This window comes from Quercus lobata, chromosome 2 (assembly GCF_001633185.2).
Source record: "Quercus lobata isolate SW786 chromosome 2, ValleyOak3.0 Primary Assembly, whole genome shotgun sequence".
NCBI classification, from domain to species: Eukaryota; Viridiplantae; Streptophyta; class Magnoliopsida; order Fagales; family Fagaceae; genus Quercus; species Quercus lobata.
Genome location: NC_044905.1, coordinates 1,488,750 through 1,607,208, shown reverse-complemented (window position 1 = coordinate 1,607,208; position 118,459 = coordinate 1,488,750). Strand labels below are relative to the sequence as shown.

Sequence of the window (118,459 nt, the reverse complement as noted above, 5' to 3'; positions counted from 1 at the left end):
TTTTATTATGGGGAGTATAGCTTGATTTGGTTAAAAGTTGTCATGACTTTATTACTTGCAAAGTCAATATCTTGTTTTTGCATAAGGTAGAGAGCATGCACTATGATTGATGTCATCTACCAACCTTGGCTTGGGTGCCCCTAATTAAGTTGACACATTGCTAAAACTAGAGATAATATCTGTGGGGCCAGAAAATATGCGATCTTGGCCCACTTTACATTAAGGCCCAAAGCCTAAGCCGAGGAGAACCATTGCCGAGAACGCGTAATGAGAGCCCAAAAAAAGGGGCCTGAGAATCTGGCCGAGGACGATCTTATACTTGGCATCCCACAGAACGCCTGAAAGAAAGGATGAGCTCAGTGCAGAGGCAGGGTAAGTGGAAAAGCTGCCAATACAGTAATAAAGGACTCTGCGCCTGACAGGTCCATGCTCTTCACCATGCTATTCAACTTTTACAACTGCTCCCAATCACTCTAGATATGGGCTGATAGGACAGGCCTCCGCCCCAGAAAGTAAAACTGACACGTGGATATTGAAAGGAAAGTAAATACCAGTATAAGAGGGAAGAAGAACAAGGGGAAGCGGGATCTTTTCCCCACACGAAAAAAGGAAGTCCTAAAGGAGGGACAACGAGGAGAGCATCAAGCTCCTCGGATGGGGTCCGAGGACTAAAACCCTACAGTCCGCACCGATGGAAGTTTTAGCTAGCCACGCCAGACCCACCCTCATGTAAACTTCCATAAAAGCCACGATCAGACCGCCGTCTAGTGACCAAAGCCTAACCTTTCAAACCCACGCTCTACAAATTGTATTGTTTGGGCCCTTCACGTATGAGCCCACTATCATGTGTGGGTCGTTACAAACTATGTCCTTACAATATCTATATAATATTTAAAAGCCAAAATATTGCGTTTATTATTACTACGCTCTTTTTGAGCCACATTAACGTAGTGTTTCGGTCCATTTTAGTCAACTTAGGCCCAAGTCAATCCACTTTAGTCCAATCGGTATATTTGGTTCATTTCGGTCGAATTTGGTCTACTTTGGTCCATTCAATCCAATCCAATCCAATCCAATTCACTTTGGTCCATTTCGTCCATTTTTTACGAATTGAGTCTTAAATTAATTCTTTTTGTAGATTTCCTTTCAATTTTAGGCTCAAAAATTCATTTTCTTCCTTAATTTTTGGGTTGAAAAGTATGAAATTTTATTATATTTGAGCCAAACTCTTTAGTTTTGGTCTAAAAAATACAAACAAAATAGGCATTCAAAATTAGAGATATGACTCTAAAAAAGCAATAAAAAAAATAAATATACAAAAGATTACCTTATTTTTAATACTATAGTCATTATACTTATATTTGGAAAAAAAAAAAATGTTACAATTCTAAACTTATATAATATTTTAAATTTAACGTAACATTTTACATGTGTTCCATAGAATAGGGGTGTACATTTAAAAAAAAATATATTTTTAGATATTTTCAAATTATTCAACCGATTATGGTATATTTTAAAAAAAAAATCATTTTAATAACATCTTCTCCTTTTATATAAAAAATATTATAATTATTTAATTTAAATATTTTTATTAAATTATGTTTTTCATATATTGTAAGGACCAAAAGATCCAACGGCCCAAGCCCACTTAGAACGGTGAGTTGTACAATTCAACCTTGGTCCAAATCAATAAATTTGTAAGAGAGGGAAATAAACAACAAGAGGGTGCTCTACTTAAGGATGAAAATAAAGGAGAAAGGGCTAATATTATTGAACAGATGAGGTAATTTCCCCGTACAAGTTAGCCCGAGGAGGCCAATGTTATACATAAAAAGGCACTATTCACTCTATTCTCTCAGTGTTCTTCTAGTCTCTTTTCTATTTCTTAATACTTGTGTCTGGATCCCTTTCTCTGTGCACCTTCCTTTCCTTATATACTCCTCCCTTTGTTATATCTCAACCATCCATTCTCATCTAACATCCCTCCACTCATGACACTTGTTGCTTTTCACATCTGAAGAAGGTGGTGGAAGGAGTCTGCTTAGCTGTAACTTATACTATTCAGGTCACTTCCTCATCAATGCAGCTGATAAAACTATTGCCCACCATTTAATGCGGAGGCAACAGGCTACACTAAACTAGAAACTTCCCTGATGACCATTGATTCTCTCTCTTTAGATTCTCATTCCCACTTGGAATGCCTCAGAGTACTTTGACTCATCCCTTCCTCCTCGGGCCCGTGTCTCGTGGCATTCCCACACCAATGTTGCAACTCTTCAACTTCATCCTCAGCCCTCGGACACCCCCCCCCCCACACACACACACATATATATATATATTTATTGTTATTGTTAAATGCAAAAATACATTATATAAAGCTTATAAATATATAAATACTATTAAATAATACATACATTATTTAACCTATAAATTTTATGTTATATTCTTATAAAATAATTATATTACATTTTCCACGCAACATTAGAGTTTGCAACTAGACCATTCCTCCTTTGGTTTGGTTTTGAATTTACCTGGGGCTTGGGCCAAGTTAATTGGAAATACATAGGTTTTGGGGCTCCTTATTCAGCAATGTAATTGCCCCATAGGTGGGCCTAAATCGTCTTGGATTGTATCGGGTTGACAAGCCTATTGCGTTTTCGTCCATTTTCTGGCCCAAGTTGGCCTTGTCAAGTCCATTTTGGGCCTCGACTTTCAAGCCCAATTGCGTTAGATGTCAAAAAAAGCGTCTTAAAAGTTCTTAGCAGTTTTTTTTTGGATAGTTAAAAAATTCAGAAGAAAATCTTAACCAAGACTTGGATTTGGGCCCAAAACAACCTCGAAGGTTGATACATGGACGGTCTGGCTTTAAGGTTAGAGCTCTGCTCGCTAAAGAGCAACAAAATATATTAAGAAGGAAAAAGAGAACAAAAAGGAACACTGTTTAGAGAATTAACCAAAATGACTATTGTGCTCATTGTATTTATATTGATACAAGGCCAAAACAGCATAACAAAACTGTCTTCTGTTTTATTGGTATAACAAGAAAGGTTTTATTTTTGTTAACGTGAAGTGATCCTAAGAACTATGATCAAAATACAGGAAGGTTACAAACTTGTGCATGGTATAGATTACTACATTTAAAGTTTTGGTCTTTTCAGGCTGTGCATTATGCTTTATTTATACACTGAATCCATTCTCCAAAGAGCTATAACGCTCAGAAGGAATGCTAACACAAACTTGAGCCGATGCTACATCCATTTGATCCTTCTTAATCCCAGCATTACAGATGTTTGCAAAAGAGCGCATGTGTTTCATCCCATGTTGGGATAGTGATCCACAATGTGTCTCAAAAGTCCTCACCTACACAGATGATTATTCAGGACACACCATTATAGATGATAGATCATCTAAAGGTTAATAACTAGTATTAATTGAAGTTAAAATACTCTCAGTCAATGGTTCCCAGTTATTTATTTTTATTTTATTTTTGAAGAAATTAAAAAATGAAAAATTGTAATTTACCATCTTGTATTTTGGTCCTATTACAATTTAGTTCACAGATTTTCAAATGTTACTTTGACCTCTTAAGATTTGGATTAAAACAAAATCGTTGATTCATCAACTACCTCTAGAATTTCATTTTTAATCCAAACTTTTGAGGTCAAATTGAAAATTTTTGTTGGATTAAGTTGTTATTGGGTCAAACCACACGGACTAGGAGTAAAAAAAAAAATGCAAAATATGTTAATTTGGATGGAACTCTTAACATTTTCATTTTAATTCAAATTTGAGAAGATCAAATGTAGCAATTAAAAGTTTGTGTACTAAATTGTGGGTTGTCACTAACAAAATGTGTAGCTTTTCTAATAGGGGATTAAAGCTTAAGTTCAATCCAAGGTATCATCCTTAAAAAGAGAGGCTGAGGTTTGGTAACATTACCATTCCCTTAAGGCAGTCCCAGTCATCAATAAGTGGTTGCCCAGTAGGTCGAACAGTGTTAAGTATCTCATCACTTTTCATAATTCCAAATAGAACATCCCCAATAAGTTTCACACTGCCATCTACATGCATTCTATGTGACAATGCTTCAACAATCTGCCTTCGAGCTTCTACTTTCCTTAGAGAGCCTTCGGGAGACTTTTCATACTGTAAAAAGATTTTGAAAAGAAAAGCTCAAATCACAAAGGCCAACATTAAACGATTGCAGCTTCCAAATATAAAATGTTACATGTAAGCTTGACCACTATATAATAGAGACCTAGAGGAAGAGAGCTCATATATTTACTAGGGCATGAATATTTCACTTCAAGAAAAAAAGACTACATCTAGTTGCCCATGTTCCTTCCAATCAAGAACTCCTTGTATTGTATTGGAAAATATTAAGCTACCATCAATTTTATTACCTAAGGTTTAGAAACTCTATGATTAAATTTGATTAATGTCATGTAAAAAATATAATTTTTTTTAGAAAAATGTCAAAGTTACTATTATTTTAATATAAAAATTGTACAAATTAACTTGACAATGAATATGATTGATAACAAATCAACAACATAATAATTAAATCTCTTACTCTTTTTTTTTTGTATTGGGTTTAAAAGTTGACACATCAATTTGTAAAAGTTATGTAATAAAATTTGTAATATTCTTAGCATCATTAATTCTTACCTTTTTTTTGTTGTGTTTAAAGGTTAACATATAAATTTTTTAGGTCTATGTAGTAAAAAATTTAGTATCCTTAGCATCACTTAAAATAAATTTAGCAAGAAATTAAAAGAGTTGGAGAACAAACCTTAACCCAAAAATGGATGAGATCGACATCTCGCTGGTCGATAGCTTTTGAAGTTGACCACAAGTAGTCTTCGGATGGATCCACAAAAGTGTAGGTACCATTTGCACCAATATACGGGGAGAAATGGGCCTGGCTAAGACCTATATCACCATATTGCATGACATGAGAGCCTTCTGCAGAATTGTTATTTAATGTCCTCACTTTAATCTGTGAACAAACATATAGAAATAAAAAATGTTATCAGCAATTAATAAGAGAACGAACAACATCTAGACACTTTTGATATGATAGCAAGATTTATCCTTATATTTGTATCCATTGTTGAAATGAAGGAAACTAGGAAGATTTGAAAAAATAATTGATCGTGATTTTGACTTGTTCTTTCTACAAGACAAGAGATCTAATGATTACAGTTAGAATCCATTTGATTTCTTCATACATATTTTGTCGTTTAGATTAGGTCATGAAAATTTGAAAGGTACTCATTTCTTTTCATTTTAAACTTAATAAAAAAAATTAAAGCTTTAATTTTTTTTTTTTCTATTAAGTGGTTAGGTTAGTTAAATTATCAAGGTCGAAAGAAGAATGAACCTAATTAAAAATTTCAATCTCAAATGAGACTAGTAAGTTACACTATCTAGCTTAGTAAATTAGACATGCACACGGGTGTCAAACTCTCATTTTACTCTTTATTCCATTATTAAGGAAAGTGGAGGTGTTACTTGAACTAGAATTCATTGACCTGAGAATTTCAATAACAATATTGCAGAATTGGTTCTTACCAATTTGTACTGCTATTCTAAAGTTTCTGTAGCCGGATTGTGTCTGTCACTGCTTACAAACTCACACCGTTAGAACTTAGAACTCGCACAAACAAGTATAAATTGAACACTATCAAGGTTTACACAGTACACTTCTTTCAAGCAAAAAAAAAAAATAGTGTAGACATATAATTTTTGTTTTGCCTAATAAAACACCTAAACAGAAGTGATCAAATAAAGATAATCAACCCAAGGTGAACCTGATATTTGTAAGCTGCCTTTTTTTTTTTTTTTTCTCATATAACTAACATGATTGATACAAATTAATACAAATAGTGTGCATACCTGTCTTCCATCCAAGCCACACTATACAAGTCACCCAAACATGTTTGATATTCTGGGATATTTTGTGGGGGGGGGGGGGGAGGATTTACATGATCTCCAGGGCAATAAGTTCCCCAACTGCTCTCATTTGCGTTTGATGCTATAGTTACATAGATATTCATACCTTCAAGAAGAAGGCCCTCAAAGATGCTTCCAGACTCACAAGCTTCAAGATAAAAGACCTACAATTTCATAAGTATTCTAGCTAAAAGTTAACATCTCGCTAAAGAGTAGTTGTGATGTATGCCTCAAGGAAATGAATGATATGTGTTAGGTTTTAAGACTTTAGAATCTAAATGTATTAGAACTTCAATGTATAATGTTGGCAAACCATGATCAAAACTTAGAATCTAGATTTAGGCTACTCAAAGTGTGTTTATGTATAAAGTTAGAATCAAGTGATTGCAGAATTTACTGGACTAAATCTGCAAGGCTCAATCGATCGAAAATTAGACTTGATCGATCGAACCTTGTGCAAATTGTTTTTTCTGCAGAATTTCCAACTCAACCCAAGCCCATATGACGTGTAGGGTTTTATGTTTTGCTTCAAGTATAAAAGGAAAAACCCTAGCCACGTTTTAGAGGTTATTGATATGCTGTGTGTGTGAATCTCTTGTGAGATCTAGAGGTATTTACCTTTATACACACTTAGGGTTATCAAGATCAAGATTGATGTTGATAATTTGGTGATCTCTTCAGTTGCTGTTTCAAGAGCTTAAAGAAACCTTTGAGTGGAGTCTCAAAGTTACAAGTAGGAGTACTTGTGGTTGCTGTGGATCAAGGAAAGAAGTAGTCTGTGGACTCGGAGCTATCACGTAATTGTGGTAGTAAGTTTTATACTTGAGGTAGCAATAAGATGTTAGTGGTCTAAGTTCTGTTGTATAAATTTCAATTTTTTCAAAGTGGATTTATTTTACCTTGAGGATAGTTAGGTTAAATCCTCCCCAGACTTTTTACCGGTTTGGTTTTCTTGGGTTATCATATCGTTGTATTCTTTATATTTTCGCATTATTTACATGATATGATTTACTTGTGTTAACCTAGATCTGAATAATTTATCTAAGTAATCACTTGGCTAAATAACTAGGTTAAACAACTTGTGTTTTAAGGGGTCTAAAATCGTACAATATGCAACACTACGAATGAAAGACAAGATTTTTATTCTTCAATTTATAACATACCAAGCTTTTACAGGTCCCAGTAGAGTTCTTCTTCTTCAAAACGTTGATCAGGTCTCTAGCAACAAGAAAAGGAGGGGTAGGCATCCCTTAAAAATTACAATATGGAAAAGAGAATTTCAAAATGATCATGTAATCGAATCGTTTATAATTGCCAGGAAAAAAAAAATTCTCAAAAACATAAATTCTCCCCATCATACAACACAGATTAATTTCTTGAGTTGCATGCCTTTGTAACAAGTTTAAGATCCGACCAACTGCTTAGGAAGACAAGAATAATGATTTGAAGTTTGAAACTACAAGTAACGTAAGGACTCAATTTTTTCTTCATAGTTGACACGTCGTGTTGTGATTGAAGCAATATCTCAACAATTGAGAAAAAAAAGTTGAGAAAAATTGTATTCCTAGAGTAATCGTTGAACTACATCAAGTTGGACTTCTCAAGAGATTCCGAGGCTTATAGAGACTTCTATCTATGTAATTTGTGAATTTTCTATGAACAAAATTAGTGTTGCTGAGTTCACATCATAGGAAGTTAAATTTGTTTTGGTGCCAAGATTATGGAGAAAAAAAGTTACAGTTTTGTTAGTATTAGTGGAATGACTTGAAGACTTGGGATCTACTTATAAACGTCCTTGTACCCTTTCATGAAGAGTTGCACCCTCTTGAAGGCAAACATAACAAATTATAAAAGTTACATCCATTCAGCTACCAAAGTGTGTGGGTGTACCATTATAGTTTGTTTTTATCACCCCTATACAATTCGAACAAATTTAAAATTATATATGATGGTAGTTATATTGTCTAGTTTAGTAATCAAGTGTGTGTGGGTGCACCATTCCTTCCTTCTCTCTTCCTAGTAGCATAATAATTTAAACTTTCTAAGACACGGACTTAATAGAGAAACTCATATTCCCCAGTGGAAGCAAGCAGCTACAAATTCTTAATAGGTATATTCATAGAGATCCCACTAACCAAGAATGCCAGGACCTCCATGATCAGTGTAGTAGATGAAAATATGATCATTGGGACCGCTATCCACAACCTTCCCACTGCCCCCTGTAAGGGCAGATCTATTATTTCCAAGGATTACGGCAAAAAAGTTGTGGGCAGTAACATGTTTTCCAGTATAATCCTGCATGCGCAACAAGAATATCCACCACATCAGCTAGAAAATCACAACTCATAGAACGATTAGCAATAGAAGAATAAGACCTTATGGAAATAAATATGATCACCTTTGGCACTCCATGATACACATCACTGCCATTAGGGCTGTTAATGATAACTCCAGGCCTAGGGTTCTCTCGATCGAAAGCAATGTCGTCATACATGAAAACAATAATGTTTTCATCTTTCAACCCACCTCTTTTCAAGATTTGATAGGCATGACAAACATCAGCCTGAGAAGAAGAAGAAAAAGTTATAAAAGGCAAGAGGAAAGAAAGAAGAACTAATAAATAAATAAATAAGAATATCACAATTAATTACAAACAAGAAATGACCTCGCTAGTTTTCTCCCTAAGCTCTAAAGCTAACACAACAACACTGGCAACATTCTTTTCACGAAAACCACATGAAGAAGAGGGATTTTGAATCATGATTATAATAATACAAAATATATTCATATCATTCTATATGATTGGCGTGGCATACCATAAAAATGATGCAAGTGGTAAGAGCAATGAGAAAATGAGGTTGCAATTACAATTTAACCCCTCTACAAATTATGAAAAGACGTCCTTATAAAGATTATGTCACGAGTTGTGTTGTTTGAATAAATGGTAAAGGTCGATACTATAATTTTTACTACATAAAGTCTACAAACTAGTGTACCAATGAACGTGAATATGTGATTAATGGATTTCAACAACAATAAATACATAGTAAAATTCAATTTTTTTTATTTTTTATTTTTTATAATTCAATGGCTGGGAGGGGGAATATTTGAATCCTATATGTCTATGTTGAAAATACTAAAAAGTATATTGATTTTATTTAGTTTCTAAAAACATATATCGATTTTATTTAAATAGAGAGTGAAAGATGATATTAGTTTTATATTAAAAATTGAAGAACTAAATTGACATAATTATTGATAAGCCACATTAAACCTCGCCCAACAATTCGATTACCAAATTAATAGTTTAACCTATCAAGAAAACAACCAAATTAGTAGTTACTTGAGAAATAACAATCTCACAAGTATAAAAACAATAGACAAAAATAAATTTATTGGAGGGGGAAAAATAATAATAATAATAACCTGGTGCCTGTAGTTACCGTAGTCACTGGAGCCAGCAATCAGAACCACCCATTTGGTCCCTGGAAATGTAACATTAGTCACAGTAACAGGAACAACCTCATCTCCTTCAAGGGATGTCCAAGCTTCTGGGGGAAACCGGGCAGAGGCCGAACCGGAAAGGACGACGAAGAGGAGGAGAAGGTGGACGCTAGAGGCCATGGAAGTCATATATAGCAATGAATTGTTGAGGCTTCAGTTTGGTAATGCCGATTGAATATAGAGACGTTTATATAGGTGTGAATTGTGATGGAGGGAAATACATTTTTATTACTCCTTGTTTTCGATGACATCAATGGTGCACACATTTTCATGACCGTACATGCATGGCGGTGGTTCCTATTTGCTTTGGAGGGGTGCAGCAATTGAGGAGCTTTTATAAAATGGTAACAATATGATACTTTTCAAAACTATTGACTGAGTCGGGATTAGACTTTAACATATGTCTTCATATATCTATAAACAGAAACATCTATAACTTAATGTTTTTCACACGCACAATTCATATATATATATATGGACAATAAACAATATTTTTATGTAGAATATATTCTTTTTGTAAATTTTTAATATAGGAATAAGACATATTAATTGTAATTTTTCTATAGTCAAAATTTTACTTTGTAATTCTCATCTAATTATATTGTTATTTTGTGCATGTAAAACTTTAGAGTTTACTTGAAAACAGTATTAAATATTAAATTATGGAGCTTGTTATGTAATAATTTTTAAATTTAATTACTTTACACTCATTTCTATGAAAATAATAAATTACTACATAATAATTTGAAAGGTAACAATCTTTCTTTTTACTTTTTTTCGGTTTTTTGTTTTTTTTTGTTTTTTTTGTTTTATTTTTTATCTTCAATCTAAAATTTTGCTTCTTTTTTTTTTTCCTTTTTTTTGTTTTTCTTTTACAAATTTTGAAATTTAGAAAATATTAATAAAATAGGAAATATTTTCTTTTTATATTTTTTTTTCAATGAAATTTATACTATAAAAGATATATATATATATATATATATCAAATTATCCCTTAGCTCTGACATTGCTTGTTGTGATTAAAGTAGCATCACTTTCACTTAGATTTACTATTGACATCATTTTTATTAAACATCAATTACAATATACTATATCAATAATTCTATTTAAAAAAATTTGTAAAAGATGTGTTCTTATACTTATTGAAATATTTAAGGGGAGCCCCATGGAGGTTTTGTACACTTTTGGTTGTTAAGTTTTGCTCGTTAATTGATTGCCCTCCTATGGCCATATGTTAAGTAAGAGAGTAATGCTAGGTTTATAGTAAATTTTAGTATGTTTTGTAAACCGATGTATTACCAATCCAAAGAAGAAGAAAAAAGAAAGAGGTAATTCATATTTTTTTTTAGTATTTTCCTACAATTAAAAAAAATAAAAAAATAAAAGTGAACTAGTATCCAACCTCTTTGCATAGCATTTTGAGAGTTTGACATAAGATTATATTAATAGGTTTGGCTTATCTCAAGTACATTTTTAACTGAACATCTCCTATTATTTCAAATAAATATACAATGGCAAATAGTAGTGAGTTTTTCTCCACATTTTATTTAGGTAGTGGGTAATGTGGCGATTTCTCATTAAAATAAAATGAGATTTTAGTTAAAAAAAATATCGGAGGTAAGCCAAACCCTATATTAATAAAGTATTTCTCCTCATTACCTACTTTAAAAAGGAAAAACATATCTTGCATATTAAATTTTTATTTTCATGATATATTGACTTTGCTATAATTGTCCCTAATTTGTGAAAACAATCCGCTTTTATAGTCACTATTCATATATGCGTGTTCATTTTGCCATCTTAATGGTATTCCTTATAAAAAAAAAAAAAAAAAAAAAAAAAAAAAAACAACAACAACAACAACAACAAAAGGATCAAAACAAGAAGAAGCGTTAGTAAAAGCTTTACAAAAAATAGGAAAACTAATACCAAAGGAGTCAAGGCCAGGATATGTGCCAAAAATCCTTTGAGGCCACATTAATTAGTACAAGCCTTGGTTTTTTGCTAGAACAGATCCACTGATTTTCCGAATGCAAAATGCCTGAAAGGACTTCAGAGTTCAGAGAAGAAGCGCTCCATACGTGTGCTAGCACACGTACCCAATTGGTCATCTGAGCATTTCATTTTTTTATTAGTAACTAGTAAGTTGATTCTCCGCACCCCAAAAAAAAAAAAAAAAAAAAAAAAAAAAAAAGAAAAAGAGCTACACGCATAGCTAATGGATTTTGAACTGTTAGAGATATATTAAACATATTAGCCCAATGTAATAGGCCCAAGCCCACTCCTATTTGTACTAGTAGTCTAGGGTTTAGTCGCCTATATATACTTATGTTAGGGTTCATTGTAACACAGGTTATTGTACTACACTCTTATACATAATAAAGATGTAGCTCTTAAGGGATTCCTCCGTGGATGTAGACCGTCAAGACTGAACCACGTAACCCTCGTCTTCTCGGTATTCCTATTTTATGCATCCCCTTCCGCATCCACTCTAGCATATACAATATGATATAACAAATTGTGTTGCTAATAATATATTTTAACATGGTATCAAAGCCAGGTTTCGTTGTTGGCATCAAACAAATATCTCTAACAAGCAAAAGAAGATTCTCACATGCACATCACCATCAAAAGTCACGCATGTTTGTCTGCTGGATCTAGACTCCATGGCATCTCCCAGCAACCATAGCTCTGTGTTGCGTCAAAATCCAACAACCAAGCAAGCCGTGACTTAACTTTTCAGATCTGTGCACATCAAGCCTTCGCCTGTCGAAACCGACCCCACAGACGTGCTCCTCGGCCTCCCGTGAGGAAAACCCAGAAATCCGGTCAACCGAAACCTAGCCACGCGTTGCAGTTAGTCCAAAATATCTCCAACGCGCCACATCGGAATCTTCACTCGTAGATCTTCTTTAGTGACACGCACCGCCCTGTCGGCCTCCTCGTCCACCGATCTACAGAACCGGAGATTTTGGCCTCCATCTGACCTCACACGTGCCTCCCTAGTTTCGGGCTTCTCCTCCACGCGCCAGTAAACATTGCACGCTCCTGCCACACGCCGAAAAACTACTGCTAATGTCATCCTGACGTCATCTGATGACATAATCACTCCACGTCAACAGCCACGCAAGCACGTCCACATCAGCGACACATCATAGGATGACATCAGTGGCTTTGCTACCCGGTTTGTGACCCGACCCAAAAACCCAAAACCAACCCGGACCATGTATCCATTGATTTTGACTCTAGGCTAATATGTCTAATATATCTCTAACATGAACCAACAACCTCACCTCCCACCTAGCCTTATAAGAGAAAGAGGTGCCAATTGAACTAAAGTTCATCTGTCACCCAAGCATACTTGCAAACCCTATCACTACTTGTTAGGATCAAAATAATTCCGACATGCACAAGCAACATCTCAATTATATAACGCACTGTGCTAATTACCTGACAAATGACCCTATTGGTGCAATGGTGAAAACTTGCAGTAAACTCCAGAAGCTTGCATTTGCAAAATTATTGATCCACCTGACTTTTGAGTTCATTAGGAATTAGCAATGACAAAAATCTATGAGAAAATACTAAGTCCGGGTTTACAATGTGTATTAGGAAGTTGTCCAAAACCAATTGAGGAAACTTGAGATAAGGAGGAGGGGTGGTCCGTTTGGGAATGTGGTGTTTCTCTCGAGTTCCAAGAAATATGAACCTATGAGGTCACGGCAAAGTGACAATGAATGGCTCTAGATTGTCGGCAAAAGATTCACATATTCCACTATGGAGGTAATGAAGTTCAGAGTGATGACAGTCGACAAATGTTATGTTTGTTGCTTTGATAGAGGATCCCATTACTACACTTCAATTCCTTGGCTTTTGTCAAGGGACATTGGTAAGGATATAAATTATGTTTGTCCCCACACCCCCCCCCCCCCCACACCACATAGGTAACCATAATTTTTTCAGCACCTGATTAATTTTACTAAATGTGTGTGATTCCTTAGTGTCCCCCACTCCCCCACCCCCCAGTCCCTCCTGCGACACATACCCACCCATCAAGTAATTAGAGGGAAGAATCTTTTGGTTATGGATGTGTTGTCTCAAAAAGTTATCTCCACGGTTTGATAACCCTTCAAATTGTGAGTGTTATGTTTTACTGTGTTTGTGATGTGTTCGTACCTCTGATGTATGTTATTAGAGGGTATTAAAGATATTGACGTGTATGTCCAAACATAGTTTTCAAAAAGAATGAATTTTTTCATTAATTTGACCAAAAAGTACCAACAAATAAGGTAAGGTATTCGTTACAAAAAGATAAGGAGAGAACATTACTAGATTTTAAACTAAATGAGGACATTGCAACTATCCTATATTTAAGGGGGAAGTCCAATTTGCCCTTACAACAATTGACATGATTCGAAAAATTTAACCAACCCATGAAAGAGCCACAGTCACCTGGCCTACCATAATTACTCAAAGCCTGTTTGGATGAGAGTGTTTTTGGATCATATCACTTAGTTTTCATAATTGAGTTCTCAAAACACATGAATCCCACAAAAAATTATTGTTTGGCTTGGTTTTCAACCCTTGTTTCCACCACTTAAAACTCAAAAATTTGAGTTGAAGTGATGGAAATAGGAAACAACAAATGGGCATTTTCAAAAACTGAGATAGGAAACTCAATGGCACCAACGTAAATATTCGGACTCTGTGGGGCCCATAGCCTGTGTGTTGTCATGTCAGTTTAGAGCCTGTTTGGTATTACCATTGCAAGCACCACCACAACAAACCCAACGCCACCAACAACCATCGTGAAATTGAAACTCAGCCACCGCCAAAACACCAAAATCAACCCACAAAACCAACCGCCGATCCACACCACCAAAACACAAAACCAGCACCAACTGATTTAACCCAGCCCCAACCAATTCAAGCCACGCCTCCACCACTGGAACTGAGACACAAGAACTGAGACCCAGCCACCACCAAAACCCACCATCACCAATCCGAACCTAGCAACCACTAAAACAACCCACCACTTTTAACCCAATAACCACCGATTTAAACCAACCAAAAACAACTAAGAAAGAAATAAAGAAGAGAGAAAAGAAAAAATCAAATACAGATTGAGGAGGGGAGATATAGAGAAAATTGAGGGTATGAAACTGAAACTGAAATTGAAATTGAAAAAAGAAAGAAGATCAAACAGAAGAAAAGAACATGTCGTGCACGTGCGTTGATGTGAGAGGCAAGGGAAGCATGGCGTGGTTTTCACTGCTTTGTGCTCACTGCTCTTGACCACGATCCTAGTTCAGCGGAGGGTTTTGACGTAAAATCATGGTTTAGAAAGAGGTGTGTTAAATTGGTATTGTGGGTAAGAAACTGAAATTGAAAAAATGAAGGAAGATCAAAAAGAAGAAGGGTACCTATTTTGATGTGCTTGTGCGTTGATGTGGGAGGCGAGGGAAGAAGAAGGTCGTTTTCTAATGGGATAAAATGAGGGAGAGGAAAAAAAGAAAAGAAGAAAAGTATGTTCATGTGGGTAGGAAACAATTTCACCACTGTGTAATGACAGTGGGTGGGGTCCACAGCTTTGACAAAAAGTTGAGTTAAAAAAATGAGATATGTGATTGAGTTTTTAAACCAAAAAGGAGTTTTGGGGTTTTTCAGTGAAAGTGGGATTTGAGTTATGAGTGATGAGTTTTGAGTTTTAGTTATGAGTTTTGAAAATTGAGTTAAGAAAACTGAGTGATGGGGAAACCAAACGGGCTCTTAATTTGGCAATTGCCATGTTTCTACTTTATTTTCCCAATAAGCCTAGAGACTCAATTTTCTCACAATATTTGTAACAATTATTAAGATAGTACATTTCTACTTTCTTTTCCCATTAAGTCTAGAGACACAATTTTCTCACAATATTTGTTACAATTATTAAGGCGGCACGTTAATGGTAAAATAATAAAGCGGTGTTAGTGCCATGTTAAAATTAATAACTTGCCATCTTAATAAGTTGATATAACTGTTAAGTATGTCACATACTCTTCTTTTCTTCTTTTCTTAGAACGAATCATAAGTGCATACACGTATGAATAAATCATTTGGAATTGCATCATCAAGGACCCACATGCAATAGTTTGGAACAAGGTTGTCAAAATCGGGATCCTATATAGGATCATTGAAGATAGGTGAGATCATAGATCGTAGGATCGGATCGTGAATCATAAGATCCTACATATTTTCAGATTGAAAACAAAAAATACATTGATAATGACTTTGTATGTTGAATAATTACGTAATTATAAATTCATCCATAAAAAAACTTAGGGCACGTTTGGTAGGCTGTAATAGGCACTGTAATGTAATAGTTATTCCTATGGTTTAGTTATTCAATAGTTTGGTTATGTTTTTTTTACAGAGAATAGTTATTCCTTATGAATAGCTATTCTTTAAAGAATAATTATTCCTCTCTAAAAGGGTTGTAATAGCTATTCCTTAGTAGATATAATAATTTCCAATACTAATATATTTCCAAATAAATCAATTTTCCATATCCACCTAACAATTATGGAAATAAAAAATCATTAAAAAAAACTCATCTCTCTAAAATTTAAAATATATTATTTTCTAGGAAATATAATTGTATGAATGAGATATTTCCTAAAATAGATCATAAGTTTTATTCTAATGTTACAACTCACAACCAAACTAATGAATAGGTTTAGTTATTCCATTACAACATATTTTATTCCTGGTAATAAAGATTACCATTCATGTTGTAATCCACATTCAGTGTACCAAACGTACCCTTAGATTTGCATCATATGATGTAATTTGCATGTCATACATCGCTAAATCTATACTAACGATTTAAGTTTTGACTTAATGTATCTAAAAAGTTTAATAAATATTTAATTAGCAACCAAATACCAAAATATTTATCAAAACATAAGGAAAATATTTTTAAGTTCTAAGTTCCAAATTTGAAATCCAAAATAAGTTAGCAAATGGAAACTAGCTAACTACAATATGAAATCCAAAAGTAAGGTGAATATTTAATTATTCCCATTCTAAAGTTCTTATAACCACCGTCCTAAATTCCTAATCATCATCATTCATTTCATCATCTATGTAGACATTATATATTTGTATACTAGAGTTGTAAAAGATGTCAAGATACAATTTCACACTCAACTATTCAAGTTATACCACTCAGCAACAATTAAAGAGTATACTCAAAAAAATCAATCAATCTATATACAAATACAAGTATAACTAATAAAATTATATATATAAAAAAAATATTTTAGTAATATTAGAACACAAATTAGTATATTGATCAAACAAATTTAACAATATTATACCTTAAAATGCAGCAAAACCAAGTCAAATTCTTCATTTAGAAATGATAAAACATTCTTTCATTTTGATTACAAGTGAACTAGAAACTAGAAAACATTTGCTTAGGTTGACATAATTTTATAAAATAAAAAGTCATACCATTACAACATGAAAAAATAAAAATCCTTAAAGCTTCATCAAAACAAAAAATTTATCCAAAAAACAAAAAAATTATGTTTTTAGTAAGATCGGTAGGATTGGTAGAATCTCATACGATCCTACAATCCTATACAATCCTACCATTTTTACGATCCTAATGCGATTCTAATCGTTTTGATGAGGTAGGATCGTAAAATCGTGCGATCCTACGATCCAGATCGCGATTTTGACAACAATGGTTTGGAAGCACATTTAAAGCTCTTGCCCCTTCTGTTCATGCAATAGCTTATAGCTGTTCAAGTTACATAAGACAATCGGATGCATGTTCATATAATCACAACAGTCACTGTCATATTAATTACAATTTATGACAAGTTCTTCAGTACAGAGCAGGATAATGAAGGAGCCGGATTTCTATTTACATGAGGAAATCATGTGAACCATCATCAAATTACAAAACGTTTACAAACCTATATATAGATTATTACAGTCCAAGTTTTGGACTTTCAAATTGCGCATTATGATTCAATCATGCGCTGAATCCCTTGTGCAGAGAGCTCCACGGCCCAGAAGGAATGCTAACACATGCTTGAGCTGATACCTCAGCCATCTGATCCTTCTTAATCCCAGCATTACAGATGTTAGCAAAGGAGCGCATGTGCTTCATCCCATATTGGGATATGGATCCACAATGTGTCTCAAATGTCCTCACCTACAAAAATGATTGATTAGGACACACCATTATAGATATAGCAGCAACAGAATAATTCACTTAAGAATCCTCAAGGAAAATGGTCCCACAGATCTTTCATTCAAAATGATTAAAAAAAGGTGGTCTTGCCGTTTTTGTTAAAACTAATCTTGGTGTAGGCTTTGCCTAGAAGCAATTAGGTGCATTAGTTTAGTCGTAGCCAGATGAGCCACAAGTAGATCTGGTTTATTTTTGTTAAAACAAGAGGGAATACAATAATAAAGGCTTTCACGGAGGTAAAGGGGAGGCTGAGGATTGGTAATATACCAGTGTCTTAAGGCAGTCCCAGTCTTCAACAAGTGGTTGCCCAACAGGTCGAACAGTGTTGAGTACCTCTGGACCTTTCTCAATTCCAAATAGGAGCTTCCCAATAAGTTTAACGCTGTTATCTATATGCATTCTATGTGACATTGCTTCAACAAACTGCTTCTGAGCTTCAATTTTCCTAGGAGAGCCTTCAGGAGCCTTGCGGAACTGAAAAAAGATTTAGAAAGAAAAGCTTGAATCACAGGCTAAAATTTAAGGCTGAGAGCTTCCAAAAAAAAAAATGTATTAGGTGTTGCCAATATATAATGGAGAGCCCCTTACATTTACAACTAGAATTTCATAGCAAGAAAGAAAAGTTACATTGATGGCCCATTTTCCTTATAATCAACAGGTCCTTGTATTATTTGGAATTAAGGACAATAACAGATAAATAACAACAGTTGGGAGAACAAACCTTATCCCAAAAGTGGACAAGATCAGCATCTCGCTGGTTGATAGCTTTTGTAGGCGGCCTCAAGGAGTTTTCATCCACAAAAGTGGAGTTTTCATTTTCAGGATTTGTACCCAAATACCAGACAAGACTGTCCGTGCTAAGACCTATATCACCGTATTGCATGACATGAGAACCATAGGCAGAATTTTCATTTGCAGTCCTCGTTTTGACCTGTGAATGCCAGCATAATGATATCATTAAAATGCTATCAGAAATTAATAATTGCACAGATAGCATCTGGACACTTCTAACACAACAGATACCAAAAACACACATAGTTTGTTCTTGACTCCTTGCATATGTCCCATTGTTGACATGAAGGAAATTTGGCCCACATTGCCCAATCAAACAAAAATATTCTAAGTACATGGTATCTCTCTCTTTGCCCTTTAGAATTAGGTGTTTGGCTTGGGTCTAGTGCATTGCAACCGACACGATTCAGACACGTGTCTGCATCATGTCCCATCCAACGCAATGGGGCACTGGATGAAAGCTATGCCCAAGAACCCAATGCCCCCCCCCCCCCAACCCCTCTCTTCTTGAAATTTCATAACAATGCAATTGGTTCTTACCAATCTATACTGATCGCGCAAAGTTTCTGTCCGCAGATTGTGTTTGTCACTGATCACAAAGTCATACCGTTAAAACTAGTACAGAAAAATAGAAATTGAACAGTATCGTGTATACTTCTAAATTTTTGTTCATCAGCTTAGTGAAATACCTAAGCAGGAGTGATAGATTCATATAAAGAGAAGCAACCCAAAATAAGTGTAGAGAAAAGAGATTCATGATGTGATAGATTTCAGCCAACATTCACTTACCTTTCAATTTTTCTATGTTTAAGACTTATTTTTCTTTTTTTTGGAGGACAGTGCAGGTGCAGAGTCTACTCAACCAAGTAAATTGGAAACATGTTGGAGATAGTTCTTCTATACGGTTGAGACTAATCTTAGTATAACTGAAGTGAACCTGATATTTGCAAACTATTGTTGTTTCCTTCTCATATAACATGCATAAAAATACAAAAATATATTGCATACCTGTCTTCCATCCAAGCAACACTATACAAGTCACCCAAACAAGTTTCATATTCTTCGGGAGGACTAGGATCCTCTCCAGGACAATAAGTTCCCCAACTGCTCTCTTCTGCATTTGATGCTGTTGTTGCATAAATATTCAAACCTTCTGGAAGAAGGCCCTCAAAGATGCTTCCAGACTCACAAGCTTCAAGATAAAATACCTACAAGTTCACATAGTCCAGCTAAAAATTAACATCACACCAAAATGTAAAATGCCTCAAGAAAATGATAGTTCAACTTGTAACACACCAATCTTTTATAGGTCCCAGAAGCATGCTTCTTCTTTAAAACTTCAATCAGATCATCAGCATAAAGGTAAGGACTGGTAGGCATGCCTGAAAAAAAATCATACTACAGATAAGAAAATATAAAATTCATCATCTAATAAAATATTTTAAATTACAAGAAATAATATTCTGAACAATGTTTACAAACTAATTGTATAAAATGTATTCAGACTTATTTTCCTGAGTAGACTTTGAACAAGTTTAAGCCCTGGCCAACTTCTTGGGAACTCAAGACTGGTTTGAACTACATCAGGTTGGACTACTCAGGAGATTCCAAGCCTTGTAGTAGAGATCTTGCCTTATAATATCGTGGCCAACTTTTAAAAGGATAGTCATCAATATAATCAGGGGAGAGGGATTGAAATTTTTTCTACTGAACAGATACTTCTATGGTTTTAGCCATGTAATTATAAGAAAAGAATTAGTGCTTGAACTCCTACTTCCATCATTTCTTCCAGTATCTTCTTGTCATTTATTTATCCACGCTCCCTTTCTTCTTCTTTCTTAATTAAAAAAAAGAAAAAGAGAGAGACAAGGTGCACTGAAATAGAAATAAATAATCGTTCCGATGGAACCTTCGTTTCTATTAGAGGATTTAAATTGATCCTTTCTGGAGAATCAGATGGTCTTCCTAAACAGGCTTAAGGGTGCATATCATAGAATAATTTGTTTGATTGCCAAGATGATGGAGAAGAAAAGCACATACAAATTTAAAATCTTATACCCATATTGGATAGTAGCCTTACACACGTGTGCTTGCACACACACAAACACAAAAATCTATTTGCCAGAACTCTTCAGCAGACCCTGACTCCTGTACAGCTAGATGGGAGTATAACTTCAAAATCCCATTCCAAAACCATCCAATTATTAATATGTGATGCATAAGTCATAGTTACACACCAATAAAGATATGTTTGACATGGGAACCCATGCTTCACAGCTTCAGTTTGAGGAAACTAAAAGGTACCTAAACCAGACACAAATAATAGGAAAGCCACACCAAAACCTTAAGAGACTTATAGCCCAAGCAAATGAGAACTAAGCAAACTGATGAACTCCTGGAACCAACAATAGCAAGTACTGAAAAAAGTATATCATATTTCTAGATCGCTACTAACCAAGAACGCCAGGACCCCCATGATCACTATAGTATATGAAAATATGATCGTTTGGACCGCTATCCACAACCTTCCCACTACCCCCTGTAAGAGCAGTTTTATTTCCGAGGATTACAGCAAAAAAGTTGTCAACGGTAACATCTTCCCCAGTATAATCCTGCCACAATAGGACCCACTGCATAAGTGAGAAAATCACAACTTACAGTATCAGCAGTAATTAAGACCTTAAGGAAAGAAATCTGACCTTTGGCACTCCTTCATACACATCATCACCATCCGGTTTGTTAATAATAACTCCAGGCCTAGGGTTCTCTTCATTGAGAGCAATGTCATCATACATGAAAACAATTATGTTTTCATCTTTCAACCCACCTTTCTTCAACAGTTGATAGGCATGACAGATATCAGCCTGTAAAAGAAGTTATAGAAGGGGGGGAGGGCGGGCATTAACAATCTCATCAAACAATAAAATCACACTTACAAACAAGAAACAATGGTTTATTGCTAAGCTCTAAATAGGACACGAGCATACCCGAGACATCCATAGCACAAAAAACAATAACAAATGATCTCATTACTTTATACATACAATAGGAACTCAACAAAAGTCAACATAACTGCACTATGCTACAAAACATACAGTTTTCTTTTCTTGTCTCAAGGCGAATAATCTTTACCTACCCTATAGCTTTTTGTTCATTAATAGTAATTTTATCCCCTAGAACAACTAAGAAAATGGCAAAGTTCAAGTTAGATTGCAACAAAGAGTCCTAATAGGGGAAAAAAGTTATGAATACTTGTGGAACCATGTGAAAGCATAACATGGCACTCAAGAAGAGGTTGAATAAATACTTATTAAGTGTACTCACACAGTGGTCCTCCCAACTCAAGATATCAAACTGGAAAGTCACTGTTATCAATCCATAAACTCACTTATAAAACAAATTGGTCCATAATTGACAATTCTATTTTCAATGTGATTATGGCAGGAATGATTAGATCAATACAAGGTCCTTCCAAATACAACACAATAGTAATGTTTATCCCAAACAAAAACAAAAGTAGGATAATATGCACATGCACTCTGCCCAACACTGCAAACGTAGAAAAAGAGGGACCTATGAATGGGGGATATTCCCGAAACTCACAAAAAAAAGACGCAAAAATCGATTGATGATCTCATCTGATAAATCAGCCCAAGTTAGCTTACTAATCAGATGCCCTAATGCTTTACAAAATTTCAAAACACACACACATATATATACAAAGGAAGACATCCAGTGTTCAAATCCACCCTCCCTCAATCGAATTATCAAAGAAATAGAAGTTCATAAAATTTAATTTGCTATATTTATATTTTTCAATATAACATGTTATGAAAGGTGCTAATTTCGAACCCTTTTCTACTCTACCTCCAAATTTACAAGCTTAAATTCCCAATTGTTGGGTCCCACTTATTAAGGGGAGTCTAAACTTGCATCATCTCCTAATATCTTATGCTTTCGCAACATATGATCAAATTCACCGTTTCCTAATAGCTTATACTTTTGAATCAAGTGAAAGTTCATCAATTGGGACTGATAATAAGTTCTGATCTTTATTGTTACACAAAAATCTCACTTATTCAATTCAAACTCGCGCACTTATTTATTGAAAACACTAATCCTAAGTGCTGACTGATTCTTAGACAAAAGCCATTAAATAAAGTACTTTGAAAATTATTAGAAGCTTTAACCCAATAATAATTCCATCAAATTTTTACTACTTTTAGCCAAATCCATTATGATCATTTAGCTTCTTAACACACCACTCAAACAAAAAATATATATAAAAATAAATAAAAACAAACAAACGAAAAAAAAACAAAACAAAACAAAAACAAAATCAACCCAGGGGTAAAAAACAGAAATCAAGAAAACACAGTTAAATTAGATATTTGTGAAATAACAAGTTCAGAAAAATTGAAAAAACAAAAATTTACAGGAAGGTAAAAAAATAAATAAATAAAAAGAATAACCTGGTGCCTGTAATTCCAGTAGCCATTGGAACCGGCAATCAGAACCGCCCATTTGGTTCCGGACGAGTCATCATCAATATCATCAGCCACATCAGCCCCATGACCTCTTCCGAAGAATCTGGAAGCTTCTGAAGGCAACCGGAGAATATCTCCGACTAGGTCCCTACCGGCGGAGACCGAACCGGAGAGGCCGATAAAGAGGAGGACGACGACGACGACGCTAAAAGCTGTGCGAGTCATGGCAGCTATGAGTTTTTTTGGTTTGGGAAGGAAGGAAGGTTTCTTAAGTTTGATTGGTTGGTGGAGCTGAGATTTTATAAAGAGAAAGAAACGTATTTTGGGGTTAGGTGGGGTCCAGTAACCCTTTTTTTTTTTCCGTTTCATTAAAAATGGGTGTGTGTGAGATATGGCCTATCTGGCCGTACACGTCACCGTTGAGCTCAGGGACTGTGAAACTTTTGGTGTGATTAAAGGGTAAAGATGTGATAAGGGTGGGACCCAGTGCCTCATTTTCTACTGGTAGGTACTATTATGTTTTCTACGAATTAGGCTTTAACACTTAAAAAGGACCGGTTATCAAGTAGTTTTTTACAACTTTTTGCTACGAGCGTATATCATGGCAAATGTGATGAGTAGATAAAAAATAATAATATATCCATGATTCCATATATAAGTGATTGTTAATCCTTTATAGTTTAGATCATATTAAAATTATGATATAAAAATTGTAAATTAATTTATAATCCTAAAATTACTAGAAGTGAGTGGTAAATACATTTAAAGTAATAAGATATGCTATATTTACAATATTTTTACAATATTTTCATAACAAATTCTAAGTGGCAGGTTGTTATTGGTTATTATTGTTAAAGTAAAAAAGTAAACTTAGTGGTAGGTTCAAATTTGAACCAATAACAACTAACTACCTATGATTTGTTATAAAATTTTATAAAAATGTTATGGACATAGCACTTAATATGTTATCCGACACAATTTGTTACATAAAATAATTTAAAAAAAAATTAATCTCTTTTTTTCTTAGCCAGAATAAAGCAGAAGTGGTTTGGTTTACAATATGGAAAAGATCTTCTTCTTTTTTTAAGAAGAAAATAGCCTACTAATAGAAAATGTATCTAATATTTATTATCAAATGATGTCTCCTATTAATTAGCTCCACCAATAAAATTAGTTCTTCCCTCTCATTTTTCTCTAAAATTGGGAGGTAATAGAGGAAAATAAATTTCCCCACCATCCCCTCCCCCCTTTTCCCTTTCTTTTGTCACTATTCATCCCAACCAAACACTTAATTTACTTTCCTTTCTCCCGTGTTCTTTCCTTTTTCTCCTTTTTTTTTTTTCTTTCAAATCAAACGTAAAAAAGTCTAGATTGCTTTCAATTTTGGTGTTATAATTTGTTATTTCATTTATGTTTGTGACTAATCTAACCGTTAAGAGAGAGGAGAAAGGCTTCATTTTTTTAGTACTTAAATCAATCGCAAATATGAATGAAAGGAATATTTTGAAAATGGAATTTGATAGACCAAAATAAAAACAACCATCAACTTATTGTCAAAAGTAAAATATAGTTTTTTCCTTTTTCTTTTAACACAAATATACTTTCTTTTCTTTTAATTTTGATCATATTCTATTTTAACCCTTGAAATTTGAAAATTTTCCCTTTTAATCCTCTAAAAATTACAAACATATCAAGCTTATCCTCACATATCCTTTTCCTTATATATATATATATATATATATATATATATATATATAAAACCGAAGCCTTTGAAACTCCCACAATTTTCCACATCATCATTTTAATTTAAAAAAATTTTAATTTTTAAAATTAAATAGTGAGAGAGTCCTAACAGGAGTCTCTTTTATATATATATATATATATATATATATATATAAGAGACAAAATTTTTGAAAACCCTAAAGCAATCTCCTCTGTCCGTCTCCACTAAGAGAGAAAACCCTAAGCTTCAATTTCTTTGGTACGCTTGCTATTGCTTTTTCTCTTTTTTGTGAATTAGTTTTTTTTGCTTTTGTTTTGTATGGAGTAGTACTTTACAATATATAATATAACTACAAGTATTGTAGTAAGTTTGCTAACTTTTTGTGTGGTTCAAAGATGCTATATTCTATATTATTTTAGATTATATAACCTTAAGCTTTACCTTATGGAGACGTATGTACAAATTTTCAATTCCTTTTGTGTGGATATTTTTTCACAGCTGTAGAGTAAGGTATATACACTATATGTTATCTTATGTTTTCTCTTATGGTGTCATGCTTCTTTGTTTATTAATTAAAGATTATGTTGGAAGCCTATATTATTTGCACCTTCAAAGTGTTCGACAATGTTTGAACCAAATTTTTCATCAATTAGGAAGAATTGGATAAAAAAAACAAAGCTTTCCATCCTTACTGAAATTGTCTCGCAATAATGACTTTTTTTTTTTTTTTTTTATAATTTGTAGGTTCTGAATGTTTTGATTTTTAATTTTATTGTCTTTTGAAAGTTTGACCATCTAAATTTTTGGCTTAAATTTTTTGCAATATTTGAAACAGTTTAGCAAATTTCAACTGTTATAACTATGGATTATTCTCTTGAAGGTAACCTATCTTGCTCTTATATTTCTCTATTTGGTAGTCATATATATTTTGTTTTGTTTCAATAATTTCTAGGCAGTGCCAGTAAATTTTCTGATTTTTTTTCCTCTTTCAAACATTTTAACATCAGAACTTTTTAGTTATTTTTGTTTCAATATCTAAATTTGGCTTATTCATCAAATTATAACTCAAAAAGATAGGAGCAATTCACGCAATAGTATAGTTTCATAATCAATTTAAAATTTTATAAAATTATTTTAGTCTATTATAAATAGGTAAGTTCCCGTGCGTTGCACGGGTTTCCGACTAGTAAATTAGAATTATCGAAATTCAACAAAATCACATGAACTCTGTCACAATAGTAAGGTTATGAAAATATTAACTTTGTACTTTTACACTATTTTAGATTACAGCCAATACTTTTCAAATTTCAAGAATTAAAATCAAATATGACCCAAATTTTATTAATAAATTGTATATATTCACCTCTTTTTACTTTCATAATATTCTTTGAATCAGTTCAAAATTAAGTAAGATATATTTTCATAAAATATAATTTCTTTTATTTTAAAGATAAGTGTAAGGACCAAAAAATCTTGCGACCCAAACCCACTTAGAAGAGTGAGTTACATAGTTCAACCTTGGCCCAAATCAATAGAATTTGTAAGAGAAGGAAATGAACAACAAGATAGGACTTTGCCTGAGGATCAAGATAAAGAAGAAAATGTTAATTTTATAGAATAGAAGGGCATATATCCCTCCACAAACTTGGCCGAGGAGGCTAAACTTGTACAGATAGTTACACTGTTCTCTCTCTCTCTCTCTCTCTCTCTCTCTCTCTCTCTCTCTCTCTCTCTCTCTCTCTCTCTCTCTTGTGCTTATGTCTCTTTTTGATACTTCTGTTTTAGATCCCCTTTTCTGTCTAAACCCCATTTTCTTATATACTTCTCATTTCCTTGTATCTCAACCATCCATCCCTACCTAACTATCTTCCTCTCCTGACACTTGTCTTTTTCTACATCTGAAGAAGATGGTGGAAGGAACTTGCTTAGCTGTGACTTGCACTGTTCAGGTCACTTCCTCATTAATGTAGCTGCTAAAGTTGTTGCCCACCATTTAATGTGGAGGAGATAGTCTACCCCAAGCTAGAATCTTCCTCTATAGCCACTGATTCTCTTTCTCTTGTAATCCCTTTAGAGTACTTTGACTCATCTCCTTCTTTCCTCGGCCGTCTTTCCTCCTTAGGCCCGTGGACTGTGTCATCCCCATAGTCATATTGCAACTCTTCAGATCCATCCTCAGTTCTCGAATACCCACAATAAGTATTTTATTTTATCCTCATTGATTCATTAGTCGAGTTTACATTTAGGGCACGTTTAATAAATTGTAATAGGCACTGTAATGTAATAGTTATTCCTATGGTTTAATTATTCAATAGTTTGGTTATGTTTTTATTACAAGAAATAGTCATTCCTTATGGATAGCTATTCTTTAAAATGAGGAATAACTATTCCTCTCTAAAAGGGTTGTAATAGCCATTCCTTAGTAGATGTAATAATTTCTAATATTAATATATTTCCAAATAAATAAACTTTCTTTATCCACCCAACAATTATGGAAATAAAAAATCATCAAAAAATAACTCATCTCTCTAAATTTTAAAATATATTATTTTCTAAGAAATATATTTGTATGAATGAGATATTTCCTAAAATAGATCATAAGTTTTATTATAATGTTACAACTCATAACCAAACTAATGAATAGGTTTAGTTATTCCATTACAACACATTTTATTCCTGGTAGTAAAGATTATCATTCCTGTTGTAATCCACATTCAGTGTACCAAACGTACCCTTAATATAAGTATTAATCAAGGTCAGCACTAAGTCTATGTCACTTAGCTCCCTATTAATTGTTTTTTTCTAAAAATGTCACAAAAAATGGGTCAATAATTGGTTTTGCACATGTGAAGCATGCAACCCCTGAGCAATTTTATTTTAAATCCAAAAATTTTAAGGATAAAATGTAGCAACTGAAAAATTTAAGACTAAATTTCCATAAATGAAATTACAATGAGGTAATTGTAATTTATAAAATAAGGATCTCGAAGAATAAATTTGTCTATAAAATATATAATTTGTTCATTTGCCATTGGTCTCTTAGACCCTTAGTTAATTTATATCCAAACTTTAGGGATTCAAATACCACAACATTACTAAACATGCGAGACATGTTAGCGAGTTCACGGTGTAGATGGAGGGTGTTCCTCCACACATTTCCGTTGTAATTCAAGCCGATTCAGCTATCCCTTAAATAAAATTACAGTTGTGAGTGTCCAAGAACTAAGGATGAAGTTGAAGAGTTGCAATATTGGTGTAGGGATGCCACAAGCCCCAGGAGGAAGGTCACTTGAGGAGAGGAAGGAGTGAGTCAAAGGACTCTGAAGCGCTCCAAGTGGGAAGAAGGATCTGAAGAAAGAGAATCAGTGATTACAGGGGAAGTTTTCAGTTTGGAATAACCTGTTGCATCCGCATTAAATGGTGGGCAACAATTTTATCAGCTGCATTGATGAGGAAGTAACCTGAACAGTGTAAATCACAGCTAAGCAAATTCCTTCTACCACCTTTTTCAGATGTAAAAAGAGACAAGTGTCATGAGGGGAGATTGGTTAGGTAAAGATGGAAGGCTGAGATGTGAGAGAGGGAGGAGTATATAAGAAAAAAGAGGGTTTACAAAGAAAATGATCCAGACACAAGTATCAAGATATAGAAAAGAAACAAGAAGAACACTGAGAGAAGAGAGTGAACAGTAACATTTCTTGTATAATTATGGCCTCCTTAGGGCAATTTGTATTAAGAAATGAGCTCATCCATTTAACTACTTTCTTCTTTTTCTTCCTTATTTTCATCCTCAGGCAAAGCCTCCCTCTTGTTGTTTGTTTCCCTCTCTTACAAATTTATTGTTTTGGGCCATGGTTGAACTAATCTAGCCACTATTCTAAGTGGGCTTGGATCACTAGTTTTTCTGGTCCTTACAACTGGTACCGTCTGTGGGAACAACAAGGTGCTGTGGATTTGTCTTGAGTAGTTATGGCTAATGTAGGCCAGGAAAAGGAAGAATCGATTGGCTCACAAAGGCAGAACCAATTTGTTAACTTGGAGCGAAAGAGAGATAAGTAACATACCCCAAGCATTATGGTGGAGTCTTACCACACTGAGCATACTGAGCAGAGTCACTCAAGGATTAGGAGTCATGTTTCACATGATTAGGAGACACAGAAGTTGCAACAGAAAGTAGAACGTCTGCACAGGAGGCTGAGGCGCAAGGAGCGTGATAGAAGAAGTCCATCTTCTCCACCAAGTGATAGGTCAAGGGAAAGCAAGAATCGCTCATATCGTTGTAGGTCTAAAAATCCATCTGGTGAGTCATGTTCAGTCTCTTCGCGCCAGGACAAGTTGGAGAAGAGCAGTAATAAGCGTGAAAGAAGGTCCTCCCACCATGGCATGGGGAACAATGCAATGAGTAAAACCTTACAGCAAATTTCTAAGTCACCTTTCGTTAGAAGGATTAACAAGGCCAAACTTCCTCATCGGTTTTCTCAGCCAACGTTTACCATTTACAATGGGAGGACTAATCCCGTGGAGCACGTCAGCCACTTTAATCAGAAGATGGCAGTTCAAGCCAACAATGAAGCCCTTATAGGCAAAGTGTTCCCCTCCAACCTCAGACCAATGGCTATGCATTGGTTCGACGCCTTGGAGGAGGGGTCAATGGGGTCTTTCGAGGAGCTAACGAGGGCTTTCAGGGCAAGATTCATAACGTGCAGTAAAGTCCCCAAGCCAGTAAATTCTTCACTGTCTATGGCAATGAGGGAAAGGGAGACCCTTAAGACATATTCAAATAGGTATTGGAAAACATATAATGAGATAGATGGGAACTTTAAGGATGTGGCTATGAGAACCTTTAAGGTTGGCCTCCCTGCTAAGCACAAGTTGAGAAAGTCATTGATGATGAAGTCTGCTTTGAACATGCGCCAACTTATGGATCGCATAGATAAGTATAAGCGGATAAAGGAGGACCAGATACAGGGAAAGGGTAAGGCTAAAATGTTCCCAGAGAAGAGAGATCCTCGGGGAGGTGGATACCAAGGTAATCGCCCTCGAAGGGAGTTTTCTAATCAAACGTCATCCACGGGAGCTCAATTGGTCAATTCGTTGTTTAAAAAGCCAGTGTATCAGATACTGGAGAAAATTAAGAGTGAGCCTTGTTTCAAGTGGCCCAATAAGATGGGTAAGGACTTATCCAGGAGAAATCAAAGCCTCTATTGCCACTACCATCAAGACAAAGGATATACTATAGAGGATTATAGAACCCTGTGAGATCACCTGAACCAATTGGTGAAGGCAGGGAAGCTTAATCGACTTTTACATTAGGCTACCGGGTAGCTCGGGCACTCAGAAGTTGAGTTGCATAGGGATGGCGCTCCTCGGCCATCGTTGGGTACTATCAATGTGATATTTGCCAAGCCAGGAAATAATGGAGGGTCGAGTACTAGGGTTATATCTGTGGGTGGAGGTTATGACTTGAAGGCCGGTGATCAGACTCCTAAAAGAGCTAGGGTGATGGTTACCCCTACCCAGGGTTTCTCTGAGGAGGATAAGAAGGGAACTCTCCAGCCACATGATGACGCTCTGGTGGTTGCCATCAAGATTGGTGGTTATGACGTAAACAGGTGCTAGTTGATCAGGGAAGCAGAGCAAAGATCATGTACCCTGATTTGTACAAGGGGATAAACTTGAAACCCGAGGACCTAGAAAGGTATGACTCACCGTTAGTGAGTTTTAATGGTAGGATGGTGGTCCCAAGGTTACCTATACAAACTGGGGATAAGGAGGTGCAGGTTAACTTCATTGTGGTAGAAGCTTTTTCCCCCTACACAGTTATCCTGGCCAGACTCTAGCTTCACGCTATGGGTGTTGTGTCCTCAACCCTACATTTGAAGGTTAAATATCCTACTCAGGGGAAAGTGAGAAAGTTGGTGGGTAGCCAGGCCACAGCTAGGCAATTCTCAATGTTGGCAATTACATGACAGCCTTCAGATCCTACTACGATGATTAAAGATCCAGTCTTATAGCAACTAAAGGGCCCTACATGGGGGTAGCAAACCAAGGTGTCTAGAGAGTTATCTGAGGAGTTGGAGAAGGTGGTAATAAGGCAGGATCAAGCGGGATATTTCCAAGTGGGATCCCAATTGCCACCCTTGGAAAAAGCAGAGTCGGTGAAGTTTCTGGAGGTCAACATTGATGTATTTGCATGGAGTACTTATGACGTTCTAGGGATTGACCCTGGGTTTATATGTCATCAACTGAATGTGAATCCCAAGGCTACGCCATGTAAGCAGCCTCCTCGGCAATAATCCAAAGATCACATCGAGGCAGTAAGGATAGAGGTAAACAAGTTGAAACAGGCTAAAGCTATTAAGGATATCTTCTATCCCGAATAGTTGGCCAACACTGTGGTGGTTAAGAAAAAAATGGGAAGTGGTGAGTCTGCGTAGACTTCACTGGTTTGAATAGAGTTTGCCCAAAAGACCCATTTCCCATCCCTAAAATTGACTAGTTGGTGGATGCCACGGTAAGATACCCTCGGATAAGTTTTCTGGATGCCTTCCAATGTTACCATCAGATACCCTTATCATTGCCAGATCAGGAGAAAACGACCATTCGTGCTCCTAATGGGAACTACCATTATAGGGTGATGCCTTTTGGCTTTAAGAATGCAGGATCCACGTATTAGAGAATGGTGACACAAATGTTTGAGTCCCAAATTGGAAGGAATATGGAGGCATACATTGATGATGTGGTAATAAAGAGCAGGCAGGTAGAAGATCATTTGGCCAATTTGGGGGAGATATTCTCGGTTTTGAGAGAGCATAAATTACGCCTGAACATTTCTAAGTGTTCTTTTGGGGTCAGCTCGGGTAAATTTATGGGCTACATGATTACTCATTATGGGATTGAGGTCAACACCGAGCAGATTAAGGCTATTAACAGTTTGCATCCTCCTCGAAATCCCAAAAAGGTGCAAAAATTGACTAGAATGACAGCGGCCTTAAATAGGCTCATTTCTCGGTCTGCAGGCAGGTGTCGTCCCTTTTTCCAGCTTCTTCACAAGTGGAAGTGTAAAGTTGTAATTTACAACTAGTTTATGTTGGCTTTAATTCCATACAAAATTTGATTGTAATTTTGTTCAATCTTATGTACCTTGTATTTCATATGTAATTTATTTGTAAGGGTTGTGTGTGAGAGAGAGAGAGTGTGTGAAGACTCAAGACAATTGAAGACTAAAGCTGTTTTCGCGGGTAGTTTGTGAGTAAGCTTCCCACGAAGTAAAGCATATGCCCTGCATATGACTGGAATGCGAAGAGTCAAGACAGGATGGAGACAGCTAGTTTTCGCGAGTGTCTCGTTAGTAAAGCCTTCCCGCGAGATACCCGCGAAACATTCTGTTTTGCTGAACTGTCATATCTGATACACACTTTCTGTACCCACACTATATATACCCCTATTACCCACATATGTTGAGGAGTGCATCAGAGAGAAAACCCTAGCCACAAACATTAAGAGTCAAAGATTGTTATACCCACAATTCTCTACACAATTACTTGTGGATTTTCCTCAACTCCTACCTCTCCATTTCCATACCATTAAGAGATTGATAGCTCAAACACTTACCACACCCATTCTGAGTATCAAGTGAGGTTTTGGTGCTACTAGGAAACATTAGAAGAATCCAAGCTTTGACGGATACAATCAGGCGTATTGCGAGATCCAGAGAGCTAGACAAGACACGGTTCCGAGAAGCCTTGTTGGAGTAGGAGCTTGAAGGGCTCAGGTGCATTGGGTAAATTAGGATCTTTTGCTATTCGTGTATCCCAACTGATTGTCTAGTAGATTGATTACCGCTTAGAAGGCGGTGGAGAGGTTTTTCACCGAGTTCTTCGGTTTCCTCTTCGATAACACATCGACGTATTATCTTGTGTTTGCATTCTTCTTCCCTACTCTTTTACCTTTCATTTTACTGCTGTGTTATAATGATTATAGGTTAGAGTAGTTTATTTGTTTATCCACTTGCATTTACTCTATTCCACACTTAGTTTAAGTTAGAGTAAGATCAATCTAGACGTAATTGTAATTTGGGGGTCTAAATAGCTCTTTTGTTTTCACACATTTTCGAGCTTTCAAGAAGAACTTTCAATGGACTGAGGAGTGTGTAACAGCTTTTGAGGATCTCAAGCAGTATTTGTCAAGCCCTCCAATACTTTCTAGGCCCGATAAGGAGGAAGTGTTGTATGTGTATCTAGCCGTTATAGATTATGTTGTCAGTATCGTCTTGGTCAGAAATGAGGATGGAGTCCAAAGGCCCATCTACTATATCAATAAGTCCTTACAAGAGGCTGAGATACGCTATTTACTCTTGGAGAAGGCAGTGCTGGCCATTGTGCATGCCACTCGGAAGCTTCCCTATTACTTTCAGGCTCGTACTATGGTGGTGCTTACCCAGTAACCTTTACAAGCTCTTCTAAGAAAATTAGACTATATAAACAAAATTGCTAAGTGGGGAACCATGCTAAGAGCCTATGATGTTAAGTACATGCCTCGGACTGCTATAAAAGGGCAAATCCTAGCAGACTTTGTGGTAGAATTTACCGATGGTACAATGATTGAGGAAGATAAAGCCTTAGGGGTTATGGTCACATCGGCCATTGTTATTCTCCCTTGGGAAGTTTATACTGATGGAGCAGGTAATCAAAAAGGAGCAAGTGTAGGGGTTGTGGTAATTACTCTTGAGAAGTTGGTAATTGAGAAGTTGTTGCGGTTGGGTTTTCTAGCTACCAACAACGAGGCCGAGTATGAGGCTCTGTTAGCTGGAATTGCCATGGTCAAACAACTGGGGAGAGATGTGGTGGAGTTGTATTCTGATTCTCGGTTGGTGGTCAACCTGGTCAATGGGGAGTTTGAAGCCCGAGATGAGAGGATGCAGGGATATCTTTCTAAGGTGCGATGTGCTCAGGCTTAGTTTAAGAGTTTTGTTATAAAACAAATCCCTAGGGGACAAAATTCCCATGTAGACTCATTGGCAATGTTGGCCACTTCTTTGGGTCAAATCTTACTCGGGTTATTATTGTTGAGGACATGGATAGCTCTAGTCTCATAAAGGGACCCTTGGTTGGGGTGTATAGCCTTCAAATAGGGCCGAGCTGGATGGATCCTATAGTAACTTTTTTTAAAGCAGAGATTATTGCCTGAGGACAAGGGTGAGGCAGAGAAGGTGCGTAAAAGTGCTCCTTGCTATTGGCTATCTAAAGAACATAAGTTGTACAAGCGCTCTTACTCAGGACCATATTTACTATGCGTGTATCTAAAGGTAGTGGAGCCCTTGTTGGAAGAGTTACATGAAGGCGTATGTGGGAGTCACATAGAGGGTAAGTCTTTGGCGCATACAGCGCTCACCCAGGGATATTGGTGGCTGAGCATACAGAGAACCTCCCAGGATTATGCGAAAAAGTGTGCCAATGTCAGAGATATGCCCCAAATATTCATCAGTCAAGGGGAGTCCTAAATCCACTATCCAACCCTTGGCCATTTGCTCAGTGGGGCTTGGATATAGTGGGACCATTTCCCAGAGCTATAAGGAACCGAAGGTGGCTCCTCGTAGGCACGGATTACTTTACCAAGTGGGTAGAAGCTAAGCCACTTGCTAACATCAGGGACGTGGATGCTAAGAGGTTCATCTGGAGGAATATTGTCACAAGGTTTGAAATTCCTCACACACTAATCTCGGATAATGGTCTTCAATTTGATAGTAAAGCCTTCTGAAAATACTATAGGGAGTTAGGGATTAGGAACATGTACTCTACACCTACTTATCCTCAGGGAAATGGACAGGCCAAGGCCACCAACAAGGTCTGGGTTGAAGAAAAGATTGGACGACGTTAAAGGGAAATGGGTGGATGAATTGCCCCATGTATTGTGGATAACGCCTTAAAATGTATACTTGTTATATATTTATGTGGGCGTTATCTCCTAATAAATATGCTTAATTTGTATAATTAAGCCATGATTTGCATTAGCCCCTATTATTTATTTTTACATAATTTCTTGAATAAGATGTTATTCATTATGTGTAATTTTCTACTTTTAGGAAATCATGTGAGAAAGATGAGTTTATAGAAATTTGTGAGAGAATGGAGGCCAAACTAGAATTAAAGTGGAGCTAAAGGACTATACTTAAATGTTTAAGGAGGTGCAGCTGGAGTTCTTGGATCGTCTACCATGATTGGAAGCTTTAAATAAGGAAAGAAATCAAAGAGGCAGAATCTGGAAAGGAAAAATCTGATTTGAGCACTGATCAGTATTTTGGACATATCTCTCTTCTCAAAAATCCAATTGACACAAGACTAGATGGGTTGGAACCGTGACTTAAATATCTACAACTTTACAATTTTGAGTTTTTCAAAATTCCCAATTTTTGAAGGCCGAAATTAACTCACAAGTTATTGCTATAAACTTGGACGGAAATTAAAATAGTAAAAGTTTTATTTTCTTTGGACACTTAGACATTAGGATTTTGAAGGGAGGCTGGTAGAATGAATTTTGGCAGAGAAAACCTTGTATTTTTCTTTCTCTAATGGCAGCCTAAACTCTTTGCTAGGGCTAGGGGTTATGTTTCTTCTATACGGTATGAGTATTTAATGTGATTCTTTCTAGGATTTTATCAACGGCATATTTGATTGTTCAATTAGATTTCTTTTGATGTATTAGTTCTTCCATGCTTTCAATAAGTTCAATCATGTTTTTCTTATTGTTTAGATGAATTTCTAATAGTTTCAAATAGAAATCATGTTTTAAAGTGAATGGGTTTTTCAGAAAACTTTTCTAACCACATTATCAATCGAGGTTATCATACGTTCTTGAATTGTCTCAGTTCAACCGAATCATAAGTGTTTAATTGTATAACAACAATCAATTATGAAATATATATTTTCTTAGATCACAAATAATTTCATATCGATATAGGGAAACACCCCGATACCGTAGTATTTACATTATTGATTTAAATAAGTTTTTATCATTATTCTTGTTAACACTCACCAAGTAAAAGTATTTTTCTTCTTCATCCAAATTGTTATTTAATTATATTGTCTTTGAATTCACCCTGCTCCTTGTGGTTTGACCTTGGTACTCCGAGAATTATATTGCTACGATCTCCTGCACTTGGGAGTAAGCAAGTAGACCTATTGTACTACACCCTAAAGATCAATAGGGGAAACTCATTTTTCAATAACTTATGGGGCGGGAGTTGTAATCCCCCTTGAGTCAGGGCTCCCAACTCTGAGAATTGATCAGTTTAATGTTAAGGAAAATAACCGTTTACTTCTTGATAGCCTAGATGTGGCCGAGGAAAGGAGAGAGGTGGCTACGATAAAAATGGCATATTATCAACAGAAACTTAAATAAGGGTATGATAAGAGGGTGAAGTTGAGACCATTAGCTCCAAGAGACTTGGTCTTAAGGAAAGTAGGGATAGTAAAGAACCTTGCCTAGGGAAAGTTAGGCCTTAACTGGGAAGGGCCATATAGGATAACCTCCATTGCTGGCATTAGGGCATATTACTTAGAAGATTTGGGTGAAAATGTAATTCCTCGCCCTTGGAATGTAAACAATCTATGACATTATTATTATTAATGCTATGAACACCTTTGCCATTCATATCTTGATTAGTTGTGTTTTACTATGGATGTATTTGCTGAAGTAATCAATGTGCATGAAATGTTCTAAGTGTTAAACAAAACCTAGGCTTTGTTCGGCTCCTCGGGTCACAAGCTTAGGGTAAATTAATATTGCATGAAAAACTCTAAGTGTTAAACAAAACCTAGGCCTTGTTCAGCTCCTGGAGTCACAAGCCTAGGGTAAATTAACATTGCATGAAAAATTCTAAGTGTTAAACAGGACCTAGGCCTTGTTCGGCTACTCGAGTCACAAGCTTAGAATAAATTAACATTGCATGAAAAATTCTAAGTGTTAAACAGAACCTAAGCCTTATTCGACTCATCGGGTCACAAGCCTAGGGTAAATTAACGTTACATAAAAAATTCTAAGTGTTAAACAGAACCTAAGTCTTATTCGACTCATCGAGTCACAAACTTAGGGTAAATTAACATTGCATGAAAAATTCTAAGTGTTAAACAAAACCTAGGCCCTGTTTGACTCCTCGGGTCACAAGCTTAGGGTAAATTAACATTGCAAGAGAAATTCTAAGTATTGGCTAGAATTTAGGCCTGATGTGGCTCCTCGAGTCACAGATGAGGAACAAGACGATCTATGCAAAAGGTTGTCTAACTGAATAGTGAAGCTAAGAGTCTTGAGTACTTCCTCGGGTTTCAGGATCAGTGCTAATGGGTTTGCTTTGAGATTCCAAGTCCAATTTAAGGTAAGTCTTAGTTGGAATTTTTCTTAAGTTCTATGAGTCAATCAATTAATTGTATTACAAGTCATTCCATATTGAATGAAGTGATAAGAAGTATTTAATAAGTGAGTCACAGGTCAATATGTTGTATTCGTTACCAAGGAAAAGAGAATAGCGTAAGGTATAAACTGACAAGTACAAATTAAACAGTTGAAAAAGCATAAAATGAAGTTTAACTTTTTTTCATTAATGTTTAAGGAGTACAATGGAAAGAAAAAGAGGGCACCAACTATACTTGAGCCTAGTTACAAAATCAGCTATCTATTTCCTAGACTAAGGTTGAGCTATGCCGAGGCTTCTTTTTCTTTTCCTCCCTTCTTTTCCTGCTCCTTCTCTTTCTTCTTCCTCTTCAGTGGGGCCACTTCTGTTGCCTCCTCTGTCTCCACCTCCACCATTTCGATTGGAGGGGGCTGTTCTTTCTCTTTATCTATAGTTGGGGCAACAGGTGGAGTAGAAGCAAGCTGGGCTGAGGAGGAGGTGGGGGCCAAAAGCAGTGCAGGAGGGTAGTACACCCTGTCAGTAGCCCTAAGCTCCGACTCATCGCTAACCCCAGCTGCAGTTAGGGCTTGACCCCACACCTCTAGGTAGAAGGCCTAAGCAACATCCCTAAGTTAGGCAGTATGACTTTCAGCCGTCTTAGTCATACCCGCATCATAGGCCGCTTACTTGGCCTTTGCCTTCTTGGCATCCTTAGCCTCTAACTGCTTCTGCAATTGCTTTAACTCCACCATATTAAGTGCAAGTTTATTCTCAGTCTTCCTCTGGGCCTCTAGGCACTCAGCAGCCTGTTTATCGTAGTTGGTCAAGGCAGCTTCGGCATTTTTCTTGGCCTTCTCAGCCTCAGTCGGGTGGGTAAGAGACTTCTTCAGCTTCTTGTCCACCTCTGCATGGGCTTTTTCAGCTATTGTCAACTTACCTTCAGCTTGCTTGGCCTGGTCCAATGCATGGTCCACCCACTCCTCGGCTATGAAGGCAGCTTGGATAGACTGCAAGATTGGTACCAATTAGCTTTCGTGTATGAATGGTTTAAATGTATAAAGAAAGAAGGATAATTATATACCTTTACTAGGTCTTATTTTAAAGACAAGAAAACTTCGTCTTTACTGAAGGACCTAAGCTCCTGCATGTCCTCAAGTAAGCATAGAGCTTTCTCTAAATACTCTGCTACCAGGCCTGAGCTGCCTTTTTATGGTCCCTCAAGTTGGCATCACTCAGCACAGGACTGCTTGAACTCAGGGTGAATATAGGACTCCAAACAGAAGGCTTGGGTGGTCGGTCTCTCTCCTTCTCTTTAGAGGTTCCAGTAGAGGCGCTTTTATTCTGTTGGCCCCTACTTGTTCTGGCCTCCTTGGCTGGAGGCTGGTGTGAGGAGTGGGTGACTTCTCCCTTCTTGGCACCTTTAGTGCCCTTGCCTTCTTGGGCCTTCTTCCTCTTCTTGTCTGCGGCATCAACGAAAGATGCATGCATCACGGCAGGAGTGGGTGGTCGAGGCACCACTGCCACAGCTGGGGAAGAGCCCCCAGCGTGGGCCGTGAGTAGGGCAAATAGGTATGGGGTTTTCTCTTCGAAACCCATCCCTTTGGGAATGTTGGTCCCCTATTGGTTCGGACTAATTTAAGCGGGGCGTAGTGAGCGGTGTGAGGTGCTAGGAGTGTCTTTAGGGTCTTCTTGCTATTAGAAGACCTCAAAGTCCTTATCTGTCACTTCCTGCTGGATAGGATCTGGTGTGGGCTCCTTAGCTTCGTCATCCGAAGGGATGGGGGGTTCTTGTGAGTAAAGGAGCCTAGCTGCAAGGGGGGTTGGAAGTAGAGCATCCTAAATTCTCACGAGAGGATGTTCAGTTAATAGGAAGCCTGAGACAGCTACATCTATTAAAGCCAATCGAGCGTCTCTGGGTTTAATGACGTTCTTTGAGCCCTAAAAACGTTTGGTGGAGGGCTTGTATCCAAGGATGACGTGAGCACCTTGGAGTTGACCGTCCTTGTGCTAGAAGATCTCTAACTTGAGGATTCGGTTTAGGTCTGTGAAGTTCACCAAGTGCTTGGCCAGGACGATGTTGTATTCGTTTGCTAATGAAAACAATGAGAGTTGTAAGTTAAAAAAAAAAGGGGTGGGGGGGTGGGCTTTTTTCAGATTTATAAAGTTAGGTAGTATCCTATACGCATCTATGGTCCTCAGGAACCCTATACAATCCATCGTACCAGTCTCCCGAGACAATGAGAAAGTCCTCGTCTAAACCCTTACTTGAGTCAGGTAGGTAGGAGATTAACCTAACAGCGAGGACTCTACATTTAATGTAATATTTGGTTTTTTTCCCCCTTTTAACAGTTGTATACCCAGTTTACGTCGTGCCAAGTAAGGTTGGTTCTCATTTTCCGGTTTAACATATCTACACACCTGAGGACCCTAAAAACCTTCAGGGAGCATTGAGTGGGGGTCAGCCTATAGTTCATTAGATAGTCCCTAGTGACCCTTCCCATGGGAAGTTCCATCTTGCCTTCAATGAAGGTGACCATAGGAATGTCCACGGATTCAGGAGGTCTGTTCATGACTAGCCATTCACCATATTCGCAGTGTTGGATTTCAACAGTGTTGGGAATCCTATATTATGCCCTAAAGACAGCCCTAGTCTTGGGAGTATCTACTAGCTTATCTTACCCATAGAGTTTTATGGTATGAAAGAATAAACTTTTGCAAAAAAAGAATTGTAAGGATGAACACACCTACAAGCAAAAGGAAAAGTTCTCCTCAGGAGGTTGCTTTAACTCAAATTGCCAGAATGCGTAAATGAACTTCAGCCAGCCCCAAACTCTCCTTATATAAAGGTAAAAAGTGAGTGGTAATTTTCCCACTCATAAAATGAGGGAAAATATGGACCATAGGATCTTGATCGAGCCGTAGAACGTGGGGGGACAAGCAGCCGCCTGACACCATAAATGTGAAATCGTGGATTCTGAAGCATCAGGAGTGTACTGGAGGCAGATGAAAGAACGTTACCACGTGGGAACACGCGTGGCACGTGTGTAATTTGTTTACATAACTAAAACTTTGTTTTTACCTCAGGGTTAATAGCAAAAGTTTTAAGGGGCTATTGTGGGTGCCCGAGGACCCATGATGAAGTTGAAGAGTTGCAGTTTTGGTGTGGGAATGCCACGGGCCCAAGGAGGAAGGTCGCCCGAGGAGAGGAAGGGGTGAGTCAAAGGACTTTAAGGCACTCCAAGTGGGAAGAAGGATCTGAAGAAAGAGAATCAGTGATTACAGGGGAAGTTTCTAGTTTGGAATAACCTGTTGCTTCTACATTAAATGGTGGGCAACAGTTTTATCAGCTGCATTGATGAGGAAGTGACCTGAACAGTGTAAGTCACAGCTAAGTAGATTCCTTCTACCACCTTCTTTAGATGTAAAAAGAGACAAGTGCCATGAGAGAAGATTGGTTAGGTAAAGATGGAAGGTTGAGATGTGAGAGAGGGAGGAGTATATAAGAAAAAAATGAGGGTTTACAGAGAAAATGATCCAGACATAAGTATTAAGATATAGTAAAGAAACAAGAACACTGAGAGAAGAGAGTGAACAATAACATTTCTTGTATTACTGTGGCCTCCTCGGGCCAGTTTGTATTGAGAATCAAGCTCATCCATTTAACTACTTTCTTCTTTTTCTTCCTTATTTTCATCCTCGGGCGGAGCCTCCCTCTTGTTGTTTGTTTCCTTCTCTTACAAATTTATTGTTTTGGGCTACGGTTGAACTGATCTAGCCACTATTCTAAAGAGCCTAAGTTGCCAATTTTTCTGGTCCTTACAATAGTGTTATTTCTCCCCCGAAAAAAAAAATTGAACTAAAAGTTAGTTCAAACTTCAAACCGATATAACTCTTTCTTTAATTAATGAGGGCATGGTGTAAGTTTGTTTTCCAAAGCAAACCTACTTTACTTTTGGCTAAGAACTCAAACACAGGAAGGAAATAAAGTTTTTTGTAATATAAAATTATCGATGAACTTTGTCATGTGTCTCTCTTATTGAATTCCAAAGGATAATGAGATAACCTAGCAAGTTACGGCAAAGACTTGTAGGGAATCTATCAGAATCAATGTACGTAAAAACAATATTGAATATTGGATGATAAAGCAATGATGCCGACACGAGAAGGAATTTCCTCTCCACACACTGCTTTTGTGTTTGCTTGCGCTCTTTCCTTATCTCCATTGGGACAACTTTTTGTTTTAGTAAAATAATTATCCTTGTATGGATGTAAGGAAAACTAACTTGATATAAACTTAACTAGAAAACAAAAAAAGAAATATATTGTCTAAATTATATAATCCATATGTATTATTATTCAATAAAAATGCACATATATAATTTTTTTTCTCAATAACAATGTGTTTCTTGAGTGAAAAAAAACTAATATATAACTTTTTTTCCTTTTTTGGGTTGGGTGAACGACTGATATATAAAGCTTAAGTTATCAAAGAAAAATTAAGTTTTGGTTTACCAAAGAGGAAACTTTGAATATACAACCGAATTCAATTTATATGCCTGCTTCCTATTTGCGAATGACACATTTTATTTTTATGTATACAACATAAGACATGATTTGACATATAGAGTCGATTTCTTATTGATTATTTAGTACCGTCCAGGATATCAAGAAATATCTTTTATTTCAGAGGGATTTACTTCTAAATTTCTTATCTAATGGTAAGATATTTTAAAAATTAAACTAATTAAAATCCGAGGAAATAAATAATTTTGAATATCTTGATTGGTAGTGCCTTGTATTTTTTTTATAGATAAAATAAAATTTTAACCTATGTGTGTTTATTAATTTTTTTTCTTTTTCTTTTTGAGAGATAGTTTCACTCTTAAGTTTTAATCTATAGTATCAAGTTTAAATCTTTTATTCGATAACAAAAGATTTTGCCAATTAAATTAACTGGAACCCATATGTATGTTTCTCTATTGAATTAAGTGAAACTCACATATATTTTTGTTAATAATGAAAGCTAACTAGTTTTGTTATATACTCCTATTGGACCCTAGTGGCTTTCATGGTGAAGTTTCATTTGTGTGGCTTTTTTTTTGGTTGGTAAAAGACGAATTGCATTAAAAACTTAAGGAGCGGAACATGCAGTTGAGGGCAGAGCCTCTCATACTACACTCCAAGACTGTCATAATACAGCAACATATTCATGTCCACAGGCGGACTATTGAAAACAATAAAATCACAATTCAGATCCGAGCTTCTCCTCACAAGAGCGTCCGCACATTTATTAGCTTCACGAAAACAATAACTTATCCTCACCTGAGGAATCTGGCTGACGAGGGTCTTGCCATCCAAAATGAGAGATGCATGTGTGGCTTATTTTAGATGTCTAATTGTATTTATTACTGAGAAACAAAGCTGTCAAAGTCGTTTGCCTTTCATTGTTCTTTGATTGATTTTAAAGCTCCAGTGGTGATGGGGATTGGCCTGTGGTCCTGTGGACCATCAATGTATGTTAAAAAGGTTCGTTTCCTTGATTGATTAGAGTAATATACATATTTAGAGATAAATAAAGGTGTCTACGTTCAACGAACCTATATATGACTGAATCTAAACATCTAATCTTTATATTATATATATATATATATATATATATATATGTAATCGAATGTATGGCTGAATCTAATCAGCAAAACACTTTCTTTTTTCTCATAAATAATTATATAACCTACTAGAAGTTCAATCAGAGACGCAATCTACTAATCTTTTCATAGACAACAAGGATGTAGGATTGTAGGTAAACCCCTAAAATAGTGTGTTTCTGTCATCTAAAGAAAAATCACCCACCTAAAATGTTTGATAAGAAAATAAAAAATCACCCACCTAAAATGTTTGATAAGGAAATTCATATTGAACTATCGTAAAGTCAGTCATTAACGCATGAGGACAAAATTCTTTCCAATCCCACAAGTCAAGGGTGATGACTTTCAAAATAATCTTTTCTTTTTTTTCATGAAAATAATTCACATATATTATCTATTATTTATGACGTTTAAGAGAAATAATAATAATGTTATGAGTAATAATATGACTACAATACTTTCATAATATTTTTACAATAAATCTTAAGTAGCACGTTGGTTATAATTTGGGATTGTCACTAATATCATTTTTTTATCCACCTCTAATAGTTTGCAACCAAGAATTTATTGTGAAAGTATAATGGACCTAACATTTTTCATTTTATAATCCTCTTAACTATTTTATTAGGAGTATCTTTTTTTTCTTTTTTTTGAGAAGAACATTCTATCATTTTAAATTGGGCTTGTCCCCGTACCACTATTGGGCTTGACTACCCAAAACCGAAGTGAAAATTGCATGGGCATTGGGCCGACCACTTCAGATAGAATGGGTTTCCCCAAGAGAGAAAACCCAACCTCCACGCATGCAGAGGCAGACAGAGAGCCAATCAGAATCAGCCAAACTCAACCTCGTCATCGTCGACGTTTATTGCTTCAGGCTCCAATAAATTCCATAAGCTACAACAACAAAATTTTAAGATTAAGGTTTGGTTGATATTGGCTTCAAAAACTCCTATGTAATAATACAACAATCTTAACAACAAAGCGATAGTTCCAAAAACAATGAGAACCAAAAGCCCACAAAGAGATACTGAAAAAAGTGGAGGAGTTTGAGGTGTGTAAATGAACTTTATTTATTTATTTTATATACATGTGGCTGAAGCAATACTTGGTTGCTGCTGTTGTTGTTGTGCCAATTCATGTGCACATATGTATTACATTTCTGTTTGCATGTATCTATATGCTGTGTTTGTTTGAAAAAGTCGTGGATCTTGGAAAAGACTTCTTGGCCATGCTATCATGTTTGGAGCAATTAAAGATTGTTTCTCGATGAAAAGAAAAAATTAATAGCCTGCAAGTTGCAACAGATATAGTTTCTGTTGATGCCCCCTGGAAAAAACATATAAAATAGAAAAGGTAAAGTTGACAGTTCGGAGCTCAAGACACAAATGGTGATGCCCTGGTTTAATAAACTAATAATCTGAAAAGGCAAACTGAAGTGCCCTTTTGACTCAATCGTATTTCGAGATGCCACTTCCTCTTGGAGGTAGGTTTCTTGCTCATAATATCTCTCTCTCTCTCTCTGTGGGAGTCAAAACTGGCCCACATCTCATACATAATTATATAAATACTACTTGTTATTTTTTATTGGATTATTTAAATGTCCAATCACATTCATACTCTTTTCATAGGCATACTGAAAAGGGAGTCAGGTTGTTAAAACTGAAGAAACTTAGGAGTCTAGCTGTCAAAAGATTGAAGGGGACAGAATACTTTCATGTTTGTCTCAAATGGTTTGTTTACTCCGATCACCAAAAAATAAAATCCAAGAGAAGAGAAGTTTGCTTTATTCATTCATTCCTATATTTGTAAAGCAATGGCACTTCCTCCTTTGACAAGAGTGGGTGGAGGGTGAGATTTTGGGTTCAAATCCCATTGGTTGTGTATATATAACTTCCTAATTTAAAAAAATTATAATAAAAATATTTATGACCATTAGTTACTTTGGTTGTTGTATAAAGTTGCTATGCTTAATAATGGTAAACCAATATGAAAAATGTTTCAGTGTACCTGTACTGTGTTGACTCTACCGTCCACAGCTTATTTTAAAATTGTTGTCCACTTGTCCTTTGGCTCTAAATAATTTGGTAAATAATCTTCCTTTATGTCACAACCTTCTTCTTGCATTGGCAGCATTATGTTCTTTCTGAACTTAAAATTATTGTATCATAACATCATTCATGATGATTTTTTGAAGTGAATGTAACATAAAGTGCTGACTTTTTAAAAATAAAAATCATTATGCAGAAGCAATTCAAGCAATCAAATATTAGACGAGGAGGAAAGCAAAAGATGGTTCACCAGGAATTGAGAATTCATTTATGGATGCTAACTCAATTTTTCAGATGGTTCCAAGCCAACATCTCAATGCACAATCAACATGATCAGTCAAATATCTGTCTCTTATGATGATGACCTTCTTGGAGAAGATATTAAGGGTGATGCAGCTTGATTTTTGAATTATAGGAACCTTATATGGTTTGGTATTATAGGTTTCATTCACAGATGAGGTGCAAAAATATTTTTGGTTTTTATGCCATAAACAGAACAAAATGTTCAACCCATTTGTGTGTGATATTGGATTTTGTTTAAAAAGAAAATTTCCAATAGAATCTCAAGTGAAGAATGCAGTTCATTTCCTCTTTTTGTGATATGTCCAGATATTCTTGACTATTTACATGCACTTTTTTTTTCATCTTTTTAAATGTCAAATGGTAAGCTTATTGGATTAGGATTGAAAAGGAAATCTCTAATCTGAATCTGTCTGAATATTTTCATTGCTTTTCCCCCACTGAGCCTTTTAAATTGTTCTTGATGCAATAATTATCTTGCTACTCAACAAGTAAACAGATGCACCAGTAAATAGTTATATAGTTGAAAGCAATTGTTGTGTATTCCTTTTCCACTCAACTAGTTTTGTTCCCAGTAATTGCTCTGATTTTTGGTTTCCAAATGATAAAAAAGAAATGTGCCAAATAACTCAAGATTGTGCCAAGGCCAAAGCAAGGCAGGAACGGCCACATTTTCAACTAGAGGAAGAAATGCTGCTAGCTCAAGTCTCCACTGGCACAATAAAATGTTGCTTCTTTTGTAAAAAGAGGCAAGTCGCAGTGCAGTCATCTACTTTTGCACAAGGGTATCTCTTTTTCCATGTGGCAGTAGCCGCCTCAACCACGGCTCTTGCTGCTGCCTGTTCACTATCTGCTGCCCACACAATCGATGCAACTTGATCATTATTGAGCACATCCCAGACCTACATTTTCAGGCACAAACGATGAAAATAAAACGCATTATACTAATTAGCAATACAATGAGAAGGAGAATGAAAAGGTATCTGACACTTGAACATGTACAAATTAAAATTTCATTCAATTTGCACTTACCCCATCAGTTGCAAGAATGATGAATTGGTCATTGGAAGTTACACAGTGATAGTAGATATTGGGGATGGCAATTATGCCATGGTTTTTGAGTATGAAGTCTCCAATAGCTCGTGACATGGCTAGGCCTGGAGAGTCATCGTGGGGCAGCCACACTCGTTGGACATGTGGTTCTTGCCTTAATGCAGCCACCCGGCCATTGCAGTTCCTTATTCTTTCTGCTTCACCTATGTCAGAAATGAAAATTGATTAGTCACTGAAAAAGTCATCTAAAATTAGTAGGTCCTCAATGGTAAGGTGAGTGAAAATAACAAGGAAAAAAAAAATTCACAACTGTGTAGTTGACATTGGTGCAAATAACAGTGGTGTCAATAACAAGCCAATGTGAAAATGATATTGTTCTAATCACAACTTGTCACATTAACAGTTGTAAAAAGATTGTCTGTGTCTGATTACTTGTATGGATCAACTCCTTGGTGTGACAAGTACCATAGCAAAATACTCTGTAGTATATACCCCCAGCCATACAATTTTTCAACGCATATAATGTCGGGAAGGAAATGAGGTCTTACAAGGTAAGCCTGGCTTTAAGTCAGTGGTTAACTGGATAGCAGTAACTCCATTGTTGGTGATTGTCCCCAAGACAGCTCTGGAGTCACCTAGATTAGCTATGATAAGATCTTCATCCTGTTTTATTTTCCAATTATAGAAAGAAAGAAAAAATTAAGAAACAAATTGAAAAATTCATAAGAAGTAATTCGTTCATAACTACTTGGTCTTTTACCTGTCTTATGACTACAACAGCAGTTGTTCCACTACAAGAGCTGTCCAACTTCTTTTGTAGTTGTACCTCCTTGTCCATCAACTTGAAGGCACTGATACAAGCCTCTTTCCATATGTGAAAATTCTTGCTTGGTCTTAATTCCCCATCTATTCTCTCAACATGGTTTTGGAAAGTACTATCATTTGCTACTGTATAAGTCTTTGCAAGTGCATTCCTTTGGCTTAGTAAGAGCGAAGGCAGGCGGTTACACACTATCTTGCTCACTATGTGACCATTCTTCCCATGCCCATCAAAAACTCCACAGAAGGCTCCATCTTCCACTCCATAGCCCTTATTAAAGAAAAAAGAATTTATGTTTCAATGGGGAACCTGATAAGACTAATAGTACAGTACTACATGTTAGTTGAAATTGTAGTTTTTTTAAAGCCATTGGTTTTTACCTAAAAATCCAAGATTGTATACCATGGTAAATTGGATTTCACCAGTGGTGTATGGTCCACTTTTTATCTAGGAAAATTTTATGGTACACCTTTGGATAGCTTTAAAATTTTAAATGAACAAGCATATCATACAATGATTTCATTGCCACAGTATAAATGATTTTGAATTGCTTAGGAAGAAACATAAGAGAAACTAAATTGAGAAGTTGACTTTTCTCATGAGAATCAAGACCAACTTAAATTCTAATTTAAGCACAACCTGCAAAACTAGGGACCATAGATACAATTTGAGAGAACCATGGTACAAAACCTGGTAAAGAATGGCAGCATCTTGGTTTAGTCCTTTGCTCCCTTGCTTAGAGTAAAGAGAACCAAGACCCAGAGCTCCATTAGAAACATTATTTCCTTGGAAGAATATCACATTTTCATGGCCATCTTCAGCATCATGAATCTCCTTTGATGCAACTGATATGCAGATTCCCATTGCAACTAATATTATTTTTGTTCTATTTTTTCACTTTACTTTTATAGTCCAAGGATAGCCGAAGCAGTTTCCTTAATCATGAATCCAAGGACCCCAGGATGCGCATGTTATAGCAAAATAATGATTATAAGGGGTAGATATCTGTACAAGTGGCTCCCAGGAGGTCAGAAAGCACACTTTAGATTCAATAATTCTCAATTTTTTAATTGTTGGGTGTTATTTTAGGCCACCCCAAGATTCACTTGAAGGGACACATGATGTGTATTTTTTCTTTTTATAAGCTGTTTCTTTTTACATACATGATGCACCCCATGGAACTCAAATCCATGTTCAAACTGACAAACTTGCACACCTTTTTCTGTTTGTGACAGTAATTTTTTATATCCTTTTCATGCATTTAATCCTATTATATGATATCAAATTAAAATTACTATATGCAAGTTAGTATGGACTTGATTTTTTATATATGAATCATCTAAATAATGTCACATGTTGAACTATGTCTGGAGTTGAATGATAGTTAAAACCTGAAACACCAATTTGTTAGTTACTTCGCTTGTGATTCTTCACGTACATGATGACTTTATTTTCAGGTGAATTTGAATTAGCTCTTTAACTTATACGCTTATTAGCATATTTATAGACTTTTAAAGTCTCACTTTTCTAAATATAATTATTATTTTGCTAATTTTTAGCAAAAAGTTAATCCAAAGGCACACGAAATTTATTGAAAATGAAATGTCTGACCCAAAAGCTAAACAAAATTATATTAACTTGTTGCTTGAGTGGGTGATCAAGAAATGGAGGAATAAACAAATGTTGATTCCTATCAAAATGTGAACAAAGATATAAGATAGTTGTTGACCATTGACCAACTTGATGCACTTTACAGGGAAAGGGAATGGATCCATGGCAATTGGAATCAACAAAACAGTAGACAGATTTATGAAAAGATGCAAGCAGTTGGTCAAACTTTGTAAAGAATAAATATAATGAGAAATTTAATCCTATTCTTATAGCGTAATCATGGTTCATAATTGTGTGCTAGTATCTACTGGTGGATAAGAGACAAACATTGTATGCATCATGCTGGTCGATCTCTTTAAGCCAATAAGCCTTGTCAAATGGATCCTGACCCTAAAATCTGAAGACCTTTTGAGGATCATCAATAATATATTGGGTGGTTAGATTTATATGTCTAAGTTGACTTCTCAAATTTTCTGGATAGTTTTTGTTTAATTTTAGGTCTTATTTCCCAATGAGTGGATCCTGTTCATGTTGTGATTGACAAACACACATATCATCATGATGATTGAAGGATCAATTCCAGACAAAAAATAAACAAAAGGGAAAACAATTGAATAAAAAATAGTTTGATGCAAGTTGGTATGCATGTGATATATATTATACGTTTGGTGTTTGGTATAGCTTGTTTTTATTGATTTATTTTGTTGAAGAAATAAGTTGGGCAAAAGTACAACGGTAGAGACTTTAAGAAGATGTTCGTTCTTTTTTAACATGACCCAAACAAATTATACCAGAAAATGATGGTCGATTGATTCCTTTCACAAGTAGAGAACAAGTCTTAATCCCAAAAGTCTCTCGGAAGCAACACTTAACCTAATAACCTAATGAGTTATATGGTCATTTATCAAAAAAAAGAGAGAATTATATAGTCCCATATTACAGACACAAACCATTGATCAATTGGATGATTTAATATCTTTTATCATTTTCAAGAAACACACACCAAAACAGATTTTTGAATAACTTCATATATATCATCTTGAAATTTCAGTTTCATTGATTGATCAGATAATCCATAAGTCTACCCACTTAACATGTAAATTGGCACTGCAATCAAGGTACCAATGAGGCAATGAGTCAACTGGAGTCTCTCTGTCTCAAACTGACTCGAATCCCCTTGTAAATTTCATATGAAATCATTAAGGTATTACTGATAAAGTGCATATGGTTTATGGTTCATAGGACTTCATAAACAAAAAGAGCAGCCCTTCAAGCAAAAAAGGCTTGCTTGGAAGACCAGATTCCAAACATTCCGAGTCAAAATGTACTTGAGTAGTGTTGTGCTAAATGAGACATGATACATTCACATGTTGCAAATCATCCAAATATTCAAAACCCAATTATCCATGTATTTGGATAGGACTTGCAGATGATCACTACATATCGGCGATAATTACAGTCCCAATCCATGATCAAGTATGTATCACATTTTCTTTTGGAAAAAATAAATCCATACGTGATCTTTGCATGTTCAATAAACATGGACAAAAATAAAAATAACCAATGTCGAAATTCATATTTAACAATGCATCATATTTTTCATAAGAAAAAAACATAGAGACTTTATACAAATAGATGGAAGGTCAAATAATTTCCTTGTTCCCGTTTAAAAAGAGGTCATATCAACTTCTTTTAAAAAGAACTAAAGTCATACTTAGAAAACCAAAAGATAAGAAGGAACACAAGACCACTAATTTAACTTTTTTACATTTTTTTGTTAAGTTTTGGCCCCAAGGGGAGGGGGGTAAAAGGAGATTTGAATTAGCGACCTCTGCTTCATGAGGTGTTGCCCCCAACTGATTGCACTACCCCTTAGATTCTAATTTAACTTTATACATTCTCATTGGCTGGATACAGGAACACTATCATCACAAGGCATTGTTTCTGATGCAGGCAACTTCTTTGTCAGAGACTTGGGAATGTCAACATATTCTTGTGGGCAACGCTGTTGAGGGTGTGACAACAGCACACACATGTGACGGTAGAGAACACGTGCTAGCCCCTGCCCACTCTCATGAATGTAGCCCTCGTATTCACTGACGTGCTCAAGGGACTCTACAAGTGCATCATAGACCTCCTGGGGGCAATTGTCAGGTCCAGGCTTGTCATGGAGGTAAATAACATCTAAGGTAAAGAGTTTTCGATTTATAGGCCATTGATGATGAGGTTTTGCAGATGATCTGCAGTAGATAAGAATCTAAACACAACATAATATCATAATGCATGTCAGATTTTATAGATAGAGCATGCATCAAAGAAGTTTCATAGGCGTGACAAGATCATCATAATCAGTAAGCAACAAACAAATACATGAACAGATACACAGAAAGTGATTCCCACACTACTTACCACCCTAAAAATTCGATTTTGAGCACGGGATTTCTTGGCTTCATGAGATGCTATCTGAAACAGACTGGTAAGATCAGCAGGACCACAAGACGAAGTAGCTGAGAGTCCCATAACTGCAGCAACTGCGGACTCAACTTCACTACTAAATTCTTTCCTAAGCTACATGATAGCAAAAAGGAACCAAAACAATTCTGAATTAATAAAAAATACTTTACATTAATAAATAAATAAATAATTGCGAATAAATTTTTGGTTACACGGGCAAAACCAGTTATAATTATTCATTACCAGGGGGTATTTGCATGTTCCAATCTTAACATATCTAATACATTAATAAATAAATAAATAATTTTGAATAAATTTTGGGTTACACAGGCAAAACCAGTTATAATTATTCATTACCCGGGGGGTATTTGCATGTTTCATCTTAACATATCTAATGCACCAAACGCACAATGTGGTATAACTAACAATGCTGTTACCTATTTGTACTTGGGATGGAAATTTTCTCAAGAATCTTGCTCTGTAAAGTTCAGGAGTTCAGTATCTTTAAATTTCATCCTAAGTGCAAAGAATTGCAACTAACCCACTTGTGCTTTGCTGATAACCTTATGATTTTTGCACTCACTTGGAGTTATTCAAGCAGATATAACAGAATTCAATCAACATGCTGGAATCAGCTAATTTCTCTAAGAGTGAAGTTTTCTTTTCTGGTCTACAAGGAAATTTAAAGCAACAGATCCTAAATATTCTTAAGTTCAAGGAAGGCCACTTGCTAGTCAGGTACCTAGGTGTCCCTCTTATTTCTGGTAAACTCAAGCACCAAGATTGCCTCCCATTGCTGACTAAGATCACTGCAAGAATTAATTCTTGGTCATCCAAGATGCTTAGCTTAGCAGGTAGACTTCAGCTTATAAAATCTGTCTTATTCAGTGTGCATGCTTACTGGTCAAATGTGTTTATTCTACCCAAGAGTACTATAAAAGAATTAGAACAGAAATTGTCTTCTTTCCTGTGGAAAGGGACTGAGAGGAATGGGACAGGCTAAAGTTGCCTGGAATGAGGTATGCCAACCTAAGGCAGCATATGTATTAGGCAATCATGAAGTTTATTTGGCTTCTATTTATCCATGCTGGCTCCTTGTGGATTGCTTGGGTCAAAATTCTTCTTCTTAAGGACCAGAGTTTTTGGATTGTCAAAGCTCCTCAATGTTGTTCTTGAGGGTGGAGAAAAAATTTAAAACTCAGAGCTTTGGCAAGACCCTTTATAAAGTTCCTGGTACAGGATGGATCTAGCATTATATATGTGGCATGACAATTGGCATCCTGATGGCCCTCTTTATCAAAAATTTGGGCATAGGATTGTATATGATGCTACTAGTTCAATTAATGCTAAATTGTCAAGTGTGATTCAATACAAAGCTTGGAATTGGGGAAGTACAAGGTCTGATGTTCTTGTATCAATTTTAAGTAAATTGCCTTTGATTGATATTGGTGAGTGTGACAAAGTTGTATGGATTCCTTCAAAATCAGGAATTTTTTCTATCTCAAGTGCTTGGGATCAAATTAGAAAAAAGAAACCAACTGTTAGTTGGTGGAAGATTGCATGGTTCACCAAAGCCATCCCAAGGCATGCTTTCATCACTTGGCTGGCTATTAGGGACAGACTCTGCCTATGACAGGATTGCTAGTTGGGGAATAACCCGTGATCCTTTATGTTTGTTATGCAGAGGAAGCTCTAAGAGTAGAGTGTTCACCTTTTTTTTAAGAGCCCCTTTTGTAAAAGACTTTGGAGGAAAATCAGGAACTGGTGTTATCAAGATAGGCTTGATGAAGACTGGCAAAATCTCACCAATTGTGCTGCAACAAATTGGAAAGGTAAAAGCTTAAATGCTGACTGCTGCAGATTGGGTTTTAGTGCATATATATACCACATATGGGCACAAAGAAATGCTATAAAGCATTTGAGAGCTGTTAAAACAGCGGATCAAATTGCTGGTCTCATAAGGAAACAGGTGAAGGCAAGGATTGAAACTAAAGGACCATATCCTAGGTCTGGTATCAACACCAAAATATGCATCAGTTGGGGTATTTCTGATTTTGTGTTCATGCCTAAGGATTTGATTGGAAGGCAGAATTCTGGCTAGCTCTTTGTTACTTGTTGGTAGATTAGTCCTAGTTAGCTGTGTTGTTTGTTTGTTTGTTATATTTTGTAATAGATTGTATGGTGCAAAACTGCACCTAGTTGTGTTCTTTGAGTTTTTGTTTTGGTTTGCACTTGTTTGTTCAGGTGCTTTTCAATTGTTACTCTGATGTAGTATTGCTGGTTGAATGTTCCCTGTTGTAGCCTTTGGCTTGTTTCTCCAAAAAAAAAACTAATGATGCTTTGCCTGGCACTTTCTAATGCATGCGTTGTACAATAGAAAAAGGCTAAATTAAATAATAAAAAATTAAAATAAACTAAAACAATGTTGCCATAGCTAGCTTTTTCCTTCAACCTCAGGGGAAAATGAAATTTGATGATGTCTAAGATCTGAATTCTATAAATCCATGCACCCAGTTACAGCCTTAAACTGTGTGTGTAATATAGACTACTGGTATTGCCATTCTCATTAATAAGAAAGCATTTCTTTAGTTAACCTGCTGGGTTATAAAAGATGTGAACCTAATGGATGTGTTAAATAGATCTACGCGTTGTATGCATCAAATCCTTACAAAGAGAACAATAAGTCTGAGGCGGACAATCACTCACAAAAGTGATCAACTACTTCCATATTTTGTTCCATTTTCATCATATCAAAATAACCATCCAACTAGCTTATCAGGAGCTGCAAAAAATCTGTCCAAGAGACTTATATTTTAGGAAAGACCCGCATGATTTTTTTTTGAAAGCTAGATATAATAAACGCTACTCGCATTTTCTCTACCCCTAATGCAAGAGGTGCTCATCCTCACCAAATTGTTGCTTAGAGTATTGGGTAATTGGGTCTTATAAAAATATGGAAACCAATAACCACTGGAAAACTTGGAGTGCACAATTTCCTATTGCCTAGGCTCTAAGATCCAAAAACTCGAAAGCCTCCTCTTTCCTATGTTCTTGTTTGCTTTCAACAATGGCAACATGCCAAACCAAGAATCAAGAAATACATAGTTACATAAAATAGAATAAATGTCAATATCTATGGATAAATTTTCGACAATACTACGAACAAAACACGAAATGGTCGATTGTGAGTGGTGGGTCCATGTAAAAAGTGGTGAGCAGAAAGTGTCCACCGAAATTGGGTATGTCCCTATATCAATTTCTAGAGAATCCTAATATGTTTTCACCATATGGGTACCTATTAAAATCATTGATAACATGCAAAAATCCAATCCAATTCAAAAAATCTCAAAAATTGAAGCATTTTGAAAAATAGTACCAAAGAAGCTGATTTGGAGAGAGTGGCAAAGGCGAAGCGGTGATCAGGATTGATGGAGAGCTTGGCGTGGATGAACATGAGGATAGCTTGCTTGATGGAGTCCAATCTGGTGAGTGGTCGGCCATTTGAGCCAGTGCTCTTCATCTCCACCAGAGACTCAACGTCCACGTCTACGCACAACAATATGTCTTCGTTAAATATACGTGAAGGATTCAGCGTGTATTTGCTGCTCACATCCGAGCTCTCTCCCTGTACTACTACTTCCATCTCTCTCTCTCTCTCTCTCTCTCTCTCTGCTTTGGTGGACTGGTCTCTCTCAATTCTCAAAATGACGTCCTTTCGGGTGATGATATAAACGGTGCGTTTTCTCCAGTTTCTATTACTTTCTTTTTCTTTTTTCTTTAAACGCAGCGTTTCAACTTTCATGTTTTTTTTTTTTTTTGAAACCCATGTTTCATTTTTTAATATACTGTGCAATTTTTTTTTCTTTTGGGTTATGACAAAATTATTACTCCTATTTATTTTTTTTAACGGAACTCAAATTTATAAAAGTCAAGTTTTATGTAATTTTTTATTTAAATATGGAGCACAACCCATAAATTTGGTTTGGAAAAACATTTTATTGCGTCTCCAGTCCTCTCCCTTCACCATATATATCCTCAGTCCTCTGCCTCAACGCATCAGCTTCACAAGGATTGGTTCTCTCTTTAACGTTTTTGCTCTGCTCCGTGTATCGTCGTTCTTCATCGCAATTCCAGCCTTTCCAGGTAACTATTCTCCATTACCCATATTTGAAATTATGATATAGATTTGGGCTTTTGGCATGTTGGTTTACACTATTTGAACTCAAAATATTAGAATTCAGAGATTTGTTGCTGCTGTTGTTGTTTTCGCTCTACTCTGTTTATCATCGTTCTGATCCACCAATTACAAAATCTTAGTAGATAGGGAAAATTTCTGGTTGATGTTCAAAGGAGATATGGATTCTATCTTCTTAGCATTAGTTAATAACAATTACACAGTATGATGAATGTTTGCCTCAGAAGAAAATGTTAGAACACTGCCCTCTGTGGTTTGCTAGTTTTTGAATGTTTGCCTCAGAATAATCTTTTAGAAAAGATAAAATGAACTAAAATTCTTATGCTGTCTTTTGCTCAGATCTTATAACTCTTCTTGGACACTCAAATTTTAGTGGCTGTAGTGATATATTAGATTCTAATGTGGTATTGCTTACCCTGTCTTGCATTTCAGTTGAATTTTTCCTTTTAAGTGATTATTAGAGAAATTCAGTTGGGTTTTGTGCATTGAGTGGCTGTGATAAAAATTAGAGTTTTATGGTTCTGTTGTTAACATAAGTTGAAGTTTTTGGTGTCCTGTTGCCATTGTGTGCTCTAAATCTTATGCAATCATCTTCACATGTCTCTTCCCTTGCTAATAGTACTGGAAATAATAATCACATTTTCATATAATCTTAGTCTTGACTCATCAACCAACTTATCAATTTGTCTGATTCAGGAATACAAAACACAGCCAAAGAATTTCTCTCCATTTTCAACTTTGTCACCATTCTCTATTGATCAAAGCTTTTGAGCTTATATTTTATCACATAGACCATTTGTACTAACCATATTTTATCACACAGAAACAGTTATTGTAAATAGATCATTTGTATTAAACCTCTTTTCTATGTTTATAACTGATAAGGTATCAAGATTGTGCTAGTCTTTCTTAAAGAACATCTATTTTGTGGAACACAATATTGTCCTTAAAACTTGAGGTGAAACTGTTTGATTATTTGGCTGAACATTAATATTAACAAACTTATGTTTTTTTTAGATGGGTAAGCCATCCCAAAATAGCTCAAATGTTAGAGCTCAATGGCCATCAAGAGTAACAACTATCTTTTGCGAAGCTTGTGTGGATGAGGTATTTAAGGGTAATCGACCTAATACCCACTTTAGTAAAAAGGGTTGGACAAATATTATAGCAACTTTTGAAAAGAAAACTGGAAAGGAATATCCTAGGTCGAAGTATAAGCATAAATGGGATAGTTTGAAGAAAGATTGGGTACTTTGGAATAAGTTGAAGGGAAGTGAAACTGGATTGGGATGGGATGCAGCCAAAGGAACAATAGCTGCAACTGATGAGTGGTGGGAGAGGAAACTAATGGTATGTTTTGTATAATCCATTGTACATATTTTGTATTAGTAGATAAACCATATTTTGTATTAATGAAACTATTCAAAATTGTAGGAGGTTCCTGTAGCTGCAAAATTTCGAGAGAAAGGTTTGGAGAATATTGACTTATTAGACATTATGTTTAAGGACATTGCGGCCACAGGAGATTTAGCATGGGCCCCCACTTCAGGTGTGTTACCTGATGATCTTGAGACACCTAAGGAGGGGTTAGGTGATACTTCTGCTGACTCATCTTCTCCAAATGATGACGATGACGTTCATGAAGATGAGACTCCTAACCCCACACAACCACCTAACCTAACACAAAAAAAAGGAAAGAAGCGAGTTTTACCATCATCCACACAGAGCAAAGGGAAGAAAGGAGGAACGGCATTACAGTTGACACAACAACTTAGTCGTATCTGTGATGTTGTGGAGTTAAGGAACTCAGCTTTTTCAGTGGAGCCAAGTAGTACTATTCGTAATGTCATGGAACGCGTGTGCACCTTAGATGGCATTGAGAAGGGTTCTGAACTCTACCTTATGGCAGCACGTATTTTTCAGAAACGAGAGAAGAGAGAGATGTTTGTCGTGATGGAAGAACCATATTTACAACTTCAGTTTCTGCAAGAGGAGGCAAGATTGTTAGGAGGGCACTACTTTGGCACTTAGGGCGTTTTATGTTTTATCCTTTGAATAATGTTTTATGGAAGAGAGAGATGTTTTTCATGGTTTGTTGTTTTATCCTTCGAATAATGTGGTTGTTAGGGTGTTTTAACTTGTTGGGCTGTTAGGGTGTTTGAATTACAAAGATAGAGTGTTACATGGAGGGTAATTTTTTATATGGTGCTTTTGTAGTGAATCTTATGGAACTTTCTGAATTTGATTAGAGGTCCTCAGTTTATCTAATATGTTTGATTGTTTAATGCATGCACATATATATATATATATATATATAGTTTACCACTTACTAAGAGTAAATATATAGAAGATTGTGAGGATTAAGCCATAATACAGTCACTGTTCACAGCACCAATGCAGTCCTGGGGAGATTAAACATATGGTCATTCTATCATGCTCAGCTATTTATATGCCTAAATAATTCTCTTAAATAGTGGTGGAATTAGATGTTTAATCTTAACTCTCATGTTAGTTGCCATAAAGGGAAAAACAAATTTAAACAAGACTCATGTTAGCCTCTGTTATTGAGCTTCCAAATTACCTACTGCATAGTTAACCGTGGGGACAAGTATGATTTCCTTGTGTTCTCAACAGCTCAGTAGGATGCAGAAGTATACAGCCCCTACATATCAAATCAAATCACCTGGTTTCTCGATATATACAGCAAGCCAGTTTGAGTGTTTGACTATGTTGACTCATATTAGCCTGTACTTGGTAGCTAGGGTGTGTATTTTTAATTTTTAACATGGTTCTTATCCTTATAATTAGTATGAGGAAAGGTGTAACAATGAAAGTGCATATATTCTTCTTTTCAACAGCTGAGAAGGAAGCAAGAAATTGAGTTTCAGATTAATTATTGTATTCCTTACTCTAGAATATGTGTTATGCCTTATGCTTTATGTAATGACTTTTAAAATCTCCTTTAACGTGGAGTTTTAATGTGCTTTGTAACTTGTATTAAATTGATTGTGAGATTCTTGACAGTGATGACAACTCTGGTTGGAATATTTCCTTTTTAGAATCTAAAATGACTTCTGAACATCGCCTTTTGCGAATTTGTGATACAAGTTTCTGTATTGCGAGGGTGCACTAGATCACCAGATAGGGCATGTGACCAATTTTGGACACTAGATCACCCAGATAGGGCTCTAGATCACCCATGTTGCAATTAATGCAATGTATAGTGTAAAGACTAGTTGCAAATTTCAGTACTAATTTTGTACTTGTTCTTTGAACCAAGTAGCTGATTTTGTGCAAAAGTACAAATTGGGTTTTCCTCAATTGTTTGATGTTGAAAATTAGCATACAAAAATCTGTTGTACAGTCTAAATTACGAGTCTGCTTCTTGCTATTTGCATCCAAAATATCTGACTGTTGATGCTCAATGTATTCCAATTACACCTTGCTATAAGAAGCTCTTACGTTTATTTAGCTGATATGGATTCAATGATTGAATCTTGTAACAAATTCTCATTCCATTTACATTTTTTTTTTTTATGTTTTCTCTTTTATTGTTATTGATTACCATACATTATAATAGCTAGCACATATTATATTAATCTGTTAAAAAGAAGACATGTCTTCTTTCATGCACAAGCAACCCACACCAGATATGGATGTGTGTCTATACAGGAATTCCTGTCCATGTCCAAAGTTGTGCTCTTAGTGCTTGATTTTCAGTTGGGATCTACACTTTGGTTGAATTCAGTTGGGTTGAATTTGTTGTGCTTAATTTGTCAACCACTGTTACACTTGTAATTATGAATTTGAATTTGTATTCATTTTCTGCTTCTGCAGAAAGTGAGCATAATTGCTGCAACAATTACTAGCTCTGCTGAGAGAAGAACATTGTTTGCCCAGATAAATAGTTTCATTGCTGCTGTTTTGTCTTCAATAATGAAACTAGTAGGCCTTTTGAGTAACATTATAAAATACAACTCATTTAAGGCCTGAAAAAAGGACATGTATTGGGTTGGCAGCTGATGGATATATATCATGGAATTTATGTTTATATGTTGAAAACCTCTTAAATGGAATTTCTCTCTTTCTCCACCCCTCCCTTTTTTATAGAGTTAACAAAGAAACAAATGTACAAAAGAAGAATCTAAGGAGTATGCAGGCTGTATACCCATATTTTTTGTAGAATTACATAAGCATAGCATTTTGTCCTCCACTCCTATTTGGAGCTGGAATGAATACAGACTTTGGGAAAAAAATGAGCAAAATTTCTAGCTCCCAATCATGAGTACATCTCACAAACATGGGGATCCACTGGATTCCTCCATTTCTTAGTGGCGGAACCCACTTTAGACACATGAACCTGATTCTTTGGTCTAACATGGGAGGTACTGACATGATTGTTCTTGCTATATGGGAGGTACTAACATGGGAGGTACTGACATGATTGTTAGACACATTTCTTTGATGCTTTGGTTCAACTTTAGAGGTTCTGACAGTACCATTATTGCCAATATGTAGTCCTAAGGAATTTGGCCTATAAGAAACTAAGTTTATAGTACTTTTCTATAAGGTAGTATTATTGGGAGGCTTTGACAATAGTATTATTGCCAAGTATTATTGCCATTTTATATAAGGTGCTCCTAAAGTACTTTTTACTTAAGAACACATCCACTGTACGGTGCACTTAAGATAAGTTGTCTTTAAGTCTACGTAGGGGGTTTTTGTCATAGACTAACTATGGGGAGTCATGACTATTAGGTAGGTACTTTTGTGGGCTTTTGTTGTATGATAGATACTTATTTTGATTTATCCAGTTATGTAATTTTAAATTTTTGCTCATTTTCTTTACTGTGATTTATCTAATTTGTTGCTATAATATTTTAGGTGACATTCCTATGGATTACAATGATCATATTGATAATAGTGATGAAGATCATTCTTATGATGTTGAAAACGATGAATATGATGATGAGGAATTATATGATCTTGCTATTGCTGGATGTCATGTTGCAGTGACATATTATATAAAATATATTGATAAACAACCTTGTAGAGATTCTGAACAAACTGGCTATATGTGGTTGATGGATTGTTTGACGGGTAATGAAACGAAATGTTAGGAAATGTTTAGAATGAAGCCACATGTTTTCCTTCAATTGTGTAATGTTTTACAACATACATATGGACTTCAGCACACCAGGCATATTAGGCTTGAAGAGTCAGTAGGTATATGTTTAATGATACTTGGACAAGGAACTTGTTATAGGATGGTTCAAGAAAGATTCCAACATTCTGGTGAGACTATACATAGACATTTTCATAGAGTTCTGAAACGCCTTAACATAATGTCAATGGATATCTTCAAGCCTTCTGATCCTACATTTAGTGTAGTTCCAAGACATATACAAAAGAATCCATTGTACATGCCACACTTTCAGGTATTCATTTCATACATTCTAATTTGTTTATAATATTTGTTAGGATTATTTCCTAAGTAACTAAAATTTATATTCTATTTTAGGACTGCATTGGTGCCATTGACGGTACACATATCCAAGTTGTTGTTGGAGATGACAAGAAAGCTGTATATTATAATAGAAAGGGCGTGACATCTTTTAATGTGATGGCAACATGCGATTTTGATTTACTTTTCACATTTGTTATGGCTGGATGGGAGGGTGCAGCACATGATACACGTATTTTCTTAGATGCTACCCGTCGACAATCTGTCAACTTTCCAAAACCACCACCAGGTATATAAATTTTTGTATATTAAATATGTATGAAGGATATTATTTATGTACATCTTACATTTTTTTTTTCTTTTACTAGGAAAATATTATTTAGTTGATGCTGGATACCCCTTAAGGAAAGGATACTTGCCACCTTATAAGGGACAGAGGTATCATCTTTCAGATTTTCGACGAGCTGGTCGAGGGAATCACATAGAAGAGAAGTTTAATTATGTTCACTCATCACTTAGAAGTGCAATTGAGCGAACATTTGGAGTTTGGAAGAATAAATGGAAAATTTTGAAGCAAATGCCACCTTATGACATTAAGCACCAAAGAAACATTATAGTTGCTACTTGTGTTTTGCATAATTTTATCAGAAAACATGATAGAGAAGATGAGGGATTCAATTGGGATGAACATGACTTGGACAGACCAAGAAGCAATAGTAGTGGAGAAGGTAGTAGCAGACAAGCAAACGTTGAAAATATACAAGATGAGGAGATGAAATTTGTTCGTGACAAAATAGCTCGATCCATTTGTGGGTTGTAAACAATATTTTTATTATTTCTGTTTTGGTGTTCTGGTTTTTGATTTTTCAAATAAGAACCTTTTTATTATTATAATGGATTGTCTAGTATTGATATTGTTGGCAATTAACATTTTAATATAATTATTTTCCTAATCATTTTAATATCTTTTTCTTGATGAGTTATTTTTAATATTTTAAATTTTATAAACTTCTCTCCATGAATTTCAACAACGAAAACATTATTATTGTTGTTATTATTATTGTAATTGTTAAGCTTAATTACATATTTTCAAAAATAAAAAAAACACTGATCATAGGAAAAATGACAATATAACCTTCAAAAAATAGTTAAGTCCTTTTTTGGAATTTACACTCAAAACAGCTATTTTTAAAACAGCTTATCCAAACACTTAAATATGATTTTAAAAATAGAAAACGCATATTTTCACATTTTTACCAAACACTTATCTGTGGTTTTTAAAATGGATTTTTCAAAACGCACGTTTTAAAAACGCTAGTTTTAAAAACGCACATTTTGAAACAGCTTATCCAAACAGGCCCTATATATGTTAGACTTATGAATAATTTGAAATATGTTGTTTGTGATTTTTCATCCCTTAAACTATTGAAAATATTTTTTTTGTCCTTCAAATTTAGAAAAAGATCTTTTTTAATTCTTAAATTAATGGAAAAGTTATTTTTTCGTCCTAGTTTTTGTCTTTAAACTATTGAAAATAACTCTTTATAAAGTTTAAGATGGAACAATAACTTTTTAAAGTTTAGGTATGAAAAACAAATTTTTGGTAAATTTTAGGAACCAAAATAGTATTTTACTTCATAATTAAAAACCAGATCGATCGATCAATTGGTAAAAATCGAAAACCAAACCCATTTTTGATTCTTTGACCGTTTCGGATTTTAAAACCATTATTTTACCCTTATAAAATTACATTCATTAGTATTAGGAATAATTTGAAATACGTCAGTTGTCATTTTTCCTTATTTGTTTCATTTGATTTCAACAAATGTAAACTCATGTTTCTAGAAATAAGAATAACTTCTAAAATTGTATTGAGAGTCAGTAATGATATTAAATTGTTAATCAAGTTGTTAGTCATGTTTACAAATAAACCACAAATCCATATTTAAGTTGGTCTAGATTCAAATTTTAGATGTAAAAGTAACGAAAGAAAATATTGAAATCCTATACGATATTTCGATGTTTAAAAGGTGATTTGTATCTAATGAAAGAAAATATTTAAATCTTATTAGATGTATCAAAAATTTAACTTTACACAAATTTACTTTAACTAATATAGGTGATTTTTGAAATTAAAAGTGCAAAATTTAATTTCTCTCTTTACTTTATAAAAATAATAATAATAATATGTTTTTTTAAGAAGCAATAATAATAAGTAATAATTTATTTATTACTTAATTTCTTAATTTCTTATTGGTCGAGTGCCACTTTATAAATGGGCCATTTATTTATTTATAAGAAAAGTGTCACGCTTCTGATAAATGCTATCTTCTTCTTCCTTCTTCTTTTACAGGTGCTTTTCTTTATACCGACGATATTGCGGTGTCTGAGATTTCCAGAATTTTGGAGATGGCGTGTTTACATGACCACAGTTGTGAAGATCATGATTGTTCAACTGATTGGTCTCTTTACAAGCACATAGACCTCACTAAGGTCAATTCTCTCTTCTCTTATATATATTTTTTCTCAACCCTTGTAAATGGTTCTCTTCATAAAACTAATCAAAACTTTTTTTTTTGACATTGTGAGTACTTTTGGTTGTGTTTCTGAAATGCCCAGATTGGTTATTAGAAGGAACAGTTACCCATTAATGGTTTTTCTCGTGTGCCCAGATGTTTCATTTGTAAATTATAATGTCCCAGTAGCTTAAAGCTCTTAATCCCATAAATTTTATTTCCCATGTTATGTATGTTTTTTGTCTTCAATGGTTTGCCTATAGATATGATACTGATTATGTGTAATAAACTGGTTCTTCTTGATTCAAAAAAAAAAATTGTTTGAGAAGTTGCTTGGTAGTTTGATACAACAACTAAACCTTAGTCCCAAACATTTGGGGTCAGCATGTAGCTAAACAGACTAATCAGGGTCGACCATATGTATTGTTTTTCACCATTCTATTCTATTTGAAATCATACCGGCTATTGCCTTCATATTGACATGTCAATTTTTACAATTTAAACTAATGTTATTTTAGTTATTTCCCTGATTTTTTTTTTTTTTTTTCATTTCCTTGACTTGAATCAAATCACTCTTCCTCGAAGGCATACTAATTGCTCCCCTCTGCACATGACCAAATCATCTCAAGCAGCTCTCCCTCACTGTTTCATCAATAAGGCCACCTGTGTCTTTAAGTGATTTTTCTTTTATTGAATCTTATATTTCCTTTATTGTTTGATGTTTTGGTAAAAGTATTGAATGGTCCAAATTTTTTACATTATATTGTTGAAGGTAATAACTTGTCAGACAGTTGATTCCAGTTCCTGCTGATACTGAGTAGCGTCATTCAATAGGTTTTTCTTTTAGGCTCAACCTTGTGGTTATTGCTAGTTGAGTTATAGAAACTTTTGAGAATTACAAAGCAGTATGAAAAGGTAGATGAGTTTTCTTGCGTGGTATTTCATATATTCCCAATATGACAATATAGAACCATTTTTTTGTAAGCAGAAAGTGATCTGTGCAAATATTAGTTGCGATACTCCTTGGACTTAGGTGGATTTCTGGTTAAAGCTTTAGTGGAGATAGGTTGAAGTGGTTTTGGTATGTGAATTTGCGATCTGGGTTTTTGGCATTCAATCTAGGATGCATTTGATATCCTACCGTAGTTATTATGTTAATAATGGATTTGGTTATTTTTTCTAATAAAATCCTGTTGGGATCCATATAGAGTGGTTTTGAAGGAAGATGGAGGTATTGTTAAGCAAGTGGCTATAATGGTCACTAGGAATTGTTTGGAATTCTGGGGTCTGAGTCTTTTCTGGTGCGTGTATTTATGAAATGTGAGAGGGATATATGGAATGAGTTTGTGGAGAGAAATTCAAAGAAAATTGAGGTTTTGTTTATTTATAGTATATTGATGGCATCAGAGTGTTCTTTATGAACAACATTTGGTGTGGGTAGGCACCTTTTGCTGATATGTTTTTCATTTGATTTGATGGAGTTGAATGTCCCATTCACATTATCAAACAGTCCTTGTTAAAATCCCTGTTTGATAGGGTCTACATCCTTGATGTATTATTTTATAATTTACAGATTCATTGATTTCATTGTGTAACTATTTAGGACTTTTAATTTATCATTTATAATACTTATAAAAAAAACCATTTAGGACTAGTCGGTATATGCATGGATTCTCGCCATTAGTCTACAAGACACATAAAGGAGCAACCTTCCAAGCATTTACACCCCTACTACTATGTAACCTTCCTTGCCAACAAGCTAGCAATTGGACCATCGTCTCTGGAAAAACCCAAGATACTCCAAATAAAGAAAGCACAAGAGACTACAGATTAGATGCTGCAGGACAATGAAGCCAAAGATGTTCCGTCGTCTCTCCACTTTTCTTATATGAATGACACACCAGTCCAAAACTTTTTAAGTGTCACTTTTGCAAATTATCATCAATCAAGATTTTACCCGGTGCTGCTTTCCAGACGAAAAAAGAAGCCTTACGAGCTACCCTAGCTCTGCAAATGCTGCACCAAGAAAAGAAACAGCCCTTGAACTCCCTCAAAGATTCATAATAAGATTTATCTTCAAATTTTCCTCTCTTGTTTAACATCCAAGATATTCAATCCTCATCTTAGGTAGCAGGGAAATTTGAGAGGCATGTAAAGCGTTCTTGTTCATTGCCAAAACAAACAAGTCAGGAAAACTGTCTTTGAGGCACGAATCTCCACACCATGTTTCATGCCAAAACCAGATTCGTGATCCATTTAGAGATGTTTCTAAGCTAAGAAGGATTAGGATGATTTTGTGATGATCATATGCATGAGGAGATCGCAAAGCTGTGCAATATCTCATGTTTCATTTATCTATAGCCTGGCAATTTTTCAGTTTTTGTTTCTGTTTTTGTTTTTCCGTCTTTCTCTGGACTCTTCTTTACTTAAAGATATGTTTATCTTACTAAGTGATTTTTTTTAAGCAGTCTGAGAAATAGTCTGAGTCTTTTAATCTGTTTTAATCTGCATATCGGACCCTTTCTCCCATATTGTCCTAGTTTTCTTATCACAAATTGAAATATATATGGTTGAAAGTATCTTCTCTATGGAAATTTTTGGAATAATAATTGTTGGTGTATATTTCTCTTATTTATTTGTTTATAAATTTTCAAGGGAATGTGCAACTTTTGAAATTATGGTCACAGCTTTTGGATTTTCATATGTAACTGAGAGGTGGATGTGTATGTGTTGCTAATGGTTTATTTACTTTTAACTTCTAAACTAAACATATGGATAATGGTTCAGTTTTTTTTATCAATGCTGCTGTAGATGTTATGCATTTTGAATGAAGTCAATATGTGTCTTGGTATGATTTTCATTTATGCTCATTAAACTATTAAGCAATAAGAAATGACGTGTGTGTGTGTGTGTGTTGGGTAGGGGAATGATATTTGTTTCTGCAACTTACTAACTCAGTGATCTTGTGAGTGATATGGATCACTGGAGCTCTTATTTGCTGATTGACAGGACACCACCTCTGTCAGAGTCATTGTTTGAATATACCTCCAACTTATATGTATAAACTTTCCTTCTCAATAAATGAAAAACATTGATTATTTATCTATTTTATTTTTTTGGTTTCGTTACTTAGGTAACCGCTTTGAATGAGTCTGTTCCAGGAAGTGTTAAGTCTGTTTTTAAAGCTTGGGAGCAGCGCCTTAGTTCTTCTGAGGTAATTAGCCTACTACATCCTTTTTTATTTCTTTGTTCACGTAGTTTTATTAATCCAGCATGTCTTTCATGGAGATGCTGTTTTCAGGCTTGGCTTACCATGTGCAATTTCTTTTGTATAAAATACACTTCTTTGTTGCCCAGCGTACAAAGCTCACGTGATTGTCTTTGTGCGACAGGAACACTTGGAAAGCAATGAAGGTGACCCGGAGTTACTTGTTTACATTCCGTAAGTCACTACTTCTGTTATCTAGAAACCTGCTATCTTAGTATCTTTACAACACAAGTAATTGTCCTGAAGGCTCCTAAATGTTTTTATTTGATTTGTTGGATTAACTGTGATAGATTTACGTCAGATGTTAAGATCAAGAGCATATCAATTGTTGGTGGTGCTGATGGAACCAGTCCTTCCAAGATGAGAGCGTAGGTTAAACCTTTGTAACATTTCCATTATGTTACATGGCTTTCGTTTTTTCAGCATTTTATTTTGCAAGTTAGAATAATGATGCAAGCATTTCTATTGTACAGGGATGTTCTTTTTTCTTTGCTATAACACCAACCCTGCAACTCTATATATTATGTTCATCCTGCATCCATTTGACATGTGTGTAGTCAAGAACTTGGAGTTTACTAGTTGGTACTATAGCTATAGCATTTTGTGGGGTTTTAATTGAATTTTTTGAATGACAATCAAAGTGCTTTTTAACAATTTTCTTGGCTATACATGTTAATAAACATAGACACCATTTTTGCAGATTTTGAAAATCTGGGCTGCTTAATACAGCAGCAGTCCGAACAAAAAATACTATAAGAATGAAGAATCAAAAGGGGGCTGTTTAAAAGCTCTCTCTCTCTCTCACACACACACACACATACAGACAAACACATTTCCTTTTATCTATTTTGTCCAAGTTGTTGAGCCTTTAAGTATACAGTTGTTGCTAAAACCAACCACTCCTCTCCCCTGGCCAGGTTGCCACTCCCTGTGTATTTAAACGTGTACTGATTCTTTCCTTTTTTCTTTTCCCCTCTCCTGGATGGACATCCATGTATCAGAATCTGATTGTAGTAGATGAAAATGACAAAAAGTTAAAAGAGTATTATGTTTTATAGGTAAACTTTGAAAAAGTTGAATGAAGAAAAATCACTAAATCGGATGATTCACATATACTATGTATATTACCCATGACAAATATGAAGGGAAGAGGGTTGAATGCTAATTGTAATACTAGCATGCATCGTCACCCACGCAAGGGCGGAATAACCAAGAAAGAGAAGACCAAAAAATTACAAATACCAGAAGAAAATCAAAGGGCAAACAATTCTGCTATTTTCTTGTTAATCCATAAGGTCAATGAGAAACCAAACTCAGTAATGCTTTGCCTATCTGAGGTTTTTTTAAACCTTTATCTATTTTTAATATAGATGTCATATTTGACTTCAACTTTAACACCAAAGGAATTTTAATGGTATGAAATCTGTTCCAGGTTTCTACTGCACTAATTTTTCCTTTTTTCTGAGGGGAAAAAACACAATTATTTTTCTATCTTTTTTTTTTTTTTTTGATAGGTTCATCAATCGAGATGGCATTGACTTTTCGGATGCTCAAGGTATGCAAGCCATTCAGGTAGTGCCTCCTCTGTTCTTGTCAAGGCATTTGTTGTTTTCTTCAAACTTCAAATTATATGAAACCTTTGTTTTTATTGTTTCAAGGAGTGGGAGTTGGCTGAAAATTTGCAAGGAGTGTTGGAATACCAGACAAGGTAATCTTTTTTTCGTTCGATTCTTGTTCGTATACATCATACTGCATTGCCTTTGCCTAGAAACTTCATTTCATTTTATATTGAGAGGGGAGAGCAAGGCAAAGTGTGATAAGTTTAATTAATAATTTAGATACTAAAACATGAGTACATTTCTCATTTCGTAGTAATGCAGATTGTCAAGTTGATGTCATTAGAACTTATTTATAAGTTTTTTCTGCAACCTATGGGTTTTAGTCTTAAGATCAGTTATTGTGTACTTTCTGATATAATGTCAATACATTTTATTAGATATTCTAAATTTCAAAGCGTGGCAAGTATCACATTGCATTTTCCTGAGAATTTTGGCGGTGAAACTACTCAGATACATTATATTGGCCTAAAAGGTGAAGCTACCCAGGTAATCTCATTGCCATAATAAAGGTTTGATGGTTGTTGTTGGTCCTAGTTACTAAAAAAACAAAAGTTGTTGCTGATCCTTTGATACATTTTTCTTGTCTATTATTATAGTTGAAGAGGGATGTCGTTGCGACAATTGTTTATGAACTTATGCCAAATCCTTCAGACCACAAGTAATTCTCTCTCTCTCTCTCTCTCTCTCTCTCTCTGTGTGATTGTTAGTGACATGTTTGCTGTTTTTGAATGATTGATTAGTAACTGATTAAAATACTGAGTGGTACCAGCCAATACCAGGTGTACCGGTCAATTTCGGCAAATACTAGGCAAAATACTGGTTATACTGATCAATACTGGGTGCATTAATTAATTGAAGACTTTTTTTTTTTTTTTTGGTCAATAAAGATATTAAGATTCTATAACATTTGGTTTTTTTTTTAGAGAGTTTCAACCTATGGCATCCACCCCTAATGATAATATTTGGTATTGAAATGATTTTATGTGAACCTACTGCATTATATAATGAGGAGTTTCTGTTTTAAATTTATACAATTTATTTATTTATACATCTAAAACAGTATGTTAGAATATACTGGTATTGAAATATTCCCTTCCAAAGGGCAAATTAGAATGATCACCAAAATGTATTTTAAAACATTGGACGAAAGTTCACATATGCCATTATTCAAAATCCATATTGCCTTTTCATGGCATTTGAAATGAGCATTAATGCATATATAAATAAATTGATGATTTTAATTTTTTTAATGTTCAGTATTGATGCCAATGCCACATTACAAATTGCAGATCATGATTTGCTATTAAAATGATGTTTGAATATTATTATACCTCTCTTTTCTTTACTACTGCCAATGGGCTTATCTACTGGCTTGAAATCCATTGATAGAACTCTTTACATGAATGAATTAGTATATTTCCTTCAGTCTATCCTACATCTTGATTCAAGTACCAAGTGGAGTAATCGTTTAAACGAAAAACTTCAATACAATTCCATAAGGCATAGGTGTTATACCTTAGGCTCCTCAATTACTTTCAACTATGTGGCTGCATAGACCAATGACCACATAGTTGAATTTAATTGTCTTTGGGGAAGATAACACCTTTTGTGCTATATTAACCAACACAACCACATGGTTGAATTTAATTGGGGAACTTAAGGTATATCACCTAATCTAAGTAACTGTATCTAAGTTTTGTCCTTTGTTTAAGGGCTTGAAAGGTTTCGCTTTAAACAGTTGGTCACTTGCATGTATGGTCCTAAATTTCCAAAATAGTTGGCTTACTGAAAATTTTTCTACTCATTTGCAGGGCACGGTCTGAAAGTGGTGGGGGTCTTTCACATGTTGAATAAAGAGTACCAGCTATCTATTACATCATTTACATGCTTTCTTCTTGAGTGGATTCTGTATTCTGTACATCTGTTCTTGAAATGTTGTTGCAACCCTTTATTTTGTGGCACCTCTTATCATCTTTTACTTAGCCATACATGCTATATAATAGAAAAAATACACCTTTTTTATTATTATTATTTTAAAAAAAATAACAGGAAAAAAAGACATCTGCTAGTGTACTGCTCAGCACTTACAATTTGCAAATTTCATGTTACAGCAAATATGTCAAACGTAAATTTCATCCTTGAAAATGGTAGATAACCCAGGATGCAATGCAATAGAAGTGCCTCATAGCAAATATGGCAATGATGACATCTAAGTGCTTCATAACATCTATGGTGTATTCTATTTTCTTCCTTTATATGTAACTGGCACCTTGAATGAACCAACGACATGTCGTCTCTTATGTGGGGTTAGTATATGGACTTGGAGTTCGAACCTCACCTTTTCTTCTCCCAAAGTTACCTAGCAAAAACATAGTTGGTGAATCTGGCATTACATGGCATTTGTTCTGCTTAGTGCCTAACCAAATGTACAATGCAAAACTGAACTAACATGTCGGAGAGTCGGAGTTATAGCTTGATTCTCACCAGCATTCTTACATCTATTCCCAGATGATAATATAAATCATGTAGGGCGAATTTTTAAGCACTCAAAACTTCTTCAGAGGTGCAATGCCAACGCTAAATACTTTATAATTAAAAATAATAATAATGAGGGCACTTGTAACAATCATTTGTAACAGTTAGTGACAATCAATGACCTTTGTGAAGACCAAGATTGAGTGGAACAGTATTTGTATGGACCAAGATTGAAGAACTTGTTCCACACAAGGCGAGTACAAAATTTGGGGGATTATTAGGAATTCATTTGAAAAGAAAAATGATAGATGATAGATTATGTGTTTATATTTAATGATAAAGTTGATAAAGTTGATCGTATTCAACCAAAAAATGTGGGGGGGGGGGGGAAGATGGTTGGCCATAATTTGCTAACATTTTCATGAAATTTTACTATTGGATTATAGAACTTAAATCAACAATTAAGGTTTTAGTCAACAATTAATAACTCACAATAAAATGTGACATAGACAGTCCATGTTTTAGTTATTTGCACGTGAATTAAGAAGTCCATTAATATGATATGTGTCTCAATTACTAGAATATGTAAGTGATGTCAACATTCTTATCTACCATTCTTATCCACATTTCCTAAATTCTTAAAGATCTCATATTTAAACCGTTATTTTTTCTTATTCATAAATCAGCCCATTTGTAGAGGCCCAAAAATAAATCCCGGGACCCCACGGATAAGGAAGAGAAAGAATCGTCTCTCTGCCACCCTCATTCTAATCACACTAACATCACCACCTCCCTTATACTCGTTGACATCATCATCATCATCAACATTCTCCCTTCCTTCTAAGCGCAAAGCCCAACTGAAAGCCCCATTTATGTAAAAACCTCCAGCCCACTCATATTTAAAACAAAAACTCTACTTTAAATCATTCCACGGCAAAGGCCAACCAGTGGACCCACCACCATAAACCTTTCTCCAAAATTCCAAATTATGGAATTGCCCCCAAACCTTTTTTCAAATTACATTTTTATGCCCAAAACTTCTACAAATCACATTTTTGGCCTGAAACTTCCTAAAATTACATATTTAACCCCAAAACTTTCAAAAATCACAATTTAACTCTTAAAATTCCAAAAATTGTACAAAGGCCGTTTAGGCCAAAAAATGCATTTTCAATCTTTTTTGAGCCAAAATAAAATGTTTCTCTTAAAAAATAATAAAATTGTCAAATGACATTATTATTAGACTTTAGAGAAATTTAATCTCTATCCTTTTTGTATGAGATAAATACTGTGAAAAAATAAATTGCAAGATTGCATTTGGTATGCTATGAAACAAAGTAATTTAATTTTCTTAGTAATTTATCTTCCTATAAAATAAAACAAAAAGTTGAATGCTATCTGATCACAATCCATTTGTTTATTTTTTTTCAATAAAAGTTTAGAATCACAATCCATTGTTATTTCAGCACTTGTTTTTAATATATTTTTTTAACATAAACATTATACACACGTGAGATACAATATATATATATATATTATGGGAAATACAATATTTCTTAAATATAATATGATATACATACATGTGAGATAGTACAGTATCAGACTCCAAGTCCCCATTGAGAACCTTAGAGGCTGTTTGGATGGCCTGTTTCCGTAACTCAATTCTCAGTTTCCATAACTCATAACTCAAAAATGGTAGGACCCATAGCTCAATATCCGTTTGGCGCACGATAACTCTGTTTCCATCACTCAATTCTCTGGTTTTTGAGTTATGATTTATGGAAACTGAAAACACATTTTAGCTATTTTCAGTTTCCATAACTCATAACTCATTAGCATTTCCGTAAATAACACTACATGAAGGGACCTGTGTCAGTCACAGCCGCAACTTTTGACCATTTTTTTTCTTTCTTTCTTCATTGGGTTCGATGCGTGCATTCTTCATGTTCTTTTTTTTTCTTTTTCCTTTCACACTAGTGGCTTCTTCACGTTCTTCACTGGGTTCAGTTCTTTCTCTCTTTCTTTTTTTCTTTTTTTGTTCTTTCACTAGGTTCTTTTTTTGGTTAGGTTTTTCTGGGTTCAGTTCTTTCTCTTTTTTCTTTTTTTTTTCTTTTTTTTTTTGTTGTTATTTCACTGGGTTCTTTTTTTGGCTAGGTTTTTTTGGGTTCAGTTCTCTTTTTTTTTTACTGGGTTCGATGAGCTTGGGTACTGAAAAAAAAAAAAAAAAAAAAAAAAAAAAAAAAAAAAAAACTACACCAAGTGATAGTTATGGGACCCACAAATAATGTGAAAAATATTGAGTGATGGAAAGTGAGTGATAGTGCCAAACGGGTGTGAAAAATTAAGTGATGAGTGATGGAAATTGAGTTTTGAAGAAAATTCATCCAAACAGCCTCTTAAGGGTATGTTATGTTGTGTAAAAACAAAAAGTAAGAAACCTGTAAAAAGTAAAGGGAAATGTTAACAAGCATTTGTTAAGATTTTCTTATATAGGTCCCACTTAATAAAAATTAAAAAATTATTAAAAGGATTGTCAAAAAAGATAATAAACTACTAAAAAATTGTCAAAAAATATTTTAAAAAAAAAACTGCAAAAAAAAGAAAAAATGCTGCAAAAGCTACAAAAAGTTGTTAACCACCGTAAGCATCTTATTTTCAAGTTTATTTTTTTCCGTTTAACTATGTTATCCTACTCCCTTGCAACGTGGAAATTCTTCTTATTTAATTTTTTAAATAATAATGAGGGCACTTGTAACAATCATTTGATCTATTTTTTAGTGACAATCAGTGACCTTTGTGAATACGAAGATTGAGGTTCCTGTTCCACTAAGGATGAGTACAAAATTTGTGAAATTATTATGATTATTATTATTATTTTTGATATAAGATAGAATTCTATTCTAACATAATCTAAGTGTATAAATGTACATATGAATTATTAAGAATTCATTTGAAAAGAAAAATGATTGATGATGTACTGTTTGTGTTTATATACGATGATAAAGATGACTGTATTCAACCAAAAAAAGGGAGAAATATGGTTCGCCATAATTTACTAACATTTATGCGGGGGGACTTTCGTCTCGGCCCCAAAAAGGAATTGTTCTCTTTGGAAATGGCATTAAACCTTAGTCCTCAAGATTTTGCTCAATCCCACATCGGGTACACACATGTCTTAGGCTCAAGCTTATAAGGCATGTGTGGGAGGCGTCTCTCACGGATGTGGGATTGAGCAAAATCTTGAGTACTAAGGTTTAATGTCATTTCCAAAGAGAACAATTCCTTCTTGGAGCCGAAACGAAAGTCCTCCCACAATTTCCATGAAATTTTACTATTAGATTGCGCACCTTAAATCAACAATTTAGGTTATACTTTCTCAAAAAAAATAAAGTTATAGTCAACAATTATAACTCACAATAAAACTTGACATGGAGTTTACCCAAAAAAAAAAAACTTGACATGGACAATTAATGTTTTGGTTCTTTGCACATATGAATTAAGAAAATTCATTAGTATGACATGTGTCCCAATTGCTAAAATATGTAAGTGACATCAACATTCTTATCCACATTTCCTAAACTCTTGAGGATTCAATGTATAAACCGTCATATTTCCCTATTCATATATAGTCATCAGCCCATTGTAGAGGCCTCAAAAATAAATCCCTAGATCCCCACGGCTATGGGAGAGAGAGAATCATCTCTCTGCCACACTCATTCTTATCATACTAACTAACATCACCATTTTCTTTTTATCCCAACTCCAAGCTCCTCCCTTTTACTCATTGACATCATCGTCATCAACATGAAATAAGTAAAAAACTCCAGCCCATCACATGGTGTCCACGGGTCGGTCCGGGTCTGGTTTATGCCCAACCCGGAACCGACTTGCTTACATTGGGTGGGAGGTTGAACGACCCGCTATCAACCGCGAACAACCTCAGGTCAAGTTGGATCAGTCTCCAACGGACAACGATCAGGTCAGTTGAAGTTGGAGTGAGTTTCAGCCTCCAGATCTTCGCCGAATCTTTGCTAGATCTTCACCAGATCTGTTGATTTTTCTTTGGATCTGTGTGATAACCATAAGATCGAACAAAAAACACCACCTCAAGCCCAGATTTGAACGAAAACTTCCATCTCATCACCAGATCTTCGCCGAATCTTCACTGGATCTTCACCGAATGTGGCATTTTTTATAATATTTTAATTCTTTTGTCAGCTACGTCAGATATTTCTATTGGTTGACTGACGAAAAGGACGAAAATAACATGTGTTAATTGGTTTAGGGACTAAAAGTGGTAAAATTAAAATATAGGGGCCAAAATAGAAAAAAACCAAAATGTAAGGATTAAAAATGTATTTATGCCTTATATATATATATATATATATATATATATATAAAAGGAGGAGGGCCATGGCCCAATTACTAGAGTGGAATTTTATTTGAATGAGATAATTTAGTTTTGGAACAAGGAGGCCCAACAAAGGAAGCATAAGTGAATAAATGGGCCTTGCCGCCTTGGTTTGCATAAAAAGTAAGAACCCGGGTAAAACCGTACTTTGACAACCGACGGTATATGGCCTTCTTTCTCTCATGCGAACACTCGCTTCTTCTCTCACTCAATAATAGAACATCTATATCTCTCTCTCTCTCTCTCTCTAAAATAAAGTCATTTTGAAACAATGTACCATCCAAAACATGTAGTTGTAGTACTGTAGTGTTTGTAATTGAATTATAAGTTAATTTTTATTGCTCATTTTAGTATTATTTGCGAATTTCGCATAATTTTTTATTGTAATTTAATTTCAAATCATTTAACTTTCAATTATTTTAAAGTAAGTTTTTTTTTTGGGTCCTATATTAAGAAAAATGACTAGAAATAATACGTAATTTTCAAAATGGAAAAAAAGCTAATATATAAAGGTAAACAAATCAAGCAGGAAGATTGTTGAGTACTTATTAGGAGAGAGAGAATGTTAAGCAAACACAAAATGTCGACACTATCGCGCTCATTTTCATACAAAAAGTTGCAACAAAAGGCTTCTTCTTCCTCTGTTGCCCCTAACCTTTCGTCAAAAACCTCAAAATCGACACTCGCTGTCTCTCTCTCTCTCTCTCTCTCCCACATTAGCTCATCGAATTTCGACACGAAACTGTATGCAGAATCAAATTGGAACAAAGCGCACTCCATACACCACAAAGGCATTAGAATAAACTAGTTTAAACAATAATTTTCGTTATTTAAACATGAGTAAATTACGTGTGAGGGATCCAATAATTTTCTTCGCTGGTTTGTTTTGTGCTTTTTATTTTTGGTATTTTCTTTTAAGTATTTATTATTTATATGTATATATTCAATTACATCGAATTAACAAATTCTGACAATATTTTCACAATTATTTGACAATTTGCACTATTTATGGACCTTTTTTCTTTTTTCCACCGTATGCCGGTTTTGCTTGTGCTCTTTTTGTCTTTTCTTTTAATTCTCTTATATATATATATATATAAAAGCGCGAATGCGCAAACAATGTTTTTGTACCGTGCGTTTGGTTTGCTTAACTCACACTGTGCATTGGCCTTGCTCTTTTTTTCTTTTTCTTTTTTTTCTTTTTTTTCACCGGTTTGTTTTGTGCTTTTTGTTTTTTGTCTTTTATTTTAAATATTTATTATTTATATGTACATATTCAATTACATCGACTTAACAAATTTTTACAATATTTTCACAATTATTTGACAATTGCATCGTTCATGGGCCTTTTTTTTTTCTTTTTTCTTTTTTTCACCATATGCTGGTTTTGCTTGTGCTTTTTTTTGGCTTTTCTTTTAAATATTTATATGTGCATACACAGATACACTGATACAACACATTCTTACAATATTATTTGGTTTGTTCAACCTGCTCCGTGCATTGGCCTTCCTCTTTTTTTCTTTTTTCTTTTTTTTTTTTCGCCAGTTTGTTTTGTGCTTTTTCTTTTTTGTCTTTTCTTTTAAATATTTATTATTTATTTGTACATATTCAATTACATCGACTTAACAAATTCTTACAATATTTTCACAATTATTTGACAATCTGCACCGTTTATGGGCCTCTCTTTTTTTTTTCTTTTTTTTTTTCTTTTTTCTGCCGTATGCCAGTTTTTTTTGTGCTCTCTATGTCTTTTCTTTTAAATATTTATATGTGCATACACAATTACACTGACACAACATATTCTTACAATATTTTCATAATTATTGAGGTGTCAATTTTTGAAAGGTCAAAATAAAATAATAAAATAAGAGACTGAGAATTACTACAATTTAAAACTCAAAATACGTGAGGAAAATTTTGGGGATGTTAAAATTTAGTGGGAGTATTTTAGACAATACACAATAAATATTTTTAAAATCATAATTTATTAAGATTTAATTGAGAGAATAACAATATGACATATTTTCTATTTTCTAAAATATTAAGGGAAAACTTGCTTGATTTTAAAATTAAGGAGTAATGCTATATCCATAACATTTTCACAATAATTTCACAACAAATTTTATGTGGCAAGGTATTTTTGATTGATAAAAAAGTGATATCAGTAGTGAGCTCAGTTTAAAACCAATAATAACTTGTCATTTATAATTTGTTATAAAAATATTATAGATGTAACATTTCTCTCAAATAAAATAAAAAAATATCTATTCGGATCCTAAAAATGAAGGTATTGTGATATTTTGTTGAATTCTTAGACTTCTTTTTTAATATAGTCAAATTGGGTGAGCTAAAATTTACGGTTTCACACACAATTTTCTTGTGTTGTCTTTTTGTTTGTTATTTTTTTTAAAGCACAATTTTAAAACTAGTAATAATTTTTCACCTAAAATTTGTTGTGAAAATACTGTGGACATAAAAAATAAAATAATAATATCAAATTGAGACCAACCACAGCTGGGAATAAAAAAAATTTGCGGAAATGTTGTAACATTTTGTTGTGTTCCTAGGATTATTTTTTGTGTGACATTTTGTTGTCTTCCTATGCTTCTTTTTTTGTTTAGTCAAATTTGGTAAGCCAAAATTTATTGTTTTAGGCACAATTTTCTTCAATTGGCTTTTTATTTGTTATTTGTTATTTTTTTTTTTTTAATGCAGGGTCAAAAGTGGTTAGCCCAATTTAAAACCAGTAACAATTTACCATCTACGATTTATTATGAAAATATTGTGAATGTAGCATTATTCTAAAATAATATAATAAAATATTAAACCAGAACCCACCATAGCTAGAAATAAAAGTATTACAAAAATATCGTGATATTTTGTTGTGTTCCTAGACTTTGTTTTTGGTTTAGTCAATTTTTTGAACCAAAATTCATTGTTTTATGTGTAATTTTCTTTAGGTTGATTTTTTGGACACATTGTTTTACACACACACACAAAAATTGACGAAGTTGCACTATTCTTCTTTATGTTTGGGATAGTTTCATTCCCCCCTAAATTAAAGTTGAATAATTTTCTCCTTTATATTTTGTAAATGAGCATATATTTCTATTGTTACTCTCTTAGTTAAACCATAACGAAATCTTATAATTCCTAAAATATTCCATTATGCAATGTCTGAAATACTCCTACTAAATTTTAATGTCCCAAAAACTTTTTTCTTGTATTTTGAATATTATGTGGTAGACTGGTAGTTATATTTGAAAAGTTAGAATGATGATATATGATGTTCAATTTGTTACCTAAAGAACACTTATTTATTAGGTTTAAATCTTCTTAACTTATAATTTTATCTAATAGAAACTTTGATAACAGATGACTTTTGTTATTTTGTTTTTTTTTAATTTCTTTTTCTACTTAAAATGGTGTTCATTAAAAATAAGTAAGCTAAACATTGTAGTTAGACTCATAAAATAAGATGATAAAGAATAAAGTATGAATAACAAAATCTTTATTGTAGATGGTTGCAAATATTTAATTTGATGAAGATTTTCAAAAAAATTATAGCATATATCATCATTCATTGCAAAAATTTAAATATTGTGGAAAGATGATGACATTTATTATCATTCCTTATAGCATTTTTTAGTAAATAAATATTACATTTAGTAAATAGGTTCTAAAAATTTGTTATAGTAAATACTATACTAAATAAATATTCAAATAGCTATTTTAAATTTCAGTAAATGATTTCATACAACTACCACGAGCAAATCTTATAAAAAAAATATATATATATATTTTCGGAGAAAAAAAATTATATATTAATTTTCTAACCAAAGGGCAGCACAGTCCACACCAGTTTTTGTTTTTGTTCTATCCAAGATCTCTGGTCTCTGCTGTCTCCTAGGGTTCGGAACAAAACTCCAAACTTTGCCAGGTAAATTCAATCCCCATCACCAAATTGAACTTAATTTCACGAAATTCTTTCCCTTTTGGCTATTGGGTATTCGATCATACAAAAAACCCAATTCAAAAACTCAATTTTTAACCCATATTTGACCATATTTGATTCTTTTACTCTGTTTCTAACATCTGGGCATTCTTGTTTTTCAGGTTTAGTGTTTATCAGAATCATGGTAAGTTTTTTCAATTTTTAAAAAAATAATCTTAATTGAGATACAAACTCTGGTTTTCTTAATTTGGATTTGATTATTTAGGACCATGATGACTGCGATTTGAGATGCGGACCTGGGGGCCCTGTCCTTCGCAGGGTTCGAAATCAAGGCCCAAGTTCCATAGGTTGGGCTTTGACAATTCTTTCGGCAATGGAATATACGCTGGCAAGGATTAACCCTGCGGATAATGAATTGTCACTACAATTTATTATTTACACATTACGGGAGTACCTAATTGCTAGGAAACTTATTCAAGATGATGCACGCACTTGGAGGGGGGACTATGAGGTGCCAATGCTTGAAGTATTCCGCTGGTTGATGTTACATGGAGTAGCAAAAGAATCTGAGTGCAAATCGCTTGCAAAAGTCTTTCTTGATTCTGTAAGTTTTTCTTTCTTCTTCTTTCTTTGTAATAAAAATATATGTAAATAACAATAAAAAATGATATTTGATGCCATAATGTGTTAATTCTAATCTTGCAGGGGATGACAGTGGCATATCTCCAAGACTACACAGTGATTAACGTAGAGAATGAAGAATTAATGCTGAATTTATTAAGTGATGGATTTTGCCTATGTGCAACCATTCAGATTTTTGAAGACTTAAAAGAATACAAGCATGATGAAAATTCGGTCTATGAAGCTACTGCTGAAGATAAAGAATTTGTTTCACATGCGGTGCTAATTACAGGCTTTGGAACTACTCCAATAACAAGGAAAAAATTCTGGTGGATTAAAAACAGTTGGGGTGAGGAATGGGGGGATAAAGGTTTTGGAAGAATATACAGAGGGTATGATGCAATTCACCCAAGAACTGGTCAGGGAAACCCCAATCTACTTAAAGAAGTAATTGTATGTAGGGTTGTTAAGGAGAAAGTACTTGATTGATAGAAATGGTGTTTGTTAGGAAATGGTGTTTGTTAGGAAGGCATTTGTCATTTACATTTTAAGTTTCACTTTAGGCACATGGTTTTTTTTTTTTTTTTTTGTGGGTATTTGGCTGATGATTTACAAGATAGTCTTATCCTTTTGCCATTGATATTGATTGTAAAATTATCTTCTATGGTTGAACTGCGATTATTCTTAGTATATAACCAATTATATTCCTTTTCCCTGATTACGCTTTCCATAAAATTTGAATGAAGTGTTACCTATGTTGTGATGTGATGCAAGCATTTCTATTGTACAGGGATGTTCTTTTTTCTTTGCTATAACACCAACCCTGCAACTCTATATATTATGTTCATCCTGCATCCATTTGACATATGTGTAGTCAAGAACTTGGAGTTTACCAGTTGGTACTATAGCTATAGCATTTTGTGGGGTTTTAATTGAATTTTTTGAATGACAATCAAAGTGCTTTGTAATAATTTTCTTGGCTATACATGTTAATAAACATAGACACCATTTTTGCAGATTTTGAAAATCTGGTCTGCTGAATACAGCAGCAGTCCGAACAATACTAAAGATGAAGAATCGAAAGGGGGCTGTTTAAAAGCTCTCTCTCTCTCTCTCACGCGCACACACACACACATACAGACAAACACATTTCCTTTTTTCTATTTTGTCCAAGTTGTTGAGCCTGTAAGTATACAGTTGTTGCTAAAACCAACCACTCCTCTCCCCTGGCCAGATTGCCACTCCCTGTGTATTTAAACTAGTACTGATTCTTTCCTTTTTTCTTTTCCCCTCTCCTGGATGGACATCCATGTATTTCAGAATCTGATTGTAGTAGATGAAAATGACAAAAAGTTAAAAGAGCATTATGTTTATAGGTAAACTTTTAAAAAGTTGAATGAAGAAAAATCACTGAATCGGATGATTCACATATACTATGTATCCGTTTGGATACTGAGGTTTGTGCGTCTGCATTTATTTATTTATTATTATTTTTTTTTCTTTCAGAAGCATGTTTCTCAGACTTTATGTCACACCAGTGGGTTCCGTGCACTGTTCACAGGACTCACAATCCCCTTTTTTCAGAAATTTTTCCATTAAAAATGGGTCCCACAGTACTATTCACACGTTTAACAATTATTTTGCTATATTGTTTTTAGTTTTCAGTTTTTAGCGGTATCCAAACGGCCCTATATATATATATATATATATATATATATATTACCCATGACAAATATGAAGGGAAGAAGGTTGAATGCTAATTGTAATAATGCATCGTCACCCACGCAAGGGCGGAAAAACCAAGAAAGAGAAGACCAAAAAATTACAAATACCAGAAGAAAATCAAAGGGCAAACAATTCTGCTATTTTCTTGTTAATCCATAAGGTCAATGAGAAACCAAACTCGGTAATGCTTTGCCTGTCTGAGTTTTTTTTAAACATTTATTTATTTTTAATATAGATGTCATATTTGACTCTAACTATAACACCAAAGGAATTTTAATGGTATGAAATCTGTTCCAGTTTTCTACTGCACTAATTTTTCCTTTTTTCTGAGGGGAAAAAACACAGAATTATTTTTCTATCTTTTTTTTTTTTTGATAGGTTCATCAATCGAGATGGCATTGACTTTTCGGATGCTCAAGGTATGCAAGCCATTCAGGTAGTGCCTCCTCTGTTCTTTTAAAGGCATTTGTTGTTTTCTTCAAACTTCAAATTATATGAAACCTATGTTTTTATTGTTTCAAGGAGTGGGATTTGGCTGAAAATTTGCAAGGAGTGTTGGAATACCAGACAAGGTAATCTTTTTTTCGTTCATTTCTTGTTGGTATACATCATACTGCATTGCCTTTGCCTAGAAACTTCATTTCATTTTATATTGAGAGGGGAGAGCAATGCAAAATGTGGTAAGTTTAATTAATAATTTAGATACTAAAACATGAGTACATTTCTCATTTCGTAGTAATGCAGATTGTCAAGTTGATGACATTAGAACTTATGTATAAGTTTTTTCTGCAACCTATGGGTTTTAGTCTTAAGATCAGTTATTGTGTACTTTCTGATATAATGTCAATATATTTTATTAGATATATTAAATTTCAAAGTGTGGCAAGTATCACATTGCATTTTCCTGAGAATTTTGGCTGTGAAACTACTCAGATTCATTATATTGGCCTAAAAGGTGAAGCTACCCAGGTAATCTCATTGCCATAATAAAGGTTTGTTGGTTGTTGTTGGTCCTAGTTACTAAAAAAACAAAAGTTGTTGCTGATCCTTTGATTCATTTTTCTTGTCTATTATTGTAGTTGAACAGGGATGTCGTTGTGACAATTGTTTATGAACTTATGCCAAATCCTTCAGACCACAAGTAATTCTCTGTCTCTGTCTCTGTGATTGACTAGTGACATGTTTGCTGTTTTTGAATGATTGATTAGTAACTGATTAAAATACCGAGTGGTACCAGCCATTACTGGGTGTACCGGTCAATTTCGGCAAATACTAGGAAAAATACTGGTTATACTGATCAATACTGGCTGCATTAATTAATTGAAGACATTTTTTTTTTTTTGTCAATAAAGATATTAAGATTCTATAATATTTGGTTTTTTTTTTGTTTTTTTTTTTTTGAGAGAGTTTCAACTTATGGCATCTGCCCCTAATTATAATATTTGGTATTGAAATGATATTATGTGAACCTGCCGCATTATATAACGAGGAGTTTCTGTTTAAATTTATACAATTTATTTATTTATACATCTAAAACGGTACTTTAGAATATACCGGTATTGAAATATTCCCTTCCAAAGGGCAAATTAGAATGATCACCAGAATGTATTTTAAAACATTGGATGAAAGTTCACATATGCCATTATTCAAAATCCATATTGCCTTTTCATGGCATTTGAAATGAGCATTTATGCATATATAAATAAATAGATGATTTTTATTTTTTTAATGTTCAAAAAAGAATATTGAGTAATTTTTGTGATACTGTATACTTCATATTATGCATGATTTTTTATTAATAAAGGGGGGGGTGGGGGGGGAGGGGTGGTAAGTATTTCTTACATTCCCAGACTCACATAAATCAGTAATCAGATTGTTCTGTTAGGAAATAATATATTCCTTCAAAATATATACCTGTGTGTTTGCCAGTCCAAATACATTACAAATGATTTATGCTGAATTGATGAAAATATGTTCAGTATTGATGCCAATGCCACATTACAAATTGAAGATCATGATTTGCTATTAAAATGATGTTTGAATATTATTATACCTCTCTTTTCTTTACTACTGCCAATGGGCTTATCTACTGGCTTGAAATCCATTGATAGAACTCTTTACATGAATGAATTAGTATATTTCCTTCAGTCTATCCTACATCTTGATTCAAGTACCAAGTGGAGTAATCATTTAAACGAAAAACTTCAATACAATTCCATAAGGCATAGGTGTTATACCTTGGGCTCCTCAATTACTTTCAACTATGTGGCTGCATAGACCAATGACCACATAGTTGAATTTAATTGTCTTTGGGGAAGATAACACTTTTTGTGCTATATTAACCAACACAACCACATGGTTGAATTTAATTGGGGAACTTAAGGTACATCGCCTAACCTAAGTAACTGTATCTAAGTTTTGACCTTTGTTTAAGGGCTTGAAAGGTTTCACTTTAAACAGTTGGTCACTTGCATATATGGTCCTAAATTTCCAAAATAGTTGGCTTACTGAAAATTTTTCTACTCATTTGCAGGGCACGGTCTGAAAGTGGTAGGGGTCTTTCACATGTTGAATAAAGAGTACCAGCTATCTATTACATCATTTACATGCTTTCTTCTTGAGTGGATTCTGTATTCTGTACATCTGTTCTTGAAATGTTGTTGCAACCCTTTATTTTGTGGCACCTCTTATCATCTTTTACTTAGCCATACATGCTATATTATAGAAAAAATACATCTTTATTATTATTATTATTATTATTTAAATAACAGGAAAAAAAGACATCTGCTAGTGTACTGCTCGGCACTTACAATTTGCAAATTTCATGTTACGGCAAATATGTCGAACGTAAATTTCATCCTTGAAAATGGTAGATAACCCAGGATGCAATGCAATAGAAGTCCTCATAGCAAATATGGCAATGATAACATCTAAGTGCTTCATAACATCTATGGTGTATCCTATTTTCTTCCTTCATATGTAATTGGCACTTGTACCAATCATTTGTAATGGTTAGTGACAATCAATGACCTTTGTGAAGACCAAGATTGAGTGGAACAGTATTTGTAAGGACCAAGATTGACTCATTGAGGTACCTGTTCCACACAAGGTGAGTACAAAATTTGGGGGATTATTAAGAATTCATTTGAAAAGAAAAATGATTGATGATAGACTATATTTGTTCATATTTAATGATAAAGTTGATCGTATTCAACCAAAAAATGGGGAGAAAAATGGTTGGCCATAATTTGCTAACATTTCCATGAAATTTTACTATTGGATGGTAGAATTTAAATCAACAATTAAGGTTCTAGTCAACAATTAATACCTTTAGCAACAAAACGTGATATGGACCGTCCATGTTTTAGTTCATTGCACATGTGAATTAAGGAAGTCTACTAGTATGACATGTGTCTCGATTGCTAGAATATGTAAGTGACATCAACATTCTTATCTACCATTCTCATCCACATTCTTTAAACCATTAGAGCTTTTATATATAAACTGTGTTTTTTTTTTCTCTATGCATAAATCAGCCCATTATAGAGGCCCAAAAATAAATCCCTGGCCCCCCATGGCTATGGAAGAGAAAAAATCGTCTCTCTGCCACCCTCATCCTTATCATACTAACATCGCCATAATCTTTTCATCCCAACTCCAAGCTCCTCCCTTTTACTCATTGACACCATCATCATCAACATTTTCCCTTCCTTCTAAGCGCAAAACCCAACTGAAAGCCCCATCGGAATAAAAAAATCTCCAGCCCACTCACATTCAAAACAAAAACCCACTCACTCAGCTTTAAATCATTCCACCACAAAAGGCCCAACCAGTGTTGACCCACCATTACATTGAGTTGACCTCGGTCTTTCTAAAATTTTCCTTCTATTTTAGACTACCAGCCAACTTTATTCATTATACACCCTCCACGTCATCTCTACCCAAATCTGAACACGCCTCACGTACAAGACTTGACCTTTACCTATTTTAATAATTAATAGATATTGAATAAACACTAAAAAAAAAAATTAGAATTGATTGAAGAATCCTTGATCTCTACAGATTACTCTGCATAAATAATTCTTATCTAATAATTCAAATAAACTACTGCTCCTTTTAAACAAGATAAGCCCTGCATTTTAGGAACAAACTATCCTAATAAAACTCAAACACTAGCTCCACTAGCCGTTACCCACCAAACACTTGATAAACAAATTCCCTTATCCTACTAAAATGCAAACACTTGGGATACGGTGCTCTAACCCCTGAAATAACGCTCAACTCTTTCTCTTCCTTCTTCTTCTTCGGACATCCAGGGTTTCTTTTTTTTGCGCCTTATTTTCAGGTATCTTTTTTTTCTTTTTCCTTTTTTCCTTTTAAATATGCTATCCTACTTCTTGCCACGTGGACATTCTTTTAAAAAAAATATTTTTGTTTATTTAATATTTAAATATTTGTTTCTTCCACTCACTCAGTGAACGGTTCTCCTTTCTTTTCAAACAGAAACTAGGGTTTATGCTCATTTCCCCTTGACCGCACTTAAACGCAAAAATCCCACGCACAAATTTCTTAACAAAGGTAAAGCCTCATGAACCTCAATTTTTGTTTTCTTTTTTTATGTCAAAATTGATTATTTCGGTTCCATAATTTATTCTTATTATTATTGTTGTTGTTAGATTAAATTTCTGTTTGGTTTAATGGATAATTTTCTATAAGAAAAAGACAGCCCCTGAATGAAAAAAGATTTTCCGTACTAAAAAAATATGTGTTTAGGATTTTTTTTTTGGAATATGTAGGAAGCTTGTGACATATAGTTTTGGAAGCAAAGATGCAAGCGTGTAGTGGAGCTGCAGTGATGGGGTCTCTTCAACAGCCCATCTGGACCAAAGGGTCAAATTTCGCTCCAAAAGGGTCTAGTGTTATTGGGTTTCCACAACAAGGAAGGCTCAATTTGATGAAACCTTGTAGATCTTCTTATGTTGAAGGAAGTTTAGTTACTGGGAGGCCGCCTTCTTTTGCCTCTGTTCTTGTGCCTGAAATTGGAGGTATCAACTTTACATTGATTGATTGGTTGTTTTTGTTGTCTTGAGTTCTCATCTGGATGGTAGTGAATCCTTCATGTCTCAGTGCTTAGTGTCGTATTTTTTGCTCACTTCTGGTCCGAAACCTGGAAAAGTGGAAGTTTTGTGCATTAGGTATGACCTTTTATCTGGTCCTAAGTCCGGACAAATGAGGGTTGCGGTGGGTTTATGGCCAGCATAAAATGTTAGTCACTTTTCTTGACTTGATCCTATATGTATAGTGGTCAACCCTCGTTAGTCTGTTGAGGATCCATGACTAACCCAAAAAGTTTTGGGACTAAATACTAACTTTTTCACATGGGGAGTATTTTTTTTATGTATGCGTATGTGTGTGTGTTTTGAGTTGTTGGAAAGTGGCTCAAGCCCATTAAAATGCTTTGTTAGGAAGAGGTGTCGAGGTTTGGAGTAGTGTTTAGTGTTTGGAGTAGTTGAAGTTTGTATGCATCTAACAGTGGCATGATACCATCTGAAGAAGTAGTGTTTAGTGTTGTTCAATTCTTATTATTGGCACAATTTTGTATTGTGGACATTTCTTTGCCTTGATTGATATTGGTTTCTTCAATATGAATTACTAATGATATGGTCAACTGAATACTTATTTGTCAGCATTAGTTCCCTGTTTTATGTTACCAATAAGTATTGAGTCTTTGTTATATTCATGTTAGGAGAGGCGTAAATTACTCAAAGGTAGTTTGACGTTGGATACTGTCTCTATAACTAGTATCTTGTTGAGTAATATATAATGAGAAATGTCATCAGCATGGTGATATTATTGGCCCATCACAACCTTCATTCACCCCTCACAATGCTAAGTTTAGAAACTGAGCTTATTGTTTTGCCTTTTGCATTTCTCTTTGATTTGACTACTTTAGGGTAGTTATCAATTCTTCCTTCTTTTTCTTTAATATTGTTTTATCACAGTTTAGAGAATTTGTGTTTTCTACTTTTCTGCTTGTTGAACATCTGCTTCTGTTTTGTCTGCATAGACAACCATAATGGTCATTTTATTGCAATAAAATTTTCATATTTACCTGTAGAGGTTCCATAATTATTAATTATTCTGGGTGTAATGTTAATTCTGTTACAATTTGTGCTATTGCTTATGGCCGTGAATCCTACAGAAATCTGTGTTATTGCTTTTGGGGAAAATGGAAGCAGTGTAGAAAATAAGCTTGATACATTTTCTTACTCTCTTGTTATGCATAAAATGCATTCTGTTTGCATAGAATCATATAAACAAATTAATGCTATTACAATAAATATCTTACCAATTTTCAGTAGCTGGACTTAGTCAAGGCTGATCTTTTTTGCATGGAATTGCTTTGTTATGAAATGTAGGTAGTGGAAGCAGCTTTTTAGACTATGGTCTGACTGAAGCTGATCCTGAAGTACGCAGGATTATTGACAAGGAGAAGGAGCGGCAGTTCAAAAGCCTTGAGCTAATTGCCTCAGAGAATTTCACATCTCGAGCAGTAATGGAAGCTGTTGGATCATGCTTGACCAATAAGTATTCTGAAGGACTACCTGGTAAAAGGTATAATTTGTTATTTTGAGGAATGTACTTCAATTGTAAGTTTTATAGCTTTTAATTTATCATACACCTCAGATACTATGGTGGAAACGAGTACATAGATGAGCTTGAGATACTGTGTCAACAAAGAGCTTTGGCAGCATTTCACCTAGATGGAAAGAAGTGGGGTGTTAATGTTCAGCCATTATCTGGTTCGCCTGCTAACTTTGAGGTTTACACTGCAGTTTTAAAGCCACATGACCGGATAATGGTAGGTTGCTTTTCTCTCTTCATTTTAGCTTTTGTTGTTAGCATTTGCTGTCTTAGAATACATTAATAACTTGTACTTGTAACTTAGGGGTTGGACTTACCACATGGTGGACACTTGTCTCATGGGTTCATGACTGCTAAACGACGGGTATCTGGCACATCAATTTATTTTGAGTCTATGCCTTACCGACTTGATGAATCTACAGGTGACATAATTCTTTTATTAGTTTTGATAAGGATGAATGGTTAAATTGATTTTGTGGTCAATTCTAATTTTGTTTAAACTTTCAAACAGGTCTTGTTGATTATGACATGCTTGAGAAAACAGCTGTTCTCTTTAGACCAAAACTCATTATTGCTGGTGCAAGTGCCTATCCTCGAGATTTTGACTATGCTCGCATGAGGAAGGTAAGAGGTTTTATGCTGTGATTATTTATATGCAATAGCATCCGTTAGTGGTGAATGGTCGATTATTGTGTCCAAATAATCGTCTTCTCTCTACCAACCGAATAACTAACTGGTTATGTTTGATATTTGCACTTGAAGATTGCGGATGCTGTTGGTGCTTTTCTCATGATGGATATGGCTCACATAAGTGGCCTTGTCGCTGCATCTGTAGTTGCTGATCCTTTTGAGTACTGTGATATAGTGACCACCACCACACACAAGGTATTGGTCAAAATTTTGAATTTTACTTTGCAAAATATTTCTTCCACTTTTTTTCCCCATTTATGGTATTGCTTGCCTGACTTTTTGTGCACTTAAAGAGAGAACTTGATCCAGATCTTCTCTAGATACATACATACATACATACATACATATATATATATATATATACGTATATATTATTATGGAGTCACCTTGTTTTCTTTTGATGATATGCTAGTTTAAAATATAGTGTAATGTGCCTTGTTTGCATCCTGATTTTATGTTTCGATAGGTAGGAAAGTTTGCTCTGACAATATACTGACCAGATGGCATTATATAAAATTTTCTGAAAATCATGTGCTGTCTTTGTTGTAATCTGCATTCTGCACACACATGGCCTGGTAACTTTAGACATTTCTCTCCAGTCTTTGAGAGGTCCAAGAGGTGGCATGATCTTCTTCAAGAAGGATACTGTGCTTGGAGTTGACTTGGAATCTGCTATCAACAATGCTGTTTTTCCAGGTTTACAGGTCAGCTGGACTCATCTCTTTTGCTTTGTTATCAGATGTATGGAGTGTTGTGTTCCTTTTATCTTATGTGGTTACCCATGTTTACCTTTTTAATCTGCAAATTATTATTGTAACATATTTAAAGGCAGAGTTATTATGCAGGGTGGCCCTCATAACCACACAATTGGGGGACTTGCAGTTAGTTTGAAGCATGCTCAGTCCCCAGAGTTTAAGTCATACCAGAATAAGGTACTATGCTTCCCCCTTCATGATCAGAACTTGGTCCAAGCTATGCCCCTAAAATTGTACTTATGTAATTATACTGTCTATAGGTGGTCTCTAATTGTGGAGCTCTTGCTAGCCGATTGAATGAATTAGGATATAAGTTGGTTTCTGGTGGGAGTGATAATCACCTGGTTCTTGTCGATCTAAGGCCAATGGTAAGTTATTGACTTCTTTGTCCCCGGGGTTTGTTTGTTTTTGATGAGCTATACATGCACCTAATGAGTCTTGAATGCATGTCCTTGCCCGCCATCCCATTCTTATGGGAGTAGGAAGTGCTATTTGAGCAAAAGCTCATTTTGGCTTGTGTTTCCTTAAATTTAAATCTTGATGCTGGCTTATATATATATATATATATATATATATATATTCCTTGGCATTATTATTTCAAGTAATTGATCTATAGTCTACGAACAAATTTTGGTATGTCTTCTACATTTTCAAACATTCCCCAGTATAGTATAGTCATATAGATCATTCATGACCTACCAAGGTGTAGGTTTTTTTTTTTTTTTGGTGTGTGCGCGCGTTATCTTTGAAAGGGAGAATGCCATGTCATGTTAATATTATTATATGTCAAAATTTGTTATGGATAGCTAGGCGTTCAATCCAAGAAAACCTGTTTGATTTGCTAGTACTGCAATGATTGCTGTGATGATTATTTGGGATGGGGGTATTTTGCCTACCAGGGTGGTGTGGTTTTTTTTTTTTTTGGTGTGTTTGTTATCTTTGAAAGGGAGAATGCCATGACACGTCAATATTATTATATGTCAAAATTTGTTCTGGATTGCTAGGCATTTAATCCAAAGACAACCTGTTTAATTTGCTAGTACTGCAGCGATTGTTGTGATGATTATTTGGGATGGGGGTGTTTTGCCTACCATTTACCTTTACTAACAGCAATTAACATTGCTTTCCTTAACAGGGTATTGATGGAGCTCGGGTGGAGAAAATTCTTGACTTGGCCTCTATTACCCTCAACAAAAATTCAGTTCCTGGTGAGTCCTTTCTTTGGCAGGTTTATCCCATTTTAATTGATTTGATCTTTTTTTTTTGTTTGTTTCTCCCTTTCTTGTCAAAACTTACACTCAATAATATTCACTTATAAAGGTGACAAGAGTGCCTTAGTGCCTGGAGGTATCCGCATTGGATCACCTGCTATGACAACTAGAGGATTCACAGAGAGAGATTTTGTAGCAACTGCAGACTTTATTCATGAGGGCGTACAGATAACCCTTGAAGCTAAGCGGTTAGTCTCAGGATCCAAGCTTCAAGATTTTTTGAAGTTTGTAGCAGCCCCTGATTTCCCTTTACTGGATAAATTGTCGGATCTGCGCGAGAGAGTTGAAGCTTTGACAACCCAGTTCCCTCTGCCTGGGTTATAAGCAAGCTATTGGACAATTATGATAACCAAAAGGAAGGTTTAAATAACTTATAGGACAATTAGATAGTGGCTTGATAAGAAATTTGGGTATCTGGATTGATACTATGTTTTTATCATCTACCCCTTCTTGTTGCTAAGATGGGATAAATTTTGGAATCTGGGATTGAGACTATTATTTCGTCTACCCTGTTTTTGTTGCTAAGAAAATCGAAAGTCTGTTGAACATGTTTTCGATTAATAACATTTTTCTTTTTGCTAGAATACATGATTGAATTTGTTAGAACAGATTACAAATTTTGTAACGATCCAAATAACTAGATAAAAGAAAAAGGTATAAAAATAGATGAACAAGTTATTTAGTTCATTACAAAATTTGTAATCTAGCAGCTAAAGCTCTTACATTGTCCTTTGTGTCTACCCTCACTTTTTTTTTTTTTTGGTTTGACAGAAGTTAAAGCTCAACAAAGTAGCAAAAATCAAAATATAAATTGATTTCTTTTTGTCATAAAACAGGAATAGATCAAGAAATTAAAGTAAAAAATAACATGCTTCAAAACGCAAAGAATTCAAAGTTTTGTACTACCGTAACAAAGAATGCCATTAGTTGCATTGATATCTAAAGTAACAAAAACATTGAAAGTCACCCGAGAGTGAAAATTTCAAATTGCTTAATACTATTCCACCATTTTCTCATCATCAAAATAGAGATGGGAAAGTACAAATCCCTCCAAAAATACATGCTTTGAAAAAACTTTGGAAACAAAAAATTGATCGAAACCCAAAAAGAAAGCCTCACTTTTCTCATTTAAAAAAAAAAAAAAAAAAACCTGAAACCTTCACTAATCAATATCTTATTTCCTCAAATTTTCCTCATTTTTCATATATATATATATATATAATACCCTCAACATATATGCTCCATTAGCCACATAAGCAAAAATTGTAACAGCAACGAATGAACAAAATTAGTTCACTTTAAATTTTTTGAGGATTTAAAAAGAATTTTTAAGACTAAAATAGAACCAACTCAAGTTTAAAGAAGCAAAGTAATTTTTTTTTCCCAAAAACTTGAAATTAATTTAAAGAATTTTGTTAATAAGTATCCTATGATCATAGTTCGAGACACATAAAAAATATGCAGAAAAAAAACACACACACATTGACACATACAATAGTGTTTAATTTTTGTGCTCAATAAAAAATAATTAATGGTGTATTTTTTTCATGACAAAAAATAAAATAACATAAAACTATTAAAAAGAGATATCCGTGTCTTTACTTTTTGAAAAAAGAAAAAAAAAATTTGTATATCAAGCTAAAATTGAATAGGCCCCCTTTAACCAAGTAATCAGCGGCTAGTGATTAAAAAAAAGTCATAAATCTGAAAGGTACTCACATGAGCTTGTCCACACCATAATAAACCCCACTCTTCTACAACAACAATATTCAGTATTCACCTTCGCCTCTGTAAACATGAAAGCTAGGGTTTATAGTTTACAAGGAGCCACTTCTTTGCTTCTCTCCCAGCTTCTTCGAAATCGAAAAAGGTTAGCTTTTTACTAATCCTCTGTTGTTATTACAATTCTTGCAATCAAAATCTTTTTTTTTTTTTTTTTTTTTGTAAATCGATTTGTTGTTTTTCATTGTTGGCCTCAATCTAAACCTCAAAATCAGTTTTTTTAATGTTTTTTTCTTGTTTGGTTGTTAAAAAACTTATCTTTTTTTTTTTTTTTGATTGCTCTGTGTAGACACACGCTGGGGATTGGTTGTTTAAAGTACAGACTTTGAGTTATAATCTCACTGAACTAACAAAAAAATTGGGGAATAGAATGTGGAACAAAATTTTTGAGTTTAAAGTTAGTTTAGTTTCCAGAAATCAATGAATGGCTTTCAAGTCAATTGGGCCAATTCATTGCACCAAGCTTAGTAGGGCAGAAGGGCTGGATGGTTTTCAACAAGTCTAGATACACAACAAATTTTACAACGGTTAAGGTAGCTAGTTTTGATTGGCGTACAATAAAAGTGGTGGTCCGCTGTGAAAGTGATGTTGCACACTTGCACTAATCACAATTTGAGTGAAAATGGTTCTGGAATTTGTTGTGTCTGTGGTATTGTTGGTTTGTTTTATAGGTAAAATTTAGTTACAGTTCCTTAGGTATGGAACCTTAGATATCCCAATTAAATTCAACTATGTGGTATCTAACTATTTTATTTTTGAACCCCAACTATGTGATCTTGGAAGCTTTAACTATACACAAGGAACTGCATTGGCCAATGAGTCATATGGTTCAGTTTAATAGGAAAATTTAAGGTAAAACATCTAAAGAAGTGTACCTAAGTTTTCTTCTTGTTTTATTAGGTCCTAATCTGATGACTCATCAAATGTTAAAAAAGATTTGCGTTTGTCTCTAACTCTCACTTTTTATATTATTTTCAGAAACTAAGCCGTGCAAATATTGACTTCCTTTTGTTATAATTGCAGTATTTAAAAAAATAAATTAATAATCTAGGTCTGCAGCTTTGGTTTGTTATGATGCCAAAAAAGAGTTCTTCTAAAAAGGCTAAGCAAATGCGAGAAAATAATAATGCTGTGGAAGAAGAAGACCCCTCTCTGGTGACAGAAAAGAGTTCTTCCAAAAAGGCTAAGCAAATGCAAGAAAATAATAATGCTGTGGAAGAAGAAAAACCCTCTTTGGTGCAGAAAAAAGCTGCTAGTGAGATTGATAAAATCTTTGCAGGAAAGAAGAGGAAGAAATCGGAATCTGAAAGGACTGAAAACCCTAATGAAGAAGCAACTGGAAATTCTAAGAAGACTAAGAAAAAGAAGAAGGATAAAGGTTCTAATGATAGCGAGTTCACTGAGCCACCTTCCCGGCCTAGAAAAAAAACAAATGATGGGTTTACTGTTTACACAGAAGAGGAGTTGGGTATCAATAAGGCTGATGCTGGAAGTACCCCATTATGTCCATTTGATTGTTCTTGTTGTTTTTGAGGATACATGCAAAAATCTATTGGGTGAAGTGATCCAGTGAGTCTCTGAGATTTTCATGTAGCCGTGTAACTTTTCATTAGCTATTTTGTTATTATAATTTGAGGGTATTGGTGCACAGCTTTCTTTTGCCTTGTACAATAGAAATAGATTACATTATTTTTTTATCTTATTCAATCAATTTTGTGCTTATGATTAAGCATGTTTCTCAAAGTATGACTTCTTTGAGTCCAAGACATGAATCTTCTTTGTAAGTTTTGAGGAAGAATTCAACGCAGTTTGGAGCCATGTAGTCTATCTGTTAGTCAAACTAATTTTCTTACACATTTAAAGTACAACATTATATAATTATTACATTTTTGCAGTCTTGAATTCATGGTGACAGATATAAATATGGATTTTCATACAACTCCATTGATTCTTATAGTTTCATACTTTCATTTACTTGTGTGATGCACTCACTTTATTGCTTGGCATATGAAAGCCTTTATTACGTTCTTGCGAAGATGATCTTGGGGATGTCTTGCGACAACTAATATATGCATTGTTGTACATCTGGCTTATACAGGGTTCAATATCATATACTTTTTCTATTTACATCTTTGCCTGATACAGGTGTTCCAATTAGCAGAATAGATGCTTTTTATTTAAATTTTTAATGTCTTATTACCTGTATAATGATGGTTCTGATCTCTTTTGTGGACAATTGCATAATTGAAGTTATTTTGGAGGATGTTGTGCAATTTTTGTAGTTGAAACTAGGGATGTTATCATGACAAAAGTTGCAGTTGACTGAGACAGAATTTTATATATTAGCATTGACTCAAAAATTGAAGCTGATTTTTACTCCATTACTATGTACATCAGAAATTTTGATCTCCTCTGTCCAAAAAAAAGAAAAAAAGGTCTTTAGGGACCATTTATGAATTACCTAGCTTGAGTTTCTGAATCAACCCTACGCTTGTGGTATTCAAATTACTTTTGTTGAATCTGGTCGTTTTCTTTTGTTGTATCAGCATTTGTAAATCTTAACCGTCGCTGCACTCTCCCCACTGCCATAATTTGAACTCCACTATCATACTCATTTGGAAAAAGGGAAAAACTCTTCCTTCCCGGGGAATAAGACAAGGGGACCCCTTATCCCCGTACATCTTCATTTTGTATGTGGACTATCTTAGTCAAATGATTGAAGAGAAGTGTAATCAAAAGCTGTGGAATCTGGTGAAGGCATCCAGAAATGGCCCGGCTTTTTCGCACCTTATGTTTGCCGATGATCTTGTTTTATTCGCAAAAGCGGATCTCTCAAATTGTTCTACAATAAGAGATGTCCTGGATGATTTCTGTGATGTGTCGGGTCAAACCATTAGTGATTCCAAGTCTAAGGTTTACTTCTCGCCGAATGTGGATCAAGACACTAGGGAATCCTTGAGCGATATCCTAGGCTTTACGTCTACCCCTAATTTGGGGAAATACCTTGGAATTCCCATCAGACATCCTAATTCATCTTCTCAAGATTTCAATTTTGTCTTGGATAGGGTGAAGCAGAAATTAGCGAGTTGGAAGGCTAATCTTCTGTCGTTGGCTGGGAGAGCTGTGTTGGTTCAGACGTCTACCTCAACTATCCCAGCTTATACTATGCAATGTTCCTTTCTTCCAGATCGGATCTTGCAAGGAGTGGATTGTGTGAACATAAATTTTCTTTGGGGGTCGACTGATTCAGTGAAGAAGATGCATTGAGTGGGTTGGCACAAAGTTACTAAACCAAGATCTGAAGGTGGGCTGGGTTTGCAGACTACTAAGGGCAGAAATATTGCCTTACTTTCTAAACTTAATTGGCGGTTTCACACGGAGAGTAATTCCCCCTGGGCTCGAGTACTGAGAGCTAAATATTGTACTACCCATAGACTTCAATCTAGGAATGAGAGAAGTCTCCCTTGCTCACGGGTTTGGTCTGCTTTAAAGAAAGGGACTGATACCTTCAATCGGGGAGTCAGGTGGGTGGTTGGTAGCAATAGCAATCTTAAGTTTTGGTCGGATAATTGGACTTCTAAAGGCTCGGTGCGCCAAATGATTCATGGTCCTTTGTCTCTGGTGGATTAGCAGCTGAAAATTCAGGATATTCTCAAGGATGGAATCTGGGACTGGAGTTGCCTATCCTTTGAGATCCCGCAAAACATCAAGTTTATTATCCAAGCCACTCCGTGTGCTCTTAATTCTACTGGTGGGGATAGAATAGCTTGGTCTACCTCGGCCCAAGGTAATTTTGAGCTTAGAAGCGCCTATAAAATTGCTATGGGAGATTTGCATGATGAGGAGTTTCCAGGTAAATGGATTTGGAAAGTGGATATTCTTCCAAGAATCCAAACTTTTGTTTGGCAGTGCTTTCATAATAGCATAGGGGTTAAGGAATGTTTAGTAAAAAGGGGAATGCTTGTAGATGATATCTGCCCCCTTTGTGGAAGAAGTTCTGAAACAATTATTCATGCTTTGAGGGATTGCAGGAAAATTAAACCCGTGTGGATCCAGTTGGGGGTGAGATGGGATGATCGCAATTTCTGGTCTGATGGTCTGCATAAGTGGCTGGAGTTTAACGGAAAAATAGGGAGGTGTCAAGATGGCTGTGTTTCCTCTTGGAGAACAACCTTTTTATTTGCCATCTGGTTTATTTGGAAGAGCAGGAACCAGATGGTGTTTAATGGGAAAAGTCAAAATCCTAGAATAGCGACAGAGATCACCAACAGAGCCTTGGAATTCACCTGTTGTGCCGCTTCAGTTAGCAATCCCAGTCGAAAGGTGATGAAGCAGATCAGATGGGAAAAGCCTCAGATGGGGTGGTATAAATTAAATAATAATGGAGCTGCTGGGCCAGGTGTGGACAGGACGGGTTGTGGTGGTATCATTAGAGATGAGTAAGGGCAATGGATCACAGGATTTGCTAGAAGGATTGGTGAGGCAAATAGCTTAACGGCTGAGTTATGGGGACTGCGTGATGGTCTTCAATTATGTTGCTGTAGGAATTTTGATTCAATAGAAGTAGAGATAGATGCTAAAGGTGTTCTAGATGCTTTTCTTAACCCCGATCATGCCAACAGTATTGTGTCTCCCATTTTGGAGGACTGCAGAACGTTGATATCCCGGTTTCGCTGGATCAGCTTCAAACACTGCTACCGTGAGGTGAATCGGTGTGCGGATAAGTTGGCTAGACTAGGTGCTCATCAATCTTTAGAGTTTATTATTTTCCGAAGTCCGCCTGTAGACATATTATCCTCCCTTGAGGAAGATGCTATTGGGTTGTATTGTTCCAGGCTCTGTCCTGTGATTTCTGGTTTTTAGTTTAATGCTATTCCTCTGATTACCAAAAAAAAAAAAAAAAAAAAAAAAAAAGTTTTTTTTTGTTCAAGTATAGCCTTTTCATTTACCTTAATATTTTTTCTTACTTAATAAATATACTCTAGTCCACTTTCCAGCAAAAAGCCAAATAAGCTTATATGTTGACAAACTACACATGCCTTCAGCTAAACCATCTGGGATCTAGTCATTTTCAATATATGTATCCAGCGAATACAGTTGGAGCTCCCTTGTTAATCTGTGTCATATCCAACTCCAGTAAGGTCCTGCATTATCAGGCAGTCTTGCTATGAGTTCCCCTGAACCAAAAGGTGCGAAATCTTCCCGTCATGTGCATGATTGTACGCACCCAAGATCGAAGGGAAATGCAAGTTTGAACTTTGAATATGTTCCAACTGTTTCATTCAAGGCCGTTTGTTACCTTCAAAACTCTGCCCGGACTGTCCAAATATGCTGTTTTTTATTATTATTGGTTTATTTTGTCAGTTGGACAGACTTATTATGGCAAAAAGACACTAAAATATCTAGTAGCCATTCTTCATGTTCGATGTAGCTTATTTGGAGAGAGAGAAACCTGTGTGGCTAGTGGCTACAAGGGCCAAAGGCAAAGAACATTCGATAATTCAATTTAACTCTCATTTCTCGAATGCTATTCGGCTGAAAACATGCTAATTGGCCTTCTTTTAATTTAAATTCAACTACAGCTTGTATACTGAATAAGTAGTGATCCTATAGTGATAATTATTAGTGAGGCAAGGAGCATGTAACCCTCATTAATCAATCAATGAAGAATAATCAAATTGATGCCATGTTTCTCTCTCATTCTTTTTCTTTTTTGATGTTAGTGTATGTTTCTCTTTTAAGTCTTTCTTTCTCTTGGTTTGTCGACATATAGGCTTATTTGGCTTCTTACTAATAATAATATAATTACCTTCCAATCCTAGCTCATTTCATATCAAGAACTCCCATCACACGCCAAAATTACCTTAACATAAGGTCCATTTGTAGAAATCCAATCGTCAAGAATCATCTTCAATCAATAAGGAAGCCTAACCCATAATTGTGTTCCTTGCAACAGTCAGGCACCATAAGGTTGGTACTATCTGTTGACCGAAAGAAGCTGTAACTGTTCAGCTGACATTATGCAAAAATAAATGGAAACAAACAATCAGATCACAAGGAAACGTATGTAATGTTTGGTTAAACAAAAAAATTCAACTCTTGGTATAGGCATAATTAAAGTTTTGTTAAAACTATGTATATAATTTCATCAATCAACTTGTATTACAAATCCAAAAAATAAAAAATTGAAAACCAAGCTAGCTTTAAAATTAAATTTAAAATAAGGTATAGAATATAATGCATAAAATTTAGCTGCTTAAAATTTGAAGGAAACCATGGTAGTAGTGGCAGCCTCCAATCGTGAGCAGTAGATCTTTATAGGCACTATGCAAAAGGTGGATTGTTATGGAATTTACAAACACCCGTGTCTGACTGGAGTGCCATTCATCTATATAATATAATATACCACAAAAAAGACTGAGCTCTCAATAGACAGTCCAATAATAAAGATTAAAAACGACATCGTTTTAAATTGAAAAGCTAGTTAATGTGTATCACAAATAGGGAGAGTATATACACATATGAAATAAAAATGTAACCAGGAGTATTGTGTCCTGAAACAACGGTGCGTTTCAGGGATCTTCCTCCGGTGAGTTTAATATGGGCTCCAAGCGGCAGACAGGTCACCATCAATGGGCCCCCGCTGTTGACTCGATTATGGAGCCCACTTCATTCATTCTTATGATCATAGGTCAGCCACAGAAGTAGCCCAACCCCAAAATTAAAATAGATAAACACACACGATTGCTTGAAATTGAGAAGGAATTTGAAAATTTTGAGGAGAGAAAGTAGTGTTTGTGTTTGATTACCTTGTGGTTGTGGGTCATAAACTGTTAACGAAAATCAAATAAGGATTGAAATTTTGATCAACATTTCGTACAGAGGCTTATTACGATCATTTAACTAACAGATCGAGCTAAGAAGTGAAGAGATGTGTTATAGGTGGAGGCTGAAAGCAGTAATTTATAATGGTTTTGAAGAGAAACCCTAAGGCACGAAGTGTGTTGAATTTACCGAAATGGACAAAGTAAGTAATTCGATTGGGCTAAAAGCCTATGATAAGGCCTGCTATTTAGCTCTCAATGGGCTGTGAAATGCAAACGGGGTCCAAATCCAATTGTGAAATGCAGGTAACAGGTTCATCAAACTGTGGGAAAGGGGACACTATTAAGGCAAATTAAGCAAATTCATAAATTAAATAAATTCATTTGGAGATTTTTTTTTTTAAAAAAAATCTGACATGGCAGTACAGTTGGCGATTGATGTAACATGAAAAATAATTTTTTATTCTTTCATCTGACATATCAACTTTTTTCATCCAAGAGAAGAGAACAACATAAATTAAATTGACACGACATATAAAACGTTGAGGATCAAATTGACACAATTGAAAAGTTAGGTACCAAATTGAAAAAATAGTGTAAATGATAGAGATCAATTTTGTAATTTACCTTTTATTTAATTTTGGAATTAATTTTGTTTATTGAGAAAAGTAAGATTAGCAAATTAGTCATGTATCTAAATTCATATTCCATGGAATTGGGCTTTATTAAAACCTACAAAGAGCCTCAATTGTGATTAACGTAAATGTGACTAGCGTTTTTCCTCGAGTCATTACAAAAATAACATGAGTCTGCAACTATTTATAATAATAATACTAGTTCTTGAAAGGTAGGAAGGTCTTACCACCCATGAATTCTCGTAAAGCTTCTGGAATCTCAACACCATCCTCCCTCTAGTAGTTCTCAATAATGCAACACATGTTCCTCTCTGTTGCTGTGAGAGTAAAGTTCAACAAGTGTACATATTTCTTTGTCTGCACATTGCTCTACAACAGCACAACATAAAAGCGGGCTAACAGTCATAAATTTGAAAAAGCCATATAATATAAGAAGTTGAATGCCGTCAATGCTAAAATCATGATATCCGAAAGGAAAAACGTAGGAGGTGTAAATTCTTAAATATCTCAACCTGAACCCGACTCATCTAATAATTGTGTCATGGCTCTTCAACCCTAACTCGACCTATTAATGAAGCGGGTTCACACAACCTGACCCACTTGACACGCTTAATAAACAGGTCGTGTTGGGTTGACACGAATGTGACACAACCTATTTCAACCCGCTTAATATTAAATATAACATCCACATAGAAATAAGTTGTCTTTAAATCTCGAAAGTAATGCATACACTTCAAGTCTTCAACCCACATTCAAAATAATATAGTTTAACAAAATATTGGGCATGTTTAATAGCGGTTTTCAAATATTGTTGTTCAAAATGATGTGAAAAATGTTATTTAAAAAGTGTTTTGAAGTTTGGTACTGTATTTCAAATAACATATTTTAAAATGTAAAAAAAAAAAAAAAAAATTGTATGTTTGGTATGTGCACTTGTTTTTAGAAAAACTAGTTGCAAACTCACGCAATGCATAAGAATAAATAATTATTTCATATTGTAATATAATATATAATTTTTTCTCTAAAATTTGTTGAAGATAATTTGTTCTTCCTAAAAATTAAACAATTTCTATTCAGTCCAATCAGGTCTACTTTGGTGCAATTTGGTCCGTTCAATCAATTTCAATCCCCTTCAATCCATTATAGACTAATTGGACCTTGAATTGATTCTTTTTGTAGATTGCCTTTTTAAGTTTATCTCAAAAATTCATTTTTTACCTAAAATTTTGAGTTAAAAAGTATATAAATTTATTATATTTGGGCTAAACTCTTGATGATACCCATTTTTGCAAATCTGCACCTGAGGGCTTAATAAGAAAAATAGGCCCAAGTTGACTCAAGGAGATGGGTTAAGGCATAGAAATTTGGTCGTGTCCCAAAGGCCCCAAGAGAAAAGAAATTAAAAGCGTCAATAGGCCGAACCCAATATGGCAAACCCAAGAAGTCCATGAGGAAGAAAGCCCAATAAAAAATAAGGCCCAAAGGCACACCAAAAAGACCAAAGAAACAAAGAAAATAGATAATAGTTTAGACTTACATTGTAGCTAAAATTTATCCTACATTTTATTGACATGTTTGAAAGCCTAAAGGGCCTATTAGAAATGGAAAATGCTAAAGGTATTATTCGAAGCTTACAACTTGACATTGCAATGAATGTGATTGGTGGGTTTTAACACCTCATAAATGAATTTTGAATTCTCTAATTAGTGTCAAGTTAGTTTGTTCAAATTATAAAGATTACTTTTAATGAAGTTTTAACTATCTAATTTTTGATGCCTTTGTGTCAATTGTTCTTAAAGCAACTAAACATGAAGACGAATATCATATTTTAAATCTATTAATTATTATTACATTAGGTCTACTCTGACTATTCTAACTAATATGTCGAGAATCCATAGTTAATCCCAAAATTTTGGGACTAAAGCTTTATTTGTAGGTGTTGATGATGATGAAGAATTGATGATAGAGTATAGCCTTTTAGTGGAAAATCCATCCATATCTAACAGGTGATGAATTTAAATTATTTGGACTAGCAGACATATATATTACAACACCGAGCTTTCTCCAAAAGTTTTTGTTCAAAATATTTCAGATAAATTGTTTGTTTCTAACCTAGTTTTATTAACACACTCAAAATTGTTGTTGAAAGAGGATTCCAGTTCAGTAAACACAAATAAATGGGAAGTGATAAAGAGTTCGTATAATCCACCTTTTTCTGTCTATATCGCGTTTCCATTCTTCTTACCTGGTAGTCTCTACTGTTTGAACAGGACATCAACTCTCTGTAAGTCTAAGATGCAAGGAACCATGCCTCCAAATCATACTTCTTTGAACCATGCCATCAATTACAATTTTCAGATTAAAGTTTAGTTGGAAAACAAAACCTTTAAATCGCTTCGTAAAGTGCAAGGTATCGTAAAGTACAAGGTAGAGCGTGACCTAAAAATTTTTAGGTGACTTCAGTAAAACTTTAAGTCTCACGGGTTTTTTAGTTATTTTTATTTCGCTTTAGATTTTACAGTATTTGGAGATTATTTCTAAGTTGTGGATTTTAGATATTGTAAAATGTTTATTAAGTGCATTGTTTATTTGGAGTTTTATTTAATTTTTAAATTAATTAAGTTTACTGAGATATGTAACATTAGCAAGTTAGTCATGTATCTAAATTCATGTTTCATGGAACTGGATTTTATTAACTACAATGAGTCTAAATTGTGACTAGTTTTTTTGAGGTATAGCTCAAATATGACTAGTGCTTTTCATTGGGTCATTACAAAAAATACCACAAGTTTGCAACTTATTATAATAATAATACTAGTTCTTGAAAGGTAGGAAGGTCTTTCCACCCATAAATTCTTGTAAAGCTTCTGGAATCTCAACACCATCCTCCCTCTGGTAGTTCTCAATAATGCAGCACATGGTCCTCTCTGTTGCTATGAGAGTAGAGTTCAACAAGTGTACATATTTCTTTGTCTGCTCATTGCTCTGCAACAACACAAAATAAAAGCGGGCTAACAGTCATAAATTTGAAAAAGCCATATAATATAAAGAAGTTGAATGCAGTCGATGCTAAAATCATAATATCCGAAAGGAAAAAGGTGGGGTTAATGTTGTGTCGAGGTAAGGTATTCTTGATTAAATGCCTCAACCTGAACCCGACCCATTTAATAATTGTGCCATAGTTTTTCAACCCTAACCCAACCTATTAATGAAGCAAGTTGACACGATCTGACCCACTTGACACATTTAATAGACAGGTCGTGTTAAGTTGACACAAATGTGACACAACCCATTTTAACCCACTTTATATTAAATATAACGTCCATATAAAAATAAGTCGTCCTTACATCCCAAAAGTAATGCATATACTTTAAGTTTTCAATCCACATTCAAAATAGCATAGTTTAACAAAAATATAAGGCCTGTTTAGTAGCAATTTTCAAGTATTGTTGTTCAAAATGATATGAAATATGTTATTTAAAAAGTGTTGTGAAAACATATGTTTAAAATACTCATGAAGTAAAAAATGTGTTTAATATCATATTTCAAATAACATATTTTAAAATGTAAAAAAACATAATCATATATTTGGTATGTGTACATGTTTTTAGAAAAATCTATCGCAAACTCACGCTATGCGTGAGAATAAATAATTATTTCTAATTGTAATATCATGTATAATTTTTTCTCTAGAATTTGTTGAAGATAATTTGTTCTTCCTAAAAATTAAACAATTTCTATTCGGTCCAATTTGGTCCTGTTAAGTCTACCTCGATGCTATTTGGTCCATTTGATCAATTTCTATCCCCTTCAATCCATTGTAGACTAATTAGAACGTAAATTTTTTTTTTAAAAAAATTAAGCTCAAAAATTCATTTTTTTTCTTAATTTTTGAATTGAAAAATATGAAAAATTTATTATCTTTAGGCTAAACTCTTTTTAATAACCATTTTTGCAAATCCGAACCCAAAAGCTCACTAAGAAAAATAGGCCCCAGTTGACTAAGGAGATGGGTTAAGGCATAGAAATTGGGTCTTGTCCCAAAGGCCCTAAGAGAAAAGAAATTAAATACGTCAGCAAGCCCAACCCAATATGGCAAACCCAAGAAGTCCATGAGGAAAACCCAATAAAAAGTAAGGCCCAAAAGCACACCAAAAAGACCAAAGAAACAAAAAAAATAGATAAAAATTTAGACTTACATTGTAGCTAAACTTTATCCTACAATTTATTGACATGTTTGGAAGCATAAAGGGCCTATTAGAAATGGAAAATGCTAAAGGTATCATACAAAGCTTACAACTTGACATTACAATAAATGTGATTGGAGGGTTTTAACACCTCATAACTCAATTTTGAATTGTCTCTAATTAGTGTCGAGTTAGTTTGTTTAAATGATAAAGATTACTTTTAATGAAGTTAAAACTATTTAATTTTTTATGCCTTTTGTGTCAATTGTTCTTAAAGCAACTAAACATGAAGACAAATATCATATTTTGAATCTATTAATTATTATACATCAGGCCTACTCTAACAAATATGTCGAGGATGCATAGTCAACCCAAAATTTTGAGACTAAAACTTTATTTGTAGTTGTTGATGATGATGGTGAATTAATGATAGTCTTATAGAGCAAAATTCATCCATATCTAACAGGTGATGAATTTAAATTATTTGGACTAGCAGACATATACATTACAACACCCTCCAAGTTTTTGTTCAAAATATTTCCAATAAATTGTTTGTTTTTAACCTAGTTTCATTAACACACTCAAAATTTCATTAACACACTCAAAATTGCTGTTGATAGAGGATTCCAGTTCAGTAAACACAAATAAATGGGAAGTGATAAAGAGTTCGTATGATCTACCTTTTTCTGTCCATATCGCGTTTCCATTCTTCTTGCCTGATAGTCTGTACAGTTTGAACAGGACACCAGCTCTCTGTAAGTCTGAGATGCAGGAAACCATGCCTCCAAATCATACTTCTTTGAAGCTGCATCATTCAGAGCACCAGAAACGATAGAAACAACTTGATAGGGGAGGTTTAGCTGAAACATGGAAAATTAAATTAGATTCAGAGAGCGAAAAGCAGGAGGAATTCATATATAGGACCTCATGTTTCTCCTACATGAAATGCGGAGAGGAGAAGAGTCCACCAATACACAAAGTATACCACTATGTCTTGACTTAAACACAAATTTCCATGCAAAATACATTAACATAACCGCATTCTTAACTTGGAAAGAGATAGATAGTGACCATCAAAAATTGTCCTTGGATCACCGATATCATGTGGCATGAACAAAGCTAACCTACTCATTAATATCATACTCAAGGAGTCTTAGAACATTAAGGAAATTAAAAATGATGAAAGGAAAATTCAACACACCATCTTGTAGAAATCTTCAGAGTTTTTGAGCATTTCCTCATGCATGGCCCAAGATTCATCATTATCAGGGCTGGTAATACAAAACTGCTCCACCTTCTCAAACTGATGAACTCTGAATATTCCCAGAGTATCTCGACCATGTGCACCAGCCTCTTTACGGAAGCAAGACGAATATCCAGCATACCTGGGGAAAAATTGAATTATTTATGAGCAAAAGGCTACTTTCTAGTCATAGGAACAAGCTTCAGGAAGAATATTACAACCTTATTGGTAGCTCAGAAGGATGGATCCAATCATCCAAATGATAGGCACAAAGCGGCTGTTCGGCAGTAGCAATCAGATATTTGTCATCTCCCTCACCTGTTACCTATTAAATGACAACCACTTTAGTTAGCTCATGTACCTGTACACAAGATGGAGGAAAAGAAATTGAATGAAGATTTTATGATGTCAGACCCTCCCAGGTTCCCACACTTTCTCAACCATTTTCTTTTCTTGATAATTACTACCATTAAAAATGAGTGCATAAAAAGTACATAAGAGGTCACAAAAGTTAAAACAAGAACAGAGAAAGAAGAAAAGCAAAAAATATTGCTAGAAACCAAAAAGTCAAAGAAAGAAAGACAAGGGAATATTTTCAACAATTTAAAAATATTACCTTGTAAAGCTCTTCATCAAATTGTGCTAATTGAGCACACCTAGCCATGACCTCTTTTCTCATGAAGAATGGAGTATGCAATAATGTATATCCCCTTTTCTCCAAAAAATCAAGACCAAAGTTAATAAGAGCTTGATTAAGACGCACGCCATCTCCTTTCAAATAGAAGCCTCTGCCTCCAGCTATATTGGCACCTATAGTTCATGCATATTGGGGATAGTAATTAAACCAAATTAACATCATCTTGAGCTAACACAAGCATGTATCTGTTGAGATTGTTTTAGTGATACAAAGCCTAGCAATTTGTCTACAAAGGAGTAATAAATACTAGCAGTAGAAGTGAAAGGACAATAATATGTGTAAAGATACTGAGTAGGTGTAAAGATACTTGGAATGGCCAAGGAATATGATTTACACCTTTATCTTTTTCTCACTGAGTATGAATTACACAAAGTTACAAACTCAGTAAGTTTACCACAATACATAAGTTAAAGTGCAAAAGTAATTTGAAGCAACTAACCCACTATACTGGGTATAAACCAGTAGTTCAGGTTGAATTGAACAAGAATATATTTAACTGTTGTCTAATTACAGATTCATATATTTTAGTAACCATATTTCAGAAGCATAACAACTTTACTTATTTATAAAAGTACAGATACTAAAACCTGAGAACTGATCAAGCTAGAATAAATAACTTCAGACAATTCAACCTAGATATAGGAGCTTTTCTACTTATTTAGTTTCTTCTTGTAGAGAAGTGAGCAGAGACGTGTTTTGATTTTTCAAAAAAATTCATGAAGCAAATATGTTTTGCATTTTCATTTGATCAAAAAATTAGATTTCTGCAACCACATGGCACCCAAAAAATATGTAATCAGGTGAATCAATATAGATTTAGAGTCTATTTATTGAATTAAAAATGCAGATTTAGATTAATGTTGTGAATTGAAACCCAATTAATGCTCCAATCAAGTTATAACATGTTAAGTACACCACAACATGTTCAATATAAGAAAACTATCATGCTTTCAAGCTTTGAACAAAAGTAGTTTCCTCAATACCTTTCTTTAAATCTGCAATTCCAAGGAGCTTAACAAGATCAACATGATTCTTTAGTTTTGGCTCCAATCGTTTCTCACCCCATGCTCGGATCACCTCATTATTTGCCTGCAATACATGTTACGAATTCACAATTCAGAATAAGCATTAGATACAGTAAAAAAAAGAAATGAAATTTTCCAACTCCTATACCTCGTCATCGCTGATTGGAACTGAATCATGAACAATATTACCAATTAATAGCAATTTTGAATTCAAATTTTGTAAAACTTCCCGAACTTCAGCTTCTTTCTCTGCAGCTGACCTCTTATTCTCCTCTGTAGTTTTTATCATCTCAGAGGCATCTTCACCTGCCTTTTTTTACAAAAAAATTCTGAAATTCAGTTCCATACCAGATAAACCCAAGAATTAATTACCAAAAAAAAAAGATCCAACAAGAACAAAATATTTAGAAGAGTCAAAAAAGCATTTGCCCACAGAGGAATTTTATACTTTTGAATTCTCAGTAGAGAAAGGGGGTACTTCATACTACAGATGAATGAGCATGGTAGAGACTCGATACAATCAGTATTCATGGGCAAAGAGAGTGCTAAGCAACTGTTGTTGAATGTAGGAGTTGATGTCAAAATGGTCACTTGGTCAGTTTGTGACAGCATTTAGAGGGGGGGGGGGTACTTTTTCCTGATATCAGGGCTGAAAAATGGCCGACACAGGGGATCAATAGTTGTTCCAAGTTTACAACCGACACTCAAGAAACTGATAGTTAACGAAAGGAGAATTACATTAAATTTTCATTATTAAGTTAGTCCAATTTCTTCAAATTTTGCTTGACTCACAAGATATTAATTGCTTCTACAATTGAGTGGCGATTAACCTTCTAGGAGATTCTAAGTATCTTAGGATTATTTTCCTTGTTAGTTTCAAACTAGGAGTCCTACTGCTAGTAGGAGAAAGAGTCTTTACCTATAATGTATTCAAAGGAGGGGAGAGAGTTGATTAATAAAATTATTGAATGGTGAAGCTTTTGATTTTCTCTATATAAAGGTGTACAAGGATCAATCAGATACCATCCCTTACTTGGTGGGAATTAAGATTTTAAACCTAGTATAAGAATCCTCTACATTTGTTAATATTATTATTTTTAGGGGAAATTACACTTTACCACCCTAAACTATACCCCATGTTACACTTACAACCCTAAACTATTATCTTTTGCACACTTTGCACCCCACCGTTAACTTACCTGTTAACTTTGATGGAAATTAGGCTCATGTGTAAGTCACATGACTTTTGAGTGCATTGCATACAATTAAAAGACAGAATTGCCCAAGTCTCTTAAAACATCCAATTAAAAGACCCTCACGTGATATTCTCAGTTCCTCTCAAACTCAGTCTGTCACTTTCACTCAGTGTCTAGCTTCTTCTTCCTCCCACTGTTGCTTTCATCAACTACAGAGATTCCAGTCTTCCCAATTAAAAAAAAATTATGACATTTTCATGGCTGTCGTTAGCAAAATTTTCCCACTTTGCCCATCATCGTTTGGCAACATATATCACTTTTTTAAATTTTATTATTTTTCAGGTCAGTGAATGTGAATTACTCTGTCCTCATGTCTTTCTTCCTCGTCCTCTTCTTTCTCCTATATGTCGTCTAGTTTAATTTTTGTGTATGCTTTTATCGCTACTTAGTTTGAAAGCTTGAACTTTTACAATTAATTGGCTTAGATTTTTAAAATCAAAATTGATATTTATCCGGGTTTTAATTAATTTATGTACTTGGGTGTTGTAAGTGCTTGTTAAAGCTCTGTTTACCTCTATGGGAAAATACCCAAAAATGCTTTCAATGAAAAACTGGGTTTAATTAGACTGTTTAAGGAAGAAAAATAGTAATTCATGTTGTGGAGAGGCATTTGTGTTTGTAAGAATTAAAAGGGAAAGGGAAAGAAAGTGCTTTTAGAATATGCTCAAGAAAACCCAATCTTGAATTCTTTGGTATTTTCTTTGTTCCCTGGAAAATTAATCAGTTTTTTTGTTTTTTCTTGGACACAGAAGACAAAAAATTCAAAAGGAGAGCTAAAATTTAGAGAAAGTCGATGTTTGCAACAAATTAAATGGAAATTAGGCTTTTTGTTTTTTTATTAATCTTTGCATTTGGAGTTGTTGGAACTTGGAAAGAGATATAGTTATTGTACAGTGAAGAAAGTAGTATTAAATGACTTTATCCTTGAGGTGTTCATTCATTTTTTTAATTGTAAATATTCATACCTTTTTTGGTTGATGAGAAGTTCATCTGTAGTTGATGAAAGCAAGAGACTTGGACCAGGGGAGCTAAGCGAGAAACAAAGAGACTAGAGTGTGGGGAAGAAGATGCGTAACAGTGAGGACCATATAGGTTTATAAGATACCAGTTAATAAGCGGCAATTTGGTCTTTTGATTATTGCAACTCTCACATGACTTGCAGATGAGTCTAAATTCTGTCTAAATTAACAGTTAACTAAACAGTAGGGTGCAAAGTGTGCAAGAGATAATAGTTTAGGGTGGTAAGTGTACATCCACATAGTTTAGGGTGGTAAGTGTAACATGAAGTATAGTTTAGGGTGATAAAGTGTAATTACCCCTTATTTTTAATTATTCAAAGAGATTCAGGGAACCATAGTACCATGTCAATTGAAAGTAATTATCGTCTGGGTACTCTGATTTTAAAGGACATAACACCATCGACAACACAGTAATAAATTTTCAAAAGAAAACGAAAGACTCACAATTTTAAGTTGAGCGATCTGCCTGTTCATATTGTTGAAGTCCTTGCGAAGATTATCCAGCTCGAATTTAACTATAACAATAAATAAATAAATGAAAATAAATAAAGAGAACTCCAAACAATAGACTCGGTATGGGTAGAGAGAGGGGAAATTCTTACGTTTGCGCGCTTGTTCATCGAGGGCGATGACTTCATCGACGAATTCGATGTTAGCGAAACGACGGCGTTGGGATTTGCGAACGATTTCGGGTCTTCCTCTGAAAAGCTTTATATCCAACATTTTGAAATCTCTCTTGATGCAGCGCCAGCGTGTAGAAGCACAATCTATAACACACAAATACTACTACAAGAACACTAGGTTAATAGGCAAAATAATAGAAAAAACATCTTTAACAAACTTTTATTAATTGACGCATAACATCAATAATCAACCCCTCTATAAAGAGTATTTATAGGAATAGAATTTCTCCTAATCCTTTTAGGAAAAAAAATAATAAACCTACTTCTACTTGAGAGAGGAAAAACAATTTAACTAGGAAAAGAAAAACAATTAAAATCCTTATTCAACTAGAAAAAAGAAAACAGCATAAAATATTAAAATATTTTATTCTTCCTTAACTAATCTGCATCATCTCTCTTCTCCATAAGAAAGCTGAGATTTTTGCTTTAATATCCTCTCCAAAGAGGAACCCTGGCCTATGAAGTATGAAGTATTGGTGTGTGGACCAGTCAGGGGCGTAGCCAGGAATAATTACTTAGGGGGCCGGGTTGTAATAGAGATATACTAAATATAATTCCTAAGTCTATTGAATACAAAATTATCAACTTTCTTATATCATCATATTCTTGTACCTTAATGAACATAAAAAATTGTCTAGTTCAATGTAGACATACAAAAAAGAACGTTCACATCAAATCATGCCTGGCAACGATTTTTCATGGAATAAAATTAATCCATTATCATCCACAGTAAAATTCCTTGCAATTTCCTTTTCTATATAAACTATCATACTATCATATTCCCTGCAATTCCCTGCAATTTGCTCATTATTTGGTACCTAATTTCAAAGTAAGGACCTTTTAGGATAAATAAAAAAATTAAATAAACAAATCACTCAAAAGTATAAACAAAGTAACAAACAACATGAACAAAATACACTAACTCCCGGGTCAGTGGGTCATAGCCCTCATCCCAATTGCCTTTCATATATTTTACTTACTTTACTAATTACTACCCAACTACACAATGCAAGCCCCACGGCCCCCACCCTACCCCCACTGAAGAGACAAACAAGAAACAACACAAAAGCCAAAAGCCAAAAGTCATAGAGCAGCCAGTGGATAAAGACTCAAGAATATAGAATACAAAAACAATAAACACAAAAAGACAAAGTCAAATAAGCATAAATTGCTTTGCTGGCAAAGGGTATCACATATTCACAATTTCACATACTCACATACACATATTTTATATTTAGTTCAGTAACTTCAGTTGTAGAGAAAAAAAAGAGAGAAGTCAGAAGTGAGATGAGAATGAGATACCTTGAGGAATTGAGATTGAGATGAGGGCTTGAGGTTGAGGTGATGAACAGAACAGCTAAACAGGTCAACGAGCTAGTGGAATTTGCGGCGACAAGGCAAGCAGGCGAGGACTTATTAGATTGTTTCTAAGGAGAGGCGTGACAGTGGGACACCATGGAGGCGTGAATTGAGAACAGAAGGGAAAAAAAAAGGCAGCGTGCGTGACAATCAGATTTTTTTCCCCTTTTTCCAACGGTGAGGATTGAATTTTAAGATGCCTTTGTTTTGTTTGATCAGGCATTTTAGATTTGGGATTGGGCTGGGCTGGAAGTGTGTTTAGTTTAAAGGAGAAAAATTTTGTTTTATTAGGGATTTGGGGCTGGCTGGTGGGGATGGATGTGGGCCAAGGTTTTTCTTTAATTTTAAGTTTTATTGGACTAGAACTAGAAGAATGGTTGAAATAGTTTGGGGGGCCGGTTGAAATAATTTGGGGGGGTCATGTCAATTTTTTACCTACTCTAATGGAAATTTGAAAATTTTTGGGGAGGTCAAGCCTGAGTTGTTCTTGTAGAGTTGTAGTCCGTTTGCAACTCTACTTTACTTTGGGCTGGGCTGACGTATTCGTTTGGGGGGGGGGGGAGAATTACAGCTTATGTGTGGAACCCACTAAACCCACCTGAAGCATATTGGACGAGATCTGCATAGACCAATGGAATATGAATCTATCTATTTCTTTGCTTCCTCTAATAAATTCAAAGCAGCTGAAAGCCCCTTGTTTTCAGGCCTGCTTAACTATGAACTTCAGGCAAGAAAAAATGTGAAGAAAATAAATTAAGGTATTGATTCAAGAAGCTGTTGAAATCACACACAAGCTTGAAGGTCCTACAATGGTGGAATTAGAATCACATAGAGAGAGGGTAGGAGCTGTATTGCTGTGAATGATTTCGTATATTCATAAATATTTGACTCTGCCCCTTAGAGCATCCGTAGCAGATGTTGCAAAAATTATGTCATTTTACCACATCAAAGACCTACTTTATTATTTTACCACATCATTTTACAACATCCCATTTATCAGATGTTTTATCATTCAATTCTATATATTAAAATAATATTTACTACACATTAAAATAATATATTATTACATTCTCATTATCATCCACAACATCAAAGTCCAATAAAATAATAATTTTTTGTTTACCACATCTATCCGTACCATTGCAAATTTGCAATGGTACAAACACAAATGGTATAATTTTACAACATTTGCAATATCTGATGGGGAGCTGATTTTCCTGTTTGGTGTGGGATATGTGCCAAATATTTAACATTTGGCACATATCCCACATCTACTGTGGGTGCTCTTATATAGCTAAAACAGAGCGGCGGGAAAATAACCACCCAACCAACTATCAACTCAACCAATACAAAACAACAAGTGGCAGAAAGATAAATCTGACTAACTAACTAATTGTGCACTGTATAAACGACAACCTGTTTCATGCACTACTACTCTATGCTACTGTAGCTTATCACTCTATATACAAACTACAATGTAAAAAATACAAAACTACCAAACTATTAAGTCTATTATATACAAGATAAACCATGCTTTAACACTCAGTGGCGACGCCACATTAAGCTCAGGGTGTTCCCAGGAACACCCAGAACTGAAAAAAAAAAAAAAATTATATATAAAAATTATTTTTTTTATTTGTTTACCCTTTAAAAAAAATTAGGAATCCCCCCAAGCAAAATTAGAAACACCCCTCAAATAAAAATAAAAATAAATTATTTGTTCTAGTTTCAGGCCACAAAAAAAATAAAGCCAAAAATTTTTTTTTTTGAAGTAAAATCTGAAAAAAAAAAATATATATATATATATAAAAAAAAAAAAAATTTGTAACAGAGCAAGTCCACAAAAAAGCCCAACAATATTATTGGCACTTTAAAAGGCCATAAAAAGAATTTATGGATCTAATCTATAAAAGAAAATTTAGCAAGCCCAAAAAATTTAGCACAACAACATAAATCACAAAATAGTAAAGCTAAAGAAAATTTAACCCAATCAACCAAATTTTATCAAAAACAAATAGCCCGACCTTTCAAAAATTTAAAACAAAACTAATCTGTCATTCCATCAAAGATTAAAAAAAAAAAACACAAACAAACAAATAAAACCCAAAGCCTAACCAAGAGACTCAGCGACTGATGGCTGAAGTAAAGCAGTGAAGGGAGAGGTAGCAGTAGCATGGTAGCAGCAAAGCTGCCAGCCCCGCCCCTAGCCCAAACTCACCAAATCTGGTATCTCTCTCTCTCTCTCTCATGAGCAAGTGAGCAATGAGCACAAAAAAAAATCTCTTAAACTGTCTGCAGGGCCGACTGAATGGTAGAACAATAGATGCAGTTGCTTAAGGCCCCATGTAAAAAAAAGGCCCCCAAATTTTAACCAATAGGGTTATATATAATCAATAAATAAAATAATATATTTTTATTAAATGAAAAAAAAAAACAAAAAAGGTGAGAAAAATGCTAAGTCCACAATATTTTTCACAACACTTTTACAACAAACGCTAAGTAGCAGATTGTTGCAGCTTGTTATTGATGACAAAAAAATAATTATAGTGATGTTTTCAAATAGAAAACAAGAAGCAATTTAAAATTTAGAATTTGTTGTGAAAATATTATGAATGTTACACTTCTAAAAAATAAAATAATAATAAGAGTTGAATAAACAAACTTTTATTAGTTTTCATCTGGATCTACCATTAACACAACTCTTTTATTTATACCACTATCAATCTGCCACATTAACAAGTGTAAAAAGTTTTGTCAAATTTTTTGTCTATAAAATTTCTAAAAAAAGGAAGAATTCTACGTAGTTTATGTTAATTAGTAATAATTTTGCATCTAAAACAAGATAATCAATTTTCGCCTTAGGCCCCTAAATGCATCAAGCCGCCCCTAACTGTCTGATACAAAATACAAAAGACAGAGAGTGACAGAGTTCTTTCTCTTTTGAAGAGACTTAAACAATGACTAAATAGTAGAAGTATCTAGAGTCTAGTGGATTGATATCCTCCCACGTGTTGTTCTCTATGAGTTGAATTTTGTCTTTTTTTTTTTCTTTTTTTTTTTTCTTTTTTTTTTTTTTCTTTTTGTGCTTATATGAATAGCAGTTTTTTTAATTGTAAATAGTTATGTTTGTCATTGGCTCTTTATGACTGACGCTCGTCCAAAAAACTGCACCCTCTTCAGGGAGGAGGAAGTCGAGTTGTCTAGGAGTAAAAAGAAGGTGAAGGAAGTTCACCATGCTGAGTTTGTTGACGGTGCAAGTGAGAGAGGTCATTTCCAGGGGTTACAGGATACGTGGGGTTCAGATAGGAGAACTTTCAAAGAGAAACTGGTGGGGGAAATGCCAGGTGCTTATGCTACAGCTTTTGACTTTACAGACATGTTGGACATGGAAGCGGATTCAGATGAGGAGATGGAGGATCTTCGTCAAGGTCTTGTGGCGGTGAAACTCTCCAAGGAAACAAAGATTCGGATTAGGAAGCCATGGTCAAACGCTTTAATCATTAAGCTGTATGGCAGAACGATGGGGTTCAATGTTCTCCAAAACAAGCTTAATACCTTGTGGAAACCAGTTGGGAGACTTGACGTTGTAGACTTAGGAGAAGATTTCTACTCAGTTAGATTTTCCTTGAGAGAAGACATGGAGGTTGTCCTTAAGAATGGACCGTGGTTCATTGCCAGTCATTTCCTTTCTATCAGGCCGTGGGAACCTTTCTTTAAGCCTGCGTGTGCTTGTGTTTCTTCCATAGCAACCTGGGTCCGACTGCATGGGCTTCCTTTGGAGCTATATGAACCTGAAGTTCTCCAGCAGATAGGAGGATCAATTGGAAGGGTGCTTAGAATAGACACCCACACAGTGTTAGAGGCCTGAGAGAGGTATGCCAGACTCTGTATTCAGATTGATGTAAACAAGCCGCTTGTTGATACGATTCTTATAGGGAGATTTGAGCAACCGGTGATATACGAAGGAATCCAAAAACTGTGTTTTTCATGTGGAAGAATCGGGCACAAGAAAGAGGCATGCCCGTTCACCATTAGAAGTCCGGCGGAGGGAAAGCCGGTGAGTGCAGAAGCGGGTGATGATCTAACCCAGACAGCCAATTCACGCGAGATGCATGACGCGCATAGTACCATACCAGCTAGTGGTACGATGGAGGATACGGGTGCAGGGACAGAGAATGTAAGGTACGGCCCTTGGATGTTAGTGGAGCGTAGAAAGTCTGGGCAAAGAAAGACAAAAAATTTCGGTAGTCCTGGGGGTCACACAAATGTTGGCTTGGGACCACTGAAACGTGATTACAGGGCTGGACCTGCGAGTGGGCTAAAGGATTGGGCTGAAGGTTGGGGCAGCAAAGTCACTGAAGGCCATAAGAGAGGTGTGTCCAACGAGCCTATTGAGCTGGGCCGTGAGGTTAGTATCAAGGAGAGGAGTAGTGTGAGGCCCACTAACCGGTCCAATGCTTCAATCAGAGGTAAAAAAGAGTTAGCACGCAACAGAGTTAGTAAGTGGAACACTAAAGAAGCCGCTGGAAACTCTAGGAATATCTCTCTAAATTCTTTAGTACAGTGGTCTTCTCTAAGTAAGATTAGTGAGGGAGATTGTTCGCATAGCCATTTTCAGTTCACAGCGTTGGACCAAGCCGATGAGGATTTTCAACCTCGGAGACAAGATGAGGGAGATAAAAGTGAAGAGCACATGTGTGCTGATATGGTGCGTCAGGAAGATGAAGCGGAATTGGAAGCTCATAATAATGGTGTCGGCGATAAGAGCAAGGAAGGGACGCTTAAAATTCATGGAACCAGCAAGGGGGTTGTTGCTACCCCTTTTGTCGGAGATCAAGTTCCAAGTCTTGGTGAGGGAATGGAAGTTGGGTCTTACCCTGTTCACAAGAAAGGGGAAGACAGCTTTGGTGCTAGCGGTGACGGGATGGAATGTGAGGAGGGAAGTGAAGCTACTGTCCCCTTTTGAAGCGGCCATTCTTTATCATCAGTTAGTCATGAATATAATAGTTTGGAATAGTAGGGGTGCTCTGAAGCCCAATTTTCAAAGACACGTTAGGGAGCTTGTGAGGAATTATAATCCTGATATTATGGTAATAATGGAAACCCGGATTGGGGGAGACAGAGCTAAGGAGATAACTGACCGTCTTCCTTTTGATGGCGCTATTCACACGGAGACAATTGGTTTTGCTGGTGGCATTTGGCTTCTCTGGAATTCTGATAGGGTTGAGGTAATGCAGCTTGCAAATACAGAGCAAGAGATTCATGTGGAAATTAAGGTATTACCTTCTAACTTATCTTGGATTTTTACGGATTTATATGCTAGTCCTAGATGTGTAGAAAGACAGATTTTGTGGGAGAATCTTTCTAAAGTTGCTGAACTTCATAATTTGCCTTGGATTATAGCTGGGGATTTTAATGAGCCCCTTGTAGATGAGGATAAATTTGGGGGTAGGCCAGTAAGCATATCTAGATCTCTTCTATTTAAGGAGTGTCTGGACAAATGTAATATGGTGGATATGGGATTTAATGGGTCAAAATATACTTGGACTAATAGAAGGGAGATCAGTAGTCTTATTCAAGAGAGAATAGACAGGTTTTTTATGAACTCCAGTTGGTGTCTGTTGTACCCGGATGCTAAGGTGACTCACCTCACGAGGTGTCACTCGGACCATTGCCCTATTCTAATGGAAACTAATCCTAGAGGCCAAATGTTTCTGAATAGACCATTTAAATTTCAGAGCTTCTGGTTATCCGATCCTTCATTTCCCTCTGTAGTGAACCAGGCTTGGCGGCAACCTAGGAAGCTTATGGAAGCAATTGACTCTTTCGCCAAGCAAGCTACCCTGTGGAATAAAAACCACTTCGGTAATATTTTTCATAAGAAGAAGAGAATCATGGCCCGGCTTGATGGTGTTCAAAGGGCTTTGGCCTCGGAGCCTTCTGCCTCTCCAGTAAATCTTGAGAACCATCTTCTTAAGGAGCTGGATGTTGTTTTGGAGCAAGAAAAAGATCTGTGGGCGCTTAAATCCAAAATTAACTGGATGGTCTTGGGGGATAGGAATACTTCCTTTTACCATGTTTCTGCGATTGCTCGTAGGAAGCGAAATCTCATTACAGCAATTAAAGATGAAGTGGGTGAGTGGCTAACTGAGGAAATGGAAGTTGCCAATCATATCAGGGAGGGTTTTATTAAGTTATATACCACCAGTCAGGAGGTAGTAGCTGGAGATATAAGTTACAATCAGCAATGGAAAACCAAATTAACAGATGTTGAGAAAGAAAGCATTAGTCACATGGTCACAGATGAGCAAATATCCATAGCTATCTGGTCTCTTAAAGCTTTTAAAGCTCCCGGGCCTGATGGTTTGCATGCCGGGTTCTTCCAAAGGTTTTGGCACATTGTGGGCGGGTCGGTCAAAGATGAGGTGAAGCAAGTGTTTAGGGATAGGAAAATCCCGGAGTATCTGAATAAAACAAACATTGTGCTCATTCCGAAGAAGCAAGGACCTGAATCCATTAGTAACTTTCGACCCATCAGCTTATGTAACTCGGTGTATAAGATTATCTCCAAAATTCTAGTGGGCAGATTAAGACCTTTTTTGGATCAGCTTGTCTCGCCGTGTCAAACGGCCTTTGTGCCAGGTAGAAGGGGTGTGGATAATGCAATCATTGTCCAGGATTTAGTCCATACTATGGGGAAAGCCAATGGAAAAGTGGGGTACATGGCGATCAAGATTGATTTAGAGAAAGCCTATGACAAACTTGAATGGAGTTTCATAAAGTGCATGTTGATTAGATACAACTTCCCAAACAATATTATTGAGCTTGTGTTGAGTTGCATTTCTTCGGTCTCTACCTCGATCCTGTTCAACAGGGGAAGCCTTGAGCCTTTTTATCCCTCCAGAGGTATAAGGCAAGGAGACCCTCTTTCCCCTTACATATTTATTCTTTGCATGGACTTTTTGGGTCAACTTATTCAGGAAAAATGTGAAGCCAAAGTTTGGAGCCCGGTTAAAGCTTCTAGGAGCGGCCCTTCCTTCTCACATTTATTTTTTGCAGATGACTTAATGCTTTTTGCAAAAGCCAATGCAGAAAATTGTATTGCCATAAG

The 118,459-nt window shown here is 34.9% G+C and overlaps 9 protein-coding genes and 1 pseudogene across 15 annotated transcripts; 5 read left to right on the top strand and 5 right to left on the bottom strand.

Annotated features, from left to right (window-relative positions):
• Positions 1-3,078: 3,078 nt before the first annotated feature.
• On the bottom strand, positions 3,079-9,588 carry LOC115977812 (annotated as a pseudogene).
• A 7,610-nt stretch (positions 9,589-17,198) lies between these two features.
• Positions 17,199-23,265, bottom strand: LOC115972077 (vacuolar-processing enzyme-like). The gene is made up of 9 exons (XM_031092228.1): positions 22,969-23,265; positions 21,196-21,360; positions 20,952-21,108; positions 19,793-19,878; positions 19,505-19,704; positions 19,037-19,085; positions 18,426-18,635; positions 17,972-18,178; positions 17,199-17,665 (listed from the first exon to the last, which is right to left on the bottom strand). Exons 1-9 carry the CDS (start codon positions 23,206-23,208, stop codon positions 17,483-17,485), a joined length of 1,497 nt encoding a protein of 498 aa, XP_030948088.1. The 5' UTR covers positions 23,209-23,265; the 3' UTR covers positions 17,199-17,482.
• A 22,277-nt stretch (positions 23,266-45,542) lies between these two features.
• Positions 45,543-47,879, bottom strand: LOC115978107 (probable protein phosphatase 2C 72). The gene is made up of 5 exons (XM_031100130.1): positions 47,654-47,879; positions 46,904-47,233; positions 46,692-46,806; positions 46,123-46,346; positions 45,543-45,992 (listed from the first exon to the last, which is right to left on the bottom strand). Exons 1-5 carry the CDS (start codon positions 47,825-47,827, stop codon positions 45,792-45,794), a joined length of 1,044 nt encoding a protein of 347 aa, XP_030955990.1. The 5' UTR covers positions 47,828-47,879; the 3' UTR covers positions 45,543-45,791.
• Positions 47,880-50,206: 2,327 nt separating this feature from the next.
• Positions 50,207-54,737, bottom strand: LOC115971958. Its single transcript, XM_031092087.1, has 3 exons — positions 54,405-54,737; positions 50,984-51,142; positions 50,207-50,831 (listed from the first exon to the last, which is right to left on the bottom strand). Exons 1-3 carry the CDS (start codon positions 54,669-54,671, stop codon positions 50,475-50,477), a joined length of 783 nt encoding a protein of 260 aa, XP_030947947.1. The 5' UTR covers positions 54,672-54,737; the 3' UTR covers positions 50,207-50,474.
• Positions 54,738-62,985: 8,248 nt separating this feature from the next.
• On the top strand, positions 62,986-70,158 carry LOC115971834 (PITH domain-containing protein 1). Its single transcript, XM_031091911.1, has 9 exons — positions 62,986-63,180; positions 66,337-66,417; positions 66,596-66,645; positions 66,762-66,839; positions 67,986-68,043; positions 68,130-68,179; positions 68,468-68,576; positions 68,687-68,748; positions 69,902-70,158. Exons 1-9 carry the CDS (start codon positions 63,097-63,099, stop codon positions 69,942-69,944), a joined length of 615 nt encoding a protein of 204 aa, XP_030947771.1. The 5' UTR covers positions 62,986-63,096; the 3' UTR covers positions 69,945-70,158.
• An 8,656-nt stretch (positions 70,159-78,814) lies between these two features.
• LOC115971828 (cathepsin K-like) lies at positions 78,815-80,270 on the top strand. Its single transcript, XM_031091898.1, has 4 exons — positions 78,815-78,916; positions 79,093-79,115; positions 79,197-79,535; positions 79,637-80,270. The coding sequence occupies exons 2-4, from the start codon at positions 79,113-79,115 to the stop codon at positions 80,039-80,041; spliced, it is 747 nt and encodes a 248-aa protein (XP_030947758.1). The 5' UTR covers positions 78,815-78,916; positions 79,093-79,112; the 3' UTR covers positions 80,042-80,270.
• A 248-nt stretch (positions 80,271-80,518) lies between these two features.
• Positions 80,519-84,024, top strand: LOC115971843 (PITH domain-containing protein 1-like). 2 transcript variants are annotated; one of them, XM_031091921.1, is made up of 6 exons: positions 80,519-80,928; positions 81,656-81,713; positions 81,800-81,849; positions 82,138-82,246; positions 82,357-82,418; positions 83,811-84,024. In XM_031091921.1, the coding sequence occupies exons 1-6, from the start codon at positions 80,852-80,854 to the stop codon at positions 83,851-83,853; spliced, it is 399 nt and encodes a 132-aa protein (XP_030947781.1). In that variant the 5' UTR covers positions 80,519-80,851; the 3' UTR covers positions 83,854-84,024. The 2 variants fall into 2 exon arrangements, with proteins under 2 accessions (XP_030947781.1, XP_030947788.1); XM_031091928.1 differs by lacking the exon at positions 80,519-80,928 and adding an exon at positions 81,268-81,458.
• Positions 84,025-85,414: 1,390 nt separating this feature from the next.
• On the top strand, positions 85,415-91,222 carry LOC115971812 (serine hydroxymethyltransferase 3, chloroplastic). Of its 3 annotated transcripts, XM_031091876.1 has the most exons (13): positions 85,415-85,622; positions 85,781-85,855; positions 86,074-86,322; positions 87,697-87,892; positions 87,965-88,139; positions 88,227-88,344; positions 88,434-88,546; positions 88,685-88,807; positions 89,212-89,316; positions 89,458-89,544; positions 89,628-89,735; positions 90,503-90,575; positions 90,688-91,222. In XM_031091876.1, the coding sequence occupies exons 3-13, from the start codon at positions 86,106-86,108 to the stop codon at positions 90,960-90,962; spliced, it is 1,590 nt and encodes a 529-aa protein (XP_030947736.1). In that variant the 5' UTR covers positions 85,415-85,622; positions 85,781-85,855; positions 86,074-86,105; the 3' UTR covers positions 90,963-91,222. The 3 variants fall into 3 exon arrangements, with proteins under 3 accessions (XP_030947736.1, XP_030947728.1, XP_030947745.1); XM_031091868.1 differs by lacking the exon at positions 85,415-85,622 and having other exon boundaries at positions 85,746-85,855; XM_031091885.1 differs by lacking the exon at positions 85,415-85,622 and having other exon boundaries at positions 85,749-85,855; positions 86,051-86,322.
• A 1,054-nt stretch (positions 91,223-92,276) lies between these two features.
• Positions 92,277-94,239, top strand: LOC115977788 (uncharacterized protein C6G9.01c-like). 2 transcript variants are annotated; one of them, XR_004088598.1, is made up of 2 exons: positions 92,277-92,508; positions 93,444-93,953. XR_004088598.1 is itself a non-coding variant. In XM_031099807.1 (2 exons), exon 2 carries the CDS (start codon positions 93,492-93,494, stop codon positions 93,951-93,953), a length of 462 nt encoding a protein of 153 aa, XP_030955667.1. In that variant the 5' UTR covers positions 92,293-92,508; positions 93,472-93,491; the 3' UTR covers positions 93,954-94,239. The 2 variants fall into 2 exon arrangements, 1 of the variants encoding a protein (XP_030955667.1); XM_031099807.1 differs by having other exon boundaries at positions 92,293-92,508; positions 93,472-94,239.
• An 8,317-nt stretch (positions 94,240-102,556) lies between these two features.
• Positions 102,557-111,456, bottom strand: LOC115974307 (serine--tRNA ligase-like). Of its 3 annotated transcripts, none has more exons than XM_031094596.1 (10): positions 111,292-111,456; positions 109,909-110,092; positions 109,751-109,821; positions 107,180-107,341; positions 106,990-107,095; positions 105,926-106,119; positions 105,531-105,634; positions 105,268-105,451; positions 104,747-104,926; positions 102,557-102,864 (listed from the first exon to the last, which is right to left on the bottom strand). In XM_031094596.1, exons 2-10 carry the CDS (start codon positions 110,027-110,029, stop codon positions 102,694-102,696), a joined length of 1,293 nt encoding a protein of 430 aa, XP_030950456.1. In that variant the 5' UTR covers positions 110,030-110,092; positions 111,292-111,456; the 3' UTR covers positions 102,557-102,693. The 3 variants fall into 3 exon arrangements, with proteins under 3 accessions (XP_030950456.1, XP_030950457.1, XP_030950458.1); XM_031094597.1 differs by having other exon boundaries at positions 109,909-110,089; XM_031094598.1 differs by lacking the exons at positions 109,751-109,821; positions 109,909-110,092; positions 111,292-111,456 and adding an exon at positions 107,480-107,631.
• Between the last annotated feature and the right edge of the window lie 7,003 nt (positions 111,457-118,459).

Bases quoted from the DNA above. Each gene is read 5' to 3' on its own strand.
- LOC115972077 (XM_031092228.1), bottom strand. From the start codon at position 23,208: ATGACTCGCACAGCTTTTAGCGTCGTCGTCGTCGTCCTCCTCTTTATC. The intron at 21,361-22,968 runs GTTATTCTTTTT...CTTCTTTTACAG, and splicing joins ACTGGAATTACAGGCACCAG to GCTGATATCTGTCATGCCTA. The intron at 18,636-19,036 runs GTAAGAACCAAT...TGGCATTCACAG, and splicing joins TGCGCGATCAGTATAGATTG to GTCAAAACGAGGACTGCAAA.
- LOC115971834 (XM_031091911.1), top strand. From the start codon at position 63,097: ATGGCGTGTTTACATGACCACAGTTGTGAAGATCATGATTGTTCAACT. The intron at 68,180-68,467 runs GTAATCTTTTTT...ACATTTTATTAG, and splicing joins GTGTTGGAATACCAGACAAG to ATATTCTAAATTTCAAAGCG. The intron at 68,749-69,901 runs GTAATTCTCTCT...ACTCATTTGCAG, and splicing joins CCAAATCCTTCAGACCACAA to GGCACGGTCTGAAAGTGGTG.
- LOC115971812 (XM_031091876.1), top strand. From the start codon at position 86,106: ATGCAAGCGTGTAGTGGAGCTGCAGTGATGGGGTCTCTTCAACAGCCC. The intron at 88,345-88,433 runs GTGACATAATTC...ACTTTCAAACAG, and splicing joins CCGACTTGATGAATCTACAG to GTCTTGTTGATTATGACATG. The intron at 88,808-89,211 runs GTATTGGTCAAA...ATTTCTCTCCAG, and splicing joins TGACCACCACCACACACAAG to TCTTTGAGAGGTCCAAGAGG.
- LOC115974307 (XM_031094596.1), bottom strand. From the start codon at position 110,029: ATGTTGGATATAAAGCTTTTCAGAGGAAGACCCGAAATCGTTCGCAAA. The intron at 105,635-105,925 runs GTAATATTTTTA...GTCATTTAATAG, and splicing joins TTGATGAAGAGCTTTACAAG to GTAACAGGTGAGGGAGATGA. The intron at 104,927-105,267 runs GTGTGTTGAATT...TCCATGTTTCAG, and splicing joins CTGAAGATTTCTACAAGATG to CTAAACCTCCCCTATCAAGT.
- LOC115978107 (XM_031100130.1), bottom strand. From the start codon at position 47,827: ATGGGAATCTGCATATCAGTTGCATCAAAGGAGATTCATGATGCTGAA. The intron at 47,234-47,653 runs GTTTTGTACCAT...TTCTTTAATAAG, and splicing joins ATGCTGCCATTCTTTACCAG to GGCTATGGAGTGGAAGATGG. The intron at 46,347-46,691 runs GTAAGACCTCAT...TTTCTGACATAG, and splicing joins CTTAAAGCCAGGCTTACCTT to GTGAAGCAGAAAGAATAAGG.
- LOC115971828 (XM_031091898.1), top strand. The intron at 79,536-79,636 runs GTAAGTTTTTCT...CTAATCTTGCAG, and splicing joins CAAAAGTCTTTCTTGATTCT to GGGATGACAGTGGCATATCT.
- LOC115971843 (XM_031091921.1), top strand. From the start codon at position 80,852: ATGGACATCCATGTATTTCAGAATCTGATTGTAGTAGATGAAAATGAC. The intron at 81,714-81,799 runs GTAGTGCCTCCT...TATTGTTTCAAG, and splicing joins AAGGTATGCAAGCCATTCAG to GAGTGGGATTTGGCTGAAAA. The intron at 82,419-83,810 runs GTAATTCTCTGT...ACTCATTTGCAG, and splicing joins CCAAATCCTTCAGACCACAA to GGCACGGTCTGAAAGTGGTA.
- LOC115971958 (XM_031092087.1), bottom strand. From the start codon at position 54,671: ATGGAAGTAGTAGTACAGGGAGAGAGCTCGGATGTGAGCAGCAAATAC. The intron at 51,143-54,404 runs GTACTATTTTTC...GCTATCATGTAG, and splicing joins TCTCCAAATCAGCTTCTTTG to CTTAGGAAAGAATTTAGTAG. The intron at 50,832-50,983 runs GTAAGTAGTGTG...TGTTGTGTTTAG, and splicing joins AAAATCGAATTTTTAGGGTG to ATTCTTATCTACTGCAGATC.
- LOC115977788 (XM_031099807.1), top strand. From the start codon at position 93,492: ATGATGCCAAAAAAGAGTTCTTCTAAAAAGGCTAAGCAAATGCGAGAA.